At 39.4% G+C, this 144,179-nt stretch overlaps 1 protein-coding gene across 2 annotated transcripts; it reads left to right on the top strand.

The window, feature by feature from the left end:
• The first annotated feature begins 20,859 nt into the window (after positions 1–20,859).
• On the top strand, positions 20,860–114,772 carry SLC36A4 (solute carrier family 36 member 4). Of its 2 annotated transcripts, none has more exons than XM_071555881.1 (11): positions 20,860–20,928; positions 29,982–30,105; positions 30,841–30,931; positions 31,991–32,079; positions 33,350–33,445; positions 35,032–35,116; positions 44,538–44,765; positions 45,546–45,644; positions 62,255–62,424; positions 70,434–70,603; positions 111,788–114,772. In XM_071555881.1, exons 1-11 carry the CDS (start codon positions 20,901–20,903, stop codon positions 112,093–112,095), a joined length of 1,488 nt encoding a protein of 495 aa, XP_071411982.1. In that variant the 5' UTR covers positions 20,860–20,900; the 3' UTR covers positions 112,096–114,772. The 2 variants fall into 2 exon arrangements, with proteins under 2 accessions (XP_071411982.1, XP_071411991.1); XM_071555890.1 differs by lacking the exon at positions 111,788–114,772 and adding an exon at positions 77,354–77,704.
• The last annotated feature ends 29,407 nt before the right edge of the window (positions 114,773–144,179 follow it).

Here is a 144,179-nt window from a genome sequence, read left to right on the forward strand (position 1 = left end):
TAGAAATGTCCTTGAGCTATGTGTGGATACATTTTTCTTTATTAATAAAAGGTCTGAATTTTCCAAAGTTTAGCCAGGATAACAGAAATCTGGTCTAGCTTATTGCCTTAAACTATTTGTAAAAGCTGACCAAAGTAAAAAAATAAAGAAATGAAAGAATTTGAAACAAAAAGACATACTCATCTCAGTCAAAAGGGGTGTAAGCTGAGTAACCAGAGGACTAAGCTATTCACATAAAAAATTAAGAGCATCAGATGAATAAAGTAGGAAAAAAGGGCAGCTTAAGCCCTTTGCTGAAGCTTTTAATATAGCAAAACAAACAGAAGGTGTATTTTGGACCTCCAACAAATTATTTTTGTCATTTGGTTGGACCTGGAAGTGCAATTCAGTATGAATGTGCTTTTACATCCCATTCTGCAAGTTATGGTAACTTCACTGAGACAGACAGGGGACCCAAAAGATCCCTCTTCCTACCTTTGCCAGCTTTGCAAATGTCTTAATATGAGACCTGGAGTTTCTTTTACCTTTTTCCCCCTACTCTTACCTTTTTTCTATTTTTTATTCTTTTCTTGCTTTGCTTTTTTTTCTCCTTTAGCCATGAAGATTGTGTTTAGTAATACTCCTGGCAGAGTTTGCCTGTATGTAGAGAAACTAATTGAATCATACTAAGACGTGTATTCTTAAAAAATAAAGGTATAAATAAGAACACCAAAAACAGTATCTCTACACCAAGTCCTTGTTGGAGTCAGCCTGCCTGTGCTCAAGGCCAACTTTGACATGGCCTTATCAGGGACCTCCATCTCTTCATTCAGGCTCAGGGCCTTGTCCTTTGTTTTTTGAGAACCAGCCTTGCTGCCTTGCTGGCCCTGCCCTGCTCTTCTTGCCAGACGTTGTGGGACAGGGCAGTGTCAGGGGGGTGGGAGAGAGCGCTGTCTGTCCTTCACTGTCGCCTGTGCCTTATGCCTCTTCTGCCCTTGCCCAACACCTGCTGCTCGCTGACACTGTATTTTTCATACTTAGTAGCTGCTTCCCTTGTTACTTCTTTCTTCTGCTGAAAATTTGTCTTGCTTTATCCTCAAGAAAACAGGACAGCAACACTAAAAGCTTCAGACCAACTCTCAATGAAGTTGTCTTTCATCTTCTTCCTACAAAGGACTATCTAAATGGTGGCCAAATGTGGAAAGTTTCCATTAAAAGAAGCCCTCTCTTTTACAAAAGAAAAAAGGCATTAAATCATGTTAAAGTGAAAACTTAATCCATATTGTCACTATTTCTTCAAGAAGTCTTAATAATGTTTACCATGAGGTGGAGCAAGCCCAAATCTCAAATCTTGAATCAGATCTTCCTATCATTTAATATATTAATATTAGTCTCAGCTGAGTCTTACCAATGCTTTTAACTTCTGTACCCATTTGGTTCATCAAAATGCCATAAAACTGATTATTTATCAGAAAACCCCCAAGCACTAAGTACTTTTCCCTGTCTGAGAAGGTACTTTATCTAGTCACACTGAAAAAACTTGTTACTAGATCTTGGATACCTGTTGCTAAAATTGTGCTTTAAACATCATACATGGAGAGGATGGATTGTACTTTGGAGAAGCAGGAGCATATTCTGGCAGACCACATATAAACTTGGGCTTCCAAAGTTCAACCCCCTGACATGTACAGTTTAGTCCTGTTGTCACATAAGATATTTTAACAGTTGCCCAGGGGCAGTCCTTTGTTAACAGTAGGGGTTGGCATCCCTGAGCTTCCCACTGCAAACTTGCTGTTGAATGCTGTTCATTATCTGCTACTGCCTGAATTCAAACAGGAGTGTCTGCACCACCAAAAGGAATAAGTGGCTGGTCTGGAGCTCCAACCTCTAATAATGCTGTGTGGTTTATGGAGGTGCCCCAAAAGAGCAGCTGTTCTCTGCTGTACCTGTGATATCTAGGAAGAATGAGGCAGCCAATTGTGTTACATGACCCACTGTGCTGCTATCACAGGAGCATTAGCTCATGTAAAAAAGCCTTCTGTGTCCTCAGTACAGAGTGTTAAAATCGTCATGGAGGACTAAATGGCATTTAAAGCTGTCCTAGTTCAGCAGGAGGGATCAGCTAACCCTGTGTGGGGGTGATCAAAGCTGTGTATTCTACCCCTCTATTCATTCCCCAAGGTCAATGGGCCATTAGCAGCAGCTGCCCAGGGAGCCATTATCACCTTCACACCCAGCCTGAGGGGGGCGGAGCTGCTAATGGGCCATCAACAGTTCAACACCCCCTGGCTCCCAGAGTTAATCACCCATTGTGTGAGTCCCCGCCCAGGGGGAGGGACTGGGTGCTCCCTGAGGGTACATAAGTGGTGGGTAAGAAGACCTTGGGAACCTCTTGTCGGATCCAGAGCAGCAGCAGGACCTTGACAGGAGGAGATCACCGCTCTCGCCCAGACCACAGCCCTTACCTGCACCAACAGGTTTTTCTTTTCCTTTTGCTCTGGACTTGGGGGAACCACAGGGGTCTCAGCACAAGGGCAAACAAACCCCCTTGGGTTTGTGCCCCAGGACACTGGGTTATACTGCTGGGGTTTTGTGAGTTGAAAGCAATTTCCCTTGTGTGTCAGTGTTGTCATTGTAATATTATTATTAAATTTTAGGTCTGACTTATAATCTCTCTCGTGGTGAGTTCATTTCCCCTGCTGGTTCACCTTTAAACCAGCACATCTTTTGGCGCCCAACGTGGGGCACGAGAGAGAAGTCAGAATTACAATTTCATTTTGTGTATTTGGATACAGCAACTCCCTGACTACCATGTTGCTTGATGTATTCATGTGGATGGTGTATCTGGGCCTGTTCATATTTCGACACATGGGGAACCATGTGCCTATTTTGATGCTCTCTTTAATACCAGGGAGAAGGATCAAAATTGCTTTATTAGTATACTATGTTTATGTTGTCATAACATCAGAAGCAATGAATTTCATTGTGAATGTATATTCAGTCTGGTCTGCCTGTCCTGGTTTGGGTTGTTACCTCTGGGGTCTCATTAAAAATAGCACCCAGACTGTGGGGAAAACAGGCGGAGATGGTTACTTCCACCTTTTCACCTCTGCTACAACAATCATTGAAAATATTGAGCTTCCTTTTGATGTTAGGGACAGCATAATCTTACTGTTAGTGCTGTTAGTGTTGCTTTGTCTCCTCTGTACTGTATACACCATGTTTAGGGTCAGAACTGGGCTTTCTAAGGAGACTTGCTGGAGGCCTGCCCTGGGAGCGGATGATGTTGAGTGGCACGGGAAGTGGGAAGATATGGGCCAGTATTTGGAGACCTTCTCTCCTCAAATGATCTGGAAATTCACCTCAGAACAACTGCAGGACCCTGCCAAAATGCTAAGCTATGTGAAAGGAAGATGTTCTGGTAGTCCCAGAGATGTGCAGCTCACAGCAACCTGCTGGGCCCTGGCCACTGCCTACCGCACACTGCTTGGGGTGGTACAGCATCATCAGGAGGAGGAGAAAAGGAGCAAATGCACAGGCACCATGTCCACCCAAACCACGGCTGAGCCAGAGAGAAAGAGAGATACATCAACCAGCAGCATGTCCACCCAGACCATTACTGAGCCAGAGAGGAAGAGAGATACATCAACCAGCACCATGTCCACCCAAACCATGGCTGAGTCAGAGAGAAGAGACACATCAACCAGCACCACGCCCACACAAACCACAGCTGAGCCAGAGAGAAAGGGAAACAAATCAACCAGCACCATGTCCACACAAACCATGGAGGAGCCAGAAGGACAACAGAAACCGATAGCAGTTGCCCCTGTCCAGAAAAGAAAATCAAAGACCAAATCAGTTCGCATAGCGCATGACGAGGAAGAGTCAGGACCTTCATCTCAAGCAGAAGAAATGGAGCCAGAAATAATCACCCGGTCCCTATCCCTGGGAGAGCTGTGTGAGCTCCGGAGAGAGTTCACACGACAGGCAAATGAGTCCATCTTGACCTGGCTACTTCGAATCTGGGATGCTGCAGCCAATGATACAATTCTAGATGGGAGTGAGGCAAGGCAGCTGGGATCCCTTTCTCGAGATGTTGTCATTGATCAGGGCATTGGAAAGAGACAGGAAACTCTCAGCCTCTGGCGGCGACTGTTGTCAAGCGTGAGGGAGAGATATCTTTGTAAGGAGGACCTCCACGTACAGCAAGGACAGTGGAACACGATGGAACAAGGTATCCGGTGCTTAAGAGAATTAGCCGTACTGGAGATAATCTTTTCAGAGGATGAGAGATTCCCTAAAAGTCCAGATGGTGTCCAGTACACATCCCAGATGTGGTTAAAATTTGCACGACTTGGGCCAGAAATGTATTCTCGCTACCTTGCAACATTGCAGTGGAGAGAGGGAGGAGACAAGGTGGGTGCACTGGTCAGCAAACTCAGGATTTATGAAGACACTGTCACTGCTCCATTACGAGCCCACGTCTCAGCTGTGGAAACAAAACTGGCTGAACTGGAAGAGAAGATTAAGGAAGGACTCTTTCATATCTCTCCAGAACAAACGAGAGTCTCCGCCATCAGAAGCAGGCGTCTCCCAGCTAAGGAGAAAGGGTACACTCCACGCGGCAATCTGTGGTTTTACCTCCATGAGCATGGAGAAGATATGAGGAAGTGGGATGGGAAACCCACCTCTTCCTTAGCAGCTCGGGTACGTGAATTGCAAAGAGGCACAACTAACACAGGCAATTCTTCAAGGTTGAAGGCTGCTCCGGTCTCTCGTGGGCAAGGCTCCAGACAGTATAGGAATGATGATGTTATGCCCGATCCTCTTGAAGGAACCTCCCGGTCATATTCACAGGGAGAGCGCAGTGAATACCATGACCAGAACTAGGGGGGCCCTGCCTCTAGCCAGGTAGAGGAGAGGGACAATCGGGTTTATTGGACTGTGTGGATTCGGTGGCCTGGCTCATCAGACCCACAGAAACACAAAGCTTTAGTGGACACTGGTGCACAATGCATGTTGATGCCATCAGGATACGTTGGGGCAGAATCCATCTCTATTTCTGGGGTGACAGGGGGATCCCAACAGCTGACTGTACTGGAAGCTTAAGTCAGCTTGACTGGGAAGGAATGGCATAGACACCCCATTGTGACTGGTCCAGAAGCCCCATGTATCCTTGGCATAGACTACCTGAGGAATGGATATTTCAAAGACCCAAAGGGACTGCGTTGGGCCTTTGGCATAGCTGCTGTGGAGACAGAGGAAATCAGACAGCTGAGCACCTTGCCTGGCCTCTCAGAGGACCCTTCTGCTGTGGGACTGCTGAAAGTTGAAGAACAATTGGTACCGCTGGCCACAGCCACAGTGCACCATCGGCAATACCGCACTGACCGAGACTCTGTGACCCCCATACACAAGATGATTCGTGAGCTGGAGAGCCAAGGGGTGGTCAGCAAGACTCACTCACCCTTTAATAGCCCCATATGGCCAGTACGAAAGTCCAGTGGAGAGTGGAGGCTGACGGTGGATTACCGTGGTCTCAATGAGGTCACACCCCCCCTGAGTGCTGCTGTGCCGGACATGCTGGAGCTTCAGTATGAGCTGGAGTCCAAGGCAGCCAAGTGGTATGCCACCACTGACATTGCCAATGCCTTTTTCTCCATTCCGTTGGCAGCAGAGTGCAGGCCGCAGTTCGCTTTCACCTGGAAGGGGGTGCAGTACACCTGGAATCGACTGCCCCAGGGGTGGAAACACAGTCCCACCATTTGCCATGGACTGATCCAGACTGCATTGGAAAAGGGTGAGGCCCCAGAACATCTACAGTACATTGATGACATCATTGTATGGGGGAACACAGCAGGGGAGGTTTATGAGAAAGGAAAGAAGATAATCCAGATTCTCCTAAGAGCTGGTTTTGCCATTAAACGAAGTAAGGTCAAGGGACCTGCTCAGGAAATTCAGTTCCTAGGAGTGAAGTGGCAAGACGGGCGTTGCCAGATTCCAACAGAGGTGATCAACAAAATAGCAGCTATGTCCCCACCGACCAGCAAGAAGGAAACTCAGGCTTTCCTAGGTGCCGTGGGCTTTTGGAGGATGCATATCCCTGAGTACAGTCAGATTGTAAGCCCTCTCTACCTTGTGACACGGAAGAAAAATGATTTCCAGTGGGGCCCTGAACAACAACAAGCCTTTGAGCAGATTAAACAGGAGATCACCCATGCAGTAGCCCTTGGGCCAGTCAGGACAGGACAGGATGTGAAGAATGTGCTCTACACTGCAGCCGGGGAGAATGGCCCATCCTGGAGCCTCTGGCAGAAAGTACCTGAGGAGACTCGAGGACGACCGCTGGGATTCTGAAGTCGGGGATACAAAGGATCTGAGGCCAGCTACACCCCAACTGAGAAAGAGATCCTGGCAGCTTATGAAGGAGCTCGAGCCACCTCAGAAGTGATTGGCACTGAGGCACAGCTCATCCTGGCACCCCGACTACCAGTACTGGGCTGGATGTTCAAAGGAAAAGCTCCTTCTACCCATCACGCCACTGACGCCACATGGAGTAAGTGGATCGCTCTGATCACGCAGTGAACCCGGATAGGGAATCCTAATCGCCCTGGGATTTTGGAAATCATCACTAACTGGCCGGAAGGTGAGAGTTTCGGATTGTCCTCTGAAGAAGAAGAGGAGCAGGTGACACGAGCTGAGGAGGCCCCACCATATAACCAGCTACCAGAAGAGGAGAAGCAATATGCTCTCTTCACAGATGGCTCTTGCCGCATTGTAGGGACAAGCCGGAAATGGAAAGCAGCTGTATGGAGTCCTACACGTCGAGTTGCAGAAGCGACTGAAGGACAAGGTGGATCAAGTCAGGTTGCAGAGCTGAAAGCTGTTCAGCTGGCTTTGGATATTGCTGAACGAGAGAAGTGGCCAAGACTCTACCTTTACACTGACTCGTGGATGGTGGCCAATGCTCTGTGGGGATGGCTGGAGCGTTGGAGAAAGGCCAGCTGGCAGTGCAAAGGGAAACCCATCTGGGCGGCTGAGATGTGGCAGGACATCGCTGCCCGGGTAGAGAAGCTGAGTGTGAAAGTCCGTCACGTAGATGCTCATGTACCCAAGAGCCGGGCTAATGAGGAGCATCGTAACAACGAGCAGGTGGATTGAGCTGCCAGGATTGAAGTCTCTCAGGTAGATCTGGATTGGCAGCATAAAGGTGAATTGTTTCTAGCCCGATGGGCCCATGATGCCTCTGGTCATCAGGGCAGAGATGCGACATACAGATGGGCTCATGACCGAGGGGTGGATCTAACCATGGACAGTGTCTCACAGGTTATCCATGACTGTGACACATGTGCTGCCATCAAGCAGGCCAAGTGGGTGAAGCCTCTATGGTATGGTGGACGGTGGTCGAAATACAGGTATGGGGAAGCCTGGCAAGTTGACTACATCACACTTCCCCAAACACGCCAAGGCAAGCGCTATGTGCTGACCATGGTAGAGGCAACCACTGGATGGCTGGAGACATACCCCGTATCTCACGCCACTGCCCGGAATACCATCCTGGGCCTTGAAAAACAAGTCCTGTGGAGACACGGCACCCCAGAGAGAATAGAGTCTGACAACGGCACCCACTTCAAGAACAGCCTCATAGACACCTGGGCCAGAGAGCACGGCATTGAGTGGGTGTATCATATCCCCTACCATGCTCCAGCTGCTGGGAAGGTTGAGCGATGTAATGGACTGCTGAAAACAACCTTGAAGGCGTTGGGTGGGGGAACTTTCAAACACGGGGAGCTGCATTTGGCAAAGGCCACCTGGTTGGTCAACACCCGGGGCTCCATCAATCGAGCTGGCCCTGCCCAATCAGAACTCTTGAATACTGTAGATGGAGATAAAGTCCCTGTGGTCCATATGAGAGGTATGTTAGGAAAGACTGTTTGGGTGAGTCCCACCTCAAACAAAGGCAAACCCATCCGAGGGATTGTCTTTGCTCAAGGACCTGGTTGCACTTGGTGGGTAATGCAAGAAGATGGAGAAACACGTTGTGTACCACAAGGGGACCTAATTTTGAGCGAGAAGCGTTTGTAATGTTTCATTGTATATATGTGTATATATATATATGTATAGGTAAAAAGGGGATTAATTTGGGAATGACTAGATGGAGTAGAATAAGGGGTGGATAATGTCCTAGTTCAGCAGGAGGGATCAGCTAACCCTGTGTGGGGGTGATCAAAGCTGTGTATTCTACCCCTCTATTCATTCCCCAAGGTCAATGGGCCATTAGCAGCAGCTGCCCAGGGAGCCATTATCACCTTCACACCCAGCCTGAGGGGGGCGGAGCTGCTAATGGGCCATCAACAGTTCAACACCCCCTGGCTCCCAGAGTTAATCACCCATTGTGTGAGTCCCTGCCCAGGGGGAGGGACTGAGTGCTCCCTGAGGGTACATAAGTGGTGGGTAAGAAGACCTTGGGAACCTCTTGTCGGATCCAGAGCAGCAGCAGGACCTTGACAGGAGGAGATCACCGCTCTCGCCCAGACCACAGCCCTTGCCTGCACCAACAGGTTTTTCTTTTCCTTTTGCTCTGGACTTGGGGGAACCACAGGGGTCTCAGCACAAGGGCAAACAAACCCCCTTGGGTTTGTGCCCCAGGACACTGGGTTATACTGCTGGGGTTTTGTGAGTTGAAAGCAATTTCCCTTGTGTGTCAGTGTTGTTATTGTAATATTATTATTAAATTTTAGGTCTGACTTATAATCTCTCTCGTGGTGAGTTCATTTCCCCTGCTGGTTCACCTTTAAACCAGCACAAAAGCCCATGTACTCTTTGACTATGTGTTCAAATAGCCTCTATCCCTCTAGGTTCTTCAAACAGCTTTATTATACAGTATCAGCGGATTGAAAATAACCTTCTGCTTCCAGGAGCAAGGTTAGGAAAGCGACAAGCAGGGCTCCCCTAGGATCAGACCACTTAGAAGCGAGGTCGGCTTCTCCCGCCCCCAGCCCGGCAACCACCCCAAACGGAATAAGTCCACAGCAGCTGGGGGTCCACGAGGAAAAGCCAAGTTTAATGCTGCACGCTAGCTTATATGGAGAGCATGGGAATTCCCCGGATGTAGGCGGGGAAGAGGGGCGGAGATGGGGCGGAGTAACGCACTTCATTGGGTGCATGCAAACGAAGGGATGGAGGGACGGGAGGAGCGGCAATAGGACCAATGGGAGAATGAGATGGGCGGGGAAAGTCTACCGTAGGGCTTCTGGCACTCCAAGGCAGGGACAGCTCCCGCCCGGGCTCCAGCAGCACCTCGTGGGCGGCCCCGCCAGCAACCGCCCCCGTGGCCGGGTCGGGCCAGGACAGGGGGCTGCGACCCGGAGGGTTTTGTGGGAAGAGGAAACTTGGATAAGGAACAACTAAGGGAAAAATAACCAGGGTAGTCACATTAAGGGTATAACATTTAAACTGGGGAAGTGTCCATCTGAAAGCCCCCACGGTCCCGATCCAGCCGCTGCATGTGCTCCCCGGGGTCCTGGACCTCCGCATCTTCGTCCACCCAGCGTTTGTAATATATCTGCCACTTGGTGAATTCCTCATCAGTCTAGTCTCCTCCGACAATACAGTGAAAGGAGGATTTGTCCAGGATAATTTCTTTTATCAGCAATGTTTGGTCTACTCTGCTTCTGCTTCTCCTCTGCTGCATTAACAGCCTTTCATTAGCAAAATGTTAGAATTGTAGAATGGCTTGGGTTGAAAGAGAGCTTAGAGATCACCTAGTTCCAATCCTACTTCTGGCTAAAAATGTGAGAAACTGTGTGCATATCTAGAACACAGAGATATATAATAAATAGACAATGCTTCTCTGCTTCTCTCCCCTCCATTCCGCAAGAAGCGATAGCCTTTCTTCATGGGGTCTCAGGATGCTTCCTTGGCCTGGATTATCCCTTAAGAGCAGAAGAGTTGTGCTGAATAAGGTAACAATTTACACAACACTTTAATTTATGAAATGCTACTGAACTGCTACTAAGTATAGTGCTGTAGTGTATGTAGGGAAAGTAGACCCAGACTGAATTAATTGAGCAGAAATCACATCCATGCTCTCCTTACAGCCTTCCATTGCTGTGCTACCAGAACCAGCAGCTGGTAAATGTCCGCAGCTAATATTTCTGTTCTCATACCATCTTAGTTTGACCGAACAAGCCAAAGTAAAAGTAACTATCTCCTATTTTCACTAGTGGTTGTCATGGATTCTGGTGCTCTGGAGCAAGCTATGACTAAAAAAAAGACATTACAGACGTTGTTGCTGGGATTGGCAGGGAGAACTGGAGACAGAAAATTCTGGCATTCATTTCTGTGTCCACTGGCTACACTAGAGGTGGTTAACTTGTAACTCTGGTATGATTCAAAATATTGCTTCACACAGGAAAGATGCATCTTGCACAGCAAACATCTCCTTCCTCTGTTCACCTTGTCCATGCTCTGCTCTTGTTTCAGCTACAGACAAAGGAGATTCTGCAACTTCTTGGCTCCTACAGGAAGCACCCGCTTGTTGACCCCCTCTGTAATGCATCTATACCAGAGAACAAAATATATACTTGTACCCGAAAGAGGGCATGATTCTGTTTTTCTGAGCATGAGGTAAGGACCAATATACTTTATGTTCATCACCCTCAAAATGACATTGCCATATCTAATCTCATTGGGAATGTCATATGTGCAAGCTGTGCTTGGGAAAGTACAAGCTCAGCTCCGAATCATGCCAGGTTTTTGATTAGAATTTAATATAGATTATCACAGAACAATGATTTTGCCCACCATCTAATAAGCTCACCAGTATAGGCAGTCTAGATTCCTATTTACTGGGCCATATAGCCTACCCATGAACCAGGACTGGCACACATGCACCAGGCTATCACCTTTCAGATTTCAAGCTCATCATTGTCCCTTGCTGATCAACAGCAGTCTCCATGAAACTTTTCCTATTTAGAACACAATTTGTGATGTAAATTAGTGGATTTACAAAGATATATATGTGTGTATATATATTATTTCCAGACTGTATGTATTCCTTTAATGTAAACCAGCAGAAGCAGAAACCTTACTAGGACAGCAATGGCTTCAGTGAAGAACCAGCTCTTTGTCACCTCAGTCCTCTTTGTAGTCTCACCTTTGTATAACTGTTAACTGCTTTGCTATTTGCTGCTGACACTAAGCTTATCTCAGACCCTGAGCTGAGAAAAGAGAAGGAAGGAATAATGAAAAGGGTTAGCAAAAAGAAAAAAGGGATAAAGTTAATAGTGTCTTCTTCTTTTTTTTATGTTACATACAGGACTGTAACTGTAAATGGGCACCAGTACCCATTCTAGTGTTAGAAGTCCCCAGCTAAGTATAATATTCATCATTAAATTAATATGAATTATTATTATGTCTAAATGTACAGCACTTGCAAAATATGGATATACTCATTATTCTGAAAATGTCTTCATGAAATAAAGAACAGAATGAACTGCGTAGAAGAGGTGGTGTTCACTATATTGATAAAATAAACACCATTCAAGGTAAGTACTCCAGAAGAAGATAGCAGTTGTATGTGCATTGTTTTGTTCCAGTAAATGCTTTATTTATGGGGTTTGGGATAGAGTTTTATGAACCTGACAATTTGAAAGCAAACATTGCAGTCAACAAAGAGTTAGATCTTTAAGGAGAAAAATGGGGGTTTTTGTCAGTTTGTAGTAATATTGGCTTCTAATTACTGTGTAGTAGTACATCTCTGTGAATGGAAGACACCACTTCATTGTGTTTAAACACAATAATAAAGACAAAATGACAGCTAATAATTTGTGATACTGACATTTCATGAATCAAATGAGCTGTTTACAAAACGGAAAGTGAGTGAATTTTTTCCTGCTCTCCTTTACCCTTATCCCAGAAGTTAAGTCCAGGAAAAAAGGAGGGGTGGGATGACAGTGGTTTTAGATTTGTTCTCATTTCTCATTATTCTGCTCTGTTCATCAGCAATAAATTAAATTAATTTCCCCAAGCTGAACATGTTTTACATGTAAAAAGTGATTTTTCCTGTCCTTATCTCAACCCATGAAACTTTCGCCACATTTTCTTTCCCCTGCCCAGCTGAGGAGTGGAGTGATAGAGTGGCCTTGGTGGGCACCTGGTGGACAACTGAGGTCAGCGCACCCCACAGTGGCTCAGTACTGTTTTCAACATGTGAAGCGAAGCAGCCAAAGAAAGGAGCAGAATTTGAATCTATGCTTATGTAGACCCAGTGGGCAGGAGGCTGCATGCAGGGAGGGGAAAGGGTGGCTATTCTCGAGTACAACACTTGAAGTGCAGCAGTCCAGATGGACCATTGCTTGCTCATAGATTGAATCCATTATGAAGACAGAAACAGGCCATAAGTTATTTTCTAAATAACCCACTTTGGGTCTGGCTATAAAGACAATGCATGTGATTGATTTTTACCCTGTTTAATAGGATGGCATCTGTGGAAGGAAGGACAGCTTCTAAATGTTTCCTGAACATGAGTGGTTGACCTGAGTTTCTAAGATAAATGCCAAATGGTACACTTTTTAGTTTTCACAGAACATTAATTAAAGCTAAGAACAGAAGAAAAAGAGCTGGATTACCATGCTCACTGCATAAATCAGCACCATTAAAGGTACTGGTACATATAGAGCAATTTTAAGTTTCAGAGTAAGAAACTGATACTGGGAAAATCCTACTGATGTCCTTACTCCAGGGCTCAATTGTCTGAATGATCATAGATCTCCTAAAATCTAGTACTTTTTGTCTCTTTCCAAGAGGTGGGGTTTTTTTCTTTTTTAATTGGATTTCTTCTTTCTCTGAAGTAAATGGCAGCTATTTTTTAATTCCTATAATTAACATTTCCCAAAGCTTAAAAAAGTATTTTCAGTATCATATTTTAATCACTAACAAGCTATGGTTTTACAATGTCCTACAACCACTTTTACTTCAGGAAGCTCAATAAGGCAGGTAATCCTCCTCCTCTTCATGCACCACTTTGAACACTACTTGACAGGACTACAAGGGCTGTAAGCCTTGCAGCTGGTGGAAGGAGAACCCTAGCAAGATGCATGAAAGGAGTACCCACAGCGCATGCTGTGATGTAGATTTGCAGTTGCTCTGAGGTGTAGTTCTCTTGTAGTTTTTCTCATAAATTAGAGCAGACTTGAGGAGTAATGCTTTGTGCCATGGGCTGTACTTGTTCCCAAAGCTGATGTGAATCATAGGAGTGGGAGGGTGGCTGACAGCTGCCTTAGGGCTCTGCTGGTGGGCCATATCTTTTTATGATGTTACAGCCATGGGCATCAAAAGTGACCTGGGCCAAAGCATTATATCTACGTATGAAAACCTACAAATGGTAGAATTCCCTTTTAAAAGAAGGAAGAGTTTATCTTACACCACCACCATTCTTGCTTCTTCTGCTGTGAATTTTCAGTTCTTGTATGTATACTAAAAGACCTGGAAACATTGCATGAGGACGTGTGGGCTGTTTGAAGGTGCAAAGCCTGCTGGAATAGTGTTGGGGGACTGTGGAAATGGAGGAAGACAGACTTCATGCATTCTTGTCCACAGTGCTTTTTGAGAGCTGACTTGAAGAGGACTGTCCCCTGACAGTTCCAGGACAGTCTTGAAGAAATATGGTTAGAGGTCCAGAACAGGGCCACAAATAAGATCTTCCTGATCCTTTTATTACTGAATTTTATTACTTGTACCCCAGTACAAGACACAACTCACCTTAAGTGCAGAACTACAGATATCTATCTAATGTCACAAGCATCAAGGTAGGTCCATGCAGATGCTTAGAGTCAATGGAATATTTTATTTCTAGAACACCCTCAGAATTCAAGCACTGTTTTTCAGACTGTAGAATTCGTGAAGTTATTAGGATAATATGGAAAAGTGGTGTAAATCTGAGGCACTGCCCAAAATTATCCTATGATCTCCTTTAGCGCAACTAAAGTACGTTTATCATGTGGTGCATCTGTTCTTTGTTTAAATATTAGAGACAAATAAGAGCTGACAAAGATTCACAAGTATCTGAACATCTGCAATATTTTCCCAAGTGACCTACTTATTGAAGGAATGCTGCGCTTTGACTTTGAACTGTACTAAAAGAAAGTTGACACTGGCACCCCACCAAATTAAATAAAAGCAAACCCTGATGTTGGCAATGCTTGACAGGTAAGTCCCAGCACATACAGATCTATATGCAAATAAAGATATTTTATTTTCATTAAGCAGTAGAAAAAAATTCTGTACTGAAATGATAATGATTCATGATGGAAAAAAATCCTGGTGGCTTTCTTAAATGTTTCTGATATTTGAACTATGCTGATAATTTCTATTTGAAGTATGAACCACCATCAGCATTTTTGACACTGTAGCATCTTCTGTAATCATATTTATTCTTCATCAAAGTTGAGAGCCAACACACACTAGACTTTTAATGCTTTTTACTAAACAGCTATTTTTTATGGATTGCAGTGGGGACCATCTAACATTTCAGTGTTCATCACAGTTGTAGCAATCAAACCTATGAACAGCAGTTTTGGAGTTTGGAACATATTTGTTGAACACAATGGGCCCTTTATGATCTGTGTCCTTAACTGGTGACTTTGACAACACACCTGCTGTCTTCAGCCACACACCTCATGAACAACTCCAGGCACCAACATATGCTGTAGGCCACCCAGCTGGAGAGCCAAGCTGAACGTGAACCAGAAATGGGCCCTTACTGCAAAGGTGACCATTGGCAACCTGGGCTCTACTAGGAAAAGGACTGACACCATGTCAAAGGAGGTGATCAGTCTTTTCCCTCTGCTCAGCACCGGTGTGGCCAGTCCTGTAGTGCTGTGTTCAGTTCTGGGCTGCTCAGTACAAGAGAGATATGGACAGACTGGAGACAGCCCAACCAAGGGCCACAAGGATGAAAGGACTGGAGCATCTCTCCTCGGACAAAATGCTAAAAGAGCTAGGACTGTTCAAAAGGGGAAGAGAAGGCTCAGAGCGATCCCATCAATGTCTATAAATAACTGAAGGGAAGGTGCAGAGAGGAGGAAGCAAGGCTGTTTTGAGTCTTTTCAGTGCTTGGACCAGAGACAGTGGACAAAACCTGAAACATAGGGGATTCCCTCTGAACATTGGGAAACACTTCTGTCCTGTGAGGGTGACCAAACACTGGCACAGGCTATCCAGAGACACTGTGGAGTCTTCCTTTGTGAAGATACTCAAAAGCTGCCTGGATAGGTCAAGTGACCACATGACCAGGGGGATTGGACCAGATCATCTGCAAAGGTCCCTTTCAACCTCAACTGTTCTGTGACTCTAAGAACTGCGATGGAAGTCAATCTCTGAACTTCCTTCCAATTATTTTTCATGGCAAAGAAAAGCAGGCATGATGTGAAGCTTTATATCAAGAAGAGGTTACAAAGCAGTTCATATCAAACTAAGTCCTTCCGAAAACGTAGAGGCTTGTGGTCTATCAACTGGATTTTTTTAAAGCTGCATTAAGATGCTAATTTTTAAACCACAGTTTAGAACGTTCGGTGCTCAATATTTGTATCAAGAATAGAAGGAAAATAATAACCCTTGTAAATGGGCTGTTCCAGACCAGCATGATGATCATAAGGAATCAGTGTGAAAGGAAGTTCATGCTTGTGACCAAGGAATTGTAAAGAGGCAAAAAGATATATACATGTTTTCATATCGTAGAATCATAGAATGGTTGGGGTTGAAACAGTCCTTAAAGATCATCTTGTTGCAATCCCACTGCTGTGGGCGGGGAAGTCACTCACTGAACCAGGTTGCTCAGAGCCCCAGCCAACCTGGCCTTGAACACTTCCAGGGATGGGGCATCAATAGTTTCTCTGGGCAACCTGTGCCAGTGCCTCACCATCTTCACAGTAAAGAATTTCTTCTTTATATCTAACCTAAATATCCCCTTTCAGCTTGATCCCACGATGCTGAGTGATGAATTAACAGCAGGTATTGCTTTTAGATACATAGATGAGCAACATGCTATCCAGGATCTAATGAAATGCGGATGCCATATTCATATTCAAGGTGATTTCAAAATGTGCTCTTAGAAATAAACCAGTGATATAATCTTAGAGGAATGCCAATCATTTGCCAATCAGACAGAATTACAGTCTACAGACAGATGGATGGCAACACAATTGAGGCCTACCAAAGGCTCATTAAAACACCATGGAAAGTAATCACACATTGAAAAGTACTACCTGAGTAAAAGTTAAAATACAAACTGTTAAAAGCAAGAATGAAAAACACTCAGATGTAGGAAGAAAAGTTTTGTATGGCTGCAGGTCTGCTGCTGTCATATGCAATTGAACACAGGAGATCTGGAAATTGCAGAGGAAGGAGAGAGGAATTATGAAAGGCATGGAGTGGCATACCTCCGAGGGGAGATTAAATAGACTAGGGCTCTTCAGCCTGGAAAAAACATAGGAAGGAGAGTATGACAGTGATCTGCCAAGAATGACTTAGACAAGGTAAATGCAATAATTATTTTTATATTACCAAACTAGAGGTTACCAGATGAATATCAGGTAGCAGGCTCAAATGGCACTTTCTTTTTTTGTACAATGCATAATTAAAGTGTGGGACTCACTGTCACCGGACGGTCTGAAAGCCAAATCTAAAGCATGGCAAAAAACCATTCTGTATAGAAATGGAAGAAAAGTCCCTCAAGACGTGAGCAGCCCCCAAACTAAAGCTAGCTGGAATTTGTGTGGAGGGATTATATATTGGAACAGTGACTCTGTAAATTTACTCTCTTCTTGGTTTTTGTTTTCCTTAAAAAAAGTGTGGAAATAGATCTAGCAGAGCATCTATTCTAATAAGGAGGGTTTAGGTAGACAAAAAAAAATCTTGAAAATGGGCCTTTAAGATTTCAGGGTTAGCTTTTAATTAAAAAAAAAAAGAAGTGGCGAATTTTACTCCATCTGAATAACATGAGTTGAATCCATGATTTCTACAAGGCAAGCTGTATATGCTATTCAGAATACGAAGCCTAGGGTGAATAAGCATTTGGTGCCTGCAATATTCACATCATGAAGTAATTTTGCATTGATGGATGGATATCTAGAGTTTAACCAGATGTTTGCACTGAAGCAAATCCTTCTATTCTTCCCAAAGGGGAACAAAATACATATTATTAGATCATTAATTTCTATCACATTATAGAATCACTTATGTTTTTTGAATATTAATTGATCACCACTTGTTACTCATATACTAGATACAGTTTTTGGAGCATATTCGAAAAATCTCTCTAAACACATAACATACCTCCCAGAAGAAATTTTGATGCAAATAATGGCAAGTAGTAGAAACAAAAAGGTTTCCATTGGGTTGGATGTAAAATAAAGATGTATCATGTCCTTAATGTCTCTTTAATGTCTCTGTCGGATTTACTGTGAGTCAAGTCCTGACATGCAAGACAAGGTAGAAGGAATGAACACTCTTATTAACTGAATACACATTATGAATACATACTAGTGATGCCAAAGGGGTTTCTGATTTTTCATTTTTATAGATTTTAAGAACACAGTAACTGTAGCAAATGTAGTGTTCATATTTGTAACATCTTAAGTTCATTGTTTATACATCCTAACCCCTACCACAGATTAGTAGCTCAAATTCTTTTAGCTATTTAGACTCTTTTCAAGGTGAAAGAGCTGACAACTATCAGAAGGGCCTGCAGAACAAGACCAAATATAAACCAAAAACCTTGAGTCTAAGAACAGTGGAAAAAATCCAAAGCCCGATGAAGAAGAGAATGAAGAACAGAGGGTCCCAGTGAACCCAGCCCCCAAATCCTGGGGGATGGCAGAGGGGTGGGACTGGGGCTGGACTAAGAGATGTGTAAACTGGGGATTAGGTGGGCAATATTATAAAATCCATGGAAATCAGTGTTCAAGGGAGAGAGGGGACACAAAGATGTCATCATGTATTCCTAAAAGCCCTAAGCCTGGACATTAAAGAATGTACCTTTTTATCTCATCTCACATTAACTTGGCTTGGAGTCCTGTTTTTTGGGGCACTCACGGCATCACTAGTGATCTTATATATTTTCTTGAACAAAGTTTGGCATTGTTAGAAACAATGTAGAATGCAGAATATCCATGAATATAATGGAAATACATATACATAGCATAAAGGCTTGATACAAGCACTGTAATTAGTGAGTCAGTTCCTCAAATGAAAAACCTACACTGACAGATTGCCTACTGAGAACCCTTTTCCAAAATAAATTGGAGAAAACCACATGGATCATTTTTTTAATGAAAGTTTTGAGGAGTATTGTATGCAGAATAAACACGAATTTGACAATTGAAAATGAATGTTTTCCTCATTGTAATTTCCTCATCGTAGATAAACTAATTAATGATGTGTGTCTGAAGATGACTGAAGTTTCTGAAAAGTTTCAGAAGATTCTTGCATTTTTCTTGTGTAGATAAAAATCCAAATTATTTTATCATACATTCTCATTGCAAAAACAAACAAACAAACAAATAAAAAATCCCAATGTTCTGTTTTTGGAAACCAACAGTGGGAAATTTTACTACTTAAGTCAGTTATAGATATGGGCAGAATATTGATAGTTTTGATGGAGAAATACTGATAGTGTATTCTAGGAGAAACTAGCATGAAAGATAGGTTAAAGGGTGAGTGTCAGGTTAGTGGAAGCTCAATCTCCAAATATTGCAAAGTCACAACAGACTAAGCCTGCTAGGAAAGGGTTCTATCTAAAGGTCATCCTTTTAGGCTAGACAGTATAACTCCAGCAGAAAATTCTTCTTAGCACTATGTCTTTCATTAAGATGGGACAACATTCCCCCTCCCAATAGCTCTGCATTAGGGTTTTCAAACCATGAAATAAAAGCTCATGGAATTGCAAAAGCTTTTGTTTTACAAGTCTAAATTCTCATTTTCAAAGGAAAGGTTTAGAGAGTAAGGATTCTGAGTATCACTTCAGAGTGACCTGGAGCTCTGATTATAGCTTTGATTACAGACTATGATTGAAATCTATTTTAGCACCTTGAAGTATTTGATTTCCAAAGATGAAAAAAAAGTATGGAATTACAAGAAATACTGCTTTCTTTTATTATGGATAAAAGTATTTACTTAGAGCAGAGGATTTCTAAATCCACAGTGGTTTGAATTGTTACACTATCTTCATTTACTCAGTGTTTATTTTGCTTATTGGTGAAGCTGTTAAGAAATACTCTTATCTACAAGAGTGTGCAGAGGAGATGCAGCATTCCTGTGGAATCCACGAAAAGCGAAACAGCAGTTTCAGAAGTGAGTAATTTGATATGAAACGATTAGTTAGAGATAACACTTCCTATCAGTAACTCTTGTTTCAATGGTTATCCATCATTAACTGTGATTCTCACAAATATCCTTTTGTGTCTGGAGCACCTCCCCTACAAAGACAGGCTGAAACAGTTGAGGCTGTTCATCCTGGAGAAGAGAAGGTTGCATGGAGACCTCACAACAACCTTCCAGTATCTTACAGGGAAGCCAGAAAAGGGATCCTTTATCAAGAACTGTGGTGAGAAGACAAGGAGTAATGGATACAAATTGCAAGAGGGGAAATTTAGGTTAGATATACAGAAGAAATTCTTTGCTATGAGGGTGGTGAAACATGAACAGGTTACCCAGGGAGGCTGGAGATGCTCTGTTGAAGGTCAGGTTGGATGAGGCCTTGAACCACCTGGTTTAATGGGAGGTGTCCCTGCACACGGCAGGGGGTTGCAACTGGTGATATTTAAGGTCCGTTCCACTCCCTTAAAAATCTGATTCTCAGAGTAATTTCTTGTTTCACACAAGAAAAATAATTTGAACTGTTGAAGGCGATTGACTTTCAGGAGACCAAACTGCAAATCACGGGCAAACTGAGCTGTGAAGCTGTGCTGAACTCTTTATTGCCACCCTTGGTTTTAGTCTTTGCTGATTAATTACGGCTCCAAACCATGCAGTGCTTCCTGCAAAGCCCAGCCCTGCCAAGGGCAGCAGATGAGGGTGGGCAGCACTGTACAAGGCCACCCTGGGGTGGTCTTGTGGTGTTAAGGAGAGCACTCTGGACTCTGAATCCCAAGGACCTGAGTTCCAGTCTCAGTGGGACCGTTCCCTGGCAGTTCAGTGCCTCCCTGCCACCCCATCCCGTCAGATCTTGGGTGCTCAGCAGGGTCAGCCCTAGTTAGTACCGGGTGCTGTGACAGTCCCGAGGACTTCACTGTCACTGTCCAAGCTTGCTCAGCCGTGGCAGATGGACCTCAGGACTTAAACGGTGGGGCCAGTTCTGCACACGCTGTGCCTCATCTGAAAAATCCACCTCACAGGCTGGAAGGGCACACCCATGTGGGGAGAGCTCTGCCCAAATCTTTGTTCGCAAAATCTGGCCATACACACATACGAGGCCACCACACCTGGGGCCATGCGGAGCAACACTGAGGATGCCAATGATGTCACAGTTCAAGGACTCTCTGGACAGTTCTCTCAGTCATATGGTTTAGTTATAGGTGCTCCTGCATGGAGCGGGGAGTTGGACTTGATGAACCTTGATGATCCTTCCAACCTGAGAACCTGTATGGTTCTGTGGGAATGTGCTGAAGCGGACACGGAGCCGGGGGCAGTGCGGGCGGGCCGGGGGTTGTGCGGCCGGGGGCTGCGCGGGTCGGGGGCCGTGTGGGCGGGCCGGGGGCAGTGCGGTCGAGGGCGCTGCAGGAGGTCCAGACCCCTCAGCCGGACCAGGAGCGCCGGCACCGCCTCCTGCCGCGTCTCCCCGTGGCTCGCCCCCGCAGGGCGCATGCGCCGCGCCGGCCGGCTCCACATCGGCGGAAGGGCGAGCAGAGCCCGGCGGGGTGATGGCCGGCGCAGGCAGGGACGAGCTGGGTGAGGCGAGCCGAGCCGTGCAGGCCGGGGCAGCGGGAGCGGCCGAGGGGCGACGGGATGGCGGCTGGCCGCGGGGCGGCGGGCAGGGGGCGTCAGCGCCGAGAGAGGCCGGCCGGCTCGGACCCCCCTCCGCTCCAGGAGGGATGGTTCGGGCCACGGGGGATGCGCTGCGGCGCTCAGCGCACCGAGGCGGGCGGGACGAACCATCCCACCTGCGGGAGGGGGGGCCGAGGGCCGAGCGGCGCCGGGGCCCCGAGCCGGGGGCGCTACCCGGGCGCGTCAGTCGCACCTGGATGGCCATCGGTGTCTTTGAGAAGGCACGGCCTCCACTGAAGTACATGGAAATACATTCTCTTTTCTGATCGAAGGACTGTGGGTTTTAAATGCGGCTGTGGGAGGGTACATAGATGTTAATCTTAGTTTTTCGGTCCGCAGCTGGACGAGATAGCTCGTAGCAGGTTTAGCTGTAAAGTGTAGCTGGGGCTGGGCTGGGCTGGGCTGGGCTGGAAATCTCATCTCAAAGCTGTGTATGCAAAATCGCAGAATGGGTGAGGTTGGAAAGTGTGATAAAGTCTCAACCTCGTAGGTTTTTAATTAAAATTTATTATATGATAAAAGCAATTTCATCATGCTGGGTACGATGGACGCAAGCATTGCTCGCCATCGCACCCTGAACACAGAGTAACTCTAACATTTATTTAGTTTCTACATACATATTCATTCGGCTCATGCATAAACATTCTAAGTACATTGTTAAGCAGTTTAGCATACACCACTATAGCTAAGTCACTTTTACAGCCCTAGTGATAACCCCACTATAAATTCAGCTCCCCTTAGATGTGGGAGAGTTTTAACTCTTCAACCTTCCTGTTACAATTTATGTGGTCTTTGACAAAGTTATAGGAGATGAAGTGATTTAACACTATCCTGTTTATCATTCCATGTGGGTGTAAGTTGGAATTTTTGTTTAATTGGCTGGCCATATGTTTTTCTCATGTCACTATAGGAGCCCCAATAACTCATTCGTTTTTACCGACACGAATCATGCTCAGACTTCTCACAAAAGGACCACAGTGGGTCATCTGGTCCAACCTCCCTTCTCAGGCAGGGCCATCCCAGAGCACATGGCACAGGATTGCATCCAGATGGAATTTGAGTACCTCCAGTGAGGAGACTCCACAGCCTCTGGTGAGTCCGTTCCAGTGCCCGTTCACCCACACAGTGAAGAAGTTCTTCCTCACCTTCAGGTGGAACTTCTGTGCATCAGTTTCTACTTGTTTCCTTTTCTCCTATTGCTCGACACCACTGAGAAGAGCCTGGCTCCATCCTCTTTGCAACCACCTTCAGATATTTATACACATTAAGGAGGTCCCCTTTCAGTCGTCTCTTCTCAAGGCTGAACAGGCCCAGCTGCCTCAGTCTTTCCTCATAAGAGAAATTATTCTTGTTGCCTTGTGCTGGAAATCTGATGATTACAGTTCCACTGTAATCTGAGGAATTCATCCTGTCCAGTGATAATGATGGGAATTGGAAGACATGCTTCAAATTGTATTGTCCCCAAGGCTGATCCATCTTGAGTGGAGAGACTGCCACTTCCCAAGAAAAGGTGGCTGAAACATATATTAGTGGGTTTTTTTCCCGCTAAGGTTCACAGGTCTGAGACCTTCTCTATCCGAACCATTAGAAAGAGAATTTGTTTATGAATTAACTGTTTAAAAATGCAGATCAACACCTTGTAAGAATTTTGAAGATTTTTACATTGTTTGGTTCTATTGAATACTTAATAAAATTAAAGTCTTACCAATGTGTCATCACTTGAGAGTGTGTTAATTGTAGAACTGTGTGGCTTGGTCTAGACAGGATAGTGGATTATTTAAGACTAGTATCTTTCTAAATAAATGATCCATTGTGGGCTGGGGTGAAAAGTGTGTGATAACTATGGAGACCTGTACTTGTGTACACTTTGGTTTAATAACTCAAGTGTTCCATTTTATGAGCCTTCTGGATTTGACAGTTAGGATGCAAAAGCAAACAGTTCTTCCTGCTTATTGAGGGGCATTATTGACTTTCAACATTTGCCTAGAAATAACCATTCTCAGGAGTAATAAATTCTACCATGAAGATGAATAAATCAACTTTATTAAGTTACAGTCTGTAATGGAGAGAAATAAATGACACAAGATAGATTTTTCCTAAGAAAAATAAAGTGGGATTCAAATATCTTGCATGAAGCATAGCTTGAAGTTCTTGTCAAATACAAGAAAAGCTAATGCTAACTTTTACTATTCTAGAAAATATTGTTTATTAGAAATTTTTAAACCAAGTGAGTTTTCCTTATTAATTTTCAATTTGGAAGATACATTCTTGTGGGAAGATTCTGTTTGTTTGTTTTTATATCTCTTATATTTAATAGGAGTTGCTGTAGTGGAAAATAAAAAGAGAGCTGGCTTGTGTTTGCTTTAATGGGGTTATCTGTTATTTCCACCTTGAACTAGGAAAATTCACAAATATTTATCCATCTGAATCAGCGTGCCCCTAGCACTGCCATCCATAGTCACTTTGTGTTGCTCCATAATTTCTTTGGAGATTGTGGAGGCGTGTGACTGAATAACGTGGCAGCTCATATGTGCTTTGTGGATAATGTTGTACTTTACAGTCAGATGTCTTCTGGAGAAATGCTGTGGAAGTTATTTGTAAACTAAAGCTTGAGTAGTGGCGAAACATTTGCTTCTTTCTGTGGTTGAAGGAGTAACTGAGTGTTATTCTGAAAATAATTAGGGACAATGTTTTCTTTGTGACTAAATTTATCTTGGGAGCCCTGATTCTGAATGCTGAATTAAAAAGCTTCTCCACAGCATTGATAAAATAAATGGATCATCTGTGAATGGACTGCAGTTGCTGGGATCACCAAGCCTCTCTTGTTGTCACAGCCATGGTTGCTGCCAGACATAGGTGTGTTTTCTGTATTGCTCTGTAGTGAAGTCTCCTTGACTGTGCCTTCTATTCATAGACTCAGTCACTGACCTTGTCCAGTGAGAAGAGCAGCTGGCCTTGGTTGGTGACAGAAGGTCTGGGTATGCCCTTTGGATGATGAATATGGCTTTCTATAGCCTGTGGGAAAATATTAACATAAACCCACATTTTAGGCTAGTGTAAAGAGGACATGGTTCTGATTTTCTCTTTTATACAGCAGTCAAACCAGCTGCTTGTTAAATTGTATCTTTATCCCAATTACAGAGGCACTGGGACACCCTCTATTTAATAAACACATTTCACAGGACTGTGAGTCTTGTGCAGTGTTCCTGGCCCTGTGGGCATGTTCTTGTGTAGGAGCTGACTGAGCAGTGAAGTATGTACAAGACCTCTTTGCCTACTGCTTTTTGCTGAGCACTTAATATAAATGTGAGGTATTGCTCCAATAAGACATGTGTGTTACTTCCTCCCATAAATGAGTAAAACCAGCTGATGTAAACAATGGTAGGTTACATCCTATCCTCCAAATCTTTTTATGCCAGATCCAGTTCATTCCATTTGCTGACACTGGCTTCAAAAATCTGAAGAGAAAAACAATGAAGCAAACAAAATCCAGATCACATGGTTAAATTGAATTCAGAAAAAGGCTTTAGATATGAGTTTGTCTGGGACGGGACGTTCTCCAAAGGAACAGTAGAAGTTTGTTCTTGGCTTTGTGTTTAATATCTCGTTAGCCTTTAACTTTCTGTGCAGCCCTGGAAAATGGTTTCATCCTTTTTGTCATTGTTTCTTCCATAAAATGAAAATCATGGAGATAAGTTTTATCCCTTGTGGTACTGCGTGGTTCAGTTCTTGGTGAAAATTAATTTCTTTGCAGAGTTTTTGAACCAAAGAATTACTCTACTGTTCTGAAAAAATGTAGAATTAATTCTGTTTAGTAACGGTTCAAAAGTTTCTTTGGTAGTATGTCTGTAAATGTCAAGATGCTGGCAAATTCTAGGAGATAAAAAGCATTCTTGAAGATACTAAACTGGAAATACTGGTCATAACAAACACTATGGATTTAATCTTGCTGTGTAACTGGTGGCTGAAATTCATCAGAGTTCTCTGAGGATACAGTGTTGACATTTATGCATTATAGTGTGAGATGTAACTGTAATGAATTGGTAATTTATCTCTCCAGTGCCTTAAGGAATCTATTTAAACATGGCAGTGGTAATTCTGGGAGAAGTTGAAATGCACTCTGTGGTGCCTTGGTTGATAGTAGCAGTACTTGCGGAGCTTTTTGGCACCCTGCTTGCCTGAGTGTTCACAGAAGAAAGCAGAAGTAATAACATATTTAAATAACTATTAAAGAGAATCAGAATACAGCATTTGATCTGAAGAGATTTTTGTGATAACACAAGGAGAAAAGAAATTCATATTAGCTGATGGAAAGACAGGGCTGAAAATTGGCTTGTGTTTTGGCTAAGTGAAAACAAAGGGGTGTGTAGAAGTAAATTTCCTCCTTCTTAGTTGTGCTGAATAATGATAATGAAAAATTTTGAGTGAGTCCTGTGGCTGAGCACTGGATTGGATCACTGATAGTGTGTTTGGATGCAGCCAGGGCAGCTTGGAGGAGCATGGACCTAAGGTTGGCTGAGGTATGCTCTGCACCAGATGCTTTATGAGACCAGCCAAACCACTTCATCTCTGGTAAAGGTATGACATGTATATGCTGTTCTTGGAGCTGGAGTTTGGATCTTAGTTAAACTGCACATACTGGACCTTTGTAGGAAGGAATCAAAATAAATGTGGGTATACTGATTTTCTGGCAGTGGCTGTGGACTTTCCAGAATAATAATTTCAGGCTAGGTCCAAGTATGCAAAGCACTTGTTCTTCTGCTTTGTGAACTCAAGCTTTCTTGCTGGGTGTGCTCTGCAGTACAAGGTTGGATCTATTAAATCTGGATATTGCACAGATCTGTATGTCACTATGAGTATGGACTGTGCAGTGGGGCACAGCCACAGTATTCCTTCCAGCAGTAGAGATCTCTTATCAAATGAAAATCCATGCTTAGAGAGTCATATGATCCAAACCACATATTATGCCCTAGTGCCTTTACTGTTAATAGATTAACATATTTTAGGCCCAAACTGTACATCAGTCATGGGATGAAGGAGGAATGGTTAGGAAAAAGGGCAATTCAAAAGCATTTCTATGACTAGAATAGAGACCAGATAGCATTGCTGGAATATTTTCTATGGTGCAGGATTTCAGAGAAACCTGTAGGAAGTATAGTTATCGCAGTGTGAGTTGATGCTGATTGCTATTACTTGTGTTTTAAAACTTATAATGGAATTTATTCTCAAATGCAGTATTACCTTAGAATAGAATCAGTAAACTGACAGCCTTAGTGTACAGATTGGAAACGGATATTCTGGGGTCCAATTTAAGCAATTTCTGAGAACATGGGTGACTAGTTGACAGTAAGTTAGATGATTAGCAGAGCTGGCATAGGGATGACAATAACCTCTAGATGACTAGACAGCTTTAGGCATGGGCAGGTGAGTTTTCAGAAGAAAAATTGCTTGTCTTAGAAAAATTCTTATTATTTAAAGGATGAGGGAAATGCTTGAGTATGTCTAAATCCACTACGTTTGGGATCAAAAGATGGGTGAGGAAGTTGGGAGAAAAATAAAATGGGATGTATAAAATATTCAGAGTCTTCTGAGTGTCATCTGGTTGCATGGTAAATGGTGTAGATGTATTTATATATCAAATGTTCCAGTCTCAGGCTGTAATGGAAGAAGAAAATGTTACTTTTCCCCTTTGACCGAGCAGTTGCTGATAGTCACCAGATCTGTTAGTCCTAAGGGTTATTCTGGTCCCCTCATACTGCTAAATAGGAACCATATTTACTGCATGTTGTCATTGTTGTTTAGCATTACAAACAGCATCCTACAAAATGTGATGGAGACAAAACTGGTAAAATGGTTTGATTATTATTTCTTTCATAGGTAGTTGAATTTCATGTGATCACAGACTTTACACACTTGTAGTTTGGCTTGTTCCTAAGGAAAACTCTTCAGATTCTGAGTTTAGAATCAATCCTAATCAATTGCCCAGTGGGTGAAACTTCCAGCTCTCTCTGACCCCTGGAATGATAAACTTTTACTCCACAACTGGAGTGTGTAGGTTTTTGTGGGCATTGAATGAGCCCACCAGGGATTCAGAGCTGAGAGGATTGTTGTAGCATCCTCAAGAACTAGTCAGCACAGTGCTGTGGGAGCAGAGGGAAGGAACTTTGCTGATCCTTCTTTTGATCAATTCATAGACTATATGTCATGTTGTGAACATGATTAAGTCTATCTTGACTTCTATAATTAGAGTATCACTGAGTATAAATTTGCTCTACAGTGTACTTACTGGATGAGTCTCTGACCTCTGATTTTTGCTGTCAACTGACCATCTTTGCTTCTGTCAAGTGCTTTCATTACTGGCTTTCAACTTTACTGACATGAAATTCAGATGACCTTTTGGTGTTTTCAGGAGAGTTTGAGCTATATGCTTTTAATTTTAATGACTTGGATAAGCTGCCTTCTGCTTTGTAGAATTTTTACACTTCTTCTACAGTTTTTCTTTAGAAGTTCCTCTTGCTTAGCATTGGCTTTAGTGCCCTGCTGTGGCTTAGACATCTTTAAGGTTTTATAGAAACCTTAATGATTTGTTGAATGTCTGTGGTGAGTTGAGGCTGGCTAGATCCTGGGTGCCCACCAAAGCCACTCTATCACTCCTCTCCTCAGCTGGACTGAAGAGAGAAAATATAACAAAAGGCTTGTGTATCGAGATAAGGACAGGGAGAGATCACTCACCAAATACTGTTATGAGCAAAACAGAGTTGACTTCAGGAAACTAATTGAATTTCTTATTAATCAAATCAGAGTAGGGTTATAAGAAAGAGGAAGGAGTCTAAAAAAAAAGTCTCCCCATCCCTTCCTTCTTCCCACTTCAAACTTCACTCAGGATTTGTCTACTTCCTCCAGTCCAGTGGTGCAGGGAGATGAAGACTGGAAGCTGCGATCAGTTCATCACACATTGTCTCTCCTGCTCCTTCATCCTCAGGGAGAGAACTTCTTACATTCTTCCTCTGCTCCAGTGGAGGTCCCTCCCAAGGGAGACAGTCCTCTGTGATTCGCAGGTCTTCCATGGGAACACAAGTTCTACCAGCAAACCTGCTCCAGCTTGGGCTGCTCTCTCCGTGGGGCCACAGGTCCTGCCTGGAGCCTGCTCCAGCAAGGGCTTCCCTTGAGGTCATAGCCTCCTTTGGGCATCCACCTGCTCCACTGTGAGGTCCTCCACAGGCTGCAGGTGGGTCTCTGCATCCCCACTGATCTCCATGGACTGCACAGGCACAACTTTGTCATCATGATTTGCACCATGGGCTGCACAGGAATCTCTGCTCCAGTGCCTGGGACACCTCCTCCCCCTCCTTCTTTACTGATCTTGGGGTCTGCAGAGCTGCTTTTCTCACATATTCTCACTTTTGTCTCTGACTGTAGTGCTCAGCAGTGTTTTCCCCCTTTTAACTGTTATTCCAGAGGTGGTGCCACCATCACTGTTGGGCTCAGCCTTGGCCAGTGGCAGATCCACCTTGGAGCTGGCTGGCACTAGCTTTGTCGACATGGGAGGAGCTTCCAGCAGCTTCTCACAGAAGGCACCCCTTGCCACCGAAACCTTGCTACACAAATCCAATACAATGGCTACTTTTCAGTACATTCTGTATTTCCTGTCTGGTTTTGTGCATGTATCTTGTTTTCAAATTAAGAGGTTATTTTTATCAGATGGACTACAATGACTCCCCAAAATAAAACTTGTCTTTGGCATATTCATATGCTTTTATATACTTTAGAGATGTCAGTTGCCTGTACCTTCTTTTAAATGTATCTGCAGACTCACAGGTGTTGCAGATTTCACAGGTATTCTATTAGTATCCATGTTTTTCTTACAACATAAATAAGCTTAGTATAGTTTAGGTATTTAGTGTTGACTCAGTTTATGAATATTTTTGCTTGCTGAATGGTGAAGCATGTTTTAATGTAGCTAATGTCTTTCATGGTATTCTTCAGTATTTTCAGAGTTCTGTAAACTATGTGATAATTCAGTAAGGTGTGCTCTTGCTCACTTAGAATCATTAAGGTTGGAAACTGAGATCACTTAGTCCATCTGTTACTCTGACACCACCATTTTTTTTCTTTTTTTGGGGGGGGTAATAGAAAATGTTGAAGTCTCAGGGATTTCTCTTTTTTTTTTTTCTGGTGAAAGTTGTGGAAGTTGAGACTTACTCAGCATGGTTGATAGGCAAATGTAGGGTAAATGATCTTTTTGCTCTTGGCAGGATTTTCTTTACTTAACTGTAGTAGTTTCAAAAGTTACAATTTGCTCAACATGAAACTGGCGTAAGCTTTTAGTTTTGCCTGAAAGGCGATTTTATTCACTACTGACTCCTCGCCTTTGCTTGGTGCTGTTATTTAGCTGGAAGTTTATGCAAATTTAAAAGGTTCATGAAATTGCAGCTTTCAAAGCATGCAGCCTGATTGCTTTATTTTGGTTCTTTCTGCAGTGAATGGTGACATCCTCTGTGGTACCTGGTTTACCTGTCCATTTGAGGATGAGATGACTTGGGGTGTGCACTTGCTCACCACTGATAAGCGTAGACTAAGTGCTTAATTTTGCAGTAGCTAACAGTGTATAAGATAAATCTCATTCTTTTGTGAAAATAGGTGACTTTTCTGTTTTACTTTATGTCGTATTAGCTTGCAAAAGCATCTAAACCATTGGCATTTCCGTGATTAAAAGTAGGTTTTCTTAATAAAAAACTGTAGTGTTTGGCCATAATAATAGTAATGCAAATAATGAGATGGTGTACCATTTTAAAGAGAGAGAATATCCTGTGCAAACTTGTGCTGTATGTGTCTGTTTAGATCAGCTTTCTGGTTAGGAACAAGGTAAACCTTGTGGCTTTGGAAGTTTGAGTCATGTTTTACATCTGAATCCTATTTGTTTCTAATGCTAATGTAGTGTTAACTCTGTTGCACAGGCATGGAAGTAATGAAGCCTTTAATTGATGAGGAAGACTCAGATGGCATCTCAGATGAAGAACATGAAAACAATTTCCTGCCAGTTAAGGCGCATTACCAGCTTGCTGATAAAGAAGGCATTACGTATGTGTTACTCTTAAGTATCAACTTCTTTAAATTTGTTGCCCCTGATTTGTTTCTTGTGAGCAATTTGCAGAACTGTGAAGAGATTTTCTTGCACCTGCGCAACAGTTTCGTGGTTACACGTCAGGGCTTTACATAGTTCTGCCAAAAAGCAGACTATTCTGAGTAGGTTCTGTGTTCTTTGGAAGGTAACAACATACTGGCTGCAAAATGTTCCAAGGTGCCTGTTTGTAAAGTGTTTGGATTACTCAAAATCCAAACATTGTTTAAAAAAGGTTTTGAGAAGACTCTGGAGATAATCTATTTCTGAAAATTTAATTAGAAAAGCTTGCAAAGGTTTGGTTTTTGGCTTTTTTTTTGTTTTTTTCTTTTTATAAAGCTTTGGCTGTCAGACTTGTGATTTGCAGCTGATAATCGTTGTGTATGTTATTGATTCTAAAATAACATCGATGAAAATTGGTAATTTTGACTCTGAGGCAAAAGACCAATAAAAGTGTACAGAAAATAACATTTCACTAGCTGGAGTTAGGAACTGAAGATCAGACTTGTGCATTCTATTTGAGGGTGCTCACATATAAAGATGAATAAGAACATTATTTAAATGCACCTACTTTAGCTGGACGATCACAAAATATGAATTAAGCTCAAAATTTATTGCTTTATTATTAAAGGGCAGAGGGTTTGGTTTTATTTTTGCCATCTCAGTGTACTTCTAATGCAACATTTTACCCTCAGGTTTATACAAACACTTACTCACCTCCTCAAGGGAAACATTGGAACTGGGCTTCTTGGTCTTCCACTTGCAATAAAAAATGCTGGCATTGTGGTAAGAATTCACTTGTTTTTTCATAGACTAGGAAAAATACCTAGAATGATTTACAGATGTATGTCCTGAAAAACTAAAATCTTGATACTTTTTATTTGCCAGTGCAATCTTAAGAGAGTTATGTTGGTTTTCCTCTTTAGTCTGGTGAAATTAGTATGCAAGATTAAAGTTTTTATTATTTAAAAAGATGTTACTACTTCACCCTGAAGACTTTATTGCATGAATTGTGGTTTTGCTTGCCAAAGTGTTTTTCTGGTTAAAACAACAAGTTTGCCAGAAAAAGGAAATATTTTATTTACTTAGACTCCTAAGATGTTTCATGGGAATTGTTGTTATTCAATTGTCTTTGTACAGACTTCTCTAGAAACAGATTGTATGTCCCAGGATGCAACATCAGCTTGTTAAATCAATCTAGTGTTTTGGCAGAAATAGACTGACACAGGTTGTTCATACCAGGTAACAAACAATGCATTTCCTAGGGCAGGATAAATTCAGTCAAGTGAAATTTTTCCCTTATACCTGAATAATCCTGTAATTCTATAGTACAGGATGTTCAGTTTAAGAATGAAAGTTACATGTGAAAAGCAGGTTCCTTCTGTGAAAACTTTTGGTCAAAGTTCCACTCTGAAACAAATTATTTAATTGGAGAATTTTCCATAAGTTGTAGCTTTTACTTCATTGCCTGTTTAAAGTGGTTCAAACCACTGTTTTGAATTGTGCAGTATATGCAGTCCTCTCTTGACAAACTTTCCTGGCAAATGAAGCAGTTAGAGGAGTGCAGTTGTTTGTGTTCATTTGGTACTTATGGCTTGGTCTCCCCTGAACAGCCATGTCTCAGGGAGAGAATTGAAAGTAAGGAATGCTGTGAAACATCTGCAGCAGAAACATCTGCAGCAACCCCCTGCTGAGAGGGGGAAAAAAAGCCAGTTGCACTAAATTTTTAATGATTACTTTATTTGCTACTCTGTGAATTTTTTTTGTGTAAAAATTTTTCCCCAGAATATTTTCATGAAAAATTCTGTTTATCTCCTGTATCCTCCCCTTTTTTTTACATATCAGGTTGGACCAATCAGCCTTGTGTTCATAGGAGTCGTATCAGTTCACTGTATGCACATCTTGGTGCGTTGCAGCCACTGTCTATGTCAGAGGTAAATGTGGAACTACTCGTTCAGTTGCCTGAATTTTCAGTATTTTCTTTCTTCATTCCTCCTTTCTGTTTGTGGTGTTTGGCCTTCAGAATGTCCTGATGCTGTACCAGTTTCTTCTGTCAGTTTAGAATCTTCTTCTTGTGTGACACAACCTCAAATTCTGACTGTGCACCTATAAATGATGGGTATGCTTTGTGCAATGCATTGAACAAATACTTGTTCTCTGTTCATACACAAAATGAAATTGGTTTAATGTGTTCCCCAGTTGCTAGCAAATAATCAGTTTTAATTACTTGTTTTCAGTCTGCTAGTCTTTCCTTTTATTCAAAGCTTTCTTCATAGCTTCTGAATCTTCAGAGCTTTGAAAAATGTATAATTTATAAATAGCCAGTTTATAAGTACTTTATAGAAACAAAAGATAAACTATGAGATGCTATTAATGTCTTCCATGATATAAGAGTTCTGTCTCTTTGTATTGTGACAACGTGATTCTTTGATATTGTAGTGCTGAAGGAATGTGTTAAAATGAGGCTAGTGAGCAGATAAACACTAAATACTCCTCCAAGTGAGTTGTGCAATACTAGGGGGAAACTGTTATTCAGACTGAGAGAGCATTTTGATTAATAGTGACTTTTATTAAACGCTATTATCTTGTTGTCAGGTGTTAAAGAGAAGCAGCGGGAGGGTCTCATGTTTAAAAAGTGAAGGTTTTGAACTGAATAGAATTGCAAAACTCTTCATGTCCCTGTAGCTGGAAAATCTGTTTTATCACATTAATGACATTGTATTTTGAATGGACCCTGTCACTCCTGAATTCTTCACTTCTTCCACCATAGTTTTGAGTGGTCTTTGAAGACGATCACTGAAATAAGATCATTGAATCAATTGCAACTGCTTATGCAGGAAGAGATGGTGAATCCTATTCAAGTTGTTTGTGACTTTTAGATTTGATATTAATTTCTCAAGCTTATATTTTAAGAATTGATTTTGGATTAATTTGTCAAAAAACCCTTGTTCTGTAAGAAACTCATTTAATACTATTGAACTGGGGGAAACAACCTTGTGTTTCACGTGCTTGAAAAGCACTAAATAATATCCCTTGCAGGGGTAAAGAAGCCCAAACCATACCCTCTGAAATTCAGCAGCAGCAGAATGTTGCTACATGTGATAACTTCTTATAATCACGGGAGACTAACAGCATTTTCAAGGTAGGGCTCTAGGCTTTTATAGTTTTTAGTAACTCATTCTTTTTTTCACTTTTTGATTTCAGGATTAAAAAGTCCTCACTGGGATATAGTGATACCGTTAGTTATGCCATGGAATTGGGGCCCCTGACTGCTCTTCAGAAACGTGCTGCTTGGGGCCGGTAAGTCTGAATTAGAATTTAATCCTATAAATTCATTATTGAAAGTTAATGGCTACATTTGGAATGATGAGGAGAATTTCTTTTCACTAAGATGTTACCTTCCTTAAGAATGCTTTTATGCAGTGCTATTTGTTATTTCCTGCTGCCGGCTGGCAGTGGTGACATGGGAGGATGTCTGTCTCTATTAGGCATCTCAGTTTTCATGTCTACAGGAGCTGTGAAGAAAAAGAATTCTGTTTAGTAATACAGGAAGCATTGTGTTATTACCAAAAATGCATTCTATATTGTCTTATGTTGTGAAGTAGTTTAAGTTTTCGTTCTTTTACTGGCATTTCTCTGCATCACAGTTCACTCTTAAGTAGGTTCACACTGCAGATGATAATTACTTTAATGTGTTTATTCAGAAAGGAAACAAAGTGATTCTTTGATTCCTGTTTAAATATAACATACAAATAATGGAGAAATATGTACTGTTTTTTGTAATAGTGGCATGAAGATATTAATAGCTTGATGTCTCTGTTAAAAACTTTATCCCACTTTTAAAAATTACTATTATTTTTTATTTGTCATTTGTTACTCCATAGCTGTTTGTGGAGTTTCTGCTATGACTGCACAATAGTGAAATTGTGAATAGGGAAACAGACATGTTGCTCAACGTTACTTTAAAATGCTTTTTACCTCACTTGTGGAAGAATTTTTTTTTGTTCCTATTATTTTCAAGGATGTAGCATCTTGCATCAGAGGTTTTGGCTATTTGTTTAAAGTAAGAAAAAGGTGAGCTAGTTCTTTTAAGATCTTTTGTGATGATTTCATAGGAATGGAGTAGAGCTCAATTAGAGGGAAAATTGGTTTATACTGATATATAATGGAAATTCTCTATTGCACCGAAGAGTTAAAAGCCACAAACAGCAATTGGATCTCCACAGATGCCTTACTGCAGCAAATCCATTCTCTGAGGCAGGTCTCTGCTGTTTGCTTGACTCAAGCAGAGCTTCATTACACTGTGTCTTCAGGCCACCATTGTGTGTTACTTTTTTTTTTCCAAAACAATCTGAACCATAGTTTAGTGTTTTTTCTGTGATAAACAGTGTCTGAATGTGTCTTTGGATACATTGACCTAGACGTGCCTGGTAAGATGTGAAAGTGTTTTCTTGAGTTAATGCAGCTTATATGTCTTAGAGTATATACATATATATATATATATATGGTGCCGGTGGAAAGCTGCTGTGTTAGGGGCCAAAGGATGCCAGCAGAATTTATATGTGCATCAAATATGTATGTCTGTTGTTATTATTTGCACCACATTTTTAAGGCTTTGTATTTCATTTTATGCCACTTTACAATATGTTGAGCTCCTTTTTTGTTTGAGAAACTGATGCCTACTTAGTGTTACTTAAAAAACACCCACATACAAAGCCCACCCTGTTTTGCTGTAAGAGAAGCATGGATTGCAGTAGTTGTGAGATTAATGTGGCATTTGAGTCTGGCATTTTGACTATTGTGAAAAGCAGTAATTGCATATTAGGTAGCAATGGGTTAATTATTAGAGTCTTAAGTATAATGTATGTTTGTTTTTTCTCCCTCAGGTGTATTGTGGACTTTTTCTTAGTGATAACACAGCTGGGATTTTGTGGCGTTTATGTTGTGTTCTTGGCAGAAAATGTGAAACAAGTGAGTAATGTTGCCATATGGAAGCAGTTATGTGTTTAGATTAATTTTTCTTCACTTTTATTTCCTGTCCCTATAAAGCTTTTGGTAAATAGGAGCAGTGTGCAAAGTGAACGGAATTCAGATCTTGTGAAAGCGTTTATTGCTTTCTACCTTGTTTGTTGAATTTAAAACTTTTTTGTGGACATGATAGAAGGTAGGCTATGATAATGGATCTAGGAGCCAGTTGTCCCTGTTGGTTTTTTTTTTCCCTAGAGCTTCTGCTGACACCCTTTTTTCCCTGCAACTTCCTGGGCATATTTTACCCTTTTCATGTCACTGGAATATTTCTTTGATTCTTTTTTAGTCCCTTCCATTCACAGAATCCACTGTATCTAATCCAATCCTGATTTTTGTTCCTAAAAATGCTTGGTGTTGAAATTTCTACAGCCTCCTCAGTAGTCGGTTCCAGTGCTTTCTTATCTGTTAGACAGCTGTTTCTTTGTAGAAGCTAAAAATTTCTTATTGATGTTGCAAGTCTTTTATTTCATATTCTAACTTCAGTAGTTTATTCTTTTCTATTTGATACCATTTATATTTTTGAATATTGTTATCCTGTCTCCATTCTGTCTAATATTTAACAGAGGAGAGACATGATAGAATCTCGTAACTGGTTTTGCTTTTCTGTGAATGCTTTGCAGTTGGTCACATCTTTTTTTTCCAGTTTTATCCCTGAAGTTGGTTAAATCAGCTAAAAATTGCATGAGTCATCACAACTAGATATGCCTATACGCTTCCCAAGCAGCTCCAAACCTTTCAATAAAATCCAACTATCCCTTTTCTTCCCCACAATCATCCATCACTGAGAAAAGGAAACAAAACTATGGGTAGCACTTTCATGACAGCTGCTCCTGGTTTCATTCATGTGTTTTGTCTCTTGTTTTCCAGTCTTCTAAGCTCTTTCTCATAGGTGGAGATTCTTCTGTTGATGGCGTCCCTGATGTGTGTTGGTCCTTCCTGTTTGCATCCTCAGCATCTGCAGGCAGCAGTTTGTGTGTCTGAGCAGGTGATCTGTGGAAGGAAGGAAGGTCAGCCAGCACAGGTTGGATGCTCAAACACAGCTTGTAGTGCTCTGTCCTCCATGGGCTTTTTAAGATGCAAAGAATCTCCCAATGTACTCCACTATGTTTCCTGCTCATGAGATTATGTTTCATCATTTGACATAAAGCTAATGAGGATGAATCTGGACCTGTGTCTGCAGAAGCACTGGTGAGGCCACACCTCGAGTACTGTGTCCAGTTCTGGGGCCCTCACTTTAGGAAAGACACCGAGGTGCTGGAGTGTGTCCAGAGAAGGGCAATGGAGCTGATGGAGAGTCTGGAGCACAAGTCTTATGAGGAGCAGCTGAGGGAGCTGAGGTTGTTTAGCCTGGAGAAAAGGAGGCTCAGGTGGAACCAGATGATTCTCTACAACTACCTGAAAGGAGGTTGTAATGAGGTGGGAGTTGGTCTGTTCTCCCAGGCAACTAACAACAGGATGAGTGGATGTAGCCTCAAACTTCACCAGGGGAGGTTCAGGTAGGACAGCAGGAAGAATTTCTTCATGGAAGGGGTTGTTAAGCATTTGAGTGGACTGCCCAGGTAGGTGGTGGAGTCACTGTCTGTGGAGGTGTTCTAGAAACAACCGTATGGGGCACTTAGACCTGTGGTCTAGTTGACAAGTTGTTGATGGTCAAAGGTTGGACTTGATGATCTTGGAGGTCTTTTCCAGCCTAAAGAATTCTGTGATTCTATGAATGCTCCTGTGATTAGTGAAGTGAGTGAGGAGTAAGGTATGGTAGGTTACTGAGCATTAATCATTCATATGGATTCTTTTTCTACTCAGAAGCTGGACCACAGGTGTTTTGGCATAGCTTACTTTACTTTAATTAGGAAGCAAAGTGTCCACTTGAGGAGTTAGTGCATTGAAGACAGTATGGGGCTTTTTCATTCCCTTGTAGATGAGTATTTATATTGTGTTTAAAAAGTGTTCCAAAGTCTATAAATGAAGATCCTGTCGAGATGAATTTGTGTATTTGGAACCTGGATACCCCTTAATTTGTGTCTTGGGAAAAAAAAAAGTAAAAATCTAGCCTTAAAACTACAATCCTACTGTCTGAATCTGTCTCTGCCTAAAAATCCTCTGATGTCCTTTTCCTGGCCTTCTGAAGTGAGATTTTTATTGCAATAAATTTTTCTTTGCAATGTCAATTAAACCTTTCCTATCAAATATGTATCTTGTTAACCAGTTCTTATATATGTGTTGTGACCTTGAGCAAAACATGAGATTGAGCACTTGCTGACCTTGGCTTTTGTAAATACAGAAAAAAATCTGCAATGTTTTTCAGCAAACTTGTTGCTGTTTATTGAGGAAGAGTTGAAAGCTCTTACAGAAAAGCAGGCACTGCAAAAGCAGTAGCTGCAGACACCCATAACATGGATGCTATGAATGGATTAAAGTCATTAGCAAGTCGGGAGTTCCACTTCCAAATGCATTTGATTTAGGCTGCCCTGTGCTTACTCTTGTGGGAGGAAGACGGAAGTCTGGTTTCTTCCTGGCAACTTTCGATTGCAGAAATATGTCCTGTAGAGGGCACCAAAGAACGCAAATCGGGACAGCCTTAAAATCTGTTATTATTTGAGGTAGTAGGAGGATGGGGAAGATGAACTGGCGGAATCGGTGTAGGGGCAGGAAGGGGAGAACTAAGTTAAAGGAAGAACACAGTAAAAATGTTACTAATGGCACTCCTTGACCAATATCTCTGCATTATAATTTGTGTGACAGAAAGAGCGGGTTTTGGGATACAGGTAAGGAGATAGTGGTCTCAATTGAAGAGACTAAGAAAACGGAAGTATTTTTTGCTTCTGAGATAATTCTTGTAAGAAGTGTGTTCATTGGTTGAGCTGAATTTTTTGCAAACACTGGCTATGCATTAGTTGTTTTGTGAGTGGAAAAGGAATCTGATAACCAGATTTGCACAAGTGTTTGATCTCCCTGGATACAGCTGGAGTTGGTGGATGCAGTGATTGGGCTGTGTAAATGAGACATCAGGTGAAAAAAACCATTTCAGACATCACACCAGCATGTAACTCGATACTTGAGTAACTGAAGTAACTCCTGATGAAGTCCTGTGTCTGGGGAAATCACTATTCCTAGTGACTTAAGTGGCCATGTATTTCCTTTCTAAAACCATATTTCCTCATATGGTTTAGAGAAATGTTTGACTCTTCAGATAATGTTGTTTTGTTTAGGACAAAGACAGTTAGAGACAGTATCTTGTGTTCTTGGCTCAGCATGACTGCCATATGCACCAATGTACTAGCAGAGAAGTGAGAGTTTTAAAGTGATTGTTGTCCAGAATAGGAGACTGAGGTTATAGTAGTTCTAATATTTAGGACATAAGGTTAGATAGAAAGTGAGTCATAGTCCATCCTAACACAATCAGCAGTAAACTTGCACTGAGCTAAACAGTGTATGAGAAAGTTTAAACCCCCCAAATTCCTCCTGGTGCTTTGGATTTTGTTGCTTTTGAAGCAGTTTTAAGTGTTACCTGATCAATTTTTAAAAGCAGAATCTAGGAAAACACTTTCAAAGTGATGGTGCTCTTAGTCCACACCTGAACAAATCAATATAATCTCATCTTTGTTAGTGTTCCTTTGCTGCTCTCTACTGTCAAATCTCCCACAGCCAATTCCTCCACTCTAAGAGGGAGAGTAGTGATACTTGCTTTCTATAGGTTTTGGATTTTACTTTTTGACTCCTGCCAGTAACTTGCCTGTTTGTTCAGCTCTCCCACAAGATTTAAGCCTTGCTGGATCTTACCTGGTGTGCCTCTTCTGAGTCAATGTACAGGATCACTATTCTGTCCTGTCTCAAAGTGCACCTTTGAGGGATATTTCCTGTGACCTCTTCTAAGTCCGTTACTGGTACTGCCCTGACTAATGTTGCTAAAGCTGATCTCTTGATATGAAGTTGATTTAAAGGTATGTATGTCCACAAAAGGGAACAAATCGTCCTCCTGTGCATTTACATCAGTATAACTGTGCCCGTAATATGTGTTACATGGTATGTACATGTGCATGTGTGTATACATAACATTCAACCCCAGTCTTTTACTAATGCAAAAACTTGTGCTCATGGACATAACAAAAATGATTTGACAGTCAGCAGTTGAACTGAAACTTTCAACAGCTGAATTGAAACTTTAAATTTTTTTTTCTTTTTAAGTAAATTGAAATTTTAATTTTGAAGTCATGGCTTCACATTTTGCTGCATGCAAGTAATAGCTAGTGGAGAGTCAATTTTGGAAACTTCCTACTTACCCAAGCCAATACTGCTGTTTTTAGCAGTATTAGTAACACAGTAACCACTTAATTCCATGGCAAGTTGATCTCTAAAATGCTCTGCCTGGGACAAGTGTGTGCGCTTTCAGCAGTTATTAGGGAGTAAGTGGAACTTAACTAACCATTTCATGTGTTCTTTTCTCTATACAAATCCATAATCCTTCATAGGGTAGACATTGGTAATCAGGGCTGTTTCAGCTAGAGCTCTGCTTTTCTTTTTTTTTATATACATTTCTTAAGATTTACAGCAGAATAATCTTCAGGGATTGGTCTGATCTCATTAGGGTGAAGGCTATCACAAGTAAATAGGGTTTGTTCCATTTGAGCTACAAAATACATTTATACAATGACAGCTGTGACCACACAGAACAAAGATGGGAAGAGAGTAAGAAATTACCCTGCTTTATACTGTTAAAGCAGTGTCACTGCTGTCCTTTGAAGACAAAGAGAAAAGACGGAATCTGGGCTATATCTGAGAGTGCTGGGAGAAATGGATGTCTTTGAAAGGCTTTACACTCTGGGGAGGTTCCTGAGAACCAGGGAGAGGCAAATGTTAAGTTTATCTTCGTTAAAGGCCAGAAAAATAATTTGGAGAATTACAAGCCAGTCAACCTCTTCAATGCCTTTGAAAATCAGGAACTGGCTCTTCTTGAAGCATGTTTCTGTGCACATGAGAATAAAGTGACTGGAACCTGTCAGCATGGGTTCACCTAGGGACTGACCAACTTGATTACCTTCTATAAGAAAAAAGTCTGAATTTGTACATGATGAGAAATCACTCGATGCTACTTTATAAGCCTTTTTAGCAAGGTTTTTATTGTCAGAGACAGCATATCCTTGTATCCAGTCAGGTTATTAGGGTCTGGATGGATGGACAGATAACTAGCTGAGGAGAAAAAACCTGCTGTTTGTATGGTCAGACTCAGAGGGTAGTGATCGTGATCATGAGCCAGCAGTGTGCCGTGACAGCAAAGGAAACAAACAGTGTCCTTGGTTGTATGAACAGAAGAATTTCTGGTAGATGGAGGGAAGTGATTGTCATTCTTTATTTCACATTTGTTAGACCAACTCTGTGAAGTTTTGGGTATCCCCAGTACTGAAAAGTCACTGACAAGCTGAAGTGAGTTCAAGGGAGCCTACTGAAATTACTGTGTCTGAAGCACTTGTTCTATTAGGGCTGCAGAGACTGAGCTAGTTCAACTTGGCTTTTGGAGGACCTAAGAGCAGCCCTCCAGGACTGCAAAGAGGTTGTCTAGATAATGGAACCAAGTCCTTTACTGAGGTCAAATGGGATGACAAGAGTCACAAAACAGCACAGAAGTTTCTGATCTGAGGAGAAAAAACCCCCTTCAATACAGTCAAGCACTGGAACCAGTTGTCCAGAGAGGTTGTGGAGTCTCCATCCTTAGAAGTTTTCAAGATCCAGCTGGAGAATGGAGAGAGAAACAATGTGGTATGACCCCGTAGGTACATGAACTATGAGCAAACTATTGTACTACAGACTTCCTGAGGTCCTATCTGACCTAAGTTATTCTATGATTCAGTGACTCCAGACCTCTGTTTTTGGATGAGGTAACGGAGAAGACTGCTGAGAATACAGTGGTTTTTGTAGTTGGTAGGAGACTTGACAAGGCACAGTGACTCACATGAGAGATGGTGTAGAAGAGAAGGGGCACTAAGAAGACTTTGTGTATTTTGTGGAAGAGGCATTTATTCCCCTAGAATTGCAACTTTTGCATTAAAAGCATACAAGAAGCACATGCTTTTCATGGCTCAGACTAAGGACAGCTGTGATTACAAATCTGGTTTATGCAAAATATTAATCTGTGCTGATCAGGTTCAGAATGTAATAATTTTTCACTTTTATTTTTTCCTCCTAACTAGTGTGTCTTTGATGCCCTTCTTTGTTGAAACTTTATTTCAAGGAACAGGATCTGTAGCAGGTTCCTGCAAGTCATGGCATTCTTGAGAATCCATTTGGCCTCTGTTTTCTTCTTCTGCTGGATGCTGGGCCAGGGAACAGTGCAGGGAGAAGGGGTACCATGCTTACACTATTGTAAAGCAGATTACAGTGTTGTGGCTTATTGCAGGAATATAGTTCATGTCTGAAAGGTGCGAGTGGGAGGTGAGAAGCTGGGGTCAAGGAGACATAGCAAGTTGTGGTTTGGCTGTGTTTTGTCCATTCTGCGTCAATATTCAGTCATCTAATGAAGGTTAGGGAGAGTTTTGTGCAACTGTAGCGCGTTTGTTGTCTGTGCTTTCCTCAGTATTTTTGTGAAAGTTAAAGGCAGATAATTGTAAAGGCTATTTTCTATGGCCATACTTACCTAACACAACAGTGGAGGTGTGATCTCATTGTACACATCATCAGGGAAGCTGATCACAGGAGACCCAAACTTGACTAGAATTTTATAGAATATTTTACATTGCATTTTCTGACTGTATTAGCCAGTGAACTCCAGATGAATATCTAGTTGGCATATGGTGGTGCTAATTAAAAAGAAAAAAATTCTGACTTTAGGCACTTTTTATTGTGATTTGCATACACTGAGTGCATCTGTTTTAAGACAAAACTGAAATTTTTGAATGATTGAAATTATTTGAGTAGAAGCTGGTTTATACTGAAATATTTTAAAAATCTGTTTTAGAACCTGAACTGTATCTTGCCTACTGTTTTTTTGTTTGGCTTCTTTTTTCAGGGAATGAGTACTTTATTAATTTTTTCTAATAGCTCATCAGACTACAGCTGTTTAGATAAATTGAAGCATACTGGGTTAAATAGTTATTGTAATGTAGGTTTTCAATTGGGTTTATGTGCTCAAATCACACTGTGATTCTTAGAAATCTCTTCTGCATTTTCTTGTGTGAAAGGCCTGAAGTGCTTGTTCTGTGTTTCTGTTTAAAGTACGGTGGGAATGGAGGAAAGTTCTACAGAGAGCTTTATTTCATGTGACTTAGGGAAGTAATTTGGTTAAGTGTTTGACTTATTGCTTGGCAAAGTAGACTTATTGTAGCTGTGTGAATTCAATTCTAAATGTAATTAGCTCTTTTTTGTAGCTTTCTAAAAACGTTATCCTAATGAAAACTAACAGATGTTAAATGCCTTGCAAGTGATACTTAAGATTCTTGGAAGGTGGAACCCATCAGTGTTTCCATAATGACCAGTGTCTGTTTTCATTTAAAGTGAGATGTCCGGAAAATATGGTTGCAGAACTGTATCTTTTATCTTTCCTTTTTTCATAATGAAAAAAATATAGTGCTTTTTGTTACAGAGAATTTTAAGTTCATTCTGTCTTCCTGAGTTTGTCAATTGTTTGAAACAATGGAAATAAAGTGACTTGTGCAAATTTTTTTTCCTGCTAGACTTGTAAAATCTGAGTTTTGGTAAACTTGCGTGGTTTACATACACTTGGTTTTACGTTATCAGCTAACTCCCTCTGCTTTGTGAAAGTCTCATAGTACCCACAATGCTTTGATTGGCTGCCATATCCGGCCTGTCCTCATTTCTCCATTTTGCCCCCTTCCTCCAAGTAAAAAATTAATAGCTCTGAGTTACTGTAACCTATAAAAAGATGTCATTAAGTACTGGTAATTATGGTGTTTGCTTAGAAATGCTGTGGCTAAATAACAACTTAATGGTGTAACGGTAATACTTGCCCCTTTTGTTAACAGCTTGATGTGTTTGGATTTTTGAACCAGGATCTATAATAGTATTATTTCACTGTCGCAGAAAATAACTGATATTTTAAAGAACAAACCACACTGCAAGAATTGCCCTTAAATTAATCAGTCTTGAGACCATGCCTATGAACTATGTGAAAAGGACAATTTATATTTGAGAATTGCTATGCTTGTACACTTCCTGTGATTGTAGGGTTATACAGTCTGAGAGTTCAGTCGTATATTAAGATGTGACTATAGTAGTTTGTTGTCTTGAGAGTACTTAGGAGTTATAATATTCTTTCAGTTATATACTGATTTATCGTGTTTGTTTCTCTGTGCTATAAGAAATAGTTGTTTTTTTTTTTCACTGTCTAGGTATCTCTTTGTAGCCATCAACTCAAAGGCTTTATGCAGCATGAACAGATTAAATACAGCCATGTGCTGATTTGTAAGATGGTGAATGCAGTGGAAGGGAAAAGGAAAGGATACACTCCTAGGAGAAACAGCATGATGAAATTTAAACGGATTTGAACTGTTACCATTTTGCAGCAAGCAAAATAAGCACCAACTCTGGACATTTTCATCATTGTGTGCACACAGCACAGATTTCTGTGTACATTTCCACAAAACAAATTTTTAGCAGTTGTAGCCACATTGACTTTTTCTCAAAAGAAGCAAGGAGAGTTGTGAATAGTCCCCAAATCAATCTTCTGAACTGCATGACTGACAACTATTGTTATATTCAAAGAACCCCAATACACTTTCACATTGTGCACTACTATTAATTTAGATCAATTTAATGAACACAGGAGACTCAGCTCTCTCAGAGCTTGTGGTTTTTAAAGTTGAGTTAATGTTCATTAAGAAAAGAGTGAAGAGTGAAAAAATTAATTTGAATTAAATGAAAGACCTCTGTGTTCATGTTCTAACATTATTTTGTAGGTATGCTGCTATGACATGCATAGCAAAGGCTTAAGGTTATGAGACAGTGAATGTGGGTGCAATGGCAGTTTGTCATCTAACCCCCTTACTCTTAAGATAAAGGCCCAGATCTGTCTTGCTTGCTTTCAGTTTACCAAACTCTCCCTTTCTGAGGGAATCTGATCCAGACTGCACGTGTGGATTTCCTCTTCAGTTGGTGGTGGGATAATGTTGCTTTCAAGTTCTGATTTCATCATTTGCCTTAAGGATGAACCTCTTGCTGGAAGTGCCTTGTCTTCTCCTCTGCACTGAGAGTGCAAGCACAGGGATCTCAAAATTCCTGTCTCTCACCATGTGATGCAGAAGGACAAATTTCCCAATAGGAAAACAGCAATGTGACTATATACTCACTGCTACCACTGTTTAACACATTGGGTTTTTGTTGTTTGGTTTTTACTCTTCTTTTTCTTTTAATAAAGGTCCATGAAGGATTCTTGGAAACTAAGAATACTCCCATGAATGGTAGTACCACTACCAGTTCGTCTGAGAAGAGGAATATTGATTTGCGGATATACATGCTGTGTTTCTTGCCATTTCTGGTCCTCCTGGTCTTTATTCGTGACCTTAAGAGCCTGTCCTTGCTTTCATTGCTTGCCAATCTGTCCATGGCTGTCAGCCTGGTGATTATTTACCAGTATATTGTTAGAGTGAGTATAAAAGGTCTATTATCTGTTTTTTTCAGTGTGGCAGGTTGTGTTTGTTGCATGGGGCAGTTGGTCTGTGATAGATAGATACTGATTGACAATTTCTAAAAGGCAGCATTATCTTGTATTTAATTGAGGCATCTTAATTTAAGTAGGCACCTTGAAATCTATGACATGCTTTAAATAAAGAGTTTTACGGCACTTCTGAAAGAAAGGATAATATTGCTGCATTTAAAATAATAAAAATCTGTATTTTGATGAGTGGCAAATGGAGAATGGGGAGGAAGGCAATGAGAGATATTGGCTGGATGAGGAGGCAGGAGAAGCTATATAGAAAAAATTGGGGAATTAATTGTTCTGCAGGAACTCATCTTGTAATAAAGAGATTTTCTTTTAGTGTCCCTTATGGTTATGAAGAATATGTGTGCGGTCTAGAAGCAGATTAGAAAATTCAATACACTGAGAAGTTTGCAGAAGATTAAGCTTAAGATCTGTGCTTTCCCTTTTGTTTTAATTGATGCTCCCACATATACACCAGTGTCATACTTTAAGTGGGAAAATTTCTAATGACACAGTAATAGGAACATAGAATAAATATATCTGCAAGTGTCTGTGTGGGAAGGTGGCTATGAATGTGTATAAAGTTTGGGAGCAAAACCAGGAACGGTAAATAGCAATGTCAACGTGTACTGAGTTTTCTTTTCTACAATATAATGCATCAATCAAAATTGTAGGGAGAGTTAATGCATTTTACATAGCACTGTTTTGCTTTGTTTTCTTCAGGATATAGGAGATCCTCGAAAACTGCCTCCAGTAGTTGGCTGGAAGAAATACCCACTGTTTTTTGGGACTGCAGTATTTGCTTTTGAAGGAATTGGTGTGGTAGGTGCTTTTTGCTGACTCTTCAATATCACTGGTTCTATGCTAGATGATGGAATACAGGCGGTTTTACTGCTCTTGTTCTTTTGTTGTTTTTGTTGAAGCACTTACTTCTTGTGTTGGTTGGAAAGGATTAACTTGTCTGGTCGAAAACGGCAAAAGTTGAGAACACAACATCCCCATCACAGGGGAGTTTGGTGAACACTGACTGCTACTTGGACACTTAACCCCTTCCCAAATTACAAGAATGTGTTGATTGAAACAATATTGTAATAATAACTAGTATCATAATATGGTATATACTAATATAATACTCAGTTAATAATATGATTATACTGTAATTATAGTGATTTGGCACTCTGTTTTAGGTGATGAATGTGTAAAAATAGAAATGTATTCATCATACTTCTTTTCCTTTGGGGTCAAAAAGGACTAAGTGATTTATTCAAAACATTTTTCTTCTTGCTTAAGACTTGTCTATAGATGTGACTTGATCGAGATGAAGATAAGAAAAAGGATATAAATTTCCAATTTTCTTTTTTGGATTCATGACCTTCTGACAATCAACCTTAGGTCCCCATTGTTTCATGAAAGATGTCAATTATATAGATTTCTCACTCAGAAAATTGAGTTTTCAAAAGTGGCTATTTTTCAGTCTTAGTACTGTTTCTAAGGGTTTTCTGATTACATCTCAGACTGGCAAAGTTTGCTGGTTAATGAAACACTTTTGTTCCCCATTAGATATTTTAAAAAATAGCTAAAGAGACTTACAGGAAAGATAGGTCATAATGTCTTTAAATTGTTGGGAAATTACTGTGTGTGCTTTATTTTTTGTATAATTACATACTTCAGCAAGTGTTACTGTATGCTTAAAACTAAAAACCAAAGAAATAAACAATCCCTCCCCCCAAAAAAAAACCCAAACTAAAAAACTCCACCAAATAAAGCAACCCTAAACCAGCATGCAATTAATCTGAAATGATTGTCATTGATATAAAACAGAAGATTTTCACATCTGCTTTCTTTTCTGGAATTGTCAGCTCTGATTTAAACCAGATTATTTTACCTTGCTGCTGTTTCATCAGTGGCAGAAGAGCTGAATAGGAAAAGCTTTTAACTCCTATTATGTTACAGAAGTGTGTTTTCAAAGTGTTCTCAACTGTTTCTCACACATGAACTGATTGATCCAGAGGTTTAGCTACCATATGTCTAAGTGTATCTAGAAATTCTTCATTTGTCATCTGGAAGTTTCAGCATAAGAAGTCAGCTGTTTCGTTGAGATTGATGCCCACAGGTCCTGGGCAAAAAACCCCATGCTCAGTGAGAGAGAGACAGATTGGACTACACAAGGTTGTGACTTCTAAATGATATAGGCTGTCTAGGACAGACTGCACTTACTGTGTGAGCCATGGACATGTTCCGGTTGTATTTGATTTACTCAGTGTGCTGCATCTTAGCACACAGGTGTGTATTCATAGTCAAGGGATCCCCAGTGAGTCCTGGGAATCTCAGGAAAGTGGGAAAGGCTTATCATGTGGTAGCAGTAGTTTATTGAATTATAGGTAGGGAATTGATTTATGGTAATTACTCTGTGGCACATTAGATCCCAAATTAGACAGTTCCTTAAATTTGCATCAGCAGCAGACTTTCAGTGCAAACATTTGAAGAGCTGTCCAGAGCGTTTGCTTGATTGAATCCCTGGTTGTTACTAATAACATCTTTAAGAACTCTGAACTCTCTTTTATTCAAGAGCATATGATGTAGGGCTCATTCTGTTTGTACCTTTAAAACATAAAAACACTGCTTAATATTATTAGACATTAGCATTATATAGGAATTAGATGTAGTTCTGTGTCAGCTGTCTCAATTTTTTACTTGGTCATAATTTACTTTCTCTTCAAAGCAAATTTTTTCACTTTGTTACTGGTGTTTACAAAGTAATTAAATGTTTATATTAATTATGGTTTGATATACTTTGTGTGTATTTTTACATTGCACAAGACCACTAAAAAAATACTACTTTTGCAAAATAAAATTAGTGTAAAGTTAAAATCTAGAGCTTAAATGTTTCTTCCTAATATACAGAATGATATTAAGATGTCTCTGCCTCTCAGGGATATTTTGGACATGCAGAATGTTTGTTGTACATACTTATCCTGTCCTTGCATTCACCATAGAGATTTGAAGAAAAAGATTATTTTATGGATTTGAATAATCAGAACTAAATAAAGTTGTTGAAGCATGAAATAAAAAAATGAGTGAAGCAAAGTGAGACAGACATTTGCCGTTTACATAATTAATATTTCATACACTTCTTAGTGATTGATTTAATTGATAAGTAGTTTGTACAGCTCTGTAAGTTGCCATCATAAACCTGTTGTATGTAGCTGGCATGTGACACCTCGTTACCTTATTTCTCATTTATTGTCATTCCTATATTCGTGTGTTTGAGTTGTTCTGGTCAGGAAAATAGCCCACCATTTAATTAGATTGGCTTCTTAGTCTGCTTGAATGCAGGCATTCAAAATGGATTTATGTAATCTTGGTCTTGCAGTTAGAGACTTGATTTGAGATTTTGTTCTGGAATGTCTGCAAAGAACACATATTACTGGGAAGCTGTCTGATCATGGCATTATGAGCAGAAGCCTTAAGGTCCTAATTTTATCAGTAAAGTTGATTGTGATTGATTAATTTTATGCAATAGGTTGGCCTGAAGCAGTTATGAGGTGTCGTTTTTCATTTTCCTTGATTCTGAACATGAGCTATGCTAATTTTCATCCGAGAGCTGCCAGATTATTAGATGTTATAAAAAGGGACAGTAAATGAAATTTTGAGGGTTTTGGGCTGGTTGAGTCACCTTAAGCAGAACCTGACAAGAGAGGAAAAGTGCTCTCAGTGTGGGGGTTTTACCACCATTGTTACATTTAAAATAGTCTTTACTGTTAAGAATATTTAATGATCTATAAAGGCACAGTATGAAGCAATCTACTTTAGTTGTAGCAGTTGGGAGGATTTATTTTCAAAGATACGTAATTGATTTTGGTTTTATTAACAGAAGAGAGGGTAGTGTTTCCAGAAAATAAGTGGCAGTTCATAATGCATGTTCTATGTGGAAACATGTTTGTCTGGTTTCTCTGGACCAAATAACCAGGGAAATACTCTAGGACAGATTTTTTTTCCCCCAGCCTGTTTTTCCAAAAATCTTTCTATATATATATTGGCTTTTTTTTCTTTTCTTTTAGCACACATCATCACTTAAAATATGACTGTAGTTCATTAGTAACTAATAAAATTAGTGAGACTAATAGCATAGAGGAGCCGAAAGTCTTGTTCACTATAGGAAACATGTTTTAGGGAGCTGCAGTGATACAGCAGATTCTAGATTCTTCTTGATCTTGAGAGATGGTATTTCTCTTATAGATGGTGAGTGTACGAACATGGTTTTTGGTTAAACTCTGTCATTAGCCTGGAACTGCTTAGCTGTCCCTGTGTAATAAGAAAATCAACAGTATGGAAGCAATTTGGAATATCATTGCTTTGGCTATAGTCAATCCATAGATAAATAGACTTTAAGAACCTCAGTTTTACTGATTTGAGTCTGTAATAACTCAAAGGAGGAAAGGTAGACTATTTGTAATTGAAATATAGACTCTCAACAAAACCCAGGCAGTGCCTAGAAACTAGTACTTATGTAATACTAAGAGCTAGTTAAACATTTAATCAGCCAGTGTTATAAAACTATTTTGAGATATTTTTCATTAAAATAAAAGCAATTAATATGATGGATTGATGATATTAATATGATGAATTGAACCGTTCATATCTGCCTGTGAGATCAGTGTAAATTCTTATTTGATGGCAGATCAGAACAATTTTGTCATTTTGCTGAAGTCTAGGCAAGTTGTTTGCTTGTTGCTACAACTATTACAGCAGGAATAAGGTTAGTGCTATCAAAGATCTGGTTAGTATTAATTTGTGGTAAACTCTGAGTGGTACTTGTGACAGGATTAAAAAGTGCTGCAATCAGTTTCTGGTGCTGTTCATTTCTCTGCTCCTATTTTGAGCTGTCTGTAAAAATGGGTCCACTGCAGATTGGTATAAGGTTCCTGCTGTAAGTTGTGAGTGTCTTGGCAGCTGGGTGGGACTCATTACTGTGTGTGAACAGGAGATGGCAGCTGGAGCACCCAGTGATCCCTCAGCTGAGAGCTCAGTATTGTCACTCGGGTGGTTATCATTCTTAGTGTTGAGAATGGTTTTGGGATTTCAACACTTGTGAGTTAAGATTGTAAGATCATCAGGGTGACTTGGTGAAAATCGTATTGACTACTGATAGCAATGCAGTTTGTGGAACAGTAGTGGCAACAGAAATGCCAATACTTTTAAGTGGATACAACAAACCATTTAAGTTACCTGGGTTTTATTAAGCTTCAAAGGGAAGATTTTGGTTCAGAAAGCAGTATGTTGATTAGAAGATGGAGAAAATGTATATTTAGCCCTCAGTGGACCTTTTTGAATACAGGACTCTGCTGAGGTTTGCAGATTTTGCAGCTGCTTCTTTCCTTCTGTGCTTTAGCTTCTCTCTGGCTATGGGTTCCCCGTGCCACGTGATGCTGCCTGGCAAACCATGGGGCTGGTTGTTCAGGCCACAGAACAGAAGAGAGCACTAATTCTACTTAGTGAATACAGGAGCTGCAGGTGACATAGTGGAATAAATGTGTCTTTGATGGAACATAGAACATTATTTTGTAAGAACCATGTCTGAGTGCCTCTTTCATGTTCCAAAGGTGAGTAGGCCTGGTTTTGTAATGAATGTGAGATTTTTGTTACTGAACTAACTAAAAGTAACTTCAGACTGAGTGTGCCCAAAATGTAGTTAAGCCTCTTGGACACACTTTTTGAAAGTGTAAAAGCAAAGTCTTCAGGCTTGGATCTGTCTGTAGCATTACCATGTGCAGGTAATAGCTTTGCATAATGTTGTGCTTATGTAATTGCAGTTACAGTTAATGAATATTTTGCGGCAAAAGTCTGGTTTCTTGTTCTGGATATAAAAATTAAATCCAAATGTGGAAGTGATGTTTTATAATGAGCTCAGGGAGGAGGAGGATGAAATAGATTCATAACATGTAAACAAGAAATATAATTTTCCTTCTCCATTACATATAAATATGCTAAGTTAACTACTGTTTGTACAATTATGATTTTTTTTCCCCCTGTAGAGTACTGCAGACAGATTAGCTTAGTGAAGAAAAACATTACTTCCCAACGTTAATTTCAGGTTTGGAAAATAAGACTTCTTATATTTTAGCCTATTACTTGAAGATGTCTATTCAAACTGCTTTTGAACTTGGATATCACAGCTTTGCAGCAGAAGATATGGTGGCATTTGTATACCAAAAGACAGACTCTGGAATGACATTAGGCAGCAGCTAACCAATTCCAGAAGATTTAAAAAGAGAAAACTAAGTGGATTATAATTTTAAAATGTCATTATTTGGATTTTGAAAGTAATGCAGATGAGCTTGTTAGGCCTGTGGCTTTGAGATAAAAGCCTCTCATTGTCAAAAACTCTTTTGCCAGATTAGTATTATCCTTTAAAAAACAAACAAAAAAAAGACACCCAATGGCTAGCTTCTGTAGTCCTTAAGACCAGACTAGATTTGACTAAAGCAGACAGGTAACATGACATCATCTAAATTTACTTGGCCCATCATCTACTTGGACCAGGGTGTGTCATTTCATCGGGGTTCTTTTGAGATGATGCAAAGTCTTGTATCCTCAATATGTGAAAGGTGGCAATTCTCTGAGGATGTTCTTGTATTTGGACAAGCAATTGTAGGTGACTGGATTTCATGACTGTGGAGATGACCTGCTCCTAAATGTACATGGTAAATGTGGTCTCTAAATGTTGTGTCAGCAAGAAATATATTATAGCTACTGTGCAAAATCAGTTTGGGTCAATGCCTTCTGAAGATGATTCATATAAGACAGGAGTAAAAAGTTTATGAGCAAATGTGTAGAAACAGAATGTTGTTAAATGTAGCAGATAAAAAGATGTGTCTATAAAAAAATGCATCATCTTCCCTGTTCAGCTGAATGTTGATAAAATATCAGACAACTTGGTATCACCTCTTTATCAAATTAAATATTCCTTACCAATCTGCTGTACTTCTTGAGTATGAAGAAGCTTTCTTTCACCCTAGAGAACCACTTGTTTGTGCATATTCTACATTTAGGACTTCCTATTTTAGTGGCAAATCTTAGTAACACAAACAGAAGAATTCCAGAGTATTACTTTCTTTCAGGCAGCATGCCGTCTGTCATTCTTCCAACATCCACATGTTTTTTTGCCTTAGAAAACCTAAGATACACATGCATTTTCACAAATAGGACAACAAAGGCTTTTTCAGTAAAGGCAAACTGCAAAGCAAAGGCTTACTTGCCTGAAACGTTTCTTAATCATTATGTGGTTGGTGACTTTGGAGAAGGGAGCAAATATCAAGAGTGGAGGTGTGCCAAGTTGTTGTGTTCTGATTCAACAGCTTGTGGCAGTTGGGTTTGGGGTTTGAGACTTGGCTTCAGTGAGGCACAGAAGGTAATTCTTATTTTTAGATGTGACGCTGTGTTAGATTGAAAATTTGTCTGCCTTAAGTATACATGCACTAGAGTGAGGCACATACTAATTATGTTAATACTACATTTAATTCAGAAGCACATTTATAAATCACAGAATCACGGAATATGCTGAGCTGAAAGGGTTATAGTGTCCAACCCTTAGCCCTGCACAGGACCATCCCCAGGAGTCAAACCATCTGCCTGAGAATGTTGTCCAAACGCTTCTTGAACTCTTATCAGGCTTGTTGCTGTGACCACTTCCGTGCCCAACCACCCTCTGGGGGAAGAACCATTTCCTAATATCCAACCTAAACCTCCCCTGGCACAACTTCAGGCCATTCCCTCAGGTCTGTCAATGGTCACCACAGAGAAGACATCAGTGTCTCCCCCTCCTCTTTCCCTTACAAGGAAATTGTAACTGCAATGAGGTCTCCCCTCAGTCTCCTCCAGGCTGAACACACCAAGTGGCCTCAGCCACTCCTCATACGGCTTCCCCTCCAGGCCCTTCACCATCATTGTTGCCCTCCTTTGGACACTCTCTAATGGCTTAATATCTTTCTTAATTGTGGTACCCAAAACTGCACACAATATTGAAGGTGAGGCCGCCCCAGTGCAGAGCAGAGCGGGGCAATCCCCTCCCTCGACTGGCTGGCAATGCTGTGCCTGATGCCCCTCAGGACATGGTTGGCCCTCCTGGCTGCCAGGGCACACTGGTGACTCATATTCAACTTGCCATCAGCCTGACCCATCATTCTGTAATTCTTCTAAACTGCTATTTTGAACTTACTTGTAATGGTCTTGGGCAAGATTTTCTTTCTGATACGTTCTGAGTGAGTGTTTATCTCTGCGGTGTATGGAATTGTCTAAGTAATATGTAAATATGAGTCTTCAGTATATGACAAATCTTTTGAATGTAGGATGCAGAAATGTTAGTAACTTTTCCTGGAGAGAGCAGCTAGCTAGAATAAATACTTGGATCCTTGGTTTTAGATTTTTATATTTATCATTAAATAGGCAGAATCTTAAGTTTGCCATCTATAATAGACTCTGTGCAGCCTTTTCATTGATGCAGGTAGCCTTGCAGTGTGTGTGCATGTGTGTTTCTATATATAACAATAACTAAAGTTTAAGTTCTAGTTTACCTCTTAAATATTTTGCCAATATTTATTTTTTTTAAGTTAAATCTACTGTAAGTCATAGAATAATTTACATTTAGTGGATCAAGCATCATGGAGACAAGAGCTGAAAAAATAGTTTTATTGTATGGCTGAAAATACTAGGCATTAATAGACCTATCATTTTGTCAAAGGACTTTTAAACTGAGTAATGTACTTGAATGTTCACTGAAGAAAAGGTTTCCTAAACCAAAAGTTTTTTTATGAATACGTGCTCTCCCAGATTTAAGAGAGTCCTAATCATGTACTGCTGAACACTTCTGCAGGTGTCAGTAGTGGCTCCCTAATGAACAGTGTGGTTGAAAAATACCAATTTGTCCAGACCAGCAGAAAAAAAATCCTAGAAGAAATGGGAGAGGTGGAAAGGAACAGTGTAGTAATGGTGAAGGCATTTGGAATAAAAAGATTGTAGTAGGACGTGATACAATGTGTATTCTTCAACTTCTCTTTGATATATATTCTTCATCTTGTCTTGTGCTCGAACTATTTGACTGCTTCATGGCAAAGGCAATGAGTAGTTCAGCTGTGAAGGTGGTGCACACATCAGGATGAAGTGTATGACACTGTTCTGAGGAAAGCAGGTACAGTTGTTAGCATCTTTCTTTTGATGTTGATTTTTTTTTTCAGAATAGGGTGGTTATTTCTTTCAATGTAAAATGTAAGATGTGACATGCAAGATACTTTTTATGTTGAAGTCCTGTTGTTTTTAAATTGTTGATCCAGGAGTGCACATGGCTGTCTTTATAAAGCTACTTATTCCAGGGTAGAGAAATTCCTGTATTTAGAGTTACAAAATTTTGTTGGTCCTTAACCCCATTTATTTCCTGTGATAATCATAAATCCTCGATGAAAACCATTGTAATTTATTTTTTCATTTCTGCAGTCATGGAATTTGCGCAGCCCCATGGACCTTGGAATATACACTATATATATGTGTGTGTGTGTGTGTGTGTGTATACACACACACACACATATATATATGTATGTGTGTACGTATATACACACACACACACACACACACACACTTTGTCCTGTGTCACTTTAGAAGATAAAGCAACAGACAGGTGGAAGAACATTTTGCATATAAGATGAAAGACCTTTGGGGAAGACTTTTAAAAACCATTTTCATTGAAACACATTAAAGTTCATAAATAGTTTGTCTATTGCCTACAAAGAAGCAGGTGGGCGTAGATGAGAATTTAGTGATCATTATAACTTATTTTAAGGTGACTTAAATTTGATGTGGGCTTGGTCCTTGGTTGGCATAAACATTTACGTGCCATTGCAGCTTTGGGAAATTTGGTTTTTAAACCTTGAGCTAGAAAGAGTCAAGAAATAAATGATCATATGCTATACCTTTATGTATTACTGCAATAGATTGAAGTATATCCTCCAACAACACTTGTGTTTCTAGGTAATATTTTCTTTTATCACTTGTAGAAATTTTGACAGTAGCATAACTTATAGAGGATGTATTAGAATATAGTGTTGTATTGTCTGTAGACTGCAGTTCCAAATAGGTAGGGCTGGAACTGTCTGATAACTTAGAAACATAATTTTCTATTGACATATATCTTGTACTGGATAAAAATGCCTACTGTTGCAAAGGGCAGCAAAGCATATAATACTTCAGTGATCTTGGGTTTTTTGTGTATATGAGTAATTCTTTTTCCTGGTGAAACATGTAGGAAGCTGTTTTGCTGGAATCTGAGGAGATTGATTTTTGGAGTGATTGAAATTGCTCAGCAGATTTCAAAAGGTAGTGTTCTATAGTGAGAACTTGCCTTCTGGATTTATTTATTTCATATAAAACTTTTACTATAAAAACTGATGGATGGTCACCATTGCCAGTGGGTGGTAGTAGTAGTTGCCCTTTTATTTGCAGTCATGAGGGATCTGTTAAGGAAAATTAGATTGTTTATTGAACGTGTTCTAAATAGTGATGACCTGTATCTTCTTAAAGAGAGAGAGCTTTAAAAATGCATCCAAAAGGGATGGAATAAAAGCCTTTTGCTCAAAATACTGCATGAGACTTTTTATGTGCAGTGCAAGAGCAGATGAACAAGGACAGGCAAGCAAAGCATAGCAATGTGATAATGAGGTATGTTATGATTATTATTTTACGTGGAGAAACCATTTTTTTTGCTACAGACAGTTCCCTGGTGCACTGTATGGTTGTAAATCTACCTTACAGGTGAATTCATTGGTACCTTCTGCAGACAAGAAGAAATGGGCCAGGCCTGGACTGCATTGGTTTGCCGAGGACTTAATATTTTATCTTCGGAGCTTAGATTTTTGTTTGCATACCTTGAATACCTTCAATATCAGCTTCCCCAGCTTTTTTTTTCTGACTGAGCAGGGCTTTATTTTGTTACTGTATGACATGATTATAGATGGATGGTTTTTTTCTGAGTAAATAATAAATATATTGGTTTAATTTTCCAAAATTCTTGAGTTGTCTCTAGCTTAAACTAATCAAATCTGTATAACTGTCTCTTCTACCTGAAATACATATTTTAAAAGTGCCAGAGGTAGAGGATTGCTTCATTCTTACCATTTTAGTCGTATTTCTGGAGAAAGGAAAAGATAACTATATGTATTTAAACACTAAGTGTGTCTGCTGTTAAATTATCCATTACAAGATTGGTCGTGACAGTTAAATCACAGTTTATGTGATTACCTGCAAGTTGAATTCTCTTGTGAGCTTTTTTTTTGCTCCAGTCATAGAAAATGTACAGTAGAGATTTCTAATAAGAATTAGGCAGTCCCCTGCAGCTTAGTTGCAGAAAGACTGAGTGCAGCAGAATATTCAAGGCAAGGGACAGGGAGACAGTGGTATTATTGGGGATGTTTATACCTGCTTCATGCAGCTTGAAATATAAGGGAAAGCACTTTGCATAATGGAAGATAGCATATTAGCCAGGTTATTTCAAAGATTCAATTATGCTTCTTTGCCAGTAAATTATGGGTACTTTTGAATTTATTTGGTGGCTGAAAGCAAAATGGATTATGCTTGTTCTGTAATTTTAAGTAACCAAAGGTTGACTGTAACTAAAAGAACCAAGTATTAAGTTTCAAGGAAAGGTAATGATAGTAACGTGTGCAAATGTCTCAAAAATGGTAGGAAAAGCTCTGTGAAGCAAGTGACAGAGAAAAATGACAGAGAATTTATGCAGTGAGGAGGGAGAAAAATGGTAGAAAATGAGAAATTATGAAAAGGATCAGTTTTGTCTAAAATACCTGATTTCACATATGGTTAGGACTATGGCAGGGACTAGTGTGAACTGAGGGAGAAAGAGCTTGAAGGAAGCAGACCATAGAAATCAGAAGCACAGAAGAGATGCGTTCAAAAAAATACTTGAAACTGAATCTCGGCTTATCTCCTGGTTCAATCAGCTGCATCATTCTGCCCCCAGTGACCTTGCTTGGGATGGAAGACCATTCCTCAAAGTTTCCCCTGACCTTACTGTTTCCCATCACTAGGTTGTGCAGTGGTTGTGTGTGTGATTATAGGTATGAAGAGTGTTGGAGGTATTGGACTAGATGAACGATACTGCCTGTTGTAACAGAAATGAGTGTTTGGATAAGCACAGAGCAACAGCGAAGCCGTGGTGTGTGATACTGAATTGATGGAATATCCCTTTCAAGAGTTGTTATGATGTAATATTGGACAGAGAGAAAGAATTAGAGTTGTGGATTTTTTTTTTCCCAAAGCTATTCAGTCATCTAGGTAGGGTGTTAGCTTTTTAAGAAAATAATTTAAAAGAATTGAAGAGTGAAATTAATTTCTGGTTCCAGAAAAAAGCATGTTCAGCTTCAGGAAGGAAGCAATAAAACCAAAACTAAAAAGCATTTGTGAAAAGAACCTTGTCTTTTTTGCATTCAGATAAAATGATACATTTTCTGAAGTCATTGCAAGAGAGATTGTGCAGGGACTGGAAAGAAATTTTACAGTGAAAATCTATCCAGCAGCTGCCCAACAATGACACTGTCAGAACAAGCACTGGCTCACATCATATCTCCTGTCAGGCTCTGTCTTCTTGTGAACACTTCACTAATCTTTTGAATCCTGATGGAATTTAACAGCTTAGGGAACAGAGAGTTTGTGTAATGTACGTGTAATTGGTTGTTACTTGGATTCATGTTAATCCAGTGAGGTGCAGAACTTTTCAGCTTGTTTGGAAGAGGTGATATTGGATATGGTATAAAACCCAGCTCAAGTTCTACACATAATTTCTTTGGGGACCAGTTCTGCCAAGGGAATTATCTCCTGCAGTGATAGCAACTGTCTTGAAATGTCTACTGCTGCTCAGAGAGACTACCTGAACCTGGGAAGACTCGTGCTGAGGCTGAGAAGGAACACTCTTGCTTGTACTGAGTGATTTAGGAAAGGCTACATTAGCATCCTCATCTGCTCAGTCTGGAGGTAGATCTAGTCTTGATAGTAATTCAAGGAGAAGCAGGGAGAAATTGGTACTTTAAAATACAATTTCAAGATCTACGTATGTTGATGTGTCTCTCATTTTTTTAGTGGTCTTTCCCTTTAATTCATAATAAATGAAGGTTGCAATGTTTAAGTGAGGTTGCTGGTGCCAGAACGCACATTTAGATGAGTATGTTTTATTATGACCTACTCATTAGGGTGCAGGAAATTATATCATTGCGTTTAATGAGTAAACTTGATTTAATGGATAGTAAAAACCCAAGAGTTAATATGCTTAGTAGAATTGTCCTATAATGGTTTTAAATTGTTTCTTTTTTTTTTAATTAAGTCTTTGTTTTCTTGGAGAAACACAAGTCTTTGAACTGACTAGGCTGAAATGCTAATAAAAAATTGCACTACAGCTAGAAATTAAAAAAAAGTAGGATATCAGAAAAAAATTCTTTCCAGAGAGAGTAATCAGACATTGGAATGGCCTGCTCAGAGAGGTGGTGGATTCACCATCCCTGGAGGTTTTTAAACTCAGATTGGATGTGACACTGAGTACCATGATCTAGTAAATGGACTGGAGTTGGACCAAGGGTTGGACTTGATGATCTCGGAGGTCTTTTCCAAACAATTCATTCTATGTTTCTGTGAAAAAAAATTGAGTGCTTCGTTTGGACTCAAACACATTAAACATAGTATATGTCACTTGTTCTTTATTTTCATGTATGAACTAAGTTTCAGATAGGTAAGTATATGATAATCTTGTTGACCTGTAAAAAGAAGTTTGTTAAAATGTAAAAGGATTAAAAAGTAAAGAGACAGATACCCTGTTTGGAGTCTGTTATAGACCTCCCAACCAGGATAAAAAGACAGATGAAATATTCTATATGCAGCTAGGAGAAGTCTCATGATCACTGGCCTTGTTCTCATGGGAGACTTCAACTTACTAGATGTCTGTTGGAAATACAATACAGCAGACATGAAACTGTCCAGGAGGTTCCTGGAGTGTGTGGAAGAGAACTTCCTGACGCAGCTGGTGAGTGAGCCACGGAGGGAAGGTGCCTGCTGGACCTGCTGTTTGCGAACTGAGAACAACTGGTGGGTGATGTGATGGTTGGAGGCCATGATGATCTGGGCAAGGGGATCGAGTGCACCCTCAGCAAGTTCACAGATGACACTGAGCTGGGTGGGAGTGTTGATCTGCTGGAGGGCAGGAAGGCTCTGCAGGGTGTCTGAACAGGCTGGACCAATGGCCTGAGGCCAGCTGTATGAGGTTCAACAAGGTCAAATTATGGGTCCTGCACTTGGGTCACAACAAGCCCAGGCAGCACTACAGGCTGGGAACAGAGTGGCTGGAAACCTGCCTGGTGGAAAAGAACCTTGGTGTACTGGTCAACAGCAGGTGAACATGAGCCAGCAGTGTGTCCAGGTGGCCAAGAAGGCCTCTTCTCCCAGATAGCAAGCGACAGAACAAAAGGAAAATATGTCAAGTTGAGCCAGGGAAGTTTTAGGTCAGATATGAGGAAAACTTTCTTCCCAGAAAGTGTTGTCAAGCACTGGAACAGGCTGCCCGTGAAAGTGGTAGATTCACCATCCCTGGAGCTATTAAAAAGATGTGCAAATGTGGTACTTGGGCATGTGGTTTAGTGGTGGACCTGGCAGTGGTGGGTTTACAAGTTGGACTGATAAAAAGTCTAAAAGTAATGAAAGACTGCGGTGAGGTTGCTCTGGAACTTTCTATGCTACTGGCTGAACAACCCCAGTTCTCTCAGCCTATTTTTGTAGGAGAGGTACTCCATCCATGTAATCATTTTTCTGGTCCTCCTCTGGATCTGCTGCAACAGGTCCATCATAATGAACAGTCTCGTAGTCTTTGGGTTTTGCTCCCTCTGACTGTGAAGCCACAGGAAATTTTTCCCCCTGTTAATTAGTCACCCATGGATTGCTTTTTTAAGTTCAGAGGGGTAGGCAGTCTCCAGAATCCCTTTCCGTCGAGCAGGCCTGGTGGAAAAACGTGAAATTTTTTCCATGACTGGCATATGAGTCTGAGTTCACTGTCCTTCTTCTGCTAGGAGTGGTGAAATGAATGCTGAAAACTGTGGAAATCAAACCTGTGGGTCAGTGAACTTCTTAGGAGACTCCTGATATTTTGCTGGGTGAGCAGTTTTACCATTATAGCTCTGAAGAGATAGTGCAGTTTGGAATAAGACCTTACGGTAGCAATTTATGCTTGTTAAGATTCCCAGGAGCTGTAGAACATGGCAGAACTTAACACAGAAAATGTATGCCATTTATAATAACCAGAAAATTAACAGATATGCACTGAATGAGCATTACTATTACTGGTTCAGGCTCAAATTCTGTCTCTTTGAAGGAAGTCAAGAATGGGAAAACTCCAGTGAAGGAAAAAAATGCCTTTAATGTTCATCCTTCAAAGCTCTTAATAAAGTGATATATTAAAACCATCTAACTGCAGCTGAGGACAAAAGAATCTGAAATGCCCAACCTGTCAATTGTTGATGTTAAATATTAAAAGATGGCTTGATAAGCACTACACAGATGCAGAGGCTTAATTAATTTAGAGGAATGAGGAGGTTTTGTCTGTGTGGCAGTGAGGTAATACGTGTAGCCACATGTCTCATTTTGTATTTTTCTTGCTACTCATCATTCATTTAAAAATTGATTTAATTTTTGAAACTCATCTTGGTTTAAATTTTGCGTTCTCCTCCAGATCAAGTTACAGGCCAAGCTCAGATATTTTTCTGAAGGAAAAATCATAAGCAGTGGAGGCTGAAAATTAGGTAAAAAAGTTAAGATGTGTAATATATTTTAATTGAATAGGAATGAAAATTGCCTCTAAAGGTGCACCTTTTTAGGGACCTCTCTGTTCCCAAATGTAAAATTACTTCTTTGAGATTTCTAATGTAGGAGAAACAGAGCCATATGGGATGGATTGGCAGTGGTGATACTCAATGATAAGTCATGAAGTGAATGTCAGTGGGTGACTACGAGGAAAGGAATTGTTGCCCTATAGAAAATAATATGCCAGCAATTCAAATGTATCAATTTGTTTGCTAATTAGTGGATGAAATACACTTTTTTACATAACTCACATTGCTTAAATTGAATAGTAAACATTCAGTCATTTAAAAAGCAATTTTGTATGACAAACAGTAGCTTTTATAGGGCAACCTGCTGCACTGAGACTGTTTTGTCTGTATTAGATCTGACATAAGTGCTAACTAGAGATGACAAGCTTGCTTAATTAACAGTGCCATATTGTAAATCAAATGTAACCTGCATGTCTACTGAAAGATAGGCTGAACGGTGAACTTTATTCTACTGACTGTATTGACTAGATCTTCATTACCTAACTTCATTTTAGAAGCTTAGATGTTTTGTTTAGGTGTAGATATATGGTGTTAAATGTCTTAATCTTGAACTACATCCCATACTGAGTGTCTGGGATGAGTGTACAGTTCTCCTGAAAAAGACTGGGAAAGTATGCTTGTCTAGGAGCATATATGTACCTTCAGCTTGTGTTTTAATGATGTAATAAAATCTGTTAATGCTGATGAAATTCAAGGTGGGAAGAACAGCATGTGAGCCTGTTAACTTGCTTTTACGGCCTTGCCTGCAAATTTTATCTGTGAGCCTGAAAACTTAAGTTGGAACTCGCTGATTGTATTTTCCTGAATGTTGTATAGTACATGTAAAAGGCAATCTCTCCTGCAAACTTCATGCACTAATGATTGCAACTCCTGTGTCTTCACTTTGAAGTGATGGCAAGCCCAGCACGGGAGATTGACTGTAGTTCAGCCATGAAACACTATATTTAGGGAAAGCAGTGCTTAGTGTGCCTGGCCCTATTTCTTGTCAGAAAAATGACGAAGAGTGTAGGACTGTATTCTGGTAGTCATGGACTCAAGCTTCCCTGCCAGGAGAGCAGAGACTGAGTGCTGAGCATGAGCTTGTGTGTCAGTAGGTTTGTTTGTGATGGAGACTGACAGTGCAGGCATACCTAACAGAAACAGGAGAAATATCCATGGATTCTGAAAATTCTGTTACAAAAAAATTAATGTTTCTGCTGTTGCCTGTGTATTTTCACCTGGACACACCCTAAGTTTCTCTTGACAGTTTTTCTAACCTATAAATATTGCTTTATATTCCCACACTGATGCTGTTTTCCAACCAAGAAAAGTGCTTTTCAGTAATTGAACATTTCTGTTGGGTACATAAAAACATTGTGACTGTCCAGGCTGTAAAACATTATTGTAGAATAATCTTATTTATAAAATCGCCTAAAATTTGAAAATTGGCTTTGAAAGAAGGGAGAAAAGTAGGGAGAAAAGTAGTTTTAAGACATAAAATGTAATTGATTCTCCCTCTCTTTCCAGGTACTGCCATTGGAAAACAGAATGAAGGACACAACACGTTTCCCACAGGCACTGAACATTGGAATGGGAATAGTCATGGTCTTGTATATCTCATTAGCCACTCTGGGGTATCTGCGCTTTGGGGATGCAGTCAAAGGCAGCATAACTTTAAACCTGCCACAAGATAAATGGTACGTGTATATGTGACTTAAAAGCAGTAATCTAGAAGGCAGGAATGTTGCAATAGTTGTTCCATGCCTCAGTGCAGTGTCAGACTTATGACTGATAGGTGCTCAGACTTTCAATGTATATACTGTGTCTATGCCTTCTACAGTAGAGCTGGGGTCCTGGCCAGCAATTTCTTGCATATTAGAAGGACTTGGATATGGAGACAGATCAATGATCTTTATTATAAATTATTCCATCTCTAGCAGGAGCTAGTTCCAGGACTACTGAAGGGGAGAATGTGCAGTTTGCAACCAGCTATAATGCAGTTCTGAAAACAGCTGCTTTTACCTTGGATATCCTGGTATTAAGTGCCCTTTTTTAGTATAATCACTGAGTTTAGCAGGTAAACAACTGGAATAGATAAAAAGCTGAATAAATTTAGAGTTCAAGTGCAAGTTTATGGATAATGTATGGTAATGGCTTCCTATCAGGAAAGTGAAGCTGATGCTTGCCAGTGTCCCAAGGATATTATAATTTTTATCTAGTTTTTTTTTATGCTATGAGAATTTCACACATCACATGCTGAAAAAGCACTGAAGACTATTTCAGTTGGTGCATTGCTATGTCTGTATCTATCTGTGAATGGATATATGCTCTAAATATTAATTTAAAGATAACTATCAATATTTTTAGTACTTCTGTGTCTGATGGGCCTAAAATTAGGTATATCAGCAGTGCATGAGTATTAAAACTGAAAAGTATTTTAGTGTTTTCATTCTGATCAAATAATGTGTTACAGGTTATATGCTTGCATCTACTTGTTCAATATCTGTTGTGGCAGCTTATTGAAGTAGTAAAATCTCAAATTATGTGAAAAAACCCCCGCTTTAATGCCAAATGCTGACTCCATTTTGACTCTTTCCAAAAGAGGAGAACATGTGTAAAGAATGTTCTTAATTTTTAGGTGTTACTTTTTCCACTTCCTTTTCATTCCTTGGAGTCAGTGTGAGCCATGCATTGGTAATAATCTTAAACAATTTTTGTTTAATTGCCTGGCTGATTCCAGTGTTTAATACATGAAAATATAAAAAGTGTATCTCGAAGGATGAATTTTTTTTTGGTTGCTACAATTTTTGTCTAGTTCTTGTTGCTTGTTTGCTTGTTCTGTTTTTATATTGCTGTTGTAAAAACTGAGATTTGGGCCTCAATTTTTTTCCATTTTATGGGAGGTTGTTTTGTGTTGTGGGTTTGGGGACTTTATTTTCCAATTTTTCCTGTGGTTCTGTTTTTGTGGGATATTGCTTATCATATATATTTACATCCTTTCATTGGACAAACATACACAAGAAGTTTAGCAGGACCAGGTGCAAGACAGGGCAATCCCAAGCATAAGTACAGGCTGGGCAGAGAATGGATCAAGACTAGCCCTGAGGAGAAAGTCTTGGGGGCATTGGTGGAGAAGAAGCTTACTATGTTCCAGCAATGTGTGCTTGCAGCCCAGAAAGCTAAGTGTGTTCTGCCCCTAAAGCATTGTGGCCAGCAGGTTCAGGGAGGGGATTCTCCCCCTCTATGCTGCTCTTGTAAGACCCCACCTGGAGTGCTGCACCAAGCTCTTGGATCCCCAGCACAAGAAAGGTGTTATCCTGTTAGAACAAGTCCAGAGGAGAACCTAAATATAATCACAGGGCTGGAGCACCTCTCCTGTGACATGCTGAGGAAGCTGGGGGCTGTTCATTCTGGAGAAGAGAAGGTACCAGTGAGACCTTAGAGCACCTGTAATGGTTTGACCCATGGCTTCCTCAGTAACCATTGTATCTAAGGAAGTTACAAGTATTCCACACGTGTCTTCCACGTAACAGTGGGGAAGTGGTTTGGGTTGTTTTTTTTCGCTTCCTTGGCTGAGGAGCTGGTGGGAGGTGGTTGAAGTCTGGTCCCTCCGGTCCCTGGTGGTTCTCCTGTCCTGGGTGAGATTGTTTCATTCTTGTTCCCCTTCCTTGAGGTTTTTAATTGTGTTTGTTTTGATTCATTCGGTTTCTTTGGGCTAGGTTAGAGTCTTCCCTATTTTCCGGCTAATCAATCCCCTTTTCTCCCTTCCCCTCTCCCCTGGGGGGTGGGATCCTATGTATTGTGTACACAGTGTGGTTTGTAAATGTTAGTAAATATAATTTATTCTTTTTATTCAGTTCAGTTTCTTTAGAGTGCGTTTCTTTTCAGGTTTTTTTTTCCTTTCCTTTGCTGGGAAGGTTCTGGGAGGGAGAAGGGGAGGCCAGTCCAAGGTTGGCAACAGTTAGGCCAAACCTGCGACATTATTGGAGGTTCCACCGAGATACTGACCTTAAATTGTTTTGTAAATAGTTCTCTGTTTAAAGAACAGTGTCCAAGAAAACTGCCAACTAAAGTAGTATTATCAAAACAGTCACAGTAAAAGCAGCCAAAATTATCTTGTTAATATAAACAAAGTTTTTGTTTAAAAACAGAAAACTCAAGCATAAGGTAAACAATAGAAAAAATGGTTTTCACCCTTTTTAGCAAATACCTGAAAAATACCAAAGAAAGTCAGTCCAACCATGCTAGCATGGCCTGGCAGTCTCTTGTAATAAAAAGCCTCCTGTTAAGTGTCTTTCTATTCTTTTACATACTAATAGTGGTAACGCTTACTCCCACTCTAAAAAGTCTCCTAAGGACATACCTAAGTCTGCCTGATAATTGTCATCCATGTAAAACCCTCCTGAATCTTAGCATTAAAGGCCTATTGACATGTGACATTAAAAGCCTGTTAAATTATGACATTAACAAACTATTAAGAAAGATCCCTACTGTTACAATTAGTCCCAGTTATTACCTAAATTGTATTGTTACAGCACTAGTGTTTACGAAAATAATGGAACTGTTGTATAAGATTGAAAAAATGCTGGCACTTTGTTGCTTCCCTTGTTTCAAACCTAAGAAAGGCTATGCCTCTGGGAGACTCGCTGGAACTTTGGAAAGAGCTATAGACAGGCCAGTCCCTGGGTGGAATAGAGCTTAGTTAAATCTCAGTAAAGTGCTAAGGCGTATCTCACCCTCCGTTTATTAAAAGTTCACGTCAAAACAAGTGTGTGACTCTATTAAGGTGGCCCGCTGTTTATCAAAAAAGTAGAAAGACCAATGAAAGATTCATTCGGTTTCTTTAGGTTAGGTTAGTGTCTTCCCTATTTTCCGGCTAATCAATCCCCTTTTCTCCCTTCCCCTCTCCCCTGGGGGGTAAGATCCTATGTATTGTGTATACAGTGTAGTTTGTAAATGTTAGTAAATATAATTTATTCTTTTTATTCAGTTCAGTTTCTTTAGAGTGCGTTTCTTTTCAGTTTTTTTTTTCCTTTCCTTTGCTGGGAAGGTTCTGAGAAGGAGAAGAGGAGGCCAGTCCAAGGTTGGCAACAGTTAAGCCAAACCTGCAACAGCACCTTCCTGCACCTTCAACGGAGAGGGGCATTTTCCTAGGGCACGTAGTGATAGGACAAGGGGGAACGGCCTTAAGTTAAAGCAGGGCAGATTTAGTTTAGGTATTAGGAAGACAGTATTTTTATAAGGGTGGTGAGGTACTGAAACAGTTTGCCCAGAGAAATTTGTGGATTCCCCATCTCTGGAGGTGTTGAAGATTGGGCTGGATGGGGCTCTGAGTAACCTCATCTACTGGGACGTGTCCCTGTCCATGGCAGGGCAGTTTGAATTACATGATCATTGAGGTTCCTTCCAACCCAAACCATTCTCTGATTCTATGACATTAGAAAACCCCAGAATCTTCAAATCCTTAATGCATCCATTCTGTCTGTGTGATACATCTGAAAGGGAAACTATTTCTATTGCAAATACTACATGGCAGTGCATGTTGTTTGAAAGATTAGTGAAAAGCTTGTTTTAAATGGTAGCCCTGGGTTTATTTGTGCCTTAAGAGAAGTGCTCTTAAAAAATAAGGAGTGAGAGGAATGTGGAATAAGGTAAAGTTGCTACTCACTGTTGCTTTTTATTGAGCTCCTGCAAGCAGCACAATGAACTTTATTCTGCATCCCCGCTGTCTGACAGAGCTGTTCATATGTGAAGTTTTGAATAGCTCTTGGCTACAGTGCAGATGTGATGATGATATTTATCCTGATGGCTTTGCAGGACTAACACAGAGAGAGAGAGAGAGAGAGAATAAAAGAAATGGAAACAGGTCCTCCATAGGGTAGGAAATTGGCATTATAAGTGTAATAACCTCAAAGCTACTCAGGGCATATATCTACAGTTAACAAATTCATCTGTTTTTGTCTTACCCTGGATAATACCCCAGAGCACCAAACAAAATTAGGAGAAGCAGCTCATTGGTGTTCCCAGACATTGTGATGCAGGATGCTGTTGCTGTGCAGTACTGTGGCTCTACCTGATACAGTACTGAGGGGCAAGTGCTTGCAATTAACTCTGCTAGCAAAAACAGATTTGCATTGAACCATATGACAGTATTTTGCTATTTGGTCCTCACGAAAAAGCCAGTAAGTTTACAGTCTGACCTAGAGAAATGCAAGGAGCAGAGGATTTTTTTATAAGATGGTCACATGGAAGAGCCTGGAATGTAGCTAAGCAGTGAGACTTGGCTTATGTGTTTAATTCCAGCTGGACAACTTCTGCTTAAAAATAAACCTTTTCTGAATAAAAGTAAATTAAAATTCTGCTGCTTTCTGAGTTTTATGTGATGTCCTTGCAGAAGAATTGACTAGAAGGCATGCAGAGGCCCTAGACTGGTTAAGTTCTTAAGTTTAATTTAAATAGAGGACTGCTCATATTCTTGAAAACATCCTGCTAGATTAGTGCTTTTGGAGAAATCACGTAGTGCAGTTCTAGTTTACATGGTGTTTGGTAGTACAAATTGTCACTCAGAATAATATATTACTTAGAATATATTGAAAATGGAGTTCAAGAGTAGTTTTCAGCTTGGTTTTGCTGATCTTTAGCAACTTTTTTCTGCAATCAAAGAATTCTGGCTTACTGCATTAAATAACATTTCTATTTTTACTTGCAGTTAGCTGCTTGGAATCTTAGTAATTATTGTCACATACACCATCAATTTGAGACAAGTCCTACAGTATTTGCAAATGCACATTATGGAAAATTGTGCTTTAGTACTTGGTAGAGTCCTTGGCTCAGGTCTCATAAAATCATAGAATGGTTTGGGTTGGAGAGGACCTTTAGAGATCATCTATTCTAACTCCCCTGCCATGAGCAGAGACATCTTTCAAAAGGCCAAGCTGCTCCAAGGTCTGTCTAACCTGGCCTTGAATATTTCCAGGGATGGGGCCTTTATTTCCAGCTTCTGTGGGCAACCTGTGCCAGTAACTCACCACCTTCACTGCAAAAATTTTCTTTTTTGTTGTTGGTTTCTCATCTTTGTGAGGCTGAATATGAAGGTTCTTTTCACCACCTATTTTTTGATATTCACTTTGACATAAGTGACAGTCTTTGTGCCACAGTTCCCTTACTGTGGACTCCAAAGATTAAATACCATACAAACACTGTAGTATATTGAAATTTGATAAGACTTTACATAGTACTAGTTCAAATGAAAGCTTAGTATAATTAATTCCTTGCTTGGTCTAGTTGTATTGTTATGCAAGTTCTGTTACACTACTTGCTAATGTTTCTACCCTTAAAAGACGTACAATGAAATCTAAAATGTAGAATTGAAAAGAAGTTTAGCACATATGAAGGATTTACATTTTTATTAAAAGGGAGGTTAAGGGCCCATCTTTATCTGCTTGGAATATAATATTAAATTACTAGTAAAATCACTTCAGCAATAAAAAAATTTTCTAATTTGGAGTGTTTTAATCCTTGTAGAGCTGTAGCAAATTGGTAGTGTTATGGAGACACTTACTTTGAAAACTGTGTATTGAAAGCATTGAATCCTGTGTCTGAATATCTTTTAAAATTGTTTTTGTGAAGGTTTGGGGTGCTCTGAAGCCTGAAGATTAGAGGTGAATGGTGGGTAGCTGGTCAGTTTTTCTTTTTTTAACCAGCTAAGGTCCAGCTAAGCTTCTGGAATAAGAACAGTCATGCAGAGCTGATAAAAAGTGATCCTTTTTTTCCTTTAGATTTGTAAAAGCTGCTCAGCAATCAAAAAGAAGTATATCACAAAAGCAGTGGTTTCTAAACTAGCTACACCATTATGTCACCACATAAGTTATATAATAGTTTTTCTGTTCATTTGAATATGCATTTGGGTCTTCATTGAGTTTTGTACAGTGATTGTCAAGTCCTTGATACAGATAATTTAGGACCCGTTAATCAAAATGTATTTTTAGTTGAAGCATATTTTTCTTTTTCCCCCTCAGAATCATAGAATATATATATACTTTTAATTCCTTCTGTTTTTGGTCATCTAATGAAAACCCAATTGATCTGTTATCAGTCTTTCAGTACCATAAAAATGGAAAATGAGCTTGTAGCTGTGAGATGAGGAACGCCTAAGGCTGGGCTGAAAGGGCTATTCAGGTTCACCAGCTGTATTCCTCTACTCAAAACCTTTCCAGTGTTCAAAACCGTCACTGACTGTGTGTTCAACACACCCTTCAGAATATTGAAGGAAGGATGTGGAGGCATCCTGATGTGGTGGGAAAAAGCTGAGCTGTATGGATACAAATTTTGCCATACTGAGCCATGTGCCCACAGGACAGGGGGCCAAAACCAGTCCTGGCTGGACTTTATTTACTAGTACAGATACAGACTTTGATATTCAAAGAGAGAACACTCTGAGTAATCCCTGCCAGGCTTGGAGAGATACAGAAATGAAAATTCTTTCCCTTATCTTGCTGCTGTTTTTTCTTTTCTTATTTACGTATGTTGTCTTTACTTCACTTGAACCTCTTTTTAAGGACTTGTGCTGGTTTAAAGGTAAACTGGCAGGAGAAACGGACCCACCACAAGAGAGATTATAAGCCAGAGTTAAAATTTAATGAGAGATACTACAATAAATACACTGACCCAAAGAGAAATTGCTTTCAACTCACAAAACCCAGCAGTATAACCCAGTGTCCTGGGGCACAAACCCTAAGGGGTTTGTTGGCTCTTGTGCTGAGACCTGCGTGGTTCCCCCCAAGTCCAAAGCAAAAGAAAGTGAAAAAGCTGTTGGTGCAGGCGAGGGCTGTAGTCTGGGCGAGAGTGGTGGTTTCTTCCTGTTGAGGTCCTGCTGCTCCTCTGGATCCAACAAGTGGTTCCTGAGGTCTTCTTACCCCCTGCTTATGTACCCTCAGGGAGCACCCAGTCCCTCCTCGGGGACTCAAACAATGGGTGATTAACTCTGGGAGCCAGGGGATATTTTTGAACCGTTGATGGCCCATTGGCAGTCACGCCCCCCGAGACTGGGTGTGAAGGTGATAGTGACTCCCTGGGCAGCTGCTGCTAATGGTCTATTGTCCTTGGGGAATGAAGCGAGGGGGTAGAATACACAGCTTTGATCACCTACACACAGTGATAGCTGGTCCTACCTGCTGAACTAGGACAGGACTGAAGCAGAAAAAAAAAAGGTATTCAGTGCTTTGGTCTGCTTGACATAATCTTTTGTTAAAACAGGTTGTTGATGAGAAATACTCACTTTCACACACAATGGCAAATGAACCAAACCCTCACCTAAAGTTTTGGTAATGTCCTTAGTTGCGTTCTTAGAGAGAAAACCATATGAAGAGACTCATGCAAGCATACCTATGACAGATGCCAGTACTTCATGCAGCATGGATTTATAATGCATCGAAATTTAAAACTGTTGCTAATGTGGATAATTTTTTGTCACTTGTTTACTCAGCTACAAATTAACAGTAGTGTGTCTGCACTTCACATTTATTGGAAGATTTACTCTAGTTAGCTTATTTTCTGCAATTTCTTAACCAGTTGTAATATTATATTGATGTTTGCTGGGGGAAAAATGTATTTTTCACATATATATGTAGACTTAATGCTATTAGCAAGCTAATTTTTTTATGAAGAGTTTAGAACTTACATGAATGTGTGTAAATGTTTTCAACAGGTTGTATCAGTCTGTAAAAATCCTGTACTCCTTTGGGATTTTTGTGACCTATTCGATTCAGTTCTACGTCCCTGCGGAGATTCTCATTCCAGGTGTCACCTCCAGAGTGAAGCAGAAGTGGAAGTTACTCAGTGAGCTTGTGGCGAGAACACTATTAGTCTGCTCAACCTGTAAGTATGTGCAGAACATCCATTAAACACTTGCTGTTACATTTTATTGGGACCTGCTTATTTAAATATGTGTTGTTGTTTACTTTTTCAGAGTTTAGCAAACTTGCAATTTTGTTTCAACAATTCCCTATGTTTTGACTCACATGAACAAGTTAGTAATGTTGTATTTTAACCACACTTGTTTTATAGGTGTATCAAATTATTTGACAACCATATCTTTTGCCAGTAATACCCCATAGCTGCCAACTTGAATATAATTTTTTTTCAAATAGAAGGTTTTAAGTGAGACATTGCTGATGCATGTTTATGTGATCTGCAGTACATGCTTGCTGTGAAGTCCTTTCTCTGTTTTGTTGATCTGAGGATGAAGCCTAAAGGTGTGCTGGTCTGTATCCATAAAATTGCACTGACAGACATGGATGCCTGGTCACAGAGTCCCTGAAGGGCCACTTACTGTAGGTGATAACGCTCCAAAGTAGTTGTGCATCTCTCCCTGCCCTGCCTGTTACTTCTGGTTTTTTTCTCTCTTGTCACCTGGTCTTCCCATCCCTCCCTGTTGTGTCCCTGCTTTCTCACAGCTAGTTGAGATATCACAGGTACTAGTAGGAGTCGGCAGGGCTCATGGAATGGTGAGTATGGTCTGATCTAGGAAGTTTAGCTTTGTCTTTATAGCACTCATCTGAAGTGTTGAATAGCACAGGATGCTTTCCTCAAAGTTGTTATAAAAAACTGCTTCTAGTCCTAAGTTGGCTTCTTGACTTCACCATTTGTGCTGAAATGAACTGTTGTTACCTTGAAAACAATCAAAACTGCTAAACAAGCAAAAAATCCTAAACCTTGATTTTTAAGGGAACGTATTGATGAAAGAGAAGAGTTTTGGTTTGTTGTCTCTGTTCTCTTGGTGAATGCTGACCAGTAGCTCATGTGCTGGATGACTGCTAAGAATTGTTGTCAAAGAAAACTTGATCACCCAGTGAGACCTGCTTGAGGTCGAGCCTGTTGAGAAAGAGTCAGTGCGATTTAATTGCTACTGTAAGCAAAGGCAAATACCATCAGTCTAATAAATTGCTGCTCTGAAAATACATCTGCTATGTAAAATGAGAAAACAAACAAACCCCAAAAGTCTTCTTGAATAATGAAGTGCATATACCCTGAAGCAGATTTATAACCCGTGTTCTGCTTCAAGTGATGAAGGTGTTAAGATTTTAAAGACTGAAGATAGATGAATAGCTTTTGTAATACCTGCTAGTCATCTAGATGAGAATGCGTCAAGGTCCAAAATGCGGTTTTATTGTCTCTCCAGGACTCTGAAAGATCTCCAGTAAGATCTCCAGTCCTTACTGCACCTTGCTTTTATGAGGCCCTCAACTTCAACTCACTCTCTAGTGCCCTTTATGTGCCCCTTATCAGCTGCCCGGGTAATGATACCACAATAGATTGGAAAAGCTGAGAGTCTTGTAGATCCAAACTATTGTCTACAGCCAAAGGTTTTAAGAGTTTGTAGGTGAAAGATATTTTATATGCGTGTCTAATGAGAAGAGCCAGTGTGAATAGGCTTAAAGGCACATTTCCCTGTTTGACTTAGGAAAATTATAAATGGCTTCATAATATTCAGCCATAGGTTTTTGTGGGGTTTTCTCTTCATTTTATTATCAACCTTTGTAATTACTGAGTGGTCTGAAAATGGAAAACTGGGGAAGTCCTCAAGAAAAGAAAGTGGAAAAAGGAAAGAAAATTAGCTATATATATGTAAATAATTAAATAAATATAAAAGAGCCATTTATCTATAATAAGATATAGCATTAGAATCCTATATATTTCTTTCTTGGAAAAATATGTGTAGGGTAATTGGAACTGGTTTATACCACTGAAGCTTAGCTGTGATATGTATTTCTAAAATGGACCTGCTGAAGTGTTTCAGGTGTTTGGTGCAAGACACAAAGAAGTAGAATTAAAGTTTGTTCTTAAATGTTTGATATTTTCCAGGCTATTGTGTGATATGTAGTATTTATCCTCGTCATTTCAGTTTTTTTAAGTGGTTTCTATGAATTGTATGCATACAATACATATCTATAATATTTTTTCACCAACAGTTGTATAAGCTTCCATGCTTACAGTCATCTTCTATTTGTCATTTTTCACTGAGGCGCTGGTTTTAAACAAAATTGATTTAAATAGCTTGACTCTTCACTTAGCTTCACTTTGTCCAAGTGCAGAACATAATTCCTAAAATTATGCAGAAAGTGTTTCTTTAATGGAAAGAAAAAATCCAAAACCTTCTAAATTGAATTTTAGAAATTGAATGGTTTTGATATCAGTGACGGAATATGCTGTAATGTCTGGACCATTCAGAGGTCATACACTGATTAAAGGGACTCTGCTAGCTTGAAAATAATTCTCTGAGAAGAGAATCTTCAGCTGTGTTGTAAGTAATCCATTAGCTTTTTAGGAGAAGACTTGAAAAATCAGTTATTACTGATCTGGAGGGCTTTTGCATTACTCAAAAATTATGTAATTGTTTTGGTTTTGCAGCATATGAAAAACTTGGGGAAAAACAGACCCTGGAGGGTTTTTTTGTTTTTACTGGTCTGAAAAGGTTTCTTTTAAGTAAGGACTTAGCAAATTGCTGGAGATGTAATGTGAACCAAAAAGCCATATGTGTTTCTTGGGGCTTTTCATTATTAACTTGCTCACTTTGGGACACTTAGCATTGCAGGAGAATTATCACAAGTACCTTTTGTATGTTCTGCTTCCTCTGTTTTTGTTTCACAAAAGAGGCCTTATCTGATGGATAGTTTTGGAAGTACACTTGACTCCTAATATCAGCAGTCCTGGCCAAGCCTTTGGACCTGGGACAGGGAGGGATGTACCCAGCCCTTGGGAAGGGCATGTCTGGCCTTAGTGGTTATTGCTCTGGAATGAGTTCAGTCTTGGCTTGCTGAGCCATTCTCAAGGAGCAGTGAGATAATCTGGACTCTTTCTAGACAAAACTGGTAGTTAAAGGTGTTTGAAAGACTGCTGTTACCATACTGGAAAAGTTACAAATAGGTTTAAGAACAATGTTCACAGTAGCTGTCTGAAATTTCATGTCTGTTTTGGCCAGCTTTTTCTAGACTCTGACATTATTCTAGGTAAAAGCAAATACTAGGAAATGTTTTTACTGGGACCATACTAGACTGGCAAAAGCATGCTCTTCCTTTGGTTATAGCCCATTGCTGATACTTCTTGAACAAGGACACAGTGAGCGCAAATGATGTGGCAGACTTTTTTCTTACTTCTTTTTTTCCTTCCTCCAATTTAGTGTTAAAATATCATCTTAGTATTGCATGGGTAAAAATGCAAGTCAGATACTTTTGAATTTTAAGAAAAAGGAGGGAAATGAGGAGTTTCTGCTTTGATACTGAAGACTTCTATTTCATTTGCAAGAGACATACTGTATTTTGGATTTCACTATATGTGGTGTAGCAAGTTGGAAGATCCTACCATACTTCACAAATCTTGACACTAAGCCATTGTTTTACAAACTCAGGTGAGCACCTTGTGCACTGAGTGGAGGGGTGTGCTAGGCTTGTGTTAAAATCCAGCTTAGAGCTGGAGACTGGATTTGGTAGTCGTTGAAAGCAGGTGGAAGCTAGACTTGTAGCTAGCTGGAAGAAATAGGGTTGAACATTGGGCTAAGCATCACTGTAGTGGGCAAAGTTAGAAATTAGGAGCACATACAAATAGAAGGAATAGGACAAGAGCCACCACAGGATATAAAAGTGCTGAGAACAGATATGCAAGTGCAGTATTTGTGAATGCTCACTAACTGCCTTTGGGTTGTACTTAGAAGTGCATCAGTACAGGAGTGCCATGTGGAGTGCCAAGGGATCTCCAGCAGCTGCCTGTCTTGCAGTCTCTGCCTCATGACTTGCCAACTTTGTCCTTTGGGGGGGTCAGTTCAGGTCACTGAATTAGTTGCAGACACTCCTTGTAAGACATGAGAGGACTAAAGATCTCTCTGATTGTGCTCAGACAGTATAGCCACATCCTCGTGGTTGCCATAGATTCTGTTACTGTTGCATATGTGTTTATATTTGAAGGGTAAATGCTTTTCATTTATTTTTCTCACAGGTTTTGCTTAGTGTTTGTGGTATTTGAATGCCAGATAACTACAGGACTTCAAAACATTTGTCAGGGTGAAATTTTTATAGTGTTGATTTTGCATATTTAAAGCACAAGTTCCAGAAATAGTTTGGATCTGTGTTTGCTGCATCTGCTTGTATTGGGCATCATACTCATGGTTCAGCCCTTAGTCAAGCCTGTTAAGTGATAGGATTATGGCTCCAGCACATTGGAAATTAACAGTTAAAGTGTGAAGCTTTTTTAGTTTGCTTCTGAAGAAACTGGACCATCCTGGATGCATTTTTAAAAATTTTTTAATATTGTTACATACAATGATGTAAGTTCTTTCTTTTGAGAGGCCAGTTTATCTGGGAAAACAAGGAGAAAAGCCCTTTACTCAAAGAAGTTCTGTTCAGTGCATTGCTTGAAATAAACTGCCTTAGTATCATGAGAGTTTTTCACTCCCTCTTGCTTATCTGGCACTGAGATCATGATGATTCTTGGAGGGGAGAGTTTGGAGAGGATTTGTTGAGCTTGAGCAATTAATTGTCCCATGTTATCATCTTCAAAATACACTGAGCACTTGGAGATCAAGAGAAGATCTGCCAAGCATTAGTCAGTATTGATGTGAAATGGCATCAAACATACTTACTTCTGTTAATGCCTCACAGTAAAAATTGTGGTTAAGAAATTTAGGATGGGGCAAGACTGTAAATTACCAATAGAATGGAAATGTATCTTACTGTCTAGCAAAGGCTTATTCCTATCTTCTGACTGAAGGGCAGTGAAATTAAATGTACTTGCTGGATGTGTTGGAAGGAGTATGGAAAAAAAAAGTTGTATTGAGAAAATATTTCATCTGAAATGCTGGCAGCAAATCCATGAAGAAGTAAAGGAGTAAAATAGAAGAGAACAATTTAAGCAGTAGTTTAATTTTTAAACAATAAGTTGTGTTTGATTTATTAGTTTAAAGATATTTATTAGTTTAAAGTGAAATAATTTAAATAATTTAAAGTGAAATAATTTATTTTGTGAATTGGTAAATGCTGCTGAAGAACATCAGAAAATATAATGGATAAAACTGGAGTTAAGCATTAATAGTATCTTCTGTCAAGAAGTATAGATTATTATTTTAATAGCTTAATTTAGGGCTCTATTCCTGTAGCCAACGTTCTTCTGTTAAAATGAAAGTGAAGAAATACTGCATTTGCATGTGGATGTGGAGATACCTTTGAATTGTCAGTTGTTTTGATTATTAGCTTGAAATGAAAGAAATTTAATTGAAGGGCTGATCCAGCTGAGCATAAATGGAGCTGTTAGGGAGCTGCTTGTCATTAAGTCTGAGCTTAGTGTATAATTTTACCAAGAGAAGAATAAATACATTATTCAGGTGAATTTATCAGTCACACTTTTCTAAATATTTCCCCATTTTAACTGTACCTGGTTTTAGGAAAGAACAGTTTTTCATGCTGAATAATTAGACATGAGATGATGTCTACCAGATGTCTTACACTGATTAATGACATTGTGCCAATAAAATACTTGCTCAGGGGAGCTGCAGGAGAGGTAACAGGAAGGAGTTTTAAGATCTATATGGATCGGATAAAGTGATAATTATTTATATAGCAGTGGCTTATGTATCAGTTGTTAGACAATGATATTTTTAATAACAGTTTGTTCATTTTAAAGGGTAATATTAATGACAGAAAAATTGAATAGCTAAATCTGTGAATTAAGAAATTTCCAGATGGGATTTAGAATATTTGTGTGGACTGCTAACTAGCTCCTCCAAATTGGCTTAAATACAAAGTAATTGTTTATGAATTGTCAAAGGAATAAAATGAAATATTTTATTAATTCAGTTAATTTTTTTCCAGTATGTAATGGGGTTTTGGTTGGATTTGGGGTTTTTTAATTTTTTTTAGGGTGAGCATAATTCCTACTTCCTAGTAGAAGATCCTGTGCTGTGGTTTTGAGTGATGAGAATAGGTATAATTGTGTGGGGTTTGGACATACCCTGAGGCATGAGAAATAGATTTGTGAAATCAGTTTCTTGCAACTTTTTTGAGTGTCTTTCCAAGAAGAATAAATTTCTTAATTTCATGGTTATATCCTGATTATGATTCCTTTCTTTTGATGTGCCGTTATGAATTTTGTCACATCTTATGAGTTGCTGTTGGTATAGGCGTTAATTTATGTACATATAATAACTAATGTTCTTTTTAATAGTCCAAATATTAATTTTTAACTGTATTTTAATGTATTATTTTAATATAGATGTCTGTGGTTTATAATTAATGGTTAGGTGTTACGGATTATTTGAATGGTGCTAGAAGTGCTTCTTATTGCTGGCTGTTCTAGAGACATTGACTTGTGAATATATTTACTAGATATAACTGTAGGGACCAGCAGAGTGGTCTGTGTTAGCATTCATCATGGCAAACTCTTATATTTTAAAAACCTTATACAGAAAATTAAGGTTGTGAAGTAAATTCCTGAGAAGTTAAAACAAGTCCTGCTTTTATCTCTTTTGCTTCGTTTAATTACTATCATGTAGGGTGGACTTCCTTCTGTTCAGGGGTTAATTAGGATTCTGTGAGTAAATTCAGATTTTGAAGTGCAGTTCTTTTGCAAAAATGTTTGTAGGTATGGGACAGGAAGAAAAGTATGGGCCTGAATACCTCACTGGAGATATTCAAGAACAGTCTGGATTCAATCCTGTGCCATGCACTCTAGAATGACCCTTCTTGAGCAGCAAGGTGTGACCAGATGACCCACTGTAGGCCCTTCCAACCTGACCCATTCTGTGACTCTGTGATTTGTGATTAAGGTGAAAAGTGGAAAATTTGGAAAGATTTGTAATAAGAAAATTTAAAATATCATTAATATCTTTGTCATAAAATTTGTTTGGTTTTTCTTTTTGAGACTTTTTTTCATTATTTACAAAAAAAAACCCATTTAAGAACAAAATAGTTTTGCAATGCATTTATATATTCTGAAGCAGTTGTTCCTATTCTGTGGCAATAAATATTTTTAGATTTTTAAAAAATACCTAAAGTAACATTTTAATTATTACTATTTTTAAAAAGAATTTATGACTCCTTTTTACAGTCTTCTTTGCAAATTGTATTCTTTTATGGTGAAGTGCAAGTTGGAGATTCATAACACCATTTACAGTGTAAACCTGCCTGTCAGTCCATGCTCTGGAGATTTGAGGTCACGTGTGGCATATGTTGCAAAGCACTGTGTGGGTTGAGTCATCTAGTTTAGCTGCAGAACTCTGTATCTCTGCACCTGCAATGGTCACATTAGCCAGACTCCTTGTAAGCAGCAGAGAGGAACAGATGATTGGAAGGACACAGTTTGTCCGATCTAGTTTACATGTTTGCTTCTGGACAAGTTGAACTGGGCCAAAGAAGTGTTTATTTTCTTCTTTGGTGTGTTTGAAGGAATATAGGTGAGAAATATATCCAGCATTTGATATGATGAATCCTACTCAGGAAGAACAGGGTCATGGTGAATATCATGCTTATTTTCCTGCAGCTGAATCCTGTTTTCCCTTTCTAACCATAATTTTAAAACTAATCAAGCCTGCTTTTGTTTTTTTGTTCCACTTTGTTTTCCATCTGTGTGCTTACAAATATAATCAAGGAGTGATACGAAAATTCTTTGTCCAAATAACAAATATAGGTATATATTCTCTAGCTTATGGGAAGTAAACTTGTAGTATTTCAATAATTCATGCATTGGTGTGTCTCCATTATTTCAGCCCATTGTTACTCTGTGCATGAACTGGCTTAGAAGGTAATTTGTTGCATTTCTTCTTAAATGTCATCCACGAGCCAGTGATTTTCTGTCATGCTTTTGAGTGGAGCAGCTATTTTTGTACTTACCCCTTATACATTTTGCATCTATCCAGTGCTTCACAGGCTTGAAATTTCATTTAAGATCCAAAGATTCCTAAGGGGAAAGTAAAGGATTTGGCACATGGAAAACCACCCGTTTCTTAGTTCACAGTTAAGAGGAAATAGGTAACAGTGCTTGACATTTTAAAAATCTCCCATTTTTCCAGGAGATTGGCATCTCTCTTCCTTCCTCCCTTTTGATATGTAACAACACAGAGGTGAAAAGGTATATTGAGTTAATGGGAATACCAAAAGTAATAGCACGCCATGCTTTGCTTAGTTGGTTGAGTCAAATATTGTTGAATATTTATCTGTACTTTTTCACTTGATAAGGTGCCTCATTATAGATGTTGTGATAATGAGCAAAATTGATTTACAGAAAGTCTGAGGAACCCACAAGAGCACAAGAGGCATCCCATTCACTTTTTAATCCTTACATTTTCAACATTATGCTCAAGGATTCATTAGTTTGTTCTTTCCTTTGTGCTGTGGCCCCAGACCTTTTTCCTGGCACAAGCAGAAGAGCTGTGTTCTGGAGTTTAGGAGATGAGGGTAGAAAGGGGTTTATCTTTATGGTATGTTTTTATGATACATGAGTCAAATTAACATCTCACTGCTTACTGATATAGAATATCCTTGTCGTTTTCTTTATGCCATCATAGCATGCAATCCCATATTCTTCATCATGCTAGCACTGACATTCAATCAGAGAAGAGCAGATTGGTTTCACTAATCTGCACAGCCTCCCTCTTCTGTGTTTGACTGTTTTCTGTATTTTTCCATTCAAAAAATGATGGAATATATTGTCTTTTGACTTGCAGTAATTGCTCACTGATAAAGCTGTTCTGCAAACATCAAAATAAAAATTTTATGTCTTGATCTTTGAAGTTAAATTATGTTCTTATTTCACAATGGGTGTTCTGGTAAGGTTGTCTGCACTATAGTTCTTACCTTGGTAAAAAATACTTAAAATCACATTGCTGTCCTAATAAACTGGTATGAACCTCCTTATGAAGACTGCTTGGTTCAAAGGCAGGTTCCAAAGTAATTGGGTGTATACAGTGTTCTATAAACATATACCCCATAAGTTGCTTTGTCTTGGGTGGATTAACATCAACACATTTTAGTTCTTCAGCATAACTCAGCCCTGCTTCTGTGAACTACTGCTTTTTCACTCCACTCCCTGGTCCTTGCCCATGATACTGTTAGTTGCATCCTCCTTTCAGATCTCAACCTCCATTTTTACTTTTTTCTTGTAAAGCCACTCAGTCTCTTGTTCTATGTTTATCCACTGTTTATGCAGTAACTAGAAACTTTTTATTTTGTAACTTTGTGCTTATTTTAGTTTTTGATTTTTGTCTGCCTTTATTTTATACTTTGTTTGACATAACTCATCAGTAATATTAGACAGGAAGCCAGAAGATTATTAGTATAAATGTATGAAATGAGCCATTATTATGATGAGAAATAATCAACTTGACACAATATATTCCAGATCTAAAGTCTAAGTGATTTGGTCAAGCGAGCTGCAATTACGTGGCTTATGTTTCCTTTAATTACCCCTATTTGATAATTACAGACTATATTTCCTACTGGAATGTGGAAGCAAAATGATTGCAATACTTGCTGCAAAGTGCACCACTGAGAGTCTGGCAGGACTTTAATTTTAAGACCCAGTACTTAGATATACAGACTAAGCTAAACAAATTTATTGTTCAGTTAAATGTACATTCTAAATGTATGTGGAGTGTGCTTTAACATTTTGATCTTGTTTTAAGGTTGCCATCTAGAAGTTACTTATTTTGTGGAAGAGTCCATTAGAGTTAATATGCAGCTCAGAGACCTGAATGAGTGTTGATTGCAGAAACACAGATTCTGGATTTATTAGGCTTGGGAAAACAGGGTAATAATTTTGAAACTCATTACATAAATTAAAGCACTGTCTGTACAGTGACCTAATTTTTTAACATTCAATTCTAAATAATATTTAGTAAGCCAGAAAGAAATTGCAAGGCAGGTAGTTGAGGTTAAGGAAAGTTGAAAGTATCATGAATGAAAAGTAAAATTATTCGTTTTTTGGCTCTCTTGAGCTGGATATCTAAGATCTAATTCTTATTCAGCTTTGTGCCAGATAAACTGTGGAGTAGTGATGAATTAACCTGCCTTCTGAGGATACAGCAGTCTGCTGTGGTATTACAAGAAACTGTGAATTACTTGGCAACATTAAAGTTTGTTCAGTAGGAGGAAAAGGACCAGAATCCTTTGTTTTTTGGGTCTTGCCAGGTACATTTCCATGAGTCACTGTTGTAGAAACAGCTCTTTATAGCTTTTTTTAATTGCTAGAAGGAGCTACCATTCCGTGTAACTCTGGTGGTGTCTGTTTCCAAGCAGAGAAAAATACTTGAAGTGTCAGGCATATCCATCTGGATTATAAAGATGGATCCTAGTGAGTTACTATCCTTGCTCTTTTGTTTGTGTATTTAAAAATTTTCCTTTTCTGTGTTGTTGTTTAGCTTTTGGCTGCCATTCTTGCTTACCTTTTGTCTGCTGGGTTTAAGGATCCTTTCTTACCATGTTTTATTTCACATGTTAATACAAGCAGGCTATAATTAAATTACAGTTGGTATATTGTATCTCGAACTAAAAAGACGGAGTGTAGGAATCATTTTCCAATACTTCATATTAAAGATAATATTTTTTAATATAGAGTATAAAAGAATGCTAATGTTCGTACAGTCTCTTGCACTTTGGTCAAAAAAACCAATTTTAAATACAGAGCACTAACTTCCCTATTTTTATGTATATTCTTTTGTGTTTATGACTGGGTTATGAGCATCTGTTGGTGACAGTTTTTAAAGAGTATGACAGAATGGTTTGAGTTGGAAGGAACCTTAAGGATAATCTAGTTCCAACCCCCTGCTATATTCCAAGTTGCTCCAAGCCCCATCCAGCCCGATCCTGAACACTTCCAGGAATGGAGCGCTCACCCTTTCTCTGGACAGCCTGTTCCAGTGCTTCACCACCCTCACAGTGAATAATTTCTTCCTTGTATCTAATCTAAATTGACCTTGTTTTAGTTTAAAACCATCACCCCTTGTTCTTGAAAAAAGGCCCTTGAAAATAAAGTCCTTCCAGCTTTCCTTTAAGCCCCTTTTAGGTACTGGAAGGTGCTATAATATCTCCCTTCTTTTCTCCATCAAGGGGCAAGTAGTTTAAATTGTGCTTTATGGTAACACTGGACACAGGAGGATGCATTAAAATTTGGGAAGGGATCTTGGAATCATTGTCAGGAGATTTCTGAAACCATGAGCTCAATAGCCCCACCACCAGCAGCAAAAAGGCCAATGAAATTGTCACAAAGCAAGACAGAGGACATTGTTTTGCTGCCATATAAAACATGATTTTCTCTGGCTTTGAGTGTCGTGCAGTTCTGGTCTCTGTATTTTTACAAGGATGTACTGGGTTGAGGGAGAGAGTATGTGAAGATAAACAAGTGCTTTCTGGCTTAAGCCCAAATTCAGCTCTGTGGAATTCAGTTTCTTGCTAACCCTTACTGGTAAATATATCTGTCTTTAAATCCCATTCCTTAGCAAAAGAAAAAAAAAAAAAAAAAAAAAGAAAAAAATTCATAGTACTCTTACAACTTTTACTAGCAATTATCAGAGGAGTAAGAAGATAACTTATTATTTTAATTTACTTTTTCATTATGTGCATAGTTGTGGGATTTTTTTCTTTAATAAGTGGTTGAATCCCAAGGAAAAGAACAGCTTAGTTATTAAATGGTCTGTATATGCATAACTTTGAGTGCTCTGCTTTTGCAATGACAATAGACACAATAAAAATAAACACACAAATTGTTATGAGCAATTGTTTTAGCTCAAATAACTGTCATTGTATGTAACATAAAATTACAGGGGGTAAGCACAATTGAAATAATTGCTATGATTAAATATGAACAAAGTGCTTGATAGGAAAATAAAACAAGAATGCACTATTCCTGATTTGGTTACCAAAGTGCAGGGTAGCATTTTAAATTCACTAAAGCTGATCAGTCTTCGACTTCTTTATGACAAAGGACTGCATATAATAAACAGCGTGATATGTTTTCTCAAAAGCATCTTGGGTTTTGTGTTTCTTGATTTTGCAAATTACATCTAAAAGTCATGAACCAAACAGCATTCATGGAGCAAGTTCAAGATCGTTTCTCAGTGCTGTGTATTGCCCATCACTCCAGCATAAGAAACATAATAAGAAGTTACATCCTTAGGCATGCAGGCAAGCTTGTGTTTCTTCTTGTTATTGAAGGTGCCCTCTTAGATAAAAGGTAGCAGAGAGAAGTTATAGCTAACTTTTTTTGTAACTTATTTATTCAGCTGTCACTTGGAATAGCTACATTTTGCAAATGAAGGTCCTGGAAAAACTGGTAGGGTTATATTCAACATAGTTCACTTGAGGCTGCTGAGTCTTTAGATGCTTCAGAGAAAAGTGAAGGAGTTTCTATTTAGGATATCATTAATATTTGCTGTTCTATGGTTTGAAAATATTTAGCATTTCCATAAAGCTGCCTGCTGGTTTATATACATCTATAAAGTTATCCCACAAGCTGAGAATCAAAATAATTTTCTCTAATAATATCACAGTGAAAAATATTGCAAAATGCATTATGCAACAAAACAGACTATTACATATATTCAGATATATTCCTGTGTATTTCTTATGCAGAGCACAGAACATTAAAGAGAGACGATTTATGAAACAGACCCTAACCACTCTGGTATAAAGTCAGGTTCATTGAGTCTCACACAGCAGCAGAGGGTAGGTGATTATTCCTTATACTGCAGGTTATAGTGTATGCAGTAAGACAAGAAATCACCAAAATAATGGCTGGAATCAAAAACATGCATAATAGCTAAAGGCCTAGTTAACCTTTACCCTAATTGGTGGTAAGTTCCTTAGCAGTGTTTCATGTACTAAAGTGCCAAGGCACTTTCTGCATTTCTCTTCCAGTAAATGTATTTCTCTCTTCAGATCACTTTTCCATGACCTGCTTAAAATATCTAAATTTCTGTAAAACCACGTGCTTAGATACCTGTAACAATCTTTTTATCTGATACTGGAGAATTTGGTTGGTGCATGGATTAATATATATAAAATGTATGTATGTATAAAAGAGAAAAAAGTAAAGTTAGATAATAGGTGGTAATATGTTTAATATATTCAGAACCGTGAACAAAACCTCATGTAATTTCAATTTCATCATTATGATCTAAATGAATATCCATAGTTTTTCTTTTTTCTAGCCAAAGGCAATTTATGATGCCTCTCTTCTTTCACAAATTTATCATACTTGAAAATGATGCATTGTTAATGGATATTGGACAATGGGTACTGGAAAGGATATTGTAAGTTTTAAAGAAAAAATATAAATAGTAAAATACTTAAAGTAAACTAAAAATAAACAGCGGAGGAACTGGACTTCACACCAATCTATGAGATTCATAGTGAAGACAATTTATTACACAAAGCACACAGTTTATATAGGGTTAGGACTATGGCATATTGGCTTAAAGAGTTACACACCACCATGCTAGATATTTCAATTGGTTAGAACCTATCTCTCACAAGTCCCATGTTTATATTATTTCATCCTGGCTATTTTCGTGGACCTGCAGAGTCCTGTGAACTCCCATTATGTGAATTCTTGGGGAGTAAACCACCTCCCTATCAGCCAGCAGCAGCTGAGCTCTTTGCTTCTTCTGGCTGATAGCTAAGTTTCACAGGGTTTTCTATAGATCTGAATTGCTCACTTTTGATTTTACTGTAACAACAAATCCCCTTTCTTTATTTTGAGCAATTCAGATTTATAGCATTGACTTGTGAAGTATGCCTGTAACACACTACAATAGACAAAGCAATAGAACTAAAAAAAATACAGTGACTAAAACCAGTTGTTAGGCCTTCTTTCAGAAAATTGAATAACCAACCACTAAAGCCTAGTCTTTTCAACCAAAAATCAAAAGCAGATGATGTTACCATTAGCTTTTACATATAGTCTTTCAGGTATCTTAAATTTGCATGAAACGATACTGAATGATCTGACAAAGTAATGCAGCACATCCATCAAATTCCTCAAAACTAAGGCTTGGAGCTAAAAGCTGTACTGAAAGCAAAGAAAATCAAAAGCAACTCTATTTTCAATTATGCATGCCTAATGCCATCTACATCAATGGTAAGACAAGGCACCTAAATTTTTCAGGTAGTTATTTGGTCTTTAAAGATGCATTCATCAGTCATTTCAGACCTCAGAGAATAGATACACACACACACAGTTATCCTGACAATTCTTTGTAATTGTGCCACAAAAATGACAGTAGCACTTCAGCATGGGCCTTAAGGAGAAGGCTACTGCACCTGATAGCAGCAGCACTTCAGCATGGGCCCTTAGCTGAAAGCTACTGTACCTGATGTTAACTGCAGCAGAATTGTCACCATCAAAAAATTCACCAAAAAAATCTATAAGTCATTTTTAGAGCAATTTGTTTAGCTAGCATTTATTGATCACTAGCTTTTTCACTTGCAGTTCTTTCACTTTTACTACTTTATTCTTTTTCTGATATTAATGTCACTAGTGTTCTCCCCTGATTTTTTTTTTGAGCTTCAGAGAATTATTTATTTATTTATTACCATTTTTCTTTTTCTCTTTTTGCTTTTTCCATAGTTTTCTCCTCCTTTTTATTTTTAGAATATTTAGTGAAAGTACTATTTGACAATACACTTAAAAGCTATAAATGCAACCTTATTCTAATGACTTAAACCTTAACCAAATTAACATTACTCTGCTAACTCAATTAACACTTCAAATCTTAACTTATTCTGCTTAACATCTTAATTTATTAACAAATTAAAAACACTATTCGATTTTACCTAAAATCCTTATTTTCCTAACATGTCTATTTTCTATTGTTATTGGTGCACCAAGAAAAACTTAAAAACTGTAACAGAAATATAACAACACCACACAACATTATTTCTATAAACTGGTCATGTTGCATTGAATCCTACATTCATAAGAACAGATCTTAACACTTCTAAGTCTTATAATTCTAGTGTTACTTGTGGTAAATATGCATTCTTGTATTTAAATGAACATATCCTAACCAATCTAATGCTATAGAACTAAAACCATTATGTGTTTTAATTCACTTTGGCACTCCTAAAAAGAGCTTTTTGAAAATGCTTAATACTAACAAATGGAAACACATCAATTACTATCAGGTGTTATGAATTTTGAATCTGAAAGATCAAATTAAAAGCTTTAATCGGTCACTCAGATGTTCAGATAACTGATCTGGATTCAGTCAGAGGAAACTGGCTGTTCTTATCCATCGCTGACTTCAACCTGTGGAGACAAAAATAGAAACTTTTCTCGAAATTATTAAATGCTTAGAACACTCTATAACCATTTAAGAAAAGCTAAAAATTAACAAAGAAATCAGTTCAAGAGATCTCTTCTAGGCTTCTCTGTTGCTCTCTGAATTGCTGGAGAAAGATGCTGCATTTTGTCTGTGCATGATGTATTGTAAAGCTGTGACCGCAGGGCATCAGGTGCTTGTGTTCCGTTGTCATAAAGGCAAGCTGGGCTGATGTTTGTTAAAGTGAGGTCACTCAAGCTGCTTGCTTTCTGGTTAACTGACAGGCTTGCAGACTGTCGGCGGTTTGCTGGAACCACAACAACCAGAGTCCTTTGCGAGACTACATTACCCAAGGGTCTGTGCAAGGAGCTGATGATGTTACAAAGCTCCGCCTGTCCACGGTGACGCATCTGAGGGAGCCCGCCTCCCTCCCCATCGGAGGGGGGGACTGGCCCCTCCCATCTCAGAGTGGCAGCGCCATTTTCAAATTTCGCAGCAAAAATTCTCTCAGCATTGAAAAGCTGGAATACGGGGCTTATTGTTTTTGCAAGCACAGTTCTCCTCCCAACTCTCGTTTCGTGCTGTCTTTCTGTCTTGTGCCGATTCTGGGACCCCTCGCAGGGCGGCAGGGACGGCGGCTGGGGGGGGGGGAGGGTGGCGAGCGGGAGCGGCGGAGTGTGCAGCGATCCCCGAAAGCGGCGGGAGCTGGACCCGCACGGCAGAGGCCAGGGCTGGGGGGCTGGAGGCGACGGGAGCGAGAAGAGGCGGCGGGACGCGGGAGGGGGGGGCAGTGCCCTCGCAGCGGAGCCACAGCGAGAGCCGGCGGGAGCGGGGGGAGAGGCAAGGCGTCCGCCAGAGCCTGCGTGCGACCTCCAGAGGTGTCCCCAGGGTGGCCCGCGGGGGGGGTGGGGGGGTGCGGCGGTGGCGGGGGCGGGAGCTGATCGCGGCCAGCGCGGAAAACCGCGGCAGTCCCTTCGGGTTTTATGTCCCGCAACGCATCCCTTGCAAGTTTCTTCCTATTTTTGAGTTTATACCAGAGGCTTCTAAGCATGGCCCCCACGTAAACAGCTTAAATGCCGTAACATCGGGAAAAAAGGTCTCTTATCTTGTGCCCACTTTCAAAACTACTGTAAAGTCCAAAAATTAAGGCAAATCCCTTTCTTAGAAAGGATATAAATGGAAGAGCTTATCCCCATCTCTTCCCCAACCACTTGCCCACCTGAATTTTTGAACAAGATTTGACGGACGACTTTTTCTGTCGTTCCATGACGCGTCTTCATCTTCCCAGGCTCCATGGGACACAGCGGTCCTGCCTGACCACCGGGGCAGTGGTCCTTCTCGTTTGGAAACTTGATGAAGGGTTAAATATTTACCATTATACATGATAACTTATGTATGAATGAACTATATGTTTTCTGCACAGAGAAGAAAATATGTATCCCTGTTAATAAAACCTTTGATCTTAATAGAAAACAAAAAGAACAGGCAAGGAACGACATGGTTAAGTAACTACCCAGCAGTTTCATCGAAGACTGGAATTTCTCTGTGTCCTGTTAGCATAGTCAGTTCATAGAGAAATTCCCAGCTATTGTGCATGTAGATGATGCAGGAAATACTTTGAGGAAAATGGGGATTGAGAAGTCTGTGTCCTGCTTCTTTAATCTTCGTGGCTCAGAGTGCCACTGGTTGATGACAGAGATTCTGCAAAGATGGTGTAGGAAGTTAAAAAGGAATTCTAAAATTTACTTTAAAAAATCTGCAAGTAACACAGTGCTGATACTAGAAATCTCTGTTTATGGGCAGAGTCCATAAAATATGTCCCTTGTTGGTGGCAATTCCTTGGTTGAATCAGGAGTCACTGAAAGTCCTGATATGGTGTCTCTCATGTATGCACTTCAGGTAACTCTGAAATTAGAGGATCTTGAAGAGACTCTTTAGAAACTGGTGGTTGAAAATATAAGCAAAGAAGGATAGTGCGTATTTTGGAGAGCTGGATAATGCACATGAGGTGTCTGTAATGGCTTCAAGAATCACTTCACTTTTCTTTGACTCTGAAAAACTAACTCCTACATGGGGATATTGAACATTAGGAGAATATTCCCTGAGTTTTGATGTGGTTCACTGACCACAGAAAATGGAAATATAAGGATTCTACTATTGCTGTTCTTTTCTGCATGAAAACATCTGCTCTTTTAAGAAAGCTGTTACACTTTGGTTGTCCTTTCCTTGGAACTCATTCTGTGATCTCCAGTGTTACCTGGGCTATTAAATATTTCAACTGGCTGCTTGTATGTATTGAGAGGGCTTGAGAGATGTGCTTCTATGGCCTTTCAAGATCTATTTTATTACCAGTTTCTGTGTTTGTTTTGCCTTTTTCTCATCATAAAGTTCATTGGTTTGAAATCCCTTCACCGTGCAACAGTATTAAATATTTGATTTCCATCATGTGCATAGAACTATGGAAAATTGGAGTTTCACATAAGTGAAACAGTTTCCTAATATAAAAATTCAGTTTGTTAATATAAAAATCCAATGTTTTCTAAAATATTCCACCATAAATACTGTTAAAATACAAATAGTATTGTAAGCGTTTTACTTGCAGAAATATTGACTGAACCATTGGTAATAAGGATTTGTTTTGAGAGCATGAGAATTTAGAAAACTAGACATAATTTTCAGTTTTTATATCTGAACAACTCTTCCATCTTTAATACCTGTAAGTTTACACAATGAAACTTAACTGTTGGGTTGTAACAGGATTGACCACTCTGACAGTGAAGATGTTTTTTCCTTGTGTTCAGGAAGAAATTCTTGTATTTCAGTTTGTGCCTACTGCCTCCTGTCCTCTCACTGGACAGCTCTGTGAAGATTCTGATTCAATATTCTTTGTTTTCTCCCATCAGGTGTGTGTACACACTGACAATTTCTCCCTGAGACATCTCTTCTCTAGGCTGAACAGTCCTTACTCTCTCAGTCCCTCCTCTCATGAACAGTGTTCAATCCCTTAGTTGTCTTTATGGCTCTTTGTCAAATGTGCACCAGTATGTTCATGAGCTATGCAGATGTACATCCTTTGGGTCCAAAAATACAATTTTAAAATACATTTAAGTGTTTTAAGAGCAACTTTTCTTTAGATCTCAGTTCTACTTGTTTTCAAAGCTAATTCAGCACTTTGGAATTCCAGACTGACACTTGGAGACATTTGAAATAAAGAAGATAAGGTCAGAAGGGTAAATGTGAGATTTAGTTGAAGGAGTACATTTTTAAATCCCAGTATTTCCTGTGTAACATTATGAGCCACAACTCAGTGGAACACTGGATAGATACATAAGCCCTTAAGACACCTTTATTAGTGAAAGAGGTGCAAGACACAAGGGAGCCAGTTACTAAAACTCATATAAAAAGTCTTTGTATTTATGACAGCCAAATGGTAAGGTGTATATGTTAGAATGTGTCTAAATTGTAAATTCACCTTTTTATTTCTTTATTTATTGACTAGGTTTATAAGATGGCAGCATTTTAAGGAATGAAAGCCTACAATTGATACAGCCTAGATCTAGAAAATTACCTCATTTTCTGAAGCACTGAGTCACTCGACATGTAACTGAAGAAAAGTGGTGATTGTTTGATGATTGACATTTGTGACACCCAGTAGATGTTTGAATATTGTTTTCATAGTTTAGTTTCTGGTATCTGTCAAAAAGGAACATTACTATTATTACTGTGAGGCTATTCAGCAAATTTGGACCATCCACCCGTAGCCAACAAGACAGATGTAATCCTTCAGCTTTGCAGTCATTTGGAAATGTTTTTAAAATCAATACGTTCAGTGAACAACAGGGGTGATAAAATGACTCAGCTGTCACAGAGTGGTTTGCAGGTGTAGGGCTCCTGTCCATCATGCTTTGCAAATGCTTGTTGTTTCTGAGGAGTTCCCAGTAGTAAAGAGTGGGTGCCCAGTTTTGTACCTTCCTGTGCCAGTAAACGTGATCTGGAGCTGCTTGGCACTGGTTGGCTCTAGGCTACTCTTTGTTTCTACCAGCCTCTCAAAAAGGGTAAGCCTTTCCTCTTTTCATAGCATTTTTTTCCTTTATCTGCTGGTTTCTGTTGCCTTTGGACCTACATAGGCAAAAATCAGTCCTACAGCTGAGCACGTTAGTTCCTGTCTATGTAGACAATGGGAATGGTGTTGCTAAAGGAAACAGAATATTTGCTACGAAAAAAGTTACAGGTTCCTGATGAGTTGCTTGTTATCACTCAGAAAAGACTCAAAATTGCATACATCAAAACTTTTCAAAATTTGCTGGTTTGGTTTGTGTTAGAACTCCTTAATATTTCAGTTTAATTATTTTCTGAGTCACACAGATTTACCCTGTCTAGCTTAAATCACAAGACCAGACTCATTCAGCTCAACACTAAGCTCTTACCCATGATGCTAAAATTAGTAGCATCACCACCATCAACATCCTTTGGAGGGGATAAATGCAATCTCTCACTCTGGCAAGTAGTTGTTGCAGCAAAAAGTTTGAGGAACAAGATAATAATTAGTAAAGTGAAATATGTGACTGCAGACAGAAAAATACACAAACATTTAATTTTAAAAATACATCTAGAACATTCCCGACATAAGCATATTTTGTTAAATCATTCTGATGATGAGGCAGATGGTATGTATAGGTGCTTCTTGTGAGTGATTCAGTCTTCCAAATTCAGCCAACTTAAAGTTGGTACTGGAATGTACTCTCAGGCATGTGAAAATTTCTTTCTTTTTGTTGTGTGCTTGTGGTAGAACTAGATCTTAATGTGGTCTACTTTTCATTGCATAAAGAGTTAGTTCTGCTATTTTCTTTTTTTAGGTAAAGTGTTCCCAATTTAATTCTTTTAACAATTACTGGGTTTGGTCAGATGGTCCTGACAAACAAGCATGTAGTGCATATTGTTAAAATGGTATGTGTTGGAGTGCCTTAGTCACAGATTACTGAGTTCTCTCCAACTATTTCTGCAGTAATGTGAAGAAATTTCATTACAATTACAGTTTTCCAAGAGCCTTGCCAATGTGAAAAATTGATGCTGGTGCTTCACATGCATCATGATTGTAGAGCACCTTGCAAATGTGAGATAAGTAAACATCACAATAGATAAAGCATTTGTAAAATACTATTAGTTTTGCAATAGAAAATGGCAGAAAATAGCATCAGTTGAAATATGTAGTGATGTTAATTACTCAGTTACCAGAAACTTGTCCTAAAATGTCATGATGTACTAAACCATTTGTTTTGTATCCACATTCATGCATATGTGCCTGAAATTAACATTGAGATTGAATATAGTAATGATGTAATGACAATACCCATAATTATATTCTGCAAATTTTTGTAGCAGAAAGGAAAAAAGTGTGATGTATGAACTCTCTGTAGAGGAAACTTTCTTTACGCCAAAATAATTTACAGTACATTGTTTAATAGTTAGGAGACCAAAATGTGACACAAAAATCGAAGTACAGTGATGATTTGTATCTGCTCAATATGTAGGAATACAAAGAAGAGTAGGAAACGGAGAGGTGAGGTATCCAGTAGTGCACTAGAGCAGAGCTGTAGTGAGTTTCAGATGCAGAATGGATGATCAGGGGGATCAGAGTTCTCTGGGGAGAGCTTTTCAGCAATTTTGTGAAAGTGTTCACTTCACTCATGGTTTTGTAGCAATTCATACTTTAATTTTTCTGCTTTTCATGTCATGAAAGTCTTCATTGACATTGGTTATACCATACACAAGGTGGAAAAGACATTTCTTATTAGTATTTGTGAAATGTTTCATTGAACTCAAGTTAAAAATCACTATATTCCAGAAATATATTCTGTAGATATGAACCATGACATCATTGCTACATTTTTGAATTCAGGCTTCTTAAACGAATAAATGAAATCTTTCTCAGGAATTTTTTACGGGTAATCAATGATGATTCTTAAGCAGATTTACCTTAGCTGGTAAAGGACACCTTTGACATTGAAGAAAGCATGGACAGGTCTTCTTTCTTGCAGAAAAAGAAATATCCACAACTGAAATGAATTAATCAAAACTAAATAATTTTCAAAGCTACTGCAAAGGAGCTAAAAAACTGATTCTGTGAAGCCCTGTGACTTGGTAGATGAAATGAGCAATTAAAGGTATGAAAGAGAAACAGGTGATATGTATCTACACTAGTCCTTGCTAATAATAATGTTTCTGAAATCGTAGTCATTTCTTGGGTTGCTTTTGTAGAAAAACTTGATGATAAACAGATACAGAGTTAGTATACTTTGTATCCAGCACATTCCTGTAGAGAGAATAACTCAAAACTGTGTGACATCCTGAGGGAACAGATGTGCATCATTTGCATATTATCACAGCATTGATTTAAATTGAGTTCTCCCAGAGGTTTCTGTTTACATTGGAAAATGTAGTGGAAACTTCATTTTTCTTGTACTCAGAATGGAATCTGTGGTTGCCCTTGGCACTGGTTTTCAAGGTACTCATGGAAGGCAAAACCTATTGTAAACACCTGGTGGAATGGTGTAGGATTTTGTGTTCCTGGTGCTGATCCCTTGGAAATCCTGTAAGACAAAGTGTGTTGATGGATAGGATTAAGTGGTAGCAGTTCTTGCTTAATTATACCCATGTGCCCCTTAAAAATGGAATACAAACCTCAGCATTGTCTTGATTGACTTTAAAACACCACGTAATGCTTTGATTGCTGTTTGTGATGTCTAACTTGTGAAAATGAAAAAGGAGAAAGAAAACTGACTGCATGAAGGGACAGACTCCGTCTATAGTTAGCTAATAGTTCTTACTCTGCCTGGAAGTGAGCAGAGAATTGTGATGCCAAAAAAGGACTGTGGTGTCAGAGACAGCATTTTTCAATCTGGAAGTTTATTTTGAAGCACAGTAGCCATTCCTTCAGGTCAGGATTTCTATTGGTTGGTTTAAGCAGAATTATCATGCTTAAGGGAAGGCTTAAGGCTACTGTAGAAACAGAAACCTTGACTTTCACTCTGCCCTCAGCTGGAGAAAGTGGAGGAGTCTTAGTGATCCACCTGGCCTTGTGGACCACGGGATAATTTGTATAAATCTTTAGCTTTAACAAAAGCATTTTTGTTGTGTTGATGGGTTGCAAGGTCATTGCAGTGGGAGGTGGTAAAAAGGTTGCCCTCCTCATCTGGTTTAGGGAAAAGATTCACAAATACTGGTTGAAACATTAGGAGCAGTGACTTAGAGCAAGTTAAGCAGTCTTGCACCATGGATTTTTCTAAGGACAGTAAGAGAGTTTGGGTTTCTCCCCGATGATTAGTCTATGTGTTTCTTTTTAATGGACTGTCTTTACCATTCCACTTAAAACAAACTACATGGAAATTCTGCATTTAAACTGTGCCCATGAAATAAATACTGTTACACTTTTCAAGGTGGATGAGGAAGTTATTTAAAGCTAGTGTGAGTAGCAAATGTGCATGTTTAAAGATACTTGAACTAGTGTGAGTAGTGTGATGATGGAACCTGGTAGTATAGATGCCTGCTTAAGTTGGAAATGGAGTACTGGATTTTAGGTTTTTTATTGAAACAAAGAAGGGAAGTGAAAAATGTGCTAAACATGGGTGTTTTAGGTTTTAATCAAATCCTGCAACTAGAAAATGAACATTTACCAAAATACTCTCAAATAAAACTTAGGAATAATGATTTTTCTTGTTAGCATTGTTTCCAACATTTTTTTCCGTTGATTAAATACATTTGTATAGACACGGGAGCGTGAATTCTGAAAAACTCCATGGATTTCGACCTCAAAAAGTTGCCATTATTTTTAAAAAATCAAGCATATTCCATATGCAGTGTGCAGTTTTGTATTCAAGTCTGGTCTCAGTTGTGTTATTCTGTGTTATTTCGTTTTGCTATGAAGCTTTGACATCATGAAATCAAGGTTGCCTGTGTAGTCTTCATCCTTCTATATACAAATATATACATTGCCTACACACTTTTCTGGTTGCCAGAGATTTGTGAAAAGCGTTTATATTAAAAATTTAGCGTAAGAGCTCCCAATCTCACAAATAGACCGCTAGGACACTGAATGACACTAATTTGTCCGTGTTACACTTTTCAAGACCAAGTCCTTAAATATTCATCTGTGTAATAAGGATGCCAAACGTAGTCCTGGCTCTGTTCTGAACTTTTGCAGCTAAGAGTCTCTTCATGTGTCCCTGGTAAAGCTAACATGGTTAGGGGGTTTGCCTTCCTATAAAGTATTTCATTTATTGAAATATTTTTCATTGAATGGGATTGATACCGTATCCCAAATCAAAATCACAAAATTCTATTGGAGTATGAAGCAATATTCTTTCATTTTAAGCAAATGCTTATGAGCCAAAATAAATAGACTTGTCAAGCTTTATTTTTCATTTCCTGTCCAATTCTGTTTGGCATTTAGTCATCGAATTTTTGAAACATCATCCTCCACAAAATCTAACTGTATTTCCACATTTTCTTTTCTTCCAGTGCAGACTAATCAGATCACTTTTCATAGCATTCTTATCACCTGTTTTTCCTTCTGAGCTGCATGTTAATTAACTGTTGTTCGAATGTTCTCCATTTCTACTTCAGCATTCAAATATTGACTTCATTAATGCCAGATGAGATGTAGTTCCTTCATTTAGTTACTCACTTCTTGGCAGTCAGAGATTCAAATCTGTGAATTTGGGAAAATAAAACTTAAAATTTGTTCTCTGCAAGTAGGCCAAGTCTGAAAATTTCAAATACTAAAAACGCATTTGAGAAAGTTTAGATGTTTACAGGACAGGGGTTTTTCCCTGATGCTCTTCTGTTGCTATCCTCGGATATTCCAATTCTTAGAGGTTTTATTTTTGTTCTCCAAGTTATGCTGCTCTCTGTCTAACACTTAGGTTAAATGCTGTCATTCAGACACTTGTCTTTGAATTACCCTTGTGCTAATATATGTAAGTAATTTTAAATTTCAGTTTATCTATAGGAAGCAATTTAGGATTTGATGAGATGCCTAGGTGGTATTTAGCTTTGTATGAAAACACTCTGATGTTCAGATTTACACAGCCTGATACTTTTGTGCAGTGTGCCAACAAAATTTATCTCATTAGTTTGTCTTATACAACTGCAGGTGATCAGGCTGTGAGGAAAGCAGTCAACTTATTTAGATGCCATAATACACAGATACAATACTGAGGAGATTTAATATTGACTGTCTTTGAGGATCTGAGCTTGACAATTCAGCCACAGCAAATCTGTAGGATAAAACTGGGTTGCAATGATTTCAGTTAGTCTTTCTGCAGTTTAGTGCACATCTGGGCCAACAGTGAATTAGTAATTTTAGTCTGATTTCTTCAAAAGTTCATAGTATTTGAATATTTCCATTTAAATGATCCATTACACAATTATCAGTACAAACTGCTAGGTGTTCTAAGGTCATACTGTATTGGGTTTGGTTTTTGGGTTAGCAAAACTGAGTAAGTTCAACTGTAAATATTCCAATTCATACAAGAATGTGGTAACATGAAACTACTTAAAATTTAGGGTATTTTATATCCAGTAACATAATGTATTTGGTTAATTCCAGAACATCCATACAGTGTAATGTACATACATGGTTATGAAGGACTATGGCCTTGTTTATTTACATTATTTTTATTAATTCATTTGAAATAGGTGAAAAATATTTAATAAACACAGTAACAATGATTTTAGAAGTTTTGAATATGTACCTGTTGAGAAAACAAACAGATTGTGTCTGATTTCTTACTGTGCAGAAGCACCTCTTTGTTGGATGTATGTGACATTGTATAAGGTGTATTGGCAGTTGTGCTTAGGCAAACTTCTGGTAAGGTACGGGCTAGAGAGTTACTTGAGTTAAAATTCACTGTAGTCAATGGAGAGCCAGAAGAAGCAGGATCAGTCTCATCCCTAAAGTAATTCTCAAACTGATAACTAAATATCGAATTAAATTTTAAAATAAAATCAAAATTCTTGGACTTTACACTGATAGTGATTATTCTTTGCCTCTAACACAGTAGAACCTTGAAAGATGGCCATAACTTCGAAGTTCTATTCCACTGTTTTTATGAAGAGTTACTGTGTCAACACTTGTGGTGTAAAAAGTGTGCTTGTTTGGAGAGTGTTTGTGACCATTCTGCAGCTGCTACATCACACGTTGCACAGTTTAGCCACAACTAAGCAGTGCTGTGATGTTGATTACAGCTTGTCAAGCGTTTCAGGCTGCTCCTCTATACTTAACTGAAACAGATATTTTCTAAAAGTATGGGTTTCCAGCAACACCACTACATTTCAGAAGTTTCTGTTTTATATAATTTTAAACTGTAGTATTATACAGAAGAAGATTTTCTTTAAATTGAATTTTGTGTTCTCAAATGGAGAAATGAAACAATTTTGGATCCTTTTCTGAAAGGTTTCGTTTTTAGTGTACAATTTTACAGACAGTTGAACAATAATGTAGAGTAGACTGCTTTTTATTTTTGACACTATGTTTTGTTAGACTTGTGTTACAAACCAGTGAGTGTTGAAGTAGGCAGCTTTTTGTCCTGATGTGCAACTACTGCATCTTAAATGTAGCTTTTTGTTTGATTATAAATTCTGCATGGCAGGGACTTCTAGGTATAAAAAAGCTTGTATAAACCAGCACAATTCTGCATCTGTTTTATTCTATGATAGGACTGAAAATAAAATTACCTCCTCCTTACAGTCTTTCCATTTTTCTCTGTTGATACCTATTTACAAAAATACTGTGTTGAATTCAAAAGTGAGATTCCTGTTCACCTGAAGGCATGAGAAATCATCTGGAAGGAAATAGAGCTGTATGAAATAAAATTGAAAGTATTTTTATTTGGCATTTAACACAACTCCTTCCACGGCTATATTGTAGGTGTCCAACTATTTACCATCACAGTATCTTCCCTTATTACATTCATTATCACTGTGGTATTTTCTTTCCTTTAGAATCATTACTCCTTTTCTTTTGTTTCACCTCTTTCCATCTCCATTTCCTTTAGTGTAGCTAATTCAGGGCTTCCAGAAGAGCATTAGGATGGCAACAATCTGAATCAGTTCATGTACTGTTTTCAACTGCTCATCCTGATGCAGCTTTGTAACTGTGGCACTCAGTACATTGAATTGAAAGTGACAAGACTGCCAGTAATGAAAATGGTGTCTGTTGAGATCAAAAAGTGAACTATATTTCTCTGAGGAAGCCATTTAAACTGCAGTTAAGACTACGTGATCCAGTGCTCTTAATGAGCTCCCCCTGGGTGCATTGTCTTGAATCACAGAATGTTTTGGGTTGGAGGTGGCCTTAAGGATGATGATCTCATTCCAACCCTCCTGCCATGGGCAGGGACAACTTCTACTAGACCAGGGCCCCATCCAATCTGGCCTTGAACACTTCCAGGAATGGGGCATCCACAACTTCCCTAGATAATTTGTTCCAGTGCCTCAACACTCTCTCAGTCAAGAATTGATTCCTAATATCTAACCTAAACCCACGCTCATTCAATTTAAAGCCATTTTGCTTTGTTCTATAACTCCCTGCCTTTGAAAACAAAGTCCCTCTCAAGCTTTCTTGTAATCCCCTTTAGGTAATGAAGGTGTTAGAAGATCTTCTCAGAGCCTTCTCTTCTCCAGGCTAAACAACCCAAACTCTCTCACCAGTCTCAGCCTTTCCCTGTAGGAAAGCTGTTTCATCTCTCTAATCATCTTTGTGGCCTTCCCCTGGACTAGCACCAACAGGTCCACATCCTTCTTATGTTGTGTGCCCCAGAGCTGGACACAGCACTCCAGGTGAGGTCTCACAAGGGCAGAGCAGAGGGGCAGAACTCCCTCACTTGACCTGCTGGCCACGCTGCTTTTGATGCAGCCCAGGACACAACTGGCTTTCTGGGCTGCAAGCCCACATTGCTGCCTCATGTCCAGCCTCACCCACCAGCACCTCCATGTCCTTCTCGGCAGGGCTGCCCTTGATCTGTTCATACCCTAGCCTGTACTGATACCAGGGGTTGCCCCAGCACAAGTGCAGCACCTTGCACCTGGCCTTGTTAAACCTCATGAGATTCCCATGGACCCCCATCCTGAGCTTGTGCAGATCCCTCTGGATGGCATCCCATCCTTCACGTGTGTCAACCACATGACTCAGCTTGGTGTCACATGCAAAATTCCTGAGGGTGCACTTGATCCCTCTGTCAATATCGTCATTAAGTTGAGAAAACATTTTAAACATTATAGCAAAGGTAAAGCCATTCTGGTGCAAAACTTCTTTTTATGGTGTTTAGCAGAGCTAAAACATAGCTCAGGAAGTTTTGCTGAACTGATCTGCTACAGAAATTAAACATGAAAACAAAAAACTTAGTTTTCTGACGGAGAGGTTTTGAAGAAAGCTAAACTAGTATTAATAAGGACAAAATAACCATAATAACAAAGGTAAAGTCAATAAAAATAACTGTATTCTAAAGATAAAGATATCATAGTTGTAATATAATTTACATAGTGATCTTTGGGTAATCTCTTAGTGTTGGAGCTGCCATCTGAAGTGATCACTTTTATTATGGGCAGAGCTCTCCTTTAGGTTGGGTTTGGGTTTGCATTGTTACCAATTCTCAGTGTATTGCTATTCCATTGTCCTTTTAGTGGTCTGTTACAGCTTGCATTTCAGAAACTCTTTAAAAATCATTTACGCTTCCTGATCTCTTGCCTTTCTAGATTAATTCTAGCCTACACAGCCCAGGATCATCTGTAAGCAACAGTGAATTACTAACAGAAAAATTAAACTGAACTAGTTTCAGGGCAGGGATGAGTCAGCAAACACAAAACAAACTTCTGTTATGCAGACAGCATCTGATGACCTAGGAAAATAAAGACTTCTTGTCCCTAACATTTGAAAACCAGATTAGGTTGCTTCTGTGAGGAGCAGAGAGTTGAGACTCGATGGTCCTTGTAGATCCTTTCCAGCCTGACATATTCTGTGGTTCTGTAACTCGAAACAGTTTCCCAGAATATGCTCGTTTCTTCATCAAATCCAATTTACAGCAAAAGAACAAATGGGTCCATTTCCCATGGGATGACTTCTCTGGTTTAGTGTCCTAAATAAATAAACCTAGTTTAGTGAGCCATCATATTAAAGAAAACATACATTTCTGATGTTTGTTTTTATTTCTTTGTATTTCTCTGAATAGCAGAAAAGGAAATCTGAAGAATTTACTCTATAAAGTCCTAGGAATTTTAGGTATAAGAACTCTTCCTTGGGCTGTGGTATCTTGTCTTGTAGTCTTTACCCTGTCCTATGATTATGTTGCTGAATTGATGTTTATTTCTTATGAACATGGAGTAAGGAAAGGCAAGCCCAATTTTCATACTTCTCTCATTTTATTGATATTTAGCACAAGTTGTTTTCCCTTTCTAACAAAGTCGTATCTCTATCTTCAGTGGCATCCAATCAGCCTGGAGTGATGTGAGCATTTGTTCAAGTGGCTGTGGCTTAAATGAAGGGTGAGATAGTCAGTGTATCCCTTGATTAATGTTCCTCTTTGCAGACAGGACATTTACATTGCCAGTAGAGGTACGCAGGCTAATTCGTAAGTTGGAAGATGCCAAACTGTTCTCTCCTGAGTAGCCAGCTCAGTAAAGGAGAGGTTCAGCTTTGGGGAAAAATAGATACCAAACCATTGAGCAAAACCAGCTGAGCAATATTTGCTCAATGAAATTCCTTTGACTAATTGACAGTGAAGTCTATCATGTACTTAATGGGGTCACTTATGATCTTAAAGTACTTTTGAAAGTCATTTAGATACAATTCCGAGTTGTTTTCTGTAAGAAAGACCTATCAAGCATGCTAACTGAGGAAAGCAATGAATATGACTGGGGAGCAAAGTAATTCTGTGAGGAAAGGAAACTGAACATTATTGTCAAATACATTGAAAGTGTTTGTTTCCCTTCAGGGCTGTATGTAAAATATGGAGTAAAATGCAGAGAGATGTTGTTACCAGTCAAATTGCTACCAGTCTTTGCAACTTACACACGGAAGCCATTTCTCCTTTGAAGTATTGCTTTCTAACTCAAACAAGGAAACAAGATGAAAAGAGAACCATGTGGTGTATGGTATTTCATTTCTCCTTGGATATGCTGTCTGCATGATAGGCTGGTAGAAGAAAGTGGTCTAACTAGTACAACTAACTGATTAGGAAAATTTTTCAAACAATGATGTGCGCATGTTCTAATGTCTTAGCCACAAATGCAGCACATGGAAAGATTTCACTACTGAGCAAGGAGGAAATAATTCAGCAAAATATCTCTGGGTACATTTTATGTTTACAAATTGTTGGCATTTTGTTTTGATTTTCTAGTGGTAATTATTTTTTCTGCCAATAAGTAGACCAGGAAGATACTGCACTGTGGCTCCAGTAGAGGCAAACTGGTCCAGTGAATTCCCTGCTGTGGATTCTGTTGATGTTGAGAGTTCACTGGACAACTGACACATACTTCTATGTGCTATGTGTGTGTGGCGTTCTGGGTATCACTCAAAGGACAAGGGGCATTTAGGTAGGATTTTATCCAAACTTAAGTGTGGCAGGAGGTCGGTGATTGCATTTCTGTAGCAGCACTAGTTATTAAAGAGCAGTCTCTACTTTCCCTGGGGAGGTAGGGGAGTGCAGTCACCATCTCTCATTGACTGCAGTTTTGTGTAAGCTCATGTAAAAATGGGTGAAAACCGTTCTTACCCTCCTGTATTTCTGGGTTAGCATGAGAGAGCTTTTAAAGTTTAAATAGCAAAATTTCATATTTAATGTATAAATCTGAGTGAAAAGAATTCAGACACTGATTGGAAGTCTCTTGAAATGAGCCCCAGCAGGACACTGCTGCTGAAGTTGGGTTGCAACTTATTTTCAAAAAAAAATTCCTAATTTCTTGATGAGGAAATACATTTTGCCTTAAGCATAGATACACTGCTGTGCAGAGAGCCAAATGTACAGAGTTCTTTCAAGATGATAGAAATGCTAAGCAGGTTTCAAGTAAGCCTTTTGGAAATTGCAAGGTAGTGAAAGGATTCCTTGAAAATACTTGAGAGCTTTTTCACTGTATATTGAAAGCTGTTAGCAATAAAGAAAATACTCAGGGCCATCAAAGTGTAACTTTTCTGCTGGTTTGTATACCTGCATCCTAGTACTTCTTTTTCTTTTTGATAAGGGTGAAACATTGCTTTCCTTTCAATTGTCTCTTTAAAAAGTACTTCATAGCTGGAATTAGTCACTCCAGGCATTTTCTTTGCTTGTGCTTCAAATGAGCATAAAAGCTAAAATATTAATGATGCCTGAGCGTTATTCATGATTTGTGGCTTGATAAGCTGATCCTCCCAAAGGCTTTCAAATACCTGCCTTGTTTTTAAAGGATTGGAGAGCAGTTGCTGGGTGGTAGCAGCTTGGTGTGCCTCATGAACTGCCATTGGTCAAAATTAGCAATTTTTTAATCTTTATTTTATTTTGGTTCCTCCACCCTTAACATATGTAATGGGCAGCAAAGTTAACTCTAAGGTAGAGATGAAACTGTATGAGAATAAGTCCTTTGTGACTTTATTATAGTGACTTTACCAGCCAATTGCAGAGTTAGGACTTGAAAGATCACTTGCCATAATAAAGGTATACAGCTTTAAAATGTTAGAGCAAAATTAGGAAAAAAAATACAGCATATTTAAATGAATTCAATCTTTGCAGTGTTACATTTTTTGCATGAATGCTTTATTTCTTATTATGAGATTTTCCTTTCCCTGCCTTGTTGAAATATTGCAACTCACTCTGAAGAGGAAGATGCTGATGAATGGCTGTATAACCTCCTCATGTGGATATATTAGCTAAATTTGTGCCATAAGAGGAAAAGATGGATAAGAGCTTTTCATTTACTCTTTCTCCTCATTGAAGGACTTCCTCTTTTGCACTGTATTTTTGATGGATTTGTCTCATCCAAAAATGAATCGCTTATCTTGAGAATGTCTGAGATACCTTGTGATAACAAAGGGGAGGGATAAAATCTGAATGTTCCTTAGTACAAAAACTGGTCTTCTTTTCATTTGTAAGAGATTCTTCAGGTCTTTGGGAGACGATCTCATAGACCTGTGCCTTATCTGTCCACATTTGTTGCTATTAAGTACAGATTTTTTTCCCTGTATCATTTTGGAGTTTTGTACAGTATCTGAAGTATTATTTTTATAATGAACTATTATCAAAATTATATAATGTATGGAAATTACACAAACCACATTCTTTAAAATTTAACCAATAAAAATTACTTTGCTAATTAAGTATAATTACCCAGTAAACATACTGAATAATTCTGTTCATGGGGTAAACATTAAACTCTCATTTAAACAAATACAGAATATTACCACTAAGGTATGGATTTGCTTATGGCACTAAGAGCAAAATTTTGACCTGCTGTGTTTTCTGACCATGTTAACAGTCCTTCGCAGTTCTGCTGTGTTCAGCTGTGCCTAGCCTATAAAACAGAATTTTCTGTGGACATGATGTTTACATTCAAGGTTGATCCAACCATCAGTCTTTGTTTATCCCCAAAACCCAACAGTCAATACTGATCTACCTTAGCATAAGCCCCTTTTACTTAAATCCACATCTACTATAGTTTTCTGTCCTTATATTTGTATTGGAAATTCTCTTAGTCTATTCTGATATGGTTTATGATAGCATTTTCCTGTGAGTATTTTCATTGTTCCTTTTTCTTAGTTCTTTCCTGACTTTCTCTCTAGAGGGAGAGTAGTGAAATTCTTGCTCATCTGCTTTATAAACAGCAGTATTATTTCTTCTAATTGAAAAATCTTGTGGCAATTTTGTATTTCGCTTGTTTTCTAAATTGATTCTTACACTGACAATGGGTAGATCAATATTCTAACTCCATGGTTATAATCACATCCTTAAATCAATATTTAGAAAGCTCTTGGCAAGGAATAAAAGGCTCTCTCATTTTAGGTTGAGAGTAAACCAGTGCACCAACAACCAGATAAATGTTTTGAGAACAAAAACCTGTCTAAGATCTTTCCTATACTTTCCCCTCAAGGTTAATTTTGTTTAACAAAAGTAATCTAGATTTTAATATTATAAATAACAGTGTGATCCAGGGCTAATGATGAAGTCTTTGCAGCAATTAGGGGTTTGATGAATTTCAAACATACTGAAATTCACCTTTTTTTCTGCTAGTTTACAACTAATTTGTTTTAGTTAGTTTAAAACTAAATTGCAACTTATTTTTTTAGTAATACAAAGACCATGGACAGCAAATGTACATAGCAATTTCCACAAGAATATTCCAGTTAATTTTAGTTAACACAAGTATTTGTATCAAAGTAGGAGGCACTATTGCATACACTGAAGATTTTTTTGTTGGCTTTATTAGTTGATGTGGTGGCTGTAATGCCTGCTAGTTAAAAATGGCATTATAATACAGTAATATCTTGTGTTTGATGTTTAGTATTGCCTTTTATTCTGCAGGAGTTCGTACTGCTTTATAAAATCTATTTACACTTAATCATTTCACTGTCCACTTAAAAGCATTACCAAAGGTAGAGTTTGGTATGGGAAGAAAACCATCCCTAGGACAGAATGCAAAGCATTTGAGGATAGCCAGAAAAAGGCTTCTGATCACACAAACTCAGTTCCTTATTTAGAAAAAAATAATTGAGAAGTTATTTTGCAGGAGAAACCCCAGTGTTTGGGGCATTTGAAGGGGGATTTGAACCTCAGTCCCTCGAGGAGCACATCTAACCTGAGTTCCCCTGTTCCTGTGTAACCGCTGTGAGCACTAGGTCATTATTTCCCCTCTCCCATCAAGCTGAAAAAATGGTGATGAGCCCTTTGAAAATTAAAGGTAAAGGACAGTATATAGCAGTACAGGCTTCTGATAGGCAGTCAGATGTTTGTGTTGGTTATTGATTTACTTGGGTCACAAAAGCTAAGACAGAATGCCAAGAGGGTGAGCTGCTCCCAGCGCACAATGCATGTTCCGAGACACCAGGCAGAGTGAGCTGGGCAGGGAGCCCCAGCCTGAGCGAGCGCAGCTGACTGGATGCTGGGGGAGGATGGAGCTGCAAACACACACTGTGCCTGAACTCCACTGTGCTGAGCTGTAGGTGAGTTTGCCTATGTGATGAAGAAAGCTGCTCTCTTTGAACTTCACTTTGTGAGGTGAAATACCAACAAATTAAGACTAAAAACATCTGCAGATGACTGCATTTTTAGATGGATTTGAACTGCAGGCCATAATTCAGAACTTAATCTACCTAAGCCTGTCAACACAGGGAGCTGAACCTCAACAAAACTACTACAACATGATTCTTTCCTGGAAGCCAAGGCACTTGGCAGCTTGTTTCTGTATCATTAATCAACTCAGCAGGCTTTACTAACCTGTGCCTGTGACACCAGCTGTTGCAAAGTATAATTTTAGAACTGCATTGATCATTCCACTGCAGTGTGATTATTAATGATTGTTATCTTTTTATGGGCATTATTTTTTAATTTACTTTTGATATGTTGCAGCAAATTCACAAGTTACTTGTTACTGTATCAGTAATAGTACAATATTTGCTATATGCAGGAGCTACTGATCATACCCAAAACCTCTGCATTTTTGCACTGCAAAAGGAGCAGGCCAATTCAGATACTTAAAAACAACTTGAGAATCCAAACATTTGGTTTTTATGAAAAACTTTTAACATTGTGTGAAATCAAGAGTGTGGCTTCCCATTGGAAAATGGGTAAAATTTCTCTGGGGACTAAAGTATTTGGTTTGTAAGACACTTAGCATTGCTATTATTTACACAGTCCTCTGAAGTTCTTAACAAGCATGAATGAATATATTTTTAAGCCATTTTACATAAGAAATAAAAATACAGTGAAGTACCACTGTTAAAAAATCAAGTATAATCCAATTTTGAATCAGGATTAAAACTTAATGATTTAAATTAATGTTTATTTAAATGTGATGTCAGCCCCCTTTCAGCACTGGTACTTTGTACTACAGTAGTAGTAATGTCCTCATCATTTTCTAGGCTTAAAGAACATAATTCATGTCATCTTAAGTGATCGTTTCATTTTTTTATCAGTTACAAGAAGCTTTTACCATCCCCACTAGCTGCAGGATTTTTACCAGCTTCTATGTAGAGCATGACCCATTAACCACTATTCTTTTGCCTGGTGAAGTTTCTTACTCATCTGTTTTCCCTCCATCCAGATACAAGAATATCATGGCAGACAGTGTCAAAGACCTTTCTAAAGTTGAGTTTAATGGCATCTGCTCTCCTCTCATCCATAAATCTGGACATTGTATCGGGGAAGGCTGTCAGGAGAGTCAGACATGATTTATCCTGCATAAATTCATAGATTTACAGGAAATTGGGTTAGGAAAATTACTTTTGGTGAAGACTGAGTCAAAGTAGATTTTAAAGAAATAATCTTCTGCATGTATCTTACAGTCTTTTGATGTCTCAAAGAACAGCAGAAACAAACACCACCTCAAACCCTATGTTAAATAGCTTTCTAGCCAGAAAAAAAATTGATTTTCTAATTCACAATTATAATTATATAATTTATATATTTAATATATAATAATAAATTATATCATGTAATATTACATAATAGAAAATAATAAATATATAATAAATATATAATAAATAACATATATAAGAATTATAAATTATTTAAATTTTGTAATTTAAATATTTATCTGAAATCCTCTATTTAAACTGGATCTTTCAATATGTAATTATTCACAAATGCTCTAAAGTTATTATTTGCATTAGATTATCTGCAGAGTAGTAGCAGTTGCTACTTGGTCTCAAATTCCTTTGTACATATGTGTCAAAACACAGTTTTGTTTCTGCTGTGGAACTCTCAGGGAAGGCATTATTTTTTGTTTATAATTTAAATAAACTTTTTATTGAAATTTTAAATTTTGTTACATTGTGCCATTTATTTTTAAAATGTGAATCGTTTTAATTGCTGTGTAGTATGTCACTGTTTTATAAAGAAGAGATGAATGGTTTATTGTGGTTCTCTCGGTAAGTCTGTGATGTCCAGCTGATGCCCAGGGGGTAGCACCCACTGCTTTGCCTGGCTACGAGCCAAAGTGGAACAACTCATACACAGAGCATGGAAATACACATGCACAGAAAAGACAACATGCATGCCCAAGTAACCACTTGAGAAGATGTAGATCTCTTGACTTTCCAGTTGTCCACCCTGCATGTGTAAACTGCTTGCAGTCCAGCTGGCTAAGCCTTCTGGGGTAGTCCATAGCAGAGTAATATTTTCTGTCCTCATAGGAGGTGAAGAACCTGGGCAATGTGGAGGAGAATGTTGCAGAAAGGGAGGAGTGAGCTGGAAGAAAGTACAAAGGTGCTGCATTAGGGAAGGGGATCCAGGAAACACTGCAGTAGGGGCAAGGGAAGAAGAGGATGCCAGATTGGCTGAGCACTGCTGCAGTAAAGAAAGATGGACACAGAGCCCAGCCTGGGATGTTCAATTTGGAAGAAGCTTTCAGGCTGATATTTTGAATTGCCATTTTACCTACAGGTAGAATTCTTCTCCAAACTTTTAATTTAAACATTTTTAACTCCTGGAAGGAACCCTTCCTTTTTCATATCATAGGCATGTCTGTTAAAAAATATAAATTTTTTTGTGTTTTTGGAAAGTAATATGTATGTCAGACACCCATCTTTAATATGTCTATGCTGCAGTTGTCTGGTTTGGTCTTGGAAAAGTGGTACAAATGGAGAGTAAATTGGGATGTGCTGTCTTCCTGCAGAACAGGGACCTCTTCAGCACTGTCACTGCCTTTGAAGAGAACTGGCTGTATGTTGTTTGAGGCAATTATTTTATTTTTCAGCTGTGTGAAGTTACCACTGTCTAGTAATAATTCAACATTTTTGCTACTTAAGAAGCCCTCAGTCTTTTTGACTATGCCTATTCATGGAATCTGCTGTTAGGACAAGTTGCTTGGGCCATAGTACTGTTCTAGTAACATGTATCACTTCTTTTCTTCGGGTGCAATGTTTAAATACTGCTAACCTGCTTTTTTGCCGGAATTATGTTTGAATACCTTGATAAAGTCTAAAACCTGATACTATCTAAAAGGTAATTTCTGTTCATGATTTCAGTAAAGAAATATAAACAGCTTTTTTACTGATCAAAAGGGAAATATAGTCGAAATTATAGTAGAAATTATCATTTTTATTAGTTTTTTAAATTTCAAAATGGCTTTCTGACTTCCTAAAGATGTTTATAAATAAATTAAGTCCTACTAGAAACATGGAAAAAAGGCTTTTTAAGTGAGCTGTGTGATTGAAGTTTCCTGATGAAGTCATGATATGTTTTGCTTTTGAACTATGTATCAACAGGACCAAAATTATATCAATCTTTACTTAGGTCCATAGATCCTCATTACAGCTGTACCCATCTTGCTCAAGGATTTAGCCTGGAATATGCATTACTTTCTGATAGAGACAACGTAGCTCAATATTTGATTACTGGAGGAAGTATTGGGATATGGTCATCACACATTTGACTTCATCTGCAGCTATAATGCACTTTGGTTGGGTGGAGATGGCAAAATTCTTTTTTCACCCCCCCAGTGATCTCACTGGAATTACCTCTCAGCAAACAAGTCTGGCAAGTAATATGCTGGTTCTGTAACAAGGAGAAAAAGTTGTAAAAGAAGCAGCACTGCAAAACAAACAGAGTGAAATTAAGGGTATCTTTCCACTGGGGTGTTACGTCCCTTGAGAAACTAGAATAATTCTACTATAGAATTCCTCCCACCAAAAAGCATCAGCTGATGTAAATGGGTGAACACATAGCTGAGAGAGGCCAGAGAATCCATTAGTAGTAGTTTTTGAGGTTGGACTGCAGAATTTAAGACAGAAGCAGTATGATGCTATCTCTGCTTATTTCTGTGGGATGCTTTATTCATATGGCACTCACTCTTTTATTTGTGCCTAAGGACAATTTAACTGTTGACAGAAAAAAAAATGTCTTATTATAGCCCTTATTCTTCAGTTGATACGCCCAGAGCTTCCAGCAGAAAATTTCATGACTGTTGATACAAGTTTAGAATTTCTTCTTAGCGTTGTATTTTTAAAACAGACACGGCTGGGAAAATCAGGCTCCATACCTGTAGGAATGCCCCTTGTTTACTTCTGGAAAATGGACCCCTTTCTTAACTCTTGAGTACATTCTTTAGTAGGTAATAAACATGAGTTGTATTTCTCTTCAGTTGTTAGAGAATAAATAAGACACTAATTAAAACCTTGAAACACATTTCACACCCTCCTCCCACAGCAATATCCAGAGTCATAGAAATTTGTATGAGTCAGGCAAATGTTTGATGAGATTCAAACCAACATGCAGCATTTTGTTTTTCTGTAACCTGAAGCAATTACAAACTGGTTTTTTTCCCAATTAAAAAATGTGAAACATAGTCTCATTATTTTAATAAGCAGAGTATTTCAATCAGAACTATGAACTATAAATTAATGAGTGCCTTCTAAACTCCAGGCACATGTGGAACTTAAAGAGGTCTATTACAGAAGTTGAAAATCTATATTTAATGAATACACCCACTACAGCTATTGAAATGGCAAGATAATAAATGTGCAGCCCTCTCTTTTACTTCAGAACACCACATTCAACATAGTCATTAGCTGAGAGTTCTGTGAGACATTGTAAATATACTTCAGCTACACTTTTAAATTACTTGTGGACTGTGTATGGTGGTGCAAGTATATTTGCCAGTCTGGTCTGGGTGCTCATCCTGTGTGGTTTAGGCATTCATGATGTCTACGTTTATGGCTGGAATGGAGTTACAGCAGCAAAAGTTGCAGAGGTGGGTACTATATGAGTTACTAACTTTGGCATAATTCTTTTCTCATTTCATTAAGCTTTGTGCTGGATAATGCATAAATATGTGACTTTCCAGTCTTTAAATGTCATATCATATATGGAAGAAACTGTTTGGCATTGAGTACGTCCATCTTAACAGTGAGATAAAAACAACTTGCCGTAACTGTTTTTGAGTGTCAGGGTGTTCCTAAGGTTTCCACCTCTGTCTATGCCCAAATTTCCTGTGGCCAAATGGCACCTCATGTCTGTAGAATAACAAAGTGTTAGTAAACTATGGTCATGTCAAGTAGCAATAAGTTAACTGATTTTTTTGGCAGATCTGTGCAGGATATGTTCCTTTCAAATAGGATGGGCTGAGAAATCCTTATCCCTCTGCAGGCTTGTATCTTCAGTCTTACCTCCTTTCCACGTGAGATCTCTGTAGTTACAAGTTTTATTAAAATGTGTAACAAACAGTTAGCTGGTAGTGATGGATAACTGTTGTGCTCTTTAAGTGAATTTTGAGGGTATTTGCCAATACAGTTTTCCCCAGGTTAGTTATTCTCAATGGAGAAGATCAACACAAACAGCATTTGAGTATGTTGCCTTTCGTAATCAACACTGTTGGAATTTGAGGCAGCTAGTGGCACTCAGCCCATAGCAAAGTTGCTCTGCAAATACAAAGCACAACTTTATTAATTGTCAAGCTGATACACACCTTCTGCTTTTCATCCTCATATGTTATGTGGGGATATCCTTCCTGCTTATTCTGTAAGCTATTAGAGATCGTCCAAAGGAGGACAATGATGGTGAAGGGCCTGGAGGGGAAGCCGTGTGAGGAGCAGCTGAGGGCACTTGGTGGTTCATCCTGGAGGAGGCTGAGGGGAGACCTCATTGCAAGTTACAACTTCGCTTTGCCAAGAGGAGGCGCAGGCACTGATCTCTTCTCTGTGGTGACCTAAAGTAAAAATAAACGGTGGAGGAATTGGACTCCACACAATCTATGAGATTCATAGTGAAGACATTTTATTACACATAGCACACAGTTTATATAGGGTTAGGACTCCAGCTTATTGGCTAAAAGAGTTACACACCACCACGCTAGATACTTCAATTGGTTAGAACCTATCTCTCACAAGTCCCATGTTTATATTATTTCATCCTGACTATTTTCGTGCACCTGCAGAGTCCTGTGAACTCCTGCTCTGTGAATTCTTGGGGAGTAAACCTCCTCCCTATCAGCCAGCAGCAGCTGAGCTCTTTGCTGCATCTGGCTGATAGCTAAGTTTCACGGGACTTCCTATAGATCTGAATTGCTCACTTTGGATTTTACTGTAACAGTAGTGACCAGTGGCAGTCACCAGTGGCCTGAAGTTGTGTCAGGGGAGGTTTAGGATATTAGAAATTCAGGGTTATTAGCATTTGGATATTAGAAAAAAGTTCTTCACCCAGAGGGTGGTTAGGCACTGGAACAGGCTCTGTGGGGAAGTGGTCACAAGCACCAAGCGTGACAGAGTTCAAAAAGTGTTTGGATGAAATTCTCAGGCACATGATGTGACTCTTGGGAATGGTCCTGGGCAAGACCAGGAATGGGACTCGATGGTCCTTGTGGATCCGTTCCAACTCAGCATATTCAGTGATTCTGTGATTTGTTTATTGCCATAAACACTGTCTACATTGTATTTGGTGAAGTTGTTCTAAAGCCAAACATAACTTTTATTATGGCTTAAGAGTTAAGAAGAGAGGTATGGTAGAAGCAAATAAAAAAATGTGGTTTATTTTTTTATGTGCTAGTGGCTTTGACACCTGTTTTCCCCATTCCCTTTCTTCCTGATTGCTTCTTTGTCTTGATGAGAAGTGACAGAAAGTGGCAAGCAGGCCAGTGCTGTGAATGTTTACACTAGTGTAATGTCTGATAGCCAGAAGGCAATATATTCATGGAAGGGACAATGACATTTCCGCCACATACAGGGGTCATATAGAGGCCTTTGTAAGCTGTTTTCCAATACAGGACTGAAAACATTACATGACAGACAACTGGTGTATCTGAGTTAATACTGGGGTACCTTGCCCAGGCTTGCCAGCCACAGGGGTTGAAACCATTAGTGTTTCTGGTACAACGTGATGGATTCTGCTTCCATAACTGTTGTAGTTTCAGGAGTTGAGACTGCCCATGCTTAAAAGGCTGAGTGGGCCCTGTGTTCAGACTCCTCTTGGCAGAGCCAAGTTCTTATTTTAGTTAACTGGGCAACTATTGTGGTGGCATATTAGAAATTGAATGCAATTGTATGAACTAAGATTTTTCAAGAGGCAAGTTTGTAGGTAAAAGTGACTTAATGGACTGTGTGGCTGTCAGGTCTTCCGCATGTTTTGTTAATTTTGAATAATGTAATGTTATGTTATTTTTTTGCCCACTGTTTCCTAGGCAGCCTGCAACAGCCCCTTCCCATGGTATTCCTCAACTTTTATTCTTTTGTCTTAAAAACCCAGCAACAACCAAAAAAGTAAAACATCTCCATACAATTTTGTATTTCTCTTTTCTCTGTGATTTACAGGCCACATCTGTTTACCTTGTTAAGTACAAGAACACTTCAACTTGAAGCTCTGCCAGCTCATGCAGAAATTCAGAATTGAAACTGAGTATCTCAGATAGGCATGAAGATGTGGCTTACTGACCAATATGAGCATTAATCTATGTAGTGCAAATCACTTGGAGCTGGAAAAACAGTGAATGATAAAGCTTTGTAAAAAGCCTGAACCCCAAGACTGTGTATTTGTTGCAGGTTTGTTTTTCATGAGGATGTTGAATCTGAAGCTGTTTCTCTTCTTGTGTTTTAGGTGCTGTAGCAGTTCTGATCCCTCGCCTAGACCTGGTGATTTCTTTTGTCGGAGCTGTCAGCAGCAGCACTCTGGGACTGATTCTGCCACCTCTGGTTGAAATCCTCACTTTCTACAAGGAAAACTTAAGTTTATGGACGATATTTAAGGATGTTTTTATAGCTGTCATTGGATTTGTTGGATTTTTAACAGGGACATATGTGACGGTTGAAGAAATCATTTATCCTGCATCTGCAGTTGTAGCAAACGCAACGGAGAGCTTCCCTACAGATTTAAATGCTACAAACGTGGTGGTTGGTTTAAAGTAATAACCAGGAGCTGGGAACTGTTTTGTTCCTTAACAAGAAATTCATGACTCAGGACCTGCTTTCGACTACTAGTACTGTGTAGAGAGGTAGTTTTTAGGGTATACATGTGAAAATATGTTATTTTTTTAGAAAGTAATTATATATCCTTTCTGGACTCTGAATGAAAAGTTACAGGATGTTGTTAATCAGAACAATATTACTTCCATGATGCAAAAACATTCAGCACCATACATGATAAACAGTTTATTTTTGTACATTTTTTTGGTAACTGTTGCCCTGACCCATTTTTTACACCATTTCTTTATCCTTGATTTCTACTATACAAATCTATAAAATATTGTATTTTTTTTACCTATTGCTAGAAGTCTGTAGACTGCATATCTATATTTCTATTGGAACATGTAGTAATTATTTTGCATTCTTATGTTCTGCCTTAAATAGTATCTAACATGCCCTTTACATGTTTTTTGTTCTTTTGTCTATTTTAGAAGAAAAAAAGAACAAGTTGATAAGTTGGTAAATGGGTAGAAAGTAGTTTTGTTTGGCAAGCCTGCATGCTGAGTCCCCAGATGCAATGCTGATTATCAGGGTTTGTATTTGACTTCCTGTTTCACATGCCATAGATGACTTTCACTCCAAAAGTTGAAGCTCTATTTTTGGTCTTGTTTTCTAAAAACACCTATATTTTGTACAATAATAGAACTATTTGTCATATTCATTCCTGTTATGAAGAAACTTATTTTTAATTATAACATTGCTCCAAAAAATACTGTATGCCAAAACTTCTCCAGTGTAGTCATACAAATTAAGCTGGAAATATGTATAATATTTTGCTTGCCTTCAGTATATTCCTTATAAATCTACCATTTGGTAATCTACCATTTGGCAGTACAATGCTAGAGTAATATACTGCTAAATATATTTATATTTTCTTTTCAGCATATTTCCCTTGTCATCTACCATCTGGTGACTGTAATGAGCACTTTCATCTCCATGTTGATGAGGGCATTTCTGATAGGAATTCATTATAGCATGTAGTTCAAACTGAATGTATTTGTTCAAGCAATAGTTCTGAGTAATGCTCTCATGTTCATTTTAGCAAATGAAAATAGACAAAGGTAAATACTTGTAGGCACTTTAAAGGGAGGAGTCTCTGCAGGTGTGATACCAGAGAATCAGCCTTTATCGTGAAGGTGCCATAGAGGAGCAAACACAGGTAGTTAGCAGAGAGGTAAAAGGTAAGCTTTTCATCTTAAAGTGTTTTTAGTCTTTAAGCTGTTTTAAAAGACTTTGAATCTAAGTATTTCCATCTGTTTTGTAATGAATGTGTTGTTTACCTAAACCATACACTACACAACAATAGAATATATTTCTGCGCAGCATATTTTACTTGACATTAAGTACATTTTTCGTAGACTGAGCGGATTTAAACACAAGTTGTTTTTCCTGTTAGGTTTTCATCTTGATCCTTGTGTGTTTAGAGAATAAAGGTCTTTCAAGTACATTCACATCATTTGTTCTGCATCCATTGTGTCGTACTGAGCAGCTTTGAGAAGGTGCTTCTGCCAGGATGCAGAAAGACTTGAGCAGGTCAGAGTTTGGTGGTGATTTTGGCAGGTCCAAGTGAATACTGCCATGGTACTATCAATGAAGATTTGCTGACCTGGGTGCCTACAACCTAAAGAGGTGGCCTTGGTGCCCAGTGAATGTAACATAGCCCTTTCAAAGGCAGATAACTTGTTTAGAAGCTTGATACGTTTGAGGAGTCTAATCTTAGCCATCAAATTTTGGATAACCTGGCCCAAATACAAAGCCACACACATCTTACTGCTGTATCTGACAGCTGTGCAACCTGTCAAGTGCAGATTTTCAGACAGATGTGTTGCCACTGACTGACCAGGTATGAAGTAGTGTGTTTATGCAGCGGACCAGTGTTGCCATGTCTAACAGTGTTGTATCGGTTGAATCTTGAAAAAGTTTATTAAGATATTTTGCACAATGTTGATTTTCTCCTACAGTGTAGGATTTTTGTTATTTAGCACTCATACAAAGCATTTGCATGGCCTGCTCTTTCAAATAGAAAGAGTCAGGAATCAGAGTATCTTGCTTTGGATAAGTTTAAAATGTCATGTAGTAAAAAACTAAGTCTGACTATTAAGAGTGTCCTGTGAAGCATTGCCAAAGATTTAAAAGATAGGAAATTCTCACAAAACCCTCTTCTGAATAAGAGTTCATTCAGCTTTTAAAGTACTGTAATAATAGTTGCAAGTTGAGACAGAGAGTGAAACTGAGAGATTTCATAGGTATGGTTTACATTAATATATATTTAAGATGAAAATGTACTTTAGCACAAGCTAAATTAAACTGAAAAGTGTATGTGATTGGCTTATGTTCCTGACAAGGAAGAGAAAGCTATTGTATTTATATACTGTACATGAACTTATATTTTACAATATAACTGTTAACAGTTTTAATGAAATTTAATCAGTAGCTGCACTACAAGTAACTGGATAATTTTCTTGTCTATAACTGTTCATCCTCAAGTATGGGGCAAGTAAGAGGGTGGGTTTTCCTAATGTTCTGTAAAACTTAAATCTTATGTATCAATAAAGACTACAAATTACCCTGCAAACTCTGTTACCCTGCCTGCCACCACTACTGCGTCACTAGAAGGAATGTGTCCTACAGCAGAATTTGCCTTTGAAGTAATTCAAGAACAGCACGTGAGTGACTTGAGACTGTCAGACAAGCTCTAGAGCTGACTTTTCATTGATAATAAATCTCATTTCAAAGTTACATAAGCATTCCCGAGAAATCCCACCTCCACTCCAGGGTTTTGCATGAGAGCATAGTTAAAGTTAGGCTTATGCATTTTTTAGAGGTGCTTTAGTAAATAAGTTAACTTCTAATAAGGGATGCAGGTGTTCCCACTGAAATTCCACTTCCTATCTGGAAAACCACAAAATTAAAATCAATCAGACTTTTAAATTGGATAAGCCTTCAAATATTTGCTTTGGACTTGGCCTTGTCTGTAGGTATGGAGTGCTTTCTCAACATGTGGATAGAGATGGTGAAGTGTTACTTGGAAAACTATCATGTAGAAGTGAGAATTGAGATTAGTCGATGAAAATCCTAAAGGATTCCACTCAGTTCGTTTTAGGTAGAGTGGAAGCTAAGAGGGACATGATGGAAAAGTGATTATTTCATTAATACTAAAATGTTTCCAGATGATCTGGAGAAGCTGGAAATATCACTACCATTCTATAATTGCTGGAATGTGTTATGAGCCTTGTCAGACCTCCCATTCTTCTCCTTTAATTTATTCTGTTCTGTATGGAATAATCAGTATTTCTGCTCATTATAGGTTTCTCAAGTGTCAAAGTATCCTCTGGTAGAAAACTAAGAAATGCAGCTAATATCTGTTAAACTTCATTTTTCATATGCTATCCATAGGAGAAACCACTGCCAAATTTTGGTGGGATTTCAGGAAAGAACTTTGTCCATGGTTTTGTGTGTTACTTATAGGCCTTCTACAGAAGTCTTGGTTATCCTGGACAATCTTAACATAGCATGAGAAGTCTGAATCTTGCCCAAAATTAGGTGAGTTACTACCGTTCAGACTCCAGCATGGTGCAGATTAGTATAATACAGATCTGCAAGTTGACCACATTCCTAGACATACGTACTGAGACTGGTTTAAATATTAGTTTAAATATTAGTTCAATGATTCCATCTTCAAGTTCTGCTAGAACATGTGGATGAGTAGCATCTGGTAGCGGTCATGTTCTTAACTTTGAATTTAATTTGTTTTTCCTAAACTGCTTTTATGAACAATTAAGAATTTATCTCAGTTTACAATTCTGTATATTCACTCCATGCAGATAATAGCTGGGGTGTAGCAAGCAGCATCTAAGCAGACGTTCAGTTTGAGTTCAGCAGAAGTTTCAGTGCATGCAAAAGGAGATGCTTCTCAAATTACAAAAAAAAAAAATCATGGTTACATGGCAAAGTGCTCATCTCCAGAGACATGAAGGAGCACAGAGGTATAATCATGAGTGGATGAACTCTACTTTGGATAAATTTACCTGGTTTTACATTTGTACAGGCTAAGACCTTATTAAGGGTTTATCTCAGCGAAATGAATTTCACAGGTTGCACCAAGTGGTTGAGGAGCCCATCTTGTAGAACAGCAAGGAAAGGGAACAGGGGCCAGTGGTGTGGCTGGAGACCAATCTCTGTCAATGCAAAAGGAATGGGGGAAACCCCAATAACCTCATCAGAGAAATGGAGCCCCTGATCTGGCTGCTCCGAGGGCTTTCACAGGTGTCTGTCCATGCCTCACACCTGACTAATGTAGTCTCCCCTGTCTTCTCACAAAACTCCATTGGTAGCTGTTTTCTTTGGTGTCAGCAACTGGAGACTGAATGTTTAAAACCAGAAGCTGCAGAGGTCCTTATTGTGTCTCTGTATTTTTTTCCCACAAAGAGCCATTCATCCTCATCAGCCAGAGAGGGGAACAGGATCAGACCACTGGTGCTGCCTGGGGGCATGAGAGCACTGTCTTTTCTGTCTGTGTTGATCTTTATTGCTGGATGTGGGTTATGTTTGTATGGGGTGTGGGGGGGTGTATACATGTACTTATTGGGAATTTGTGCTTAGCCTCACTGTGGGCTGGACGTGGAGCTGTGGCAACCTCACCTCCTCTCTGCTACCAGCTTTGGCAGCTCTTAACAGTGTTGCCGTAAAAGTCTGTAAAAAAGACTCCGAGCCAAGTTTTGTAGGAGATAAGATAATGGGCAGGCACTTTAATGAGCAACCCCGCTCATCCAGGAATACATCGACGCGCGCGCGCAAGCAAGCTCTAAGTTCTATAACTACTATAATATAACCTGTCCAATCACTACTGTCCACATGTCCAGTTCCACCTCTGTCCCCTCCCAGTTCCCACCCCTGTTGAATTGGGGCTGGGGTCGTTGGGACCCTCTGTCTTCATCCACCTCCTCTTCTTCAGCACACAAAGGTCTCTTGGATGCTCTCCAGGGCTTTGGGTCACACTGCTCCATGTTTATCTTCTCTTCTGATATGCTTTAATCAGGTACCTTGAGGAAGAGACTAAATAGCTGGCAGATCTTAGCTGCCTGTTCTGGAGCAGGGGTAGAGATAGAAGGACTTTATGCTACAAGCTGCTAAATATTAATTCACTAAAATCTACAGCATTCCATCTACTGTGTTCCTAAAATCTACAAAATATGAAAATTGAAAAATTAAAAAAACCCTTTTGGCATCAACAGGCTCCACTCATATTCCCCGAGAAAACTAGAGTCTTTGGGACTCAATGCCTCATACTCCTGAGCTTTGGCCTTTCTCTCATTTTGCAGCAGAAGTCACACTAGTAGAAGACACTCCTTTTCTTTAGACAGTAGCTTCTTCAGCATTTTTTAAACAATTTCAATTGTGTCTTTAAATTTGTGAAATTTTGTGAAGTGCTCTTCATGACTTCTCTGGATAATCTGAGTGAACTTAAAGTACTGAAGCCATGAAGTCCTTTCAGTTCTGTTGTAAAATATGCTCTCAGAAACAAGGTTTTATTTTGGGAGTATTCCTATTTGTATCTTAGATACTTATGGAGAATTGATTACTCTGTATTTCGTTTTCAGCAACTCTCCAAAATTCAAATAAATCATGTATTTAATGTATCCGGTCTTCTAAATGTTCACATTCAAATGCCGTTGGAAAGCTGAGAATTTATTGTTTGGGGGTTTTTTGACCATTTTCATATCTAATACAATCAATTGCTTTGCAGTATAGAACTTTTGTTTTTGTTGGTTTCCACTGCCAGCCCTGAGAAATCAGAGTTCTGGCAAACCAAGCCCAGTGCTCTTTTGTCATATGATTATTGTGAGGATTAGTCCCCTCTCAACATAATTTGTGCTACACCATCTTCTTCAAAGCCCATGACACTTGCTGTTAATGGATTCATATTGACGTAAAGCATTGGCGCAGTTCTGGCACGGGAGGGAGAGGATCTGTTTGTTTCACAGCTGGGTGGGCTCCAGAGGCTGTCACTCCAAGGCTCAGCAAACTAATTATCACTGAAGTGACTAAATTACTCAGCTGTACACAGGAGTAAGTCTGTCAAAGAGAACTTGAACTCTTTCACCTTTTCAGCCTTACAAGCCACTCTTGACAGAGTATATTGTGCGTGGTTTTTCTTGCATATGTATTAGCTTTTACAACATAGGTACTATTTTACTTTAATTTCCAAAACTTTAATCAGACTATTCCAAATTTTTCCATGGAAAATTGGATCAGATTCATCCCCTTGCTTTCCCCTCTCTGTTGACAACTCTTTGTTGTATTCAGCTTCTGTTAGAACCTTTGGAGCATATGCTACCTCTGCAGGGTTGTTGCATCTGAATGCTCTCTCTCCAGAGTCTGAGGAGTCCACTGATCATTTTGTGCCTTCCTAATCTAATGCTTCATCCTACCTGTCACTTGGGAATTCTTTATGTTGCTGTATTTTAGTGAATTCTCTGACATTTAAAGTTCTCTATTTTTATTAAAATTGCTGAACTCATGTCAGCTTAGTTGGAAGGATCTTATTTTTATATATAAAAAGAATTACATTTCATACATATGTTTATTAAAATTACGCATTCTCTTCTGAAGGTATTTTCTTGCAAGTCACTGCAATGCCTTACATCCAGTGATCTTTTCTGCCTCAGGATGCAAAGCTTGCTCTGTCCCTGGCTCTCAGTTTTAGACTAAGTCATGCTGCTTATCGTCTGCTGTGGGCTGTTGTTTATGCTCTGCCTTGTTCATTCAAAACACCTGTATATCATAAATGCATATCTGAATTAAATTTATTCCAGAATCTCAAAATTCTGCTTGTTTTATTGAACCCAGATGACACAGTTGATTTTGTAGGATGAGAATCGGGGAGTTTAAGGACTCTGCTGGCAGTGATGATAAGTAAATATGCCTGTGTTCAGTGGAGTTAGATCTAAGAAATGATATAAGGTATGATCAATTGTTGTTGTGTTTGTTGCTCTAGGTAGGAAGCAGGAAAATTCCTTGCAAGGCTTCCTGATCCATATGTATCCTTTCTGTTACAGTGGTGCCAAAGATCACACTGAGAATGGTGTCACAAAGATCGTGTGTAACAGTGGCACAACAGCCCCCAGCCTGCCTGGGGACCTGGTGCTTGCTGAAGAGAGGTATAGTGGTTACAGGCACAGTAATTCCCTGAGGAGGTCCCTATTGGCTTGATAGACTCCAACCAACCACGAGAACATGGGCCTGCTGCTCACAAGCTTAAAAGTTGTAGTAACAACCCATAGTGGATCTGGATACAGGGCTTTATTTGCCAACATGATAAGAGCTTTTACCCTACTCAGTTCATTCACTCACTATCACACACACCCCAGTGCTGTATTCAGCAGGTCCTGAACTCCAGCAAGAAGGTCAACTACAAAGTGTTGTTGGTCGGTGCTGTCGTTCCTAGTCATGGGCATTACTGGTTGAAGTACCTGGGCATCCCCAGTGTTTGTGTCCATGCATTTCTCCCATCTCCAGGATCTTCCCAACTTCTAAGATCCTTTCTTCTGTCAGGGTCATCCTCTTCATCTTCACAGAATGATAAAATCCTGTAATGGTTGTGGTTGAAAGAAAAGTTTAAAGATCATCCAGTCCAAACCCCGTGCTATGGGCACAGACATCTTGCCCTGAAATAACCTGAGACAAATAGCAAAAAAATTTGGCTTAGAAAGCCTGGAGCTCTTCAGATGAGGATTCCATGGAAGAAGCCTCTCAGGTGCACCCTTGATAAAGTCTTAAAATAGCCATGCTTTTGTGACTGCAGCACAGACAGCTCAAGGAAAGGCTTCCTTTGTTGTGCTCCCTCCAGTGAGCCCCAAAGGTTGTTCACTTGGGCTGTATTGTGCCCCAGGGTCTGATTCTCCAGTCACCCAGATCAAAGACATGGCCAGGGTCAGCCATGGCTCTCTTCTGGAAAACTCACGGTTTGGACAGGGGTGCTGGGAGGAGAGCAGGACCAGTATGGACCATGTCTCAGCACAAAAGCAGCTGAAAAAGCTGAGGTGAAGATGCAGGCTGGAAGCTGAAAAACCTTTCTGGATCTAGTCCAAATGCATGGGGACAGCCCAGGGAGATTGTGGCTAACAAGACCTGATCCGCTGTTGAGAAAATCCCACACCAATAAGCAGTGACCTGAGCTCTTCCCTAAGGCCTTTATAAGCCATTTCTGCACTCACCATCTGTCCATCTATTTTTTGCAGCCTCAGACTACACACTATAGGTGTGGTTCATTCACAAAAACCTGCATCAATCAAACTATTGTTCTTCCTGAGATTTTCCTTCCTCTCTATTCAGCACACAGCTTCTGTTTCCATCAGGTTCCTCCAGCTTGACTGATTATCTTTCCTCTTTACAATTGCATGTTACATTTTATTTCAGTAACATGCCTCGTTTTGCACTGTCACATGCAGTGTCTCTTGTTAATGCAGTTTTTATGATTTTGTCCTGTAAATGTTGGCATTTTCTTGTTTTGGAGACAATGCTCCAGTTTGTAAAAAACTCATCAAACATTTAATTACAGAACTTTTTTCTTTTGTTAAATCATAAATGCTACATTTCTTAATTAAAATGCAGCAGAATGCCCCTTCTCAATGTCCTAAATTATAATGATCTTGCTGTTTGTTTGGGGTTTTTTTGAATATATAAAACAGGACTGTGAATCCTGGAACAGCCAGAGACCAAGTTGACATCGCAATTTTCCTACAACAGTCATGTTGTTCAATTCAAAGATAAATGATCACATATAGACCTTTCAATGCCAGCAAAATTTGTTGCTATAACAGTGTTTTCCCCATGCAGTATTTTTCTTCTGGGCTTAGATGAAGAAATGTGCAGTTTGTCCTGCAGTGAGGGAAACTACCTCGAGGCAGCAAACAAGTCTGTGGCTTGCCTAGAGACTTTACTTCCAGCTGTGTAGCTTCTGGTTTTGCAGTGGTTGTTGACTGCCGTATTTTGGTCCTTACTGTCTCTCTGTGACAGAAATTGGTTTGTTGTTTTTGAGGTTTTTTTAGGTTGGGTCTGAATGGTTTATCTCTCCCTCTCAATGTTATTTTAGAGTTAGTTAGCTGAGGTGATATTGCAATGGTAGTAGCAATGCTCAAAAAAAATGACTCAAAAGAGAAAAAGGTATAAAGCCATCACAGTATTCCGAAATCAAACAGAAAGCGAAATTCTTACTAGCACTGAAGACAAGGTGCTGGGCTTGACAAGGAAACTTGAAATCCATTTCCCTCAAGAGTGTACCTGCCCTAAATTCTTCAGTGTTCTCACTCACAGACAGCTCTAGTTCACTGTGAATTGTCGTGGAAGCACCTTTGTAAAATAGATCTGCAGTGTGCTATACTTCGAGGAAATAATTCAGATTTGTATCAGCTTCAGCAAGGATTTGGCTCCCCATGTCAGTTAATCGGGTGAGAAATACCTTTCTTCCTATTTCCTTTTTTATTTTCTTTGCCTTCTTTGCTGCTGAAGGAAGACACTTCAAGAGCACTAACGCACAATGTATGCCTATCAAAAGATCAGAACTGGAGGGGTAGTTACTCAGAACTGCCTGCAATGGAAGTTCTTTTTTTACAGTATCTCAAGTCAGGCATGTAAGTGAGATCCCCAGGTGTCCTGGGTTGAGCTGGCAAAGTGCCAACTGTCCAGGACAGAGTGAAAAGGGTTCCTCCTCCCCCCAACCAGCTAAGGGGAAAAGAAGAGGGAGAGAGGGAAAAAAAAAAATTCCAAAGCCAGCTTTATGCTGAAACTAACTACTTGTATTTATACAGAGAAGAGAAAATTAAGAGGATACTACAATATAACACACAATTACACAAGTTATGTATAACAAGAAATAACTTCCCACTTCCCAGTAAACACAAATTCTACCATTTTAACTGGAAATCAGTCTAGAGAAGTTGGTTCTTCAGAGACAGACTTAAGCAGAGAGAAAAGCTAAGAACAAACATTTTACTTCCCTCAGATAACATGATGTTATGCCGGTGCTCTGGGCTTGGGCCTCCCCATCCCTCCTGGGACAGCAGAGTGTCTTGCTGGCACCACAGCTGTGAAGCAACTGAACTAAGCCACACCCACACACCAGCTCTTACCCCTTTTGAGATGATGCAATATGGTATGGAATACAATATTATTGGCTAGAAGGAGTCAGGTGTTAGCTAGCTCAGCCCAGCTCAAATCAGCTGACAATCCTAGGCCTAGCTGAACTTTAAAACCTAAATTTAGGCCCACCTGGCTAAACCCATAACACCAGGTCTGATAGCTGCTTCTGAGAATCTTGGCTCATATCAATGCATTAGTACTTAGGAAGGGACAACCATCCATCAGACATGGTAGATATTCAGTGCTCTGCAACATAAATGTAGATATGGGTGGTTCACTTCAGGCAATGTTTACTGCAAGCTACAGGTGTTTATTAGCCTGTGCCTTCCTCATGCAACACATCCTGCCCTGTAAAATAGTACGTGAGTAGTTATGTGGGTATTGTCATCTCAGATTCAGTTACCTCCATCAAAGGTTGTCACAAAACATGATTCTCTGATTCATCCGTGTTATGAACAAATGTCATTGCTGTGTATTACAAAACACTTCTCTAGCATTTGTTAGATCATAGAAACTTTTGGTAAAGCTCTCCTAAATTTTTCCTAAACTTGGTTACTGATTTGGGGTCACACTGCCATTAACAGCCTGGAGGATTTGTAAGCCAAGGACAATGTGCATCTCAAGCCTCTATGCCTCTTTGTCCATCTCATCTGCAAGTGTAGCTTCACTCTTCAATTGATTAGCTCTTGAATAATCACTGCTCCCTGCAGCTATGTGAGGAGCTCTTGGATTAACTATAGTGTTGAAATATTGAGGAGTGCTTCAACTTGTTCAGCAAAATCAGTGCCATGCAACACCAGGGACCCCAAGCACAGCCCTCAGCATGTATTGGACAAACACCTACAGGTCTTGTTCTGTCTTTTCCTCTTTCTTTCTCATTGATGTACAAAATACACGGCAGGTACACATACATGCATTGGGAAACCAATCTTTCTGAAAGATTGTCTTGAAGAACCATGACCTGTTGTTTGTCTGTCTCAAACATCCCATTCTGGTGACTCTGTTGCTTTTTATAACCCTTCTGTGGATCTCAGAACTTTTATCTTTGTTTTATTGCACTGAATGGACATAATGGGAAAAGGTGGCTACTTCTTTCTAGCTATGGGTAGATGAGTAAGTAGGTACCTACTTTAAATGACACATGCTTTAAAGCATTTTAAATCAAGAAAATTCTCCTTCAGCGCACAGCTGGACACTCCAGATCCTGAAGTACTGGCCATATGCTGAAAGACTTAAAAATGTAGACTTTGTAACTTCTCATTTCTTGGTCTTTCTGTTCTGGGGAGATATGGAGAAAAGACTCTGGAACTGAAAGGTAATATCGAATAATAGAAAAGACTAAATTTCACAATCAGGCAGTTGTAGTGACTATCCAATGCACCAAAGGAACAAATTATGAGTTCTACCTGACTTTTTCCTACTTTTCTTCCTCCTTTTTCATAAATATTTATGGTCCCCCATGCTATTAATTTTGAGAAAGGTAGATTTATTACCTAGGGCTAAGTTTAATTCTCATTTATTTTGCAATTATCTATGAGTAATATCTGTGTAAATGCACTGACTGGATTCTCAGATGCTGATTTTCCACGAGGCTGCTCCAGGCAAGCAAGAAACACCTTTATATTTTATCATAATGGGTTAGGATATGGCTACTTCAGAACTGCAGTATTTTCATCTTAGTCTCTAGATAGGCTGTTACAAATTCCTTAGCAGGTTCCATTGCACATTGAGGTCCTTTTTGCACTGATTTCTGCCCAGAAAACAAATAAAGGACAAAGAACTGGTGGATGAAAAACAGTACACAAGAAGTAGTCAAAGTGCGTGTATCATGCAGGGGAATACTAGGCTTGGGTACAGATGCCTAATGGTGTGAATAGTATGTGGTCCTCTGTCTGTGCTTTGTGCTCAACAGAGGCTTTGAGTTCTGTTTTCTTTATCTAGGTAGAATTTCGTCATGTTTCAGGTCTGATGCAAAGGCTAAATGCTGATTAAATCTTATTTTTAGGGCTCAGTACTTGCATAGTAGGAACACAGGCTGTTTTGGGGAATAGCATGGCAGTGAATTTCATTTTGGCAAAACCTTACCTTTCTTTACTTCACTACAGATATATCCTTTCTATTTCCCTGGGTCATTTTTTCTGTACTGTGCTTATTATTTTGGAGAGACTTGAGGGCCTTTTGAGGAGTTTTTTCCTGCCCTAGCTGTGGAGAACACTGGAGAAAGGCCTGTGACCTTATGCCATCAAGTGCCTCCAATAAGATCTGCATAGCTTTGTTCCTGAGATGCTGGATTTTGTTCTATGCTGATCTTTCTTGTCCTATTTTCACCAAATTGACTGTTGATGTGCTTCTCTGTCAGACAATCCACTATGTGCTCTCTGGGAATGTTGTGCTGTTTTCTTCCCTACTCCTGCAGCAGCAGCTCCACTAGCTCTTGCCTTTGGTGGGATTGCTCAGAGTTAGGGTGCAAACTCGATGCTCAGAACTAGTTTGATGAGTTTATTGTTGTGTATCCAAAGGTAGTTTGAAAGTAGAAACAGAAGATGCTTAACACATCTAGCTCATCCCTGCCAGCAGTTAACTGTTGCTTGAAAATATGAGGTTCTACAGTATTTACCCTTCTGTAGTTTAGTTTAGTTCCCATCTTTCTTATATGCCCCTTTAGGTACGGGAAGGCGCTATAAGGTCTCCCTGGAGCCTTCTCTTCTCCAGGCTTGGAACCTGTTATCCACTCCAATACATCTTTCTGTCAGAATATCCTGATTAAGGCTGGTTGAACTGTTCATCAGGAATAAATTTCTCTTTTGAGCTGAACTTTCTTTACCCCCTCTCATCTTGTGAGTCTCCTGAAGCCTTGCTGAACATTGCAGTTATCTCTGCCTTTTAAATGGTGTCTTTAATTGGAACCTGATAAAGGTAAAAGCATTCAAACTTTCCTGTAACAACTGCATTACCTACAGCTCACAAATCTGAAAATTTTAATTTTTTCCCTATTAAATCAAGTTTTATTGGACCTATAATACATATAGAGACAAAATAAATATCTACAAGAATTCATGCAGTTTGGGATAATGGCATGCTGCTGAAAAACCTCCCTGGCAATATAAGAAGCAAATTGCAGAATATATTTAGCAAAATGCTACCTAAATGGACAGAAATTACACTTCTGCTTTGCTGGTTTCACTTCATGTTTCACCGTGTTTAACTGGCATTTGGAAAAAATATGGAAATGTATATAGCTCAGGAGTCTGAGTATGGGACTAAAACCTCTTCTCTGCTCATTCAACTGTTGGAGCAGAAATGGATATTTATTAATAAAACATGGACTGCTTTTAGTAAGGCTAGGCCAAAAGCATTGGATTCCTTCTCAGTCTGGCTAGAGATTGAAACAAGAAAAGGAGTGGCTGTGAAAATGTAAAGACAATATTCACATACTCATAGAGCTTTAACATGAAGAAGGTATCAGGATATCACCAAACCTGAGCCCAGTGCATTGCAGACTGTTGCTTTACAGAATCTCAGCCCTGAAACAAAAATGTCATTATGCAGGAACATCCAGAGGCTGAAAATCCAACACTCCTCCAGTATTTTGTTCAAGAGTTTAGTCTCCCTCACTCCTAGAATTTTGTTTGTAGTTTCTAATTTAGATTTATTTCCTTTTTGCTTCCAGATATCTTTTGAAATTTATTTTATTTTTGCTCCTCACCAGTTTAAGGCCCCGTTCAAGACTTAGAACACTGTGTTTTCTCCTATAAAGGTATTCAAGCATTTTAAGATAATTTATTGATTATCTTTGGGAAAAAATTGAACTCTTAACTGTCTCACTGAAGAATAGCCTTTGGTTATCTTATATTTTTCTAGTCTTTCATGAGAAATCTGCAGTGTGTGCTCACTGCCCACTATAACCCTTACAGATGTTACTGTTGTCCCTTCATGCGTAACTATTGCATTTCTTTTTCCCAGGAATATGACTTTGCACTTATTTCAATGAAATCACTTCAGCACCAGCTTTCTCTTCATGATGTCCTGTCTCTGTTACTAGTTTTCACTCTGCTGTTTTTTATATCATCAGCTCTACAAAATTTACCTGCGGTGATTTTATAGTTACTCCCAATTCATTGGTGAGGATGTTGAACTGTGTCAGGTCTAGCATGGATGCCCAGCTCTGACAGCCAAAGCATTTTGAGGCTGACAAGGCAGCTCTGAATGGTTTGGGTGGTGGCTCATGCCAGGAGACTTTAGGGGGTGCATGTGAAGATGCCAGTGGGAGGCAGCCTGGGGCAGTGTGATGGGGCAGTGCTGCTGCCAAAAGCAGAGCACGTTGCTGCACTGACCTGTGTTGCATAAACACACTTTGCTGGTCAGAGGTCTCACCATCAAGGACAGAGGGTCCGAAGGCTTTCCAGCAGCAAAGTACCACTAAAGAGTCCAGAGAGGGCAGTTCAGCCCTCAGCTCCTCTACTGATCTACTAGGGGACTTGGTAAATTGCCCACATACCTTGTGCCACAGGTAGGAGAAATAAGAGGGTATTTACCCACATTCTCAAGCTGTTTGGAGATCATTAGACTATGGCTACTGCCATAGGTAATTCTGAGCCACTGTAAGGTCAAACAAGGGTAACTCAGCTCTGTGTTGGGCCTCCTCTAAGCTTTGAAGACTGGCACAGAATCCCTTGTGGATATGACCTCTCTGAGCAAAATGCTATTTATTTCTGGTTTATTTATAGATGCCAATGCCAAAATATGGCCTTATGATAGTCAAAATATAACATGGAAGGTCTTGAATATCCAGTAATTCCTGCAGTTGGCTTTGGGGTGGAATGGTAAAGTACTTCTGTAACATGTTACAGAGGGTTTGTCTTCTTAGTACTCCTTGTACTCTGATTGCTGCATTAATTGCTGGGTTTGTTTCTCACTTCTTAAAAACTGGGGTTTTTTCCGGTGTTATAGACCTAGCATCAGTCTATTATCTTTGTGCCTTGTTACAGCACTTATCTATTACAGAGGGAATCCTTTGCATCCATTCCTTAAGAGGTATGAAACAGTTACATCTGAATAATCACTTCATTTTCTCTTTGGTAGAAAAATATGTCAAGTTTCTGTTCTCTCTCTGCAAAGCAGATGGATTGCACTATTTTCTCCTTGGTGACATTTTATTTTGAGAAATTTGAGAGGTTTAGGCTGATATGCCAAGGCAATGAAAATCTGAATCTTTGCCTGTCATATCACCTTTTAATGACCTTGAGATGTTCTGGCTATTTCACCAGTCTGGCAGAGGGCATAACTATCACCTTTAAAATTTTGTCAGAAATACTCTTTAAAGTTTTCTCAGAACTCTGACTCTGGGAAATGCATTCAAAGGAACCCCGTGTGACTGCCATCTGCTCTGACTATTGTGCAGCAGCAGCACTCCCAAACCTTGCAAGCAACCACAACTTGCACCAAGTGTTGCCCCTTCAGTTTCTAGGAGATGAATGGGGAGTTTGGCTACAGGAGGAAAGGAAACAAGAGGCTGTAAGCATCACTGAGCAAAAATCTGTGTGACACCAGGCTTCATTAGATTTGTTCTTTGTGGAGGACCCTGTCTACACAGTCAACACCAACTGTGACAACTGGTGAGATGAGGTGGATTAAGTTGGTTTTTCTCAGTGTTTTTTATTGTTCTCAAACCTCCCTCCAAAATCTTTGCATTTATGGTCTTTCATGTCAACAGAGAGAGAACAGAGAGGCTATAAAATAGAAGAAAACATATATTCAGAGAACAAGAAAAGACTAAAAGAACATTGAGCAGATGTATAGGGTACTGCATTATGCTTAACTTGGTTTTGAAAATAAAAGGACTGTTTTGTATAGATAATGTCCCTTCAACAGGGCTTGGATCTTATTACCACAAAACCAGAAGAGAAATGTGGAGAAATTGACAGAGATTTCTCCAGCCTCTAGATGTGAAGTAAAATAATTGGTTTATGCTGTTAGTTTTGCATGGTGGTCTTTCTGATACTAAATGATATAAAGTCTAGAAAGTATTTCTACAAGAGTGGTGATCTTTGCAGCACAAAATTCTGGAGCACCTTTGACATGTTACCTCTGATGAAAGGCCAGTGCCCAGCAGGTCTTGAGGGCTAATTAGCCTTTTATGACACAGTCTTCATGTTAATTGATTGGTTTTCTGAGAATTAGGGTTATTTTTCCAAATCGTATATGGAAATAAGGTATATTCCACACAGTGACTTGATGGCAAGAAGTATCAACTCATAGATGCAAACCGTGCCACATAATATGGAGACAAAATTTTATTTTTTTAAACTCTGTGTTTTAGTGGTTTAAAAGTTGACCTAGCCTGGTAGCTGTGCCTGTCATCTCCTTTCCTTGATAGGCTGGAAACAGCTGTCCTCTTTGGAAGGGGCTGGGAAGGCTCCATATAGTTTCCTTCTCCTGAGCTGAGATCATTTGTCCAGTGACCTTTTGAAGTAATTATGCAAATACTGGATGAAGCAGTGAGGGTTTTTTTCTGAGATTAATGTGCACCTCCCAAAAGACGGGTCTTACATGAAAGCAAATATGGTTTCATTCACTGAAACACCTCCAGTCTTTACTTGATTCAAGTTTGGAAACTTTTTTGTAATTTTGGAGTCTAAGTGTCATTCACAGTTTGAGGAGAAGGTTTTCAAAGATCTATGTATGATGGCTGGTTAAAATGAAAGAAAAAGTACCAGATACAATAACAACTTCTGATCTTGTTGAGTATAAACTAAGAATCATAGCTAGTACAGTATATATTTTGTCTTCCTAAGTGACCTACATGACACCAAAGTACAGATTGCTTTTTGAGTCAGGTTTGTATTGCAGAGACCTGATCTTGCTCATGTTTCTTATTTCATTGATTTCCTCTGGGACAACAACTCATCCTGAGTCTGTGAAGGACAAAGTACAGAAGGATGAAAAATGCTGTTTAATGTGTTAGCACAGGTAATATAACCACAGCAAAAGTGTAAAAATTTTCAATAATGTAAGGAAAAGGAGGAAAAAATCAGTTCATGTCTATGGAGATGCCTACCTGTATGTGCTTCATTAGCACAGTATCTGAGACCTTAAGTTTCAGTAACATATTTTTCCTCATAATATGCCTGCAAGATAGAGAAGCTGTATTTACATTTCATGGATAATGGAAATGGGATAAAGTTAGTGTTTTTAAATTTGTTGTTTATCTAACAAAGGTGTCTGTATACTTCCAAATGAGATCCAAGATGTCTTAAAGTGAACAGACAAACTACAAAACAACAAAAAGTTTACATGTTCTTTTAGAAAATACTGGTTAAGGACAGTATCCAGAACTTATTGCCTACAAAAAAGAGGAATAAACTTTGATAAAATGCCTAGTGCAAAGTTGGCATAATGTTACTTACTTTTATGGAGTTTTTCTTGCTTAGCAGAAAAATAGGTAACCAGCCTAATACAGAAAAGGATTTGGTCCTCAGAAGCACAAGGAAAAGAAATGAGTGTGTGTATAAAGAATAAATCTTGGCAGATTTTTTTCATAGAATGGCTAAGATGGTCACTGAAAGCAAAGCAGTTGATCTGGTTTATTATGCTTTTGGATTACAGCACATTTCCTTAAGCAGTGAGCATGAAATGGAGTGCTTGAAAACTCACACTCAAAAAGAATTCAGATGAGCCTGAATATGAGCTCTGCTGGGACCGAAAATGAAATTAAGAATACATAAGGTCAGGACTAAAGGCAATATTTTTGGCACAACAAGGTGGTAAACCAAAGATCTTTGTAATTACTGTAGTCAAGTAGTTTCTGCAGTAATGATGCAGAAGGGAAAGAAGATTGGATGTTAATGCCATTGAATGCCCTACACTGAGAGATGCTGGAGGTAGGATTGAGAGCAGAAGTAAGGAAAGGGAGAAAACATAACACTGGAAATAAAACCTACTGAATGTTAAAGATTCAGTGTGAGGTTTTTGGGGCAGTTTGGGGCTGACAGTCCATGAATCAGGGCTCCACTAACTGTTGCAAGAAGTTGGGTGCCTTCCAGATCTAACTGATAAAATATACAGAAAACACGAAGAGTGGAACAGAGAGAGAGAGAGGAGATATTTTGTTTAAATTTGCTAGCTGCGAGGTAATCTATCTGCCAGACTAGAGAAGCTTTTGAATATCCTTGAGGCATAGATTAGCAAGTGTTGGTGTTTTGGGAAAATCCATTGGGAAAATAATGATTATGGGGTACTGGAGTTCCTCTAGAATGGGTAGGGGGAAAGTATCCAGTAAGTATCCAGGGGTTAACAGGAGGTACCTCAAAAGGCCTGGCACTCCAGTGAAGATGTGTATGATAGGATGCAAAACTTTTAGAAGATTCCTCAGTTAATTACATAGAGACCTTTTTTAAAAACAGACTGTTAAATAATAACTGAATTTACTAGTAAATTGTGCTTCTTTCCTGTTTGCTCTCAATGTTTGGTTTGTGGTTTTGGTTTTTTTACAGATCTTAATAAAATTAATGTTTACGTAAGGGAATTTTGACTATGAGCTTCTATCTGCAGGAATTCTGACCTATCATCTCTGAATGTTTTAGTGATCTGTAGTCCAAATACAGGAAAAAAGAAACAGGGTGCCATGACATGTATACCAGCCATGCCAAAATTCCAAGGAGAAACATGAATTTCCACTCCCAAAAATGAAGAGTGCCTTCTAGAGAGATAAAAAATTTTACTAGAAATGAGTGCATAATCTGGAAGAGTAAATACCTTTGATCCTTTTACAACCTTCTCAGGAATCACTTGAAAAAAAAAGCAGAGTGAAATACAAGTAAGATTGTGCTGGTTTAAAGGCAAACGAGCAGGGGAAATGAACTCACCACGAGAGAGATTATAAGTCAGACCTAAAATTTAATAATAATATTACAATAAAAACACTGACACAAAAGGGAAATTGCTTTCAACTCACAAAAACCCAGCAGTATAACCCAGTGTCCTGGGGCACAAATCCAAGGGGGTTTGTTTGCCCTTGTGCTGAGACCCCTGTGGCTCCCCCCAGTCCAGAGTAAAAGAAAACGAAAAACCTGTTGGTGCAGGTAAGGGCTGTGGTCTGGGCGAGAGCAGTGATCTCCTCCTGTCGAGGTCCTGCTGCTCCTCTGGATCTGACAAGAAGTTACCAAAGACTGCTTACCCACCACTTATATACCCTCAGGGAGCACCCAGTCCCTCCCCCTGGGCGGGGACTCACAAAATGGGTGATTAACTCTGGGAGCCAGGGGGTATTGAACTGTTGATGGCCCATTAGCAGCTCTGCCCCCTCAGGCTGGGTGTGAAGGTGATAATGGCTCCCTGGGCAGCTGCTGCTAATGGCCCATTGTCCTTGGGGAATGAATAGAGGGGGTAGAATACACAGCTTTGATCATCCCCACACAGGGTTAGCTGGTCCCTCCTGCTCAACTAGGACAAAGATATAGCCCAGCATGGTTGCCTGAGCTCTGCTCTTTTGTATGTGAGCAGAGCAGTGTGTGAGAAGTATTTTATTTTGCTATTCAGTCTAGAGTCAGTGTTAGGGTTTAGAAGGATACTACACAAATTAGAAGATGGAGACCTCTGGTAGGCAACAGATGACCATATGAGACCACTCTCAAGTTTATTTATTTTCTCTGTCTTTTGGAATTAATACCATATTGTGTTTGCATTGCCAGGTTTTAGTAGTGGAGGACTACAAAGGTGGCATATGGGAGGAGCTGCCAGAAGCTTCCCCTGTGTCTGACAGAGGCAATGCCAGCCAGCTCCATGATGAACCTGCCACTGGACAAGCCTGAGCCCAGTAGCGATAGTGGCAGCACCTCTGGGATAACATAGGTCAGAAGGGGGGAAAAAAGCCTGCTGGGGAACAGCAGCTAGAAGAGAGGAGTGAGGGTATGTGAGAGCAACAGCCCTGCAGACCTCAAGGTCAGTGCAGAAGGAGGGGCAGGAGGTGCTCCCAGTGCAGGAGAGCAGAGGTTCCCCTGCAGCCTGTGGGGCAGATCATGGTGAGGCTGCTGTGCCCCTGTAGGCCATGGAGGACCACTGTGGAGCAGAGATCCATCTGCAGGCCCTGGAGGACCCCATACCAGAGCAGTTGGATGCCTGTGGCAGGCTGTGATCTTGGGGGAAGCCTGCACTGGAGCAGGCTCCAGGCAGGACCTGTGGCCCTCTGGAAAGAGGAGCCCACGCTGGAGCAGGTTTGCTGGCAGGACTTGTGCCTCTGTGGAGGACCCACATTAGAGCAGTCTGTTCCTAAAGGACTGCACACCATGGAAGAGGTCCACACTGGAGCAGTTCCTGGAGAACTGTGTCCCATGGGTGTGATCCCACACTGGAGTAGGGAAAGAGTGTGAGGAGTTCAACTCCTGAAGAGAAAGGAATGGAAGAGACAGCATGGGATGAACAGACCACAGGCCCCATTTCCCTGTGCCACTGTGGAAGGGGAGGTAGAGAAATATGGAGTGAAGTTGAGACTGGGAAGAAGCGAGGAGTGAGGGGAATGTGGTTTTTCAGCTATGCTTTTGTTTCTCATTACCCTACTCTGATTTGATTTCTTATAAACTTACTTCCCCAAGTTGAGTCTGTTCTGCCCATGATGGTAAGTGGTGAGTCATCTCTCCGTGTTCTCACCTCAACCCCTGAGCCTCTTGGTATATTTTCTCTCCCCTGGCCAGCTGAGAAGAGGAGTGACAGAGCAGCTTTGGTGGCCACCCAACATCCAGCCAGGGCCATTCAACCACATACACACCCACAGACTCCCCAGTCTGCCCTGTACCCTGTTGCAAAAGAACAGAGTTATCCTAAAATGCCATGTTTTCTTTTCTTATTTTTCCTTATTTTTTCAATTTCTTCCATTTTGTTTTCCTTTTTTTCCTGTTCTTTTTTTCTAGACCCTTAAAATTTGAAGTTTATCACTTTCAGAATTTTCTACCTTAGTTTCAAGACATTCTTGAAGAAAAGGATAATTGTTTAGAGGGATGGTTTAGAAGAGTTTCCTTATTTCCTTGCTCTATGTGGACTTGATTCTTACACCACTTCCTGATCTAGATGGGAAATCAGACTGCTTTTGTGTAGTGGATTGTGACGTAAAGTCTTGCAGAAATAACACAGTTTTGGATTTTCCCATACTCCCATCTTATTGGACCATGACTTTGGATTGTTCTACATCCAGTTCTGATGGTTTCTTAGCAAAACTGCTCATGTTGTAGAGTTTAGTGCATTTTCTAATATTTTCTAACATTTTTTCTTGAAGAATTATTTTCAGTGGACTGCATTCTCATTCAGATGTTGTAGGGGTGTAATTTCTCAATACCTAAGAAATGGTAATTATTTATTATCTGGAGGCTTATGGTCAAGTAATATTGTTTCTTTGTAGCAGGGAGCAGCAGGATCAGCTGATCAGACCCACTCCTTCCTGTACTGCCTACACCTTTCTCCACACTGAAACCTTCTTGTCAAATACCTTCAGTAGAAACGTATTTGTGAATAAATTATCTTCAGTGTTGTCCTGAAAGAAGTACTTGGGTATCAACACCTCAGCAAATCTCTCCAGACCCTTCAGAAGGTGTGGAGAAGTACAATGAGATATGTGGTGTGTTCAAGGGGCAGTTTGGGGCAGAATCTTTCAAGTCACAATATTGAGCCTAAATTGAGAACAACTTTCTCAACAGTAGAACACATTCATGTGACAGGGGAAACATGTCATCTGTTTCCCAAAGTGCACCTGGGATGTGGCCCTCTGAGACAACCCCAGAGGTAGTGGGAACACAGTAAGAACAGAGAATAACTCAAAAGAAATAAATCACTTGGCAGCAGGTCAGTGAGTTTGGGTGATCTGGCTGTACTGAGCTCTGTAGCATAAGTAAAGGGGATGAACAAATGGTCCAAGTTATCAGCTGGAGAGTGCAGAAGGTTTTGTGAGGAATGTTTTTTTTCCATTAAACTCCTACCAATATTTGTGCAAAGAATTTGGATGTCCTTTGGATTGTCACAGTGAAATGGCAAGGTGATCTGCTGTAGAATTACTGCACCAAGCAGGAAGAATCAGAAGGGGAAACAAGATGTGGGAATCTGGTCCTGGCCTCGTGGTGGAAACGCTCAGCCTTGGGGGCTGCCCTCAGCACAGTTCTTGGAGATCCAGTCTGCCGCAAAGGGAAATGGGCCTGAGGTGCCCTGTGTGTTTTACATACCTGAATTTCAACATAGTCATGGGTTATGTATCCCAGAGCTGTGTGGTACTGAGAAAACTGGACAATTTGTGGATTTTGCTTATTTTGCTTAGATGTGCCATATGACTATATTGTGCCCCACAAATGAGAAAGGAATCTTGAAGGGTTTCACAGGATGACGGTAGATTTGCAACACACCACCTACTTTGATATATTGACTGAGATGGGAGTGCTAGGAAAGGTTTCAGTAAGTAGTAGTGGAGGAGCTGATATGAAGGAGCCCCAAGGGCCCAGGTCACTGCTCTCTTTGGTGGGAACAGCCCTTTAGGCACCAGGCAGAGGTAGATCTGTGGCAGCACAAAGGGGAAACAAACTGCACATGAGCACTGGAGTGTGCCTGTAAGTAGTGTCACTTTTCATGTCTGGATTAAACCTTTAATTTTGGCTTCTCTAGCACAATATTAAATGTTGGGTATTTTTTCTGACTTTTACATGAATAAATATATTTTCCAATCTTTGCTTACGGAATAAAGAGTATCCTTAGGCAGAGAGAAATGGAAGATGCAATCCTGAAAAAAAACCAGTCAGGTGACACTGAGTGACAGAGGCAGTGTCTTTTGCTATAAACATACATAAAAATCCAGTGTGGCAGTCAGTCCTGTGTAATATGCAGATTATTCTAGATTAGTTAGTTCTAATTTGAGAAAGTCTGGTATCCCTGAAGTAGAGATTTTTCTAGAGCATTCCTTGGTCCTGTTTCAAAGAGTAATCTCAATAATATAAGCACAGTTTTTGAGACAAAAAAAGAAGGATACTTATAATTAACTACAATTCTAACAGATAAACTGTGTCTCCACTAAAAGTTTGTCATCTTGTTCTCAAGAGAACTTGCACTCTCCTTGTGTGCACTTATTTTCCATCAAAGACTGTGTCCAACTAGCAGAAGAGTTTGGCTCCAGTTGTGCAACTGTACACTAATTGGCTGCAAATCAGAATTAGATGTGAAGACGTCAATGAGTTCCCTTTCAGAAAAAAAGTTACTAAGAGTCATTCTCTTTCCTCCAAAATTACTGTCATTCAGTTTGACTGAAATATTCCCTCCTTCACCATGCATTATGCCCAACCAAGCAGGAGTTAATAGCATTCCACTGATATAGCAAATTAGTTTTTACTGGTGATGACACAGCATGCTCAAAAAATTTTGCCCCCACTTTCATTTTTTCCTATTCTTCCAATGTGATTCACCCTCCTACACCTTTCTTTCCATTGCCTCATGAGTAATTTCTTTTTATCTGCATCAAGCAGATGTAATGCTGTACAAAAGCTGAAATGGCTGCTTTTGTATTGTAGTTACTATTAATAAGTCTCTGGTGTTAACAGTTCCCTGATCAACATATCCTGATTTTTTTTTTGTGAAACGTAATGTTCAATTTAAAAAGAAAAATTAAAAAGATACAGATCAGACATTTATAGTTTCTCATAACTTGAGCAGGATCTCAGATACACCCTTTCCTTTAGACCATCATTTGTAGAAGTAGATTGCATGTGCATACCCTTTTCAAGGTAAATATAATTTCTGTTCTTAAGTGATATTGTTGTCCATGTAGTAGAAGCAGCCTGAGAAGACACACCAGCTGACATGGCATATATGCTGTCAGCTTTCTCCCCAGTGCAGGACATGGAAGGGATGTTCCATGGAACAAGGAGGTGCAGCAGCCTGGGATTGTCACAAGGACAAGATAGTTGAGGTATGTTCAACAACGCCTGGCAATGTGGTAGCTGTGGTAAAGAGGGAAGCCACTTAGGGTCTGTTTTCACTTCATTTAATGGCAGCCATCTAAAAAAAAACCAATGGTCTCCATCTGCTCTCAGTGGAAAGATACTGGTGCCTCAGAAAGCAAATCATGCAACCTGTGAGTAAGACAACCCCAGGGAGTTGCCTGTTTCTCTCCCTTCAGTGTAAGAAGAGTGTGGAAAACTGAGGGAATATGCCCAAAATTAGGCAAAAGCAATTCTACTTTGCACTGTACAGAACCAAGAAATGTCTATGGAAATTTCTAGACCTTCAGTTCTGACAGAATATATAAATTCTCTGCCATAACTCACTGAATGAACTTGTGTGCTTCAACAGCTCTGAGGAGAGCAAGATGCCCCTGAATTTTCCCTTTTTACCGGTGCTGATAGGAGACAGGGAAGCTGAGAACACAGCTTTCACTACAAAGCCTTTTACACAGTAGCCAGATGTCTAGAGTGATACACATATATATAACTTAGACTGAAGGCCTTCAATGATGAGTTGGTAAGGCACAGAAAATTACTCTAGGCAAAAATGAGGAAATAACTACATTTAAATTTGTAATTCTAAGATTCCTGTACTAAAAGAAAAATATGGAACAGTCCAATCAAGGAGCAAGTCAACAGCTGCCATTCCCTGTTGTTGCTATGACTTTGTACTGAGTCATTCCTGCAAGATACTGAGCAACTTCTATAGCACATAAGTTATCCTAACTCCTGCCACAGTTCCTAACACACTCATCAACCTTCTTCAGAAAGAGTCAAATTCTTGGAAGGTTTGGCCTGTCATTTGTTTGCATAAGTCAACTGAAAGACTGCTGTTGACTCTGGCGTTTGCTAGAGCTGCTCTGGCATTCACCCTGCCTAACTTTGGCTATCTGAAAATAACTCAAGTTTGAGCAAGATGCCCAGGCACAATTTACAGCCATTGGTGAGGGAAAATGAAAGCATGGGAGATGAGGAATTCATCTCACCTGTCCTACCCGCCATGTCTCAGAATACAAGACAATGGCCTCCAGAAGTCTTTCCCCACTTGCTTATTTGGCAAGTAAAGGGAGATAAAGAGGTTCTATGCACATTTCAGACTGTGGTCACTGACTGAAGATGACTATCTTCAAAAACAGCTCAATCTTCCCTCTCAGGAATAGAGTGCAAGTCCAATGGGGAAGCAGCAGTCTTTGAGAAAAGTCAGCAATGCTTGTGGAACTGTACCAGTTACATCATCACTCAAAACACACATTGTATGGGTGGGAGAGGAGAGTAGCTCCAGCAAGCTTATAATTCAGGTCCTTTGCAGCAAGTGCACAGTTATGTTGCACCTATAAAGTCCTTAGAAGCAATCATAAAGTTGGATGACAAAAGATTACTGCCTTGTTATTGAAAATTAAAATAACAGAAGGTTTGTAAATGTCATAAGATTGGGTTATTAAGAGGGATTAAGCTACTTCACGAGTCTTAGACTTTTTCAGATTCAGACTTAACTGGCTAAGGGAACAACTTCAGAAAAGTCAAAGGTTCACCAAGAAACCATGAAGATGTGGAAGGGCCATAAGCTGCTGGAAGTTCCAGATTCTGGTTCCAAAGTACAGCAGCAGATGTGGCAAGAAAAAATCCTTTTATTTATTGCTCTGGATAGCTTTCAGGAAAACCAGGTTGTGGCTTCCAGACTGAATGTAGGATGTATGAAATCAGCACTGTGCCACATTGCCACTTCTACTCTGTATAGAATCATAGATGGATTTGGGTTGGAAGGGACCTTAAAGATCACTTAGTTTCAACATTCCCTGCCATGGGCAGGGACACCGTCCACTAGACCAGGCTGCTCAAAGCCCCATCCAACCTGGTCTTGAACACTTCAAGGAATGGGGCATCCAGAACTTCCCTGGGCAACCTGTTCCACTGTCTCAACATCCTCACAGTAAAGGATTTCTTCCTAACATCCAACCTAAACCGGACCTCTTTCAGTTTAAAGCCATTCCTCCTTGTCCCATCAATATATGCCCTTGTAAAAAGTCACTCTCCAGCTTTCTTGTATGCCCTCTTTAGGTACTGGAAGGTGCCATAAGGTCTCCCCAGAGCCTTCTTTTCCCCAGGCTGAACAACCCAAACTCTCTCAGCCTGTCTTATGGGAGAAGTGCTCCAGCCTCTGATCAACTCTGTGGCCTCCTCTGGACTTGCTCCAACATACCCATGTCCTTCTTACGTTGGGGACCACAGTGCTGGATCCAGCACTCCAGGTGTGGTCTCAGAAGAGCAGAGTAGAGTGGGAGAATTACCTCCTTTGACCTGCTGGCCACACTGCTTCTGGTGCAGCCCAGGATGTGACTGGCTTTTTGGGTTGCAAACAGACATTGCTAAGTCATGTTGAACTTCTTGTCAACCAACACCCTCAAAGTCCTTCTCTTTAGGTCTGTTCTCAATCCATTCTCTGTCCAGACTATATTTGTGTTTTGGATTGCAGTACCTTGCTATGTAATTATAGGGTCAACATGCAACTGTTGGCATTAAGAAGTCCAGCAACAAACTGAAATATTTTCTTAATTTTGATCACCATTTTCAGTGGTCTAAGAGAAGTTGAATTTGCGGGTGGCACTTGTCCAGGAATGGGCAAGTAGATTTCCCATGTCTTTTAATTAGAAAAATGGTCTGAAATCAATTATATAGAATTAAATTTAATAAAGGAAAATATTAAGAGAGTAAATGGACAAATAGGAAACAAAATTCAGAGAATAGAACCGGGAAAGTAATGAAGCCCTAAGCCAGAATAAAAGGATCTGCGGGCAGTATAAGACAAGTCACTGAGAGTAGGAGATGTGACAGGTTTGCAGGGAGTGCATGTGCTCTCCTTGGACTCCAGGTACATGATCTGCAACTGATCAGTCTTCTTCTTATTTTAGTTTGGTCTCAGACAGCCTAGTTCTGTTTGCATTGTGAATTTAATATAACAGTGTGCTTTCTAGAAAGAAACATATACATAACCAAAAGACAGTAGGAAAACAATACCAGTAAACAACAGATGTGGAAAACAGAAGAGAAGGATGAGCAGTATGCCCTGCTTATTTCAAAAAAGAAAACATGTGACAAGTGCGTACAAGTAAATTTGTTACAAGGGAGACAGTATTAGGCTGTTCACTATGCCCACTGTGGTACTGAGTGAGAAAGAACTGATTCAATATACAGTTGGATAAACTGAGGTGAGAGATCGTGAAAATCACTGTAAGGGGATTAAAACATCACACAAGTTATATGGGGAAATGCTGGCATCAATAAATGGGCATCATTAAAAACTTCACTAAAAGGCTTTACAAAATCGTGGGACATTAATATGTCAGGGATTGTCTAAGTACATTGGGGCTAGGATGCAGTAACTCAATTTTACAAGAAGAAAAGCCTGCAGCTGCAGACTTGCCTGGAAGCTTATGAATCCCACTGGAAGGTACCACAGGGTACCTGAGCTGTTCCAGACACTAAAGAGGGGTTAAATACACTTGATGTGTTTCCAGCAGTGGTCCACTGTCTTATTTTTTAAATTAAAGGTATTTTGCAATACTGTCATGCTCTTTGCAGGATTGAAGTGAACTCAAAGCTTCTAAGGAAACTCAAGGGTTAAAATTTGATGCAGATTATTAAGATTGCATCCTTCAGATTTGGTGCATGCCTACATTATACATTCATGGGTTTAAAGGGATTGTCTCAATGCTTAAGATCAGAGATTGAGTTTTACTATTTAAACACCCAGTGTCCAGAAACAATAGTATTCCAGTTCAAGCTTGGGCAGTGCTGTACATATAAATGAAATATGGAGATGCTGGTCACCATGGGAGTGGGTTTTCTTGCTTCCCTCCCCTCTAATTCCACTGTTTCTCTCACCAATGGCAAACAGCTTGCTATTCTGGTATCTGTTGGTTTGCAGGCTGTGTGCTGCCAGGGCTGAGCCTTGTGTCCAAAGTACAGTGTGCCAGGGAAGCAGACTGGCAAAAGCAGTGAGGACCTCAGAGTACTGTCCCCAGGATTGCAGGGGTGCTAAATTGGTCATGAGGTGAACTGTGTTGAAAATCAGATGGGAGAGTGATGAACAAGCCTTCCTCTAGCCAGCTCCATGTCCTCTTTGGGGAAAGTTGCATGAAATGAAGGACAAATGTTGTCCTGGAGGTTTTTGGATGAGGGTACGTTGTCCTGGCTGGAGAGGTGTGCTTTGGAGAATGCCCACAAGAAGAGGATCCCCTGGATAAGAGAGCCAAACAGACCATCTGGGCTTGGGTGGAGCTTGGGCTTATACCAGCTGAGAGTTCTCAGTTTTTATCTTAGGTTTTACCTGTCCTCACACTGAGCATGAGCTGAAGGAGGCTGCAGTCAGGGCATGGGAACACATTTGCTGAGAGGGTTTTGTCATATGCTGCATGCTTTTGTGTATCAGGTTTCAAGCACGTAAAAGCCCAAATGACAAGTTCCTTGATCTTCTTTAGCAATGACCTAAAAGAACACCTAAGATATTGTTTAAGTATTTTAGAAAATACTTGAGCCCACATTTGACAGATGTCCAGCTGCAGGAAGTTTATGAGGTTCTCTGTCTTGTCACATTAGTGCAAAGGACAGAGCTTAGGTCTGGTTAGAAAGCTGATCTGGCACTAAATGAACTCTAGTATCTCACAGAAAAACCCAGCATATGCATCACCCCCAGAAGCAGAAGAGCTCTGCTGACTTGTTCATGCACCTTTCTGAAATTAGCTTGGGGTTCTTCTACAGTGTGTGTTGCAGAGCTCCCCTGTCCCCATGTCCCAGTCCCTGAATTAACTAGCCAGGAACAATCTTGTCCTGCATTCTGTACTGCATACAGAAACCTAAACATTACTTTTAACCCCCCGAGAGATATATTTCCAAATTTTACAGTCTTGCAGCTGGTTTGTAAGCATTGGATGAGAGATAAGGAAAAAATAAAACACCAGATGGACTTTTATTAGTTGTATTTCGGGCTGATATGCAAAATTCTGAAGATTGAAAAGCAATTTTTGAAACTGATTCCTCAGTTGAATTCGTGTTCCTTCAGCAAGACAGAGACTAAACAAGGTGGGTGTCATTTCTAAGAGCTTTGAGCAACTGAGCTGAGCTGTATTACAAAAATAATTGAGGAAAGTGTGAACACGATTCAGGAAATAAAAGTTAAGTGATAGAAGTGATATAGGGTCCTACTTTATTTTTTCCTTAATGTATGTAGCTGCCATAAATATTTTACCTTTACATGCAAAATAGTCTGAATGTAAAGTTTTATCTGCTGTGTTTGCATTTATCTGTGATACTGTTTAAAATATATATATTAACATATTTAACAGATGTTTTGCAGAGCAAGAAGAATGGAACTTATTTTCTATTTCAAAGTTTTTGGAAAGATAAGTGTAAGAATTGTATTAAAGAGAAGGATTCTTGATAAAAAACAATAAACAATGATATTACATAAAAACATTAAGAAAAGAGAAACAAAAAAGATGATGACAATGAAGATAAGACTCTGAAAAATGTAGAGGGAAACACAGAGAAAGATGATGAGAAGGCAAAGTGAAATGAGAAAAACACAAAGGGAAAGTTCACCAAAAACATACCATGTAGAAACTAGCAGTCAATTTTATACCATTGCAGGGAGTATAATAAGGAGAGAATGTCTTCCAGCAGAATGGCTTGTGGCTTGACTACAGGACACTGCTTATTTTGAACATGGAATACTGTGATGCAGTGCATACTTTCAGGACTGAAGTCTCCAAAACTGAGTAACCCCACTAGAACATATTGCTGACCTCTCAGTCAAAGCCTGCTAAGCCAATGCAAAGATAGAGAGTGGAACGCTTTTGACCACATCTGGCTGGTCATATGAGACTGCCTCTACATTGTGCAGAGAGAAATAGGTCCTGCCTGTTGGAGCGAAGTGTCTTGTACAAGAGCAGATGACTTGAACAGGCTTGAGAAATCATGATGTCAAAGGGTGTTTCTCTCCATCAATTATAAGCAGACCTGAGACATCTGGCTGGAAATCTAAATATAGGGAAGGTGAACTTCATCACCCTGACTTCAGCAGGCTCTGGCATGATTTGAAGGAAAAGCTCTGTGTGACACTTTGTTAAAGCATTCTTAGTCACCTCTGCCTTCTGCTAGAGCTTGTGTAAATGAGCTGTTACTGCATATTTATTTGTTATCAAACCACAATTAAACCTTTGGGAAGAATGCATCTGTAAACAAATGATGACTGGCTTACATTCTTTGTCTTCTTTCTTCTCATATGCTCAAGTAGGAGCCCCACAATCAATGTCTGTAATAGATTTTTTTAAATCAAAATGCACTTGTTCAGTCAAAATGGCTTTTCCATTAAGTGCAGAGCTCTGTTTCACTGGCTTGTCTTGAGTTCAGAGGACTGCTGGCACTTCATAGTAGACTTTTGGGAAAACAGTCCCATTTCTTTGGCAAATGTTGAGTGAATTTCAGGTTGTTGGCTTCTGTTTCTTGTTCTTTATTGTAAATCTGGAGATAGATCTCCTGGAGGGAGATAGACCTCTGAAAACAGTTGGTTGAAAAGCTCTTTGGTCACTTCCAAAGAATGTCAGCACAGCAGAGGCTGCAAGCAGACTCCCCTAGCTGGTCCATGCTGACTATGAAGCTGGTATTGTGGGGAAGCCTGGGTTGCCAAATCCCTGACTTAGTTCATGTTGCAGAGCTCTCATGTAGAGGGACAGATGGTAACCTGATGTATGGATGAGAAGGAGGGTTTGATAACTGATGCACAGCACAGGGATAACTCTCATCTGCTCTGCACCCTGCTTTGCTCTGTTTTCATGGCCTCACGTGCCTGTAGACTTGCTGACTTGCATCTTTCCTAGGTTAGCTATCCATATCACTTTGCTTTTCAGAGGGTGGACAAAACCCTTAGGCATAACTCAAGGCAACCATCAAACTACGTGCAGAAAATCTCTGTCAAACTGTTGGGCAGGCAATGCATTTTGCATCCAAAGTTACATTAATAATTTATTGCCTCACTTCAAATAAGGAAACTACAGACAGGTAGCAAAGACTGCTGAAGAGATAAATGAAAAATAATTATCTGGGTAAGGAGTACTGTGCTGTGAAAACCTAAGAGGTATTTTCAGCTGTTCATCTGCAGCTCATATATGTTAACAGCTGCTGGCTGCAGCAAAGTGGCAGCACTGAGGGTACCAGCAGTGAGTAGAGTTTTGGGAAAAGGGAAAAATTAGCAAACTTTTTTGGACCATTTTCCCATGCAATCAGTAGTGTTAATGGCCATTGATTTTTGAATAGCCAGCTGAAGGCATGCTGCTGCTGCTGCTATTTGCAGTTTCCTCCTCATACTGAATTTAAAATCTAACCAAAACCAGAGTTGTGGCCCAGTAGCCATCGTTAAATTCTACAGGAGCTGATAAATCTGAGTCATTCTAAGATCCAGGCTGTGCTCAAGTACAGATGGAAAACATTGTTCTTACCTAGAAAGGATACAAGACGTAAAGGAAAACCAGCCTATACTGCCCTAAAATGAGAGTATTTCAGTCCATGCTCTCCTAGGCTGAATACCTCCCTATCCTGGAAGAAAAGCAGCTTTGAAACCTGACCTCCAAGGAATCACTGCCTAAGCCAGTGACTTCTCTTGCTTGTATGCCAATTAAGGAGCTTAAACTGTTAGAGCTTAGCCACTAGGTTTGTAGCGCAGAGGTTAAATAGATCTTGAATTATTGTGGGTATAGCCCTTCAAATATCCTTAGTGTGGCTGTGGAAAAGAGTAGAAGACAACGAGGTGCAAATGCTATATCTCAAAATAATTCTGAGTCTGAAAGACGTTGAAAGTGACTCCCACTTCTTAGTGTCCTGAAAAATCTTGGTACTTTTGAAATGCTTCTAGCAGATGAGAAGTTTGGC

The sequence above is a fragment of the Pithys albifrons genome, chromosome 1 (genome assembly GCF_047495875.1).
Source record: "Pithys albifrons albifrons isolate INPA30051 chromosome 1, PitAlb_v1, whole genome shotgun sequence".
Lineage (NCBI taxonomy): Eukaryota > Metazoa > Chordata > Aves > Passeriformes > Thamnophilidae > Pithys > Pithys albifrons.

Bases quoted from the DNA above. Each gene is read 5' to 3' on its own strand.
- SLC36A4 (XM_071555881.1), top strand. From the start codon at position 20,901: ATGGCCGGCGCAGGCAGGGACGAGCTGG. The intron at 30,932-31,990 runs GTAAGAATTCAC...TTTACATATCAG, and splicing joins TAAAAAATGCTGGCATTGTG to GTTGGACCAATCAGCCTTGT. The intron at 33,446-35,031 runs GTAAGTCTGAAT...TTTCTCCCTCAG, and splicing joins AAACGTGCTGCTTGGGGCCG to GTGTATTGTGGACTTTTTCT.